This window comes from Muscardinus avellanarius, assembly GCF_963383645.1.
Source record: "Muscardinus avellanarius genome assembly, chromosome: 18".
In the NCBI taxonomy this organism is placed as follows: Eukaryota; Metazoa; Chordata; class Mammalia; order Rodentia; family Gliridae; genus Muscardinus; species Muscardinus avellanarius.
Window position 1 is genome coordinate 3,730,301 of NC_137804.1, and position 137,470 is coordinate 3,867,770.

General features: G+C 53.7%; 1 protein-coding gene across 5 annotated transcripts; it reads right to left on the reverse strand.

The window, feature by feature from the left end:
• Positions 1 to 26,159: 26,159 nt before the first annotated feature.
• On the reverse strand, positions 26,160 to 101,411 carry SCN5A (sodium voltage-gated channel alpha subunit 5; the record flags this gene model as incomplete). Of its 5 annotated transcripts, none has more annotated exons than XM_080714854.1 (27): positions 26,160 to 27,400; positions 30,871 to 31,141; positions 32,496 to 32,596; positions 33,432 to 33,573; positions 34,341 to 34,394; positions 37,616 to 37,897; positions 40,096 to 40,218; positions 43,887 to 44,060; positions 48,711 to 48,865; positions 49,409 to 49,529; positions 52,423 to 52,599; positions 54,275 to 54,715; positions 58,951 to 59,307; positions 60,923 to 61,096; positions 69,459 to 69,697; positions 70,514 to 70,646; positions 76,352 to 76,723; positions 77,286 to 77,465; positions 78,416 to 78,613; positions 79,064 to 79,205; positions 80,398 to 80,461; positions 82,282 to 82,512; positions 85,587 to 85,678; positions 92,622 to 92,750; positions 93,889 to 93,978; positions 98,706 to 98,824; positions 101,139 to 101,411. In XM_080714854.1, the coding sequence occupies 27 exons, from the start codon at positions 101,409 to 101,411 to the stop codon at positions 26,160 to 26,162; spliced, it is 6,075 nt and encodes a 2,024-aa protein (XP_080570980.1). The 5 variants fall into 5 exon arrangements, with proteins under 5 accessions (XP_080570980.1, XP_080570983.1, XP_080570981.1 ...); XM_080714857.1 differs by lacking the exon at positions 85,587 to 85,678 and adding an exon at positions 85,820 to 85,911 and having other exon boundaries at positions 30,961 to 31,141; XM_080714855.1 differs by lacking the exon at positions 85,587 to 85,678 and adding an exon at positions 85,820 to 85,911.
• Between the last annotated feature and the right edge of the window lie 36,059 nt (positions 101,412 to 137,470).

The following is a 137,470-nucleotide window of genomic DNA, read 5'->3' on the forward strand; positions in this document are numbered from 1 at the left end:
TATGCAGCAGCAATGCCTGAATTGTCTGAACACATTCATTAAGGGTCCCCTCAAATAAACATCCCGTGTAAAACACTGGGTGGAGTGGAGTGTTTTCTTCGGAATCAGGCTGCTTCAGGTACCCTCGGTAAGAACTTTTTATTAACTTTAAAAAAAAATTTAATTAATTTATTTTTTGTGGTTCTGGGGAAGGAACCCAGGGGCTTTCTACCTCTGGGCTATACCCCTAGACCTGTTTCTTAATATTTTATTTGGAAACAGGGTCTCACTAAGTTGCAGAGGGCCTCAGTAAGTAGCCAAGGCTGGCGTTGAACCTGCGCGATCCTCCTGTCTCAGCCTCCCAAGCACTGGGATCACAAGCGTGCGCCACCACGCCCGGCTAGGAACAGTATTTTGAGGTGGGTCCCATGTAAGTCCAGCAATGGGGATGGTGCTGGACTGGCTTCTCTTCCAAGGTTTTGAAGGCCTCGGGATTGACCTAGGGATTGACTGGCCTGCCCCTAAAGCACAATGCACCTCTAGGGGTCACTGTGGCCTAATGTCACACTGCAAGTCAGTCTCCGCTTTGACAGGGCCCCAGTAATAGAACTGCAAGCCCCCTGATGAGCCAGCAAATGAACAGGCACCAGGCTGCAGGTCCACAGGCCAGAAGCAAGGACAGGTGCCCCTCCAGGGGCCACCTGCTCTGCCCATGCCAGAATAGCCCAGTGGCTTCATTGCCTCCCACTTTCATTGTAAAAAACTGAAGTTATGGGAGAGTCGAAAAAAGAGTGTAGTGATTGCCTCTTCCCCCAGTATTTATCTCATTTGTTTTCTCCTTTTCTCCCAAAGCATTTAAAAGTGGTGGTCGTGGTGGCACACGCTTGTAATACCCGCGCTTGGGAGGTGGAGACAGGAGGATCGCCCTGGTTCGGAGCCAGCCACGCTGGCTTAAGAGACCCTGTTTCCAAATAAACACATGTAAAAATAGGTCTGGGAGTGTAGCCCGGAGGTAGAAGGGCTTCCAGGAACCCCAGTACCACCAAAAATTAATAATAATAATAATAATAATAATAATAATAATAATAATAAATAAATAAAAGAATGAGTTGTGGATAGAACATTCCTTATCTTCCTTTTTTATTTTTGTACTGGGGAATGAACCTTATTTTTGTACTGGGGATAAATCCAGGGACATTCTACCTGTGAGTTGCACACTCAACCCCACTTTAACTTTTTATTTTGAAACAGGGTCTCATTAAGTTGCTGAGGGCCTTAATAAGTTGCTGAGGTTGACCTGGAACTTGAGATCCTCCTGTCTCAGCCCCCCAAGTACTGGGAGGTGCACAGTTACACCTGCCTGCTAATACTCCATTTTTTAATATTCAGTATATAATAACCTAAGAATAAGGGCATTCTATATTTATAAAATATATTAGCAAAATCTAAGAAAATTACCAAGAATTGAACATCATCTAATAAATAGTTCCTTTCAAAATTTGCCAAGGTTTCAAGGTTTGATAGTGTTTCAGACTATCTTTTATACTTTGGGCATGTGTGTGGCAGGGAATACTGGGGATTGAACCCAGGATCACTGTACCTCTGAGCTATACCCTCAGCCTTACTTATTTATTTATTGTTTTGTTTTGTTTGGAAACAGGGTCTTGCTAGGTTGCACCGTCTTGCTACTTGCTGAGGCTGCCCTCAAACCTGTGATCCTCCAGTCTCAGCCTCCCAAGTACTGTGATTATAGGCCTGTGCCACCACACCTGGCTATCTCTTATACCTTTTTAAAATCCAGGTTCCAATCAAAGTTCATATTGTTATATCAACCTAGAACAATCTACTGGTTGACTTAAAAAATTCAAATTCTTCAATTACATGCTTGAGATTTTGACTTGGAAGTTCTGATATGAGGCTGGAAAAAAATATATATATTTGTGTGTGGTACTGGGATGGAACCCAGGCTATATCCCCAGACCTATTTTATCTATTATTTGGAAACAGGGTCTTACTAAGTTGCTGAGCACCTCACTAAGTTGCTGAGGCTGGCTTTGAACCTGCGCGATCCTCCTGTCTCAGCCTCCCAAGTACTGGGATTACCAGCCTGTGCCACCACGCCCGGTCTGGAATCTATATTTCTTAAATAAGCAACACCAGTCAATTTATCAATCAGGGCTTGGAGCCAGACTGTTTCCTACTCTGCCCCCCACCTGAGAGGGTGACTAGTCTGGTACCCTCTGTCAGACAGGTGGTCTCTGAGCTCTGGGCATCTCCATGGGCATTTTCTCCCATCACTTTGGGCCCTGGGTACCCAGTTCTCTTTGTAGCCGTGCCTCACAAAATTAAGCTGAAACCTTCCTGGTCACTCCCGCCCATCCACGGCAGGCCCACGCTCCTATTTGGGCTAGACAGGGTGGCCGGCACCTGCCTCACCTGATGGTTTTTTGGCGATGGGAAGCCCATCAAGCCCTTGGGCACCATCTCCTGTTCTAGTAACTGCAGATATCATGCCCTTTGCCGGTGACTTTACGCACCCTTGTGATACAGAGGTCACGTCTGGGCAGGGCATGCAGGGTGCACCATGGCGGTCCTGAACCAATTTGGGGGCTGCCCTCTCTTAGAGGCACCCTTCCCACAACACCACTGGTTCATAGGGAACTTCTCCAGCGGGGCCCGCCAGTCTTCTCCACATGAGCTGCTGTCAGGTCGATTTCCTACGATGCACTTGCATAGCCAATTTGGGGACCACAAATGTGGGATCCTACCTACGCCCAGCCGCTAAGACTTCCTCTTATTCTCCTTTCTCCCCATCTTCAAGCGAGTTCCCGTTCTTGATTATCCCGATTTGGCCATCTGACATCTTAGCTCTGCCTCTCAGCTTTGAGGTTGCAGATCAGATAAACAGGCTCTTAGTGTGTTTGTTGAAAACATTGGAGGAGACAGAGCCCAGGAAGATCCCTTTGGTCAGAAGCTCATTTGATGTGGCAACCAGTGTCACATACTCCCCTGGCAAATTTCATGAGATAATGTGCTCTGATAACTTCTATTAGATTATTAGTAGAAATTTAATAGTTATTCATTTTGTTTCTATTCAATTAGCTTCATTTAATTGTTTCTTAAAAAAAAAAAAACACTAGCTGGGTGTGGTGGCGCACGTTTGTAATCCTAGCACTTGGGAGGCTGAGACAGGAGGATCGTGGTTTGTGGACAGCCTCAGCTACTTAGGCCCTTTGCAACTCAGTGAGACCCTGTTTCTTTTTTTTAAATTTTTTTATTTTTAAAGATTTATCTTTTATTTTTTATTATTTTATTTTATTTATTTTATTTTTTATTTTTTTTTATTGGTGCACTGTATTCATACATCATAGTGGGATACAAACTTTTGTAGACATACATGCACACATCGCCCAGTCAGCCCCCACCCGATCCCCACCCCATTCCCTCCCCATCCCTCCTTCCCATGCTTGGCTTAGTGGTTGACATCTAGTATTATAGCAATTTATCCAAAATTAAAAATGTTAATCTCACATAACAGTTTCATTTGTCTGATACCAAGCTTTTGATAACTTAAAGATAACATTTCAATATTTCTTTTTGCTTTCTTTCTTACCAGAGAATATTTTTTTCTGTTTTTTTAGGTGAAACTATCATATATTCATATATTTATTTTTCAGAAAAAAATTTATCCTAATATGGAATATGAATTCTAAATACCCAAAACGATCTTGAAAAAGAACAAAGCTAGCAGATATATATTTTCTGATTTCAAACCATATAAAGCTACAATAATTGAAACAGTGTAATACTGTTCTAAAGGCAGATATATAAACCATTGGAGTTAAATAAAAGCCTAGAGATAAATTCTTCCCTATATTGTCAAGTTATTTTTGACAAGGTTTCCACGAACATTTGGTGGTAGAAATAATAATCTTTTAACTAAATATTGTTGAAAAATAATAATTATATGGAAAAGAATAAAATTGGACCCTTACCTAATCCCACATACAAGTATTAACTCAAAATAGATAAAAGACCTAAATATAAATCTTAAGACTATAAACTTTTAGAAGAAAATCTGGGTCATAAAACCTCACAACATTGAAATTGGCAGTGATTTCTTGGTTATGATTTCAATGGCACAGGCAACAGAATATACAAACTCCCTAGAAAATAAAAAAAAAATATTGTATATCCAAAGACAATGTAAACAGAGTTAAAAGTGACTAATAGAATTGGATAAAATATTTCCAAATGCTATATCTGAAGGTATATTAATATTCCAACTAGAAATCCTAAAAATTAACAACAATAAAGGCAAACAATACAATTTAGAGATAGGTAAAGACTAACAAAAATAATGAATCTCCACAGATAACCAATCTTAGTTGTCTGTTGGATGGAAAATCTTGTTTCTCTGGTTCTGGTGAGTGTTACCTATTTCTTCTTTGTAGTTAATCTCTTTGAGTATTTTCTCTAGCGCTGGTTTTGAAGACATAAATTCCTTCAGTTTCTGTTTGTCATGGAAGCTTCTTATTTCTCCATCTAATTTGATAGAAAGTTTTGCTGGATAGGAAATTTTTGGCTGGAAGTTGTTTTCTTTCAGAGTTTGGAATATGTTACTCCAAGCCCTTCTGGCTCTCATGACTTGGTTTGGGAAGTCTGGAGTGATTCTAATTGGCTTGCCTCTGAATGTCACTTGGCCCTTTGTTTTTGTTGCCTTTAAGATTCTCTGCTTGGCTTCCACATTGGTCATTTTGACAATTATGTGGCGTGGGGATCCTCTTCTCCGATCCTGTCTAAAGGGAGTTCTATAAGTTTCCTGGATCTGTGTATCAACCTCTTGCTCTATATTTGGAAAATTTTCTGCTATTACTTCCTTGAAGAGATTGTTGATCCCTTTGGTTTCACTTTCTTTTCCCTCCTCTATTCCAATTATTCTAAGGTTAGCTCTCTTAAGATGGGCCCATATTTCTTCCATGTCAGATTCCTGCTGTTGGATATTTTTTTCTAGATTAGAAACTATGCGTTCATTTTTGGATTGCTCATCTTCTAAGAGCGAGATTCTGTTCTCCATGTGGTCTAATCGGTTGTTTGTGCTTTGAATTGAGGCCTTTACTTCATTAATTGCATCCTTTATCTCTTTTTGGCTCTCTCTGAGTTCTTTTCGAAGCACCTCCATTATTTCTACAGTTATTTTCCTGATTTGATCTTCTAGAAATCTCTGATTTTCTGTTTTATCGGGTTCTGATGTTGTGGGGTTGTGCGCATTCATTACTCCAGTGTTATTCCTCTTTCCCATGATTTCGGAGGTTTGTGCCTTCTCTGGGTTCTTCCCTTAGGTCACTATGACTTCACTTAAGGTGCTCTGGATCTCGAGTCTGTATTATCTCAGACCCCACTACTCCTTTACTGGGTTGTATCACAGAGTGTCCGACCCAGGGAGTCTATAGAGGCTGCTTTAAACTATGGGGGGTGCCAGGTTGCACGTTCTCCTATGGTGTGATATCTCTGCCACCACCACTCCCTCACTGGGTCAAGTCCCAGGAGGCACAATACTGGGATTTCTCCTCTGTGGCCCGCAATTTGACTCACTGTTCTTGAGTACGCAGATGTAGCTGTACTGGACTCGGTGAATTCACTGCTGCTGCTGCCGCCGGTGGCAATATGGCGCCTCTGCCACGCCCTCGGCCGTGAGGCTGGCGTATTTTTTCTTCTCTCGTTTTGATTTCCACTCTGAATCCCTGCAGCGTGTGCTGAGCTCGGCCACTGGGAGCTTTAGACGCTCTCTGCGTGGAGAAATCCCGCCTGGCTGTTTCGCAGTGGCTCACCTCGGCTTGCTGTAGCCGTCCGTTGAGTTCGCCGCTGCCGCCGGCAGTATGGCGCTGCTGCCGCGTCCTCGGGCGCGTGCGTCTCCTCTGTGGCCCTGAGCTCTGTTCTCAGTCCGCTTTCTCTCTGGAGCCTGGTGGTTTTTTTTTGTTTTTCTGGTGATGGTGTTTTCTGGCTATGAAAGGCGCTGGTTTTGTGGTAATGGAGATTGGTTGTTAGCGGGACTCTTAAGCCCCGCTTTTCTCGGTCGCCATCTTCCCGGAAGTCTCCAGGATTCAAATCTTAAGACTATAAACTTTTAGGAGAAAATCTGGGTCATAAAACCTCACAACATTGAAATTGGCAGTGATTTCTTGGATATGATTTCAATGGCACAGGCAACAGAAGAGTATACAAACTCCCTAAAAAATAAAAAAAAATTGTATATCCAAAGACAATGTAAACAGAGTTAAAAGTTACTAATAGAATGGGATAAAATATTTCCAAATGCTATATCTGAAGGTATATTAATATTCCAACTAGACATCCTAAAAATTAACAACAATAAAGGCAAACAATACAATTTAGAGATAGGTAAAAGACTAACATAAATAATGAATCTCCACAGATAACCAATCTTAGTTGTCTGTTGGATGGAAAATCTTGTTTCTCTGGTTCTGGTGTGTGTTACCTATTTCTTCTTTGTAGTTAATCTCTTTGAGTATTTTCTCTAGCGCTGGTTTTGAAGACATAAATTCCTTCAGTTTCTGTTTGTCATGGAAGCTTCTTATTTCTCCATCTAATTTGATAGAAAGTTTTGCTGGGTAGGAAATTTTTGGCTGGAAGTTGTTTTCTTTCAGAGTCTGGAATATGTTACTCCAAGCCCTTCTGGCTCTCATGACTTGGTTTGGGAAGAGACCCTGTTTCAAAATAAAGAATAAGAAATGTAGTTCGGAGGTAGAATGCCCCTGGGTTCCATCCCCAGTACCACAAAAATAAATAAATAAGCAAACAAACAAATAAATAAATGCACTAAACTGATGTCCCGTGCCCAAATGGGTCTCCATGACAGTTCTCCTGGGAGTCACTCTGGGGCCAGGGGAGCACCTGCTGCACCCCTGGGTCCACGCGGCATGGCAGGCCAGCGCGTGGGACACCGGCAGTGGGTGGGGACGCTCCTTGGTGCCCATCTCCCCACGCCTCATTGAAGCATCCTTGGCCAGTGGACTTCCTCCTTCTGAATTGGCTTCCTCATCTAGGAACCAGTTTAGAATGGCCGGCAGGATCCGTTGAGCTTTGAGCAGATGACCTATGCAGGTTGGTGAGTCTTAATGAATGAGAGCCAGTTCTTGAGAAGGACCGTCAGGGTGACCGATGAAGGTCGTACTGTTGTAGGAAGGAGAGAGACAGAGCCTGGCCTCCATACGCTGAGCTGTGGACCAGGAGGGGGCGGGTCTGTCTCTCCCAGAACCCTAAGACTTTGCACAATGCGCCACTACCAACCATATGACCATTTTGGCGCTTTACAGTGTGCGGAGCGCTTTCCCAGGAGCACTCATCCGGTAGGTGCTATTCACTCCACTTAACAAGAGAGGGAACGTGAACCCCAGGAGTTTATCAGGGCTTTCCAGCTCCCAACCTCATGATTACCATCTCCCTCTGGAGGATATTTGGTTATTTTAATTTGCTTTATACCAGAGCCATCATGCATGTGTGTGTGTGTGTGTGTGTGTAACTGGGGATCGAACCTAGGAGCATTCTACCTTCAAGCTATACCCCCAGACATATTTTTTATTCCTTGTTTTGAAACAGGGTCTCACTAAGTTGCGGAGGGCCTCCCAAGTCGCCGAAGCTGGCCATCCACGCATTTACTCAGCCTGCAGCGCCCTGCTAACTTCCCAGAGATGAGCACCCCATGGAGTCCGCCCCTTTCTGGGACCCCCATGGGTTCTGCAAATAGCGATCAAATGTTCTGGAGCTACCCAACAAGTCGGAAAAGGCAGGGGTCTCCCGTTTGAGTCTTAACTGTTCATTTTCCCTTCTCCTCGTCCCCACCCGGGGACAGTAAGGACCGGGGTCTGGCCCCTGGCTCCCTCTCAAGTCTGAGGGAGTACAGTCCGGCAGTAGTCATGTGTCTGGGGCTGATGACCCCGCTCCAGGCTCTGCTGACGGTTCACCTGGGTTCCTGGAGCGTTTCCTCCCGGTGCCACCCACGCTGGTCTGTGGTCTGGGGCAGCCTGCCCTGGTGGGAAGAGAGGAGAGAGGGGTCCCATTCAGAGTGTGCTGAGCAGGGGCTTTTGTGTGTTTGGGCCTGGGGAAAGCAGAGCTAACAGAGCTTTCAGCTGTGTGCAGGTGTGAAGCCCACCCCTCGCCAGCCCCCAGCAGGGCTGCCAGAGTGAATCTGTTCCCGCCCTCCTCCTTCCTGAGTTGCCCCGCAGACAGGAGGCAAGATGTCTGTCTCTGTGATGTCGAGGGTCCCTCCTACCCAAATGTCCTCTAAGGCTGTGGCGGTAGGGACAGTCGCAGGCAGCAGCCTTGGGTTTGCCAAGCCAAGGCTCCGCTGTACCTCCCAGGCCTGGCTTCATAGTAGACCACCAGGAAGACAGCTTTAGTTCCCTAAAGGGAAGGGTCCCTGGCTCCTCCCATGGACCCCCTCCCAACTAACTGCTCTGTGCCCCCTCCCCGCCTCCACCCCCCCCCCCTGCAGAGAGAGCGGGACCACTCGCCAGCCAGCCATCGTATTCAGACCAAGGTGGAGGAGCCCGGCCCTGGGATCTTACCACAGCGGGGCAAGGGAAGCCCCGGATCACGTGACAAGATGGCGCCCTTGCCGTGCGTAGGCTTGGGTAGACTGACGCTCCCCCAAGTCAGATGTGTGGCGTCCTCCCGCGACAGTGGCCTTTACGATGCTTCCGGGTCCTGGTCAGGGGCTTTCTTTGGGCTTTGGCTGTTATGTGAACCTGTGACGTGATTTTCGCTAAGAGCATCTCCAAGCTCTTCCCCATTTGGCATCTTCTTTTTTCTTCTTGGTGGCAGTGGTGGTAGTGGGAATTGAACAAGGGATGCTCTACCACCAGTCCCCACTCAGCCCTTTAAAACCGTGTGTGTGTGTGCGTGTGTGTGTGTGTGTGTGTGTGTGTGTGTGTTACTGGGGATTGAACCCAGGGGCATTCTACCTCTGAGCAACACCCCTTGCCCTTTTTTATTTTTATTTTGAAACAGGGTCTTGCTAGGTTAATGAGAGTCTCCCCACTTGCCGAGGCTGTCCTCAGATCTGCGATCCTCTGTCTCAGCCTCCCAAGCACCGGGATCATGGGTTTGTACCAACCTACCAGACTTCACTTTTTAAATTTTGAGACTGGGTCTCACTAAGTTGCCCAGGCTGTCTCGGAACTTGTGATCCTCCTGCCTCAGCCTCCCAAGTAGCTGGGATTACAGGCGCGGGCCATCCTGCCTGGCTTTTCCGTTTGGTGCCTTTGAACTGCACGGGGCAGAGCCTGCCGTGGAGAAGGGCAGAATGCAGGGGTGTTTTGGCGAGGAGGCAGGGCTGGAGGCCACAGGGGCAGAGCAGCTGAGGGCCTCTGAGGAGGTGTGAATGAGGGAGGGCTAGCAGGGCGGTGTGGACAGCCCTGTCCAGGCCCTATCTCCTGTCTGAGACACCCTCTCCACACCCGGCCCTGATAAGCAGGTGTGAGCCACCGCTGCCTTGTGACAGGCCCGGGCAGGGAGGGTGACGCGGGGGTGGGGGGCGGGGGTCCACTCCACTTCTGAATTCAGATGTCAGCGTCTTTCTCCCCTCACCCCACATTGCTCAACCAGGCCTCCTCTCTGGCTCCGAGACCTAGTTCCCGTGCCAGGGGATCTGGCAGGGAGACAGATGCCCCCAGTCCTGTCTGGCCAAACTCCGTGGAGAATGCGGCCCCCGGCCTGTCCCTGCGGGGACTGCGGAGTTGGTTATCACTGGCGCACCTACATGGCCGGGCCTCTTGTCTCTTCACCCTCTCTCTCCGAGTCCCGGTGGACATCCGTTTCCAGCCATCTTCCCTTAGCTCCATCTTTTAGACGGCTACTCTGGCTGGTCCTACACTTTCCTCAGACTCCAGCCAGAAGACCCAGCGTCTTGGTCAATACTCTCACGGCCTTAATCCCAAACAACTCACCGCACAGCTGAGCAGAAGTTTTATGTACTCACAGTCCTTTTGGAGATTCCAGATTTCAGTCCATGTTGGGCCAGGTCTGCGGAGCTCAGGACATGGGGCAGCGGAGAGGGAGAGAGAGAGGAAGGGCTGTGCTCTCACATCACGTCACGGAGGCCAGAAGCAAGAGGTGAGCAAGCAAGGAGATGCAAAGACACAAGCACGAGCAAGGCGTGGGGGCGCACGCGTGTCATCCCAGCATTCGGGAGGCTGAGACAAGAGGATCGTGGTTCCCAGACAGCCTCAGCTACTTAGCGAGGTCCTCTGCAACTCAGTGAGAAGCTGTTTCAAAATATAGAATGAAGCCGGGCGCGGTGGCGCACGCTTGTAATCCCCGCGCTTGGGAGGCAGAGACAGGAGGATCGCGCAGGTTCGAAGCCAGCCGCGTGCGCTGGCTTAGGAGACCCTGTTTCCAAATAAAAATATAAAAATAGTTCTGGGAGTGTAGCCCGGAGGTAGAAGGGCTTCCAGGAACCCCAGTACCACCAAAAAAAAAAAAAAAAAAAAAAAATATATATATATATATATAGAATGAAAAATAGGGCTGGGAGTGTAGCCTGGAGGTAGAATGTCCCTGGGTTCCATCCCCAGTACCGGAAAAAATAAATAAATAAAAGACACAAGCACAGTCCGTACAGCCACACCCCGCGGGTCAGCCTGCTCCAACCACACCCCACCTGCCTAGGTCACCACCTAGTAAATCTACTACAGAGGACTATCTACTGATGAGACGACAACCTTCACGACTCAGTTACATCAACTCTGAACATTAATCTACGTGAGCTCTTCAGGGGACGTTTTAAACCTAACTATCACCCCAAGGCTCCTTATTTCTGGGTTTGTAGGCATGAGGGAAGCACAGAGACATCTTGGAGAGAGAAGCAGATGCTTGAAACTCTCGGGAAGGGAAAAGGTAGACAAATAGGCCTGAGCCCTGCAGGCTGGAGCGTTTGCCCAGGCCCCTATCCCCTCGAGCCCCCAGGCCTTCGGGCACCAGGCGGAAGTGTCTTCTGTGTTCAGATGTGAAGATTGTTTCCATTTGCAGGCTGCAACCGTCCTGTACCAGTTAGCCCCATGCATGCATGCGTGCGTGCGTAAGCTCCTGTCTGTGGGGTCTAGTCTTAGCTTCTGCACAGCCCATTGTGCAGCAGAGCATACTGGCTAAGAGCATAGACTTTGGAGCCAGACAGACTGTCCTGGGGACAAATCCTAGCTCTGCCGCCATTTTACCAGGTGGGGGAGCTTGGACAAGGAGCTTCGCTGCCCACCTGCCTTGGTTTTCCCAAGGAAACAGTGAGGAGGTGAGAGATCTGAGATTACAGCTGTGCACCACCATGCCCGGCTCTAATGCATTCTTTATTACACATATATTAAACATAGGCTATCTCTACAAATATACATACACATACTTTTTTTCTAAATTACTGAAGAATAAAGGCTTCTCTGCTCCCAAATGCATCTTTATCTGTTGGTAAAGACAAAGGTATTCTCACACGAAACCACAGTCCCTTATCAAAAATCAGAAAATGTAAGATGAATGCCCCGACTCTTATCTAATCCGGTCTATTTCACATTTCACCAGCTGTCCCAGTCTTATCTTCTTTATGTCTGTTTTTTTTTTTTCCCCCTCCTGTTCCAGGTTCCTCGTTGCTTTTTTCTGTCTTGTCCCTTTAGCTTCTGTCGGGCTGGATGGAAGAGTTCTTCATCCTCTCTTTGTGTTTCTTGAACTTGGTGTTGTTGACAAATACAGGCCGGCTTTGTGATAAAATGGGGCGGTTCACATGCCATTATGTCTGCTCGCTCTGTCTCACGTCGTGCGTGTTCTGGCAAGATGACTCCAAGACACACGACAGCACATCAGGAGGTGCGCCACGGCAGTGTTTGACCACTTGTTTTTGGGGGTGTCTGCCAAGGCCCACACTGGGGATTTGCTATTTTTCCTTGGCAGTTAACACCGAATTGTGGGGAGATACTTTGGGACTGTTCCGCACCACACTTTACCTGCTGGTTTTTACCCACTGATGCTTTTCTCTTCCATCATTTCTTCTAGACTTACAAGTTGGCCCAAACTGATTTCTGTGTCCTTCAACATGGCCCAGGCCAGTGTTTTAGCATCTTCCATCTCTTCTCTCCCCTCTCCTCCCCTTCTCTCTTCTCCTTCTTCTCTCTCTCTCTTTTTCTTTCTTTCTTTTTTTTTTTGGTACTATGCTTTGAACCCAGTGGCATTCAGCTCTTCTTATGTCTCATTTTGAGACAGGGTCTCCCTAAGTTGCTGAGGGGTTCACTAAGTTGCTAAGGCTGGCCTCAAACCCACAATCCTCCTGTCTCAGCTTCCAAGTTCTAGGATTACAAGCAGTGCCAGCATGTGTGGGTTTGAGCACTTTCTTGCTTTCTGGCCCTCGATGTCCCAGGTTCATTTCCTCGGCTCTGGTCCTGAGTCAGCCTTTTCACCAAGCTGCCTTTTAATGGAGAGTGGGATTTAGAAACGGGCTTTGGGGCAAGATGTGCAGGAATCCTGATATGTCCTTGCTTTTAGTTGACCCTTTTAAAAAAATCTGTTAATTTAGATGTGATGGGGCAGGGGTGGGGCACAAATGAAGAAAATCTGGGTTAGGAATGACGGAGGAGCCCAAGAGCGAGCTGGCCGCCCTTCCTCTCCAGCCCTCTGGGTCTCCCCACATTCTCCTTCCTGCCTCTCCTCTGGATCATGACCTCATCTCCCCTTTCCGGACCAGAATTCCTCTGGCCATTCCAGCTGTGGGAATCTCTGAAGCTGTTTCCCCAGCTACGCGCGTGCTATCAGAGGCGGACAAGCATGTGACCTTTGTGTGTGAACAGCTAAAGGCAAAGATAATTGAAGAGAAAGTTTTTGCTTAGAACAATCTAGTGGCAAGGTGCTTGGGGAAGACACATTTGGAAGACTTCCACCTGGAAACATTCCTTTCTCCTGCGGGGAAGCACTCGGCCAGTGTCTGTGTGGGGGCTGGGGCCAGGCTGCCTTTGGAAGTCTGCTCTCCAAACGAGCCTCAAGTCCTGGGACCAGCCAGGAAGGCATTGAGCTCAGGGATTTCTATCCCCTCTGAGCTACACCCCCAGGCCTTTTTTAACTTTTTATTTTGAAACAGGGTCTCACTACATTGCTGAGGCTGTCCTGGAACCTACGACCCTCCGGTCTCGGCCTCCCAAGTACTGAGATTACAGGCGTGCGCCATTGCCCCCAGCAGCAAGAAGGATTCGAAGGCTGGTACAATGCACTCTCCCCCTCACAGTGTGAGAACGTAATTAGATGTTTTCTATCAAAGGCCTAGCTTGACTTGGGCTCCATTTGGTAAAACCGCCACTGCCACTTAACCTGTGCTGGTATCTTCCTAAAGAGAGCATTTCCTGGGACTTGTGAGTGCCAGCCCCTCCCCCGGCATTCCCTTCAGCCAATGGCGTAAAGACTGTGAGGCCACGCTTCCACCAATAGGAGCACAGTACAGAAGCCCCTCCCCCAGAAACAACCCGCCTAGCTAGTTTCCTCCAAGTTGTTCTTGTGAGAACTAAAATTCGCCTTGCTCGGCCGCTTTCAAATACATGTCTTTTTGTAGCAGGGAGAATTTAAACCTGAAGCCGCAGTTGAAGGAAATCCACTTCAGTGGCTTCTTTACTTAGCCTTGTACCCAACTTAATTTTTTTTTCTAGTACTGACTGGAGTTTGAACCCAGAGGAATTCTACCTCCAAGCTACAACCCCAGCCCTATTTTTTTAAATTATTTTTATTTGGAAACGGTCTTGCTGAGTTGCTACAGCTGGCCTGGAACCTGTGATCCTCCCAACTCGGCCTCCCAAGTACTGGGATTACAGGTGTGCACCACGCGCCTGGCTAGAAGATGGGATCTTCTTCTTCTTCTTCTTCTTCTTCTTCTTCTTCTTCTTCTTCTTCTTCTTCTTCTTCTTCTTCTTCTTCTTCCTCTTCCTCCTCCTCCTCCTCCTCCTCCTCCTCCTCCTCCTCCTCCTCCTCTTCTTCTTCTTCTTCTTCTTCTTCTTCTTCTTCTTCTCTCTTTCTCTTTCTCTTTCTTTCTTTCTTTTGGCGATACTGGGGAATTGAACCCAGGAGCATTCTACCCCCAGCCCTATTTTTTTATTCTTTTATTTTGAAACAGTCTCACTGAGTTCAAAGGACCTCACTAAGTAGCTGAGGCTATCCTCGAACCACGATCCTCCTGTGTCAGCCTCCTGAATGCTGAGATTACAAGCGTGCGCCACCACCTCCGGCTACCTCTGAGCTATTTTTTATTCTTTATTTTGAAACAAGTTCTCACTAAATTGCAGAGGACCTCACTAAGTAGCTGAGGCTGTCCTCGAACCGCGATCGTCCTGTCTCAGCCTCCCGAGTAGGAGTACTGAGATTTACAAGCGTGCGCCACGATGCCTGGCTGTCTCCCCGTCTTGAGCTACACAAGGACAGGGTCCTTGTCTGGTTCTGCTTATTGTAAATGCAGAATCTGTGAAATGCTCAGTACGTGTTTGTTAAGTGAAGAAGAGACAGATGCCTCGTTTTCCCAAGCTGGTCCCATGTGTAGGGTCGCCTTACTTGGTGACAGGGAAGGAAAGAGGGGCATCAGCCAGGCCCGATGGGCGGTGGCTCTGCTGCTTGGGGCACCTTTATCCTTCAAGTGTCAATGTTAGCCGGGTGTGGTGGCACACGCTTTTAATTCCAGTACTTGGGAGACTGAGACAGAAAGATCGCAGGTTCGAGGACAGCCTCAGTCACTTGGTAAGGTCCTTTGCAACTCAGTGAGACCTTGTTTCAAAATAAAAGAATAAAAAATAGGGCTGGGGGTGGAGCTCGGAGGTAGAATGCCCCCTGGTTCAATCCCTAGTAGCGCAAAAATTAATTAATTAATTAAATTAGTAGAATGCCCCTGGCTTCATCCCCAGTACCACAAAAAAGAAAAGAAAGAAAGAAAGAAAGAAAGGAAGAAAGAGAGAAAGAAAAAAGAAAGAAAGAAAAGTCACAGTGTCCACAGGAGAGAGTGAGCGAGGGTACACGGTCCTGCGGCAGGTAGGGGTGTCGGGGCAGATGCATGGCCTCAGAGTGGGTCTGTCTGGGGGCTGGTTGGTCTTCACCCGGGCCGCAGGGATAAAGTATTGGCTTTGGGGGTTCTGACGCAGCAGGCAGTGGCTGGCCCTGGGAGAGGAGGGCAGGGGGCCAGGGTGCCAAGAGAGTCGTGGGGAGGGGCGGCGGCTGGGCAGGGCTGCCCAGGGTCGAGGAGGTGACGAAGAGCGTGAAGAGCCCGTCTAGTGGCACTGAAGGGTGGAGGGGGACGCGGCGCTTCCTCTCCCGGCCCAGCCCTTGCTCCGGGCCTCCGGGTGCCTGGGCTTCTTCCAAAGGGTCCTCCAGTCCTCAGCCCCTGGGCTCCCCAGCGCCAGCTCTCAGCACCTCTATCCCTGCCTGCCGCTGACCTGGGTCCCACTGGGCCTCCTCCTCGCTCCCCAGGACCTTGGCGCCAGCCCAGACCTTGTGCTCCTGCCCATAGGGAGGGGCTCAGGGACTTGTCACGCCCCCCTTTGGGGTCCAGCTTTCTTGCAGGGGTCAAGTGGGGTGGGGGCCACAGAGCAGCTGCCTGGGGAGAGGCCATGGAATGGAGGAGGGTACAGCGTGCCCAGCTGCGGGGCAGGAGCCTTCCCCAGCCTCCCAGGGTCTCCCATCTCTCTGCCTCTTCGGCCTCCCTGGCTCCCAGGTCCTCAGAGTCACTCCTGAGAAGATGGGTCCTAGGACATTCTTTGGGTGAAGAGTGAGGGGTGAGCTTCCGCTGTCCTCGTGTATCGCTGGCCAGATGTCTTTGGGGTGCCCCTGGGTTGGGGATGGCCTGAAAGAGTAAACTCAGAGCTTGGAGGCTGCTACTGTGGATGGGATGTGGCGATTGCCCAGCACCCATGCCCTTACAGACGTCTACAGATGGCACAGGGTCTGGGGAGGGAAACTGGATTGAGAGGAAGCGGTCACGGAGGGTTAGTGATCACCACCGCCACCATCGTCATCACCACCAGTATCACCGGCATTCCTTAAGGGTTTATTAGGTTACAGGGATTTGTAAATTCATCTGTGTGTGTGCGTGCGAGAGAGAAAGAGAGAGAGGGGGGGGGGAGAGGAGGGAGATTGGAGACAGAACCCAGGAGCATTCTACCTCCAAGCTACATCCCCAGCCCTAATTAATTAATTTTGCGGTACTGGGGATGGAACCCAGGGGCATTCTACCTCCGAGCTATACCCCAAGTCCTATTTTTTTTTTGTTGTTGTTGCAGGTTTGGGGATGAAACCCAGGGGCATTTGACCTCTGAGCTACACCCCCTGCCCTATTTTTTTAATCTTTATTTTTGAAACAGGGTCTCACTGAGTTGCAGAGGGCCTCACTAAGTAGCTGAAGCTGTCCGTGAACCGGGATCCTCCAGTCTCAGCCTCCTGAATGCTGGGATGACAAACGTGCACCACCATGCCCGGCCCCCCAGTCCTGTTTTTTATTCTTTACTTTGAAACAGGGTCTCACTGAGTTGCAAAGGGCCTCACTAAGTAGTAGCTGAGGCTGTCCATGAACCGTGATCCTACTGTCTCAGCCTCCCGAATGCTGGGATTATACAAGCATGCACCACCATGCCCGGCTTTCTAATTTATTTATTTTTATTTGGAAACAGGGTCTCACTAAGTTGATAAGGGTCTCTCTAAGTTGCTGAAGCTGGCCTCGAACCTGTGATCCTCCTGTTTCAGCCTCCCAAGGACTAGGGTTACAGGTGTGCATCACCGTGCCAAGCTGCTATAAAATCTTTGTATGTCTTAACGCACACCACCCTCTCGCTCCCCTCGGCGGTGTTACTCCCTGCATTTCCTGCATGTCACAGAGGAGGCAGAGGTGAGGACAGGGCTGTGGGTTTCTTGCTCACACAGCAAGCCTGGGTGCAGCGATGGGATGCCGGCACGCTCACAGGTGACATGAATATGTAAGCATTTGTGCAGTGGGCTTTAGAACCAGCGGCAGACATTGCACCAGAGATATAAGAATGGCCAAGAAGCACGGAACATAAGCTCAGCATCATAGGCCATTGGAGAAATGCACGTTAAAATTAAGAGACGTTGCCGGGCGTGGTGGGCACGCTTGTCATCCCCGCGCTTGGGAGGCGGAGGCAGGAGGGTCGCGCAGGTTCGAAGCCAGCCGCGCTGGCCTAAGAGACCCTGTTTCCAAATAAAAATATAAAAATAGGTCTGGGAGTGTAGCCCGGAGGTAGAAGGTTTTCCAGGAACCCCAGTACCACCAAAAATAAAATAAAATAAAATAAAATAAAATAAAATAAAATAAAATAAAGACATATCCACTGGAATGGCCAAGGTTCAAGGCAGACAGACCCTGACAGACCACACCAGTGGTTTGCATGGGTAGGAAACGACTAGAACTCTCTTTGCTGAATGAAAAACGCACACTTTTTCCCCCCCTTATAAAGTTAAGTATACAGCTGGATATGGTGGTGCAAGATCGTACTCTCAGTACTTGGGAAGCTGAAACGGGAGGATCGTAGGTTTGAAGCTAGCCTTAGCAAGTTAATGAGGCCCTCCACAACTTAGCAAGACCCTGTTTCCAAATACAAGATAAAATAGGGCTTGGAGGGTAGCTCGGAGGTAGAATGCCCCCGGATTAAATCCCCAGCGTCACACATGCAAATAAAAGTTAAGTATCTGCTGGGCGTGGTGGCGCACGCTTGTCATCCCAGCATTTGGGAGGCTGAGGCAGGAGGATTGCGGTTTGCGGACAGCCTCAGCTACTTAGTGAGGCCCTCTGCAACTCAGTGAGATCCTGTTTCAAAATAAAGAATAAAAATGGGGCTGGGGGTATAACTCAGAGGTAGAATGCCCCTGGGTTCCATCCCCAGTATTGCAAAAAAAAAAAAAAAAAGGGGGGGGGTGAATCTTATTGTATGTGAATAATCTCTCACTAAACATAATTTAAAAATAGAAACAGCGGTGGTGGTACAAATCTGTATTCCCAGTACTTGGAAGGCTGAGAGAGGAGGGTCTCAGGTTCGAGCCCAGCCTCGGCAACTTGGCAAAGACCTTCAGCAATCTAGTGAGACACTGTTTCAAATAAAATAAAATAAAATAAGGGCTGGGGGTATAGCTCAGAGAGAGAATGTCCCTGGGTTTAATTTCTAGCACCAAAATAAAGAAATACATAAATAAAAGTAAAGACAGCAAGTTGGGAAATGGTAGAAAGTAGGGTGGTCATGGTCGGTCTCACTGCAAAGTTGACCCTGTGTAAGGATTTGGGGGAGGAAGGGGCAAGTCAGGTAGCTTCCTGGGGACAGAGCACACCAGAAGAGGGCTCAGCCACACTAAAGCCCGAGCCCAGGTGCACCGGCCCATCCAGGGACCAGCGAGGAGCCCCAGGGCTGAGTGGGGCAGGGACGGGGCTGTGGGGACCCGGGCAGGCAGCGGGCAGCCGGGCCTTTGCTGTAAGGGCTCTGGCTTCTCCTCTGAGTGCGATGGGGCCTCTGGAGGGTTCTGAGCATGGTGGTGGCGTGAGATGACCTAGTAATGGGCCCCCACCGGCTGGCATGCTGGGAATGGGCACCAGGACCCCCAGGAGGCCATCACTGGGAGCCAGCCGGTGTGCTCGGGCCAGTGGGGGGATAAAAGATTGCCTTCGGGATGTATTTTGAAGGTAGGGCCAACAGGATTTCCTGACGGACTGGATGTGGAATGTGAGGGATGGAGAGGCGGCGAGGATGACGCCAATGCTTTTGGCAGGAGCAGCTGGACCTCCAGCTGGCACCCCAAGGGTGCCAGCAAGTGCTCTCGCCAGCCTCCCGAGGCCCGTGGGCGATGCTGAGGCCGAGGTCGAGGCGGAGGGAGGGGCCGCTGGTCCTGCTCCCGGCTCCCGGGCTCAGGGGACGGCTGTGCATGCTGGTTATTCAATTACCCTTTATTTATTCCTTATTGGCTGCTGTCATTTCCTTGTTGTCTCCTGTCTGGGTGGAAGGCTATAAACGTGATGGATTGATACAGGATGCAGGAGGCCCTATTATCTCCGCGAAACTGGCCTTTCCTTGGGGGCTAGCCCTCCCGCCCTCCACCGCCTCGCAGCAGCTCCAGAGGCTGCCTGACCCCGGACTTCCAGGAAGAGGGCTGCCCCGGAGAGGGTGGGTGGCAGGCGGGTGGTCCCCAGGGAGAGACGGCACACTCGGTCCCCTACTAATCTCCCTCCTGCACACCCCAGCTCCTGGCGGGCTCAGGGCAGGGCAGGCAGGAGGACCGGACATACCGCTGGCGGGTCGACCCACATCCGGGGAAGGCGGCTCTGCTGGGACCTCACGGGCCTCTCTGCAATCCAAGCCGTCCTGGTCCTCAGCAAAGGCCAGGATGATGGGGCTTCTCTCCCCGACAGCAGGTGCCTGGCAGCTGCCCGGGATGCCAGCCCCATGAGCTGGCAGGGAGAACGTGTTGTTCATTACACGTGCTGGGCTCAGGCTGGCTCGGGCAGACCCCTGGTAGCCAGGCTGGCTTGGGATACCCATAGGAGGGTGGTGCCTCCCGCTGGGCCACAGGGTCCTCTGGAATCCACGCCCCACCACACCAAAAAAAAAAAAAAAAAAAAAAAAAAGAGCTTGGCTATTGCCAACCTTTGAGCAGAGGTATTACCAGAATTCCTCTTCAGCCCCTCTGATATCTGTCTGCCTCTGTCCCTGGGAATAGTCTGAGACCCCTGGCCCAAGAGGGTCTCTCCCAAGACTCCTTCCTGGTACTCATACCCTGCCTGACACAGACATCTATACCCCCGTGCCCCACGCACGCGAACTCACATGCGTCTCTCCATCTGGATCTCTAATGGCCCTGCATCCGCCTCCTTCCAGAAAAGCGGAGTGAAAGATGGGCCTACATGCCAGAGAGGCTCAGGGGAAGCCAACGGAGAGGGGGCCAGCGGATTGACTGGCGCGTTCTTTTCCTTTTCTCCTGTGGCACTGGAGATTGAGCCCAGGGGCATTCTACCTCGGAGCTACATCTCAGCCCTGTTTTATTTATTTATTTTTAATTTTTTTTTTTTTTTTTTTTGGTGGTACTGGGGATGGAACCCTTCTACCTCCGGGCTATACTCTCAGACCTATTTTATATTTTTTATTTGGAAACAGGGTCTCTTAAGCCAGCGCGGCTGGCTTCAAACCTGCTCAATCCTCCTGTCTCTGCCTCCCAAGCGCGGGGATTATAAGCGTGTGCCACCATGCCCGGTTATTCTTTTCTTTTGAAACAGAGTCTCAGTCGGTTGCGGAGGGCCTCGCTGAGGTGCGGAGGCTGGCTGCGAACCCTGCGCCACCTCGCTCAGCTCTGTGGTGTGCTTCAGTCCTGGCACCTCATCTGTGCCAGGTGCTGGGGTCAGGACTGGAGACAGAGCTGTGAACACGCAGCCCTGGCCTGGCCTTCCAGAGCCCTCGGCCCAGTGAGTGGCACAGGATGGGTGTGCTGGGCGGGGGCTGAGTACAGGGCACGGTGCCAGCGCAGTCAGACTCCGAGCAGCGGGGGCGAGGCACCAGTCCTCGGGCTTCCTGGAGCCCATGCAGAGCTCCCCGCTCGGTGCCTAGCCCCTCTGTCAGCTCCGCCGTAGGAGTACCTGGGCCTCTGTCTCTCTGCCTTCCCAACCTCCCGGGCCCTGGGTCTCGTGGCTTCCCTGGCTGCTGCTGGAGGAGCTGCTGGCACGGGGCAGGGAGCTGCCAGTGCTGGGGCTCCAGGGTGAGAGCTGACGTCTGTCCAGGGGCTTCTCTCTTCCTGCCAAGGCCTGAGCTCCCTGGCTGGATGCCTTTGCGCTGACACAGGAGCGGCATCTGTCACTCACGGAGCCAGAGGCTGCCTGGACCCAGCCTCAGCCCAGCGTGGCTGGTGACAGCTGCGTTGCTGTGAGTGAGGCCTCCCGGTCCTACTCGCCCTCCTCCCTGGTGGGTCTCCCCGGGGCAGGCGAGGGTCTACCTCCAGGAAGACCTCCTTCGCACGAGGTGCCCCAAGCCCCAGACTCCAAGCCTTGGCTGAGATGGGGATGTTGTCAGTAGTGTCCCAGCAGCTTGAGAGAGGAGGCCCGTCCTTTCACAGCTCATGGTGGGGCTGCGGCCTCGGACCTTCCTCCCTGTGCCCTTCATGGGGTCTCGGGATACAGTGGTGAGAAAAGCAGTCATGGACCCCGGTCCTCCTCCTGTCTCTTTTCAATTCTGCTCCCTTGCGTTTCTAGCAGGAAAGGTATTTGCCGTCACTCACAGAAGCCCTCACACAGGCACCCCTAAGTTTATATATGTCTGAAACAGAAGTTTCACAAAGCAACACTCATCCTTACCACATAGGACACACTGCTACTTTATTTTATTTTTTGCCATACTGGGGATGCATTCTACTTCTAAGCTACACCCCCAGCCCTTATTTTTTATTCTTTATTTTGAAACAGGGTCTCACTGAGTTGCAAAGGGCCTTACTAAGTAGCTGAGGCTGTCCTTGAACCACGATCCTCCAGTCTCAGTCTCCCAAATGCTGAGATTACAAGCGTGCGCCCCTACGCCTGCCTTTAGTGAGATTCTTAACAACCTAGCAAGACCCTATATCACACACACACACACACACACACACACACACACACACACCACATCACTAGCTAGTTAACTAACTAAATAAATAAGAAGGGCTGGGGGCTTAGCTTGGAGGTAAACTACCCCTAGGTTCAATCCCCAGTATCTCATATACACAAAATACATAAATAAATAAAGCCAGGCCTGCCACAGGGCTCCAAGGCACTCTTTGGAGAGCTTGGAGATACAAGAGACAGAAGGCTGGGCCTCGCTGGCTTTAGAATGCTCAAGTGGGCAGTGACTGGTCTGAATCTCAGGCCTGGGAACCTTGAGGGAGAGTGGGGGCCGGCTGCTGGGGGTGGGGAGGGGGCTGCAGGGATGGGGGTCAGTGTTCTGAGTGGACCAGAGGTGAGCAGGCAGAGGAGCCAGTGTGCACCACCCCAGCTGCACTGCCTGTGGGGACCAGGGCCCTAGTAAGAAGAGGCTGGGGGTGATTCACGGCTGTCTGTGGGCAAGAGACGAGATGACCGGGGGGGTCCCCAGAAGAGAGTGCATCTTCTGGGCTGTGGACACTGCAGGGAGAACTCTCAGGAGGGGTACCCAAGAAGCCCATCCAAATGCCAGTTTAAGAGTCCTCCTGACACTCTGTCTGGCCAGGGAGGAGAAGCCACTGAGCTATTCTGTTTTTTTTGTTTTTTTTTGTACTGGGGATGGAACCCAGGGCATTCCACATCTGAGCTACACCCCCGGCCCTATTTTTCATTCTTTATTTCGAAACAGGATCTCACTGAATTGCACAGGTCCTCACTAAGTAGCTGAGGCTGTCCGTGAACCGCGATCCTCCTGTCTCAGCCTCCCAGATGCTGGGATGACAAGCGTGCCCACCACGTCCGGCTGTCGTTCTGTTCTTATGGCCCGCCTGGGACTGTTCAGAAGCAAAGTGACCAGAGGCTGCTGTTCTTTACCCAAAGGGAACAGAAAAGCTCCGAGCCTGGGATGAGCGGCCGAGGGGCGTGGTTACGGAGGCTGGGAAGCCTGGGAGGGTCTGCCTCTATCCAGGGGCCACAGGTAGCCACGAGGTCACTTCATCCAGGGGGTCATTAGCGTGGAGCTTCGCTCCCTTGGCAGCTGAGTCTGGGATGGTGAAGTGTGAGGAAGGAACTGCCGGGTGGGCTCCACGAGGCAAGAGACAGAGGGGCCACGAGATGTAACCGAGAGTGGGATTCGAACACCGAGCAGGTGGAGCCAAGGGGGCTGGACTGGCGAGGGGCCCAGGTGACCAGGACATCAGGGATGTGACTTTACGACCAGGCCTGGGGGCCAGAGCCCCGAGCTTAGTGCTAGACAACCTGGGCTTGAGAGGAGGCAGCTGGGTGTGCTGGCCGACAAAGATTCATGGGCTGGGGATGTCGCTTGTGGTAGAGCGCTGGCTTGGCGTGCACGCACAACATCCTAGGTTCAATCCTCAGTACTCCCAACAAAAATTAAGTAAATCAATAAATATTGATCCAATGCCGGGCATGGCAATGCATGTCTGTAATCCCAGTAATTGGGAAACAGGAGGATTGCAGGTTGAGGTCACCCTTAGCAACTTAGCAAATTGTTTCAAAATTAAAAAAAAAAAAAAGGAATGGAGGTGTAGCTCAGAGGTAGAATGATCTGGGTTCAATCCTCAGTACCCCTGCCCCTCCAAATCCAAGACTTTTTTGTTGTTGTTTTTGCTGTACTGGGGTTGAACTCAGGGGCATCCTATCTCTGAGCTACACCCCTCCAGCCCCATTTTTTAAAATTCTTTTTTATTTGAAACAGGGTCTTACTAAGTTGCAGAGGGCCTCACAAGTAAGTAGCCGAGGCTGGCCACGAACCTGCGATCCTCCCGTCTCAGCCTCCCAAGTACTGAGATTACAAGTATGCGTCACCATGCCCTGCTTCAAGACTTTCTACAAAGCTGTGTTTTGAATGTTGTCTACTCTTCCTGGGAGGGAGGATTTTCCGAACGGGCTGTGGTCTGCAGAGTCAGATGGGGCAGAGACAGGCAGGTGAGGCCAGGAAGGCCCCACAGCAGCCTGAGCAGGTCCTGCAGGCTGGCAGAGCGCTCTTAGGGTGTGGTGGGCTAGCAGCTGGGAGCTACACAGGACTGAGGAGGGAGGGTAGAAGAGATCAGGGAGCCAGTGCCGGCCATCACAGGCGTAAAGCAGCCCGGCCCCTGCCCTGGGAATGGCCCCTGGCCTGACACAGGCCTGCAGCCACCAAGCCCCTCGGTGCCCAGAGGGGAAGCATGGAGGGCAGGTCTGAGGTCCTCTCCTGGGCTGCACGCTGCTCTGCCTGCACCCTGCTTGTCCTGGTTCAACCCAGGCTTCCAGCCATTTCCCAAGAAAAACCATCCAGAGTCTTTCCTGGTCCTCGGAACTCTCCCTCCACTACCCCCAGCACCCCGTTTCCGGGCTCAGCCTCCCTGAACCCCTACCTCCACGGCCGTCAAGAACAGAGCGCAGACCAGGTCACAGAAGCCATTTATTGGTTCGTTTTAAAAATATGGATCTTCTTTATACACGGAGTTTAGTCAGAGGTGCTGGACAGCTCAGACAAGACCTGGTGCACCACCCTCTCTCCTTTCTCCTGCAGGTCGGTGGGCAGTTCTAGGGGGTAGCGCCCTGCTGAGCTAAGCCACGCTGAGCTAAGAAGTCAGGTCTGGCCTCAGCTGCACCGCCTGCAGCCAGCCCCGGCACCTGTCTTAAGGCTCCGGGACTGTCCATTTGTGCAAAACCACAGTCTCTTTCCGGCCAGCTGGGCCGGCAGCCCGGCCTGCCGTCCAGCCACATTCCAGCCTGGGCAATGGCAGAGAGCGCTGGGAAGGGCAGACACCTCTCCGAGCCTCCAGAGCAAAGCGCAGAGATCTACAAAAATAATATTTCCACTCGGAGAAGTGTCCGTGGGACCCTGAAACCCAAGTCCCACACTGGGGTTAGGAGAGGTCTTGGGAGATGTGGTGGGGGCTGGGGTTGCCACCAGGGGGGCTGGGGTGACAGGAAGAAACGTTAATACTTGACTCGCCGGTAGTGCCCCCCTCGGCACTGCCAGGAGCGTCGCCAACGTCTGGCCCTCCGACGGCTCGGCGAGGTAGGTTAGGAGCAGCCAGCCCAGCGCACCAGTGTGGCTGGGGTGGTCTGTGAGGTGATGTCCGGCCACAGGGTGAGCCGGGCCCCACCAGCTGACCCCGGCCCTGGCCCCTCAGGTTCTCTGCATTAAAAGATTTGCATATGCTAAATAGGATTGTCAGCAGCTGAAAGAAGTCCTGGGGTGGGGGTGGGGAATTGGACTAGTAAAGGTATTTTTCCCTGAAAAACGCCTTAAGACCCACAGGATGGCCAGGACCCTGTCCCAAGGAGGTCTTGTGTGTGGGCGCCACCAGAGAAGCTGGTTGGGGCCACGCTGCTCTCTTTTAGGGGGGTGGGGGTGCTCATGTGTTTTTTCCCATCCTGATCAGCCCAGGCTCCTTCTCTGCACAGGTCAGAGATACCTCCCTACTTCCACCCCACCGTTGTCTGCAGACAAGCTGGGGCCCAGGCAGGAACCCCCTCTCCACCCGCTCGGAGGCAGAAGGGCTGCGGGGGAGAGCCTGGGAGTTGGCCAGAGGTGCCTTCCTCCAGATGGGCCGCCACGGCTGGCTGCAGACCCACAGTGCCCAACCTCCTCTTCCCTGGGCCAGGCTCTGAGGGAGAAGCCGAGTGTGCAGGCAACCGAAAGCAAGGCGGCTCCCTCCTGTCCTTGTTCGAATGTTAATACTCTAGGAGAGAAAGGAAGGACCCTGGGGTCCCGGCCTCTCTTCTGGAAGCGTTTTGTGTTTGTAGGATTGACCCCAGTGTGGCCCTGGGGACTCTGAGGAAGATGGAAGGCCAGAATGAGCCTTACTGATAAGAACCTTATCTATGGGGGCCTGGAAGAAAGGCCTGGCTCCCTTAGGCCAGGTAGGGATGGCTGCCTGGGCGTGTGTGTGTGTGTGTGTGTGTGTGTGTGTGTGTGTGTGTGAGGGGCTTTGGCTCTCCTGACATATCTCAGTGCAAGGGCAGGGGACCCCCCGCTCTCCTGGGCAGCGAAGGCCTGTGGGAGCCTCGTGGGATCCTACTTCTGCTCGGACAGCAGAGTTCCAGCAGCTCCATAGACGCCTGTTCAGGGTTACGAAGGGGCAGCACAAATCGCCCCTGACGTCCAATGTCTATGGAAAAAAAATGTTGGTTCTTTGCTCCAGTAAAAAAATATCAAATATAATAAATTTACGAAAGCCCATTCACAGCATGTACAGTCTGTCTTCTATTTCGCCTCAGCGGCTGGCATGACGTTGCTTTTTTGAAGCCCCAGGGGGCTGCTGGACCATTCAGGCCACTGAGCGTGGGGGGCCTCCGGGGACGAGTCTCCGCAAACGGCGGGCTCCTCTGTTTCCAGCATCCACGCAGGGCCATCCAAGACTGCCTTGGGGACCCACGGGGCGGAGGCCCATGGCTCGCCTCGATGCCCAAATCCAGGAAGGCCCCAGCGGATGCTGGTTGTGTTGTATTCGGGTCTGACCACGTGGCAACAGGTTGTGTCCTGCGGGCCGGGCCAGGCTCACACTACAGACTCACGGTCCCTGTCAGGGGATGGCGGGAAGTCGGCGAGATCTTCGCTGCGGCTGTAATCAGACACCCGCACCTGGAGGTTCTCGCTGGTGGCCCTGGTGACGCTGTCGTAGGACGGTGGGAAGGACGTGGAGGAGAGGGAGGAGCTGGAGAGCGGGCCGGTGCGCTGGGAGAAGTTCTCACTCATCATGTAGGCGATGAGCCCCTCCCGCTCGGGGGCGTCCTCATCCGAGAGGCCGCTGCTGCCCGTCTGGCGGCGGAAGAGGAAGGAGGCGTGTTTCACGGAGCGGTGCAGCAGGTGCCTGCGGAAGGCCCGCTGGATCACCGTGGCCGACACCTCCTCGTGCTTGCGCCGGAGCGTGGTGGTGATGGGCTCGTAGGAGATCTTCGAGGGGTTGGCGGCCATGAACTTCTCCTCCATCTGGATCTTCAGGGCGTCCATCTCCCCGGACTCCCCCAGGACCCTCTTGGTGAAGGCAAAGAGGATGTCCATGCAGTGGATGCGGTCCCCGCTCACCATAGGCAGGTCCATGTTGATGAGGCTGATCTGGTTGGGCTTGGCAATGCGGAGTGGCTCAGACAGGGCGTCGGCAAAGTCCGACAGGGCTGAGTACTCGATGAACTGGGTGGCCTCGGGGTCGAACTTCTCCCAGATCTCGTAGAACATGTCGAAGTCGTCCTCGCTCAGGGGCTCGGTGCTCTCCTCTGTGGCCACACTGAAGTTCTCCAGGATAATGGCGATGTACATGTTGACCACGATGAGGAAGGAGATGATGATGTAGGTGGTGAAGAAGAGGATGCCCACGGCCGGGCTGCCACAGTTCCCCCGGGAGCCGTTGCCGTTGGGCAGGTGGGGGTCGCAGTACGGGGGCCCCGTGTTGAGGATGGGGCTGAGGAGGCCGTCCCAGCCGGCCGACGTGGTGATCTGGAAGAGACACAGCATGCTGTTGGCGAAGGTCTGGAAGTTGAACATGTCGTCGATGCCCGCCTCCCACTTGACGTAGGCGAAGTTGGCCATGCCGAAGATGGAGTAGATGAACATGACCAGGAAGAGCAGCAGCCCGATGTTGAAGAGCGCGGGGAGGGACATCATGAGCGCGAAGAGCAGCGTGCGGATGCCCTTGGCCCCGCGGATGAGCCTGAGGATGCGGCCGATGCGGGCCAGGCGGATGACTCGGAAGAGCGTCGGGGAGAAGAAATACTTCTGGATGATGTCCGAGAGCACGGTACCTGTGGGAGACACCGGGGACTGTAGCTGCCTCTGGGTCAGCGCTCGTCTGTGCAGCGAGGAGCCAGGGCCAGGAGGCCTTTGGAGGAGGAATGGGCCCTGGGCCTGCTGGGGATCTGCCTCCTCTCCTCTGGGAGCCGGAGCACCAGGGCCCACGTCCTCTTCAAGGTGCCTCCTCGAGCCTCTGTTCCCTATTCCTTTTTTCCCCTTGGTACTGGGGATTAAATTTATGGATATTCTACCTCTGAGCTAGACCTCCAGCCTGCTTTATTTATTTTTTATTTAGCTTTATAAAAACTTTGTTTTTTTTTTAGGCCGGGCGTGGTGGCGCACGCTTGTAATCCCCGCGCTGGGGAGGCGGAGACAGGAGGATCGCGCAGGTTCGAAGCCAGCCGCGCTGGCATAAGAGACCCTGTTTCAAAAATATAAAATAGGTCTGGGAGTGTAGCCCGGAGGTAGAAGGGCTTCCAGGAACCCCAGTACCATCAAAAAAAAAAAAAAAAAAAAAAAAAAACTTTGTTTTTACCCTTACTGGTGTATTACAGTCTCACATCATTAGGTAGTTCATAGTGATGGTGACATACATGTATCTATCCTGTTTTTTATTTATTTTTTATTATTATTATTTTTTGTTTTGGTGGTACTGGGGTTCCTGGAAGCCCTTCTATATCTGGGCTACACTCCCAGACCTATTTTTTTTATTTTTGGAAACAGGGTCTCTTAAGCCAGCGCGGCTGGCTTCGAACCTGCGCGATCCTCCTGTCTCCGCCTCCCAAGCACGGGGATGACAAGCGTGCGCTACCATGCCTGGCCTATCCTGTTTTTTAAAAATTTTAAAACAGAGTCTCAGAGCCAGGTGTGGTGGCACACACTTGTAATCCCAGCATTTGGGAGGCTGAGACGGGAGGATAGCGGTTCGAGGGCAGCCTCAGTTACTACTTAGTGAGGCCCTTTGGAACTCAGTGAGACCCTGTTTCAAAATAAAGAATAAAAGCCGGGCATGGTGGTGCATGCTTGTAATCCCAGCATTTGGGAGGCTGAGACTGGAGGATCGTGGTTTGTGGACAGCCTCAGCTACTTAGTGAGGCCCTTCACAACTCAGTGAGACCCTATTTCAAAATAAAGAATAAAAAATTGGGCAGGGGGTATAGCTCAGAGGTCAAATGCCTCTATGTTCCATCCCCAGACCCGCAAAAAAAAAAAAAAAAAAAAAAAAAGAATAAAAAAAATAGGGCTTGGGGTGTAGCTTTGAGGTAGAATGGCCCTGGGTTCCCTCCCCAGTACCGCAAAACAAAAACAAAAACAAAACAAACAAAAAACCAACAAAACACACACACACACACACACACAAACCAGTCTCAGCCGGCACGTGGTGGTGTATGCTTATAATACTAGTACTTGGGATGCCGAGACAGGAGGATTAGAGGTTCGAGGACAACCTCAGCAACCTAGCGAGACCATGTTTCAAAACCAAAAAATAAAATAGGGCTGGGGGTGTAGCTCAGAGTTGTAAAGCCCCTGAATTCAATCCCTAGTACCACAAAATAAATAAATAAATAAATAAATAAATACCAAAAATAAAAAAAACCAAACAATAAACAAGGACCCCTCCAGGCTCCCCATATAATAATGCTGTGGCTGGCTGACGAGTGTCAGTGGGGCAGCGGCAGCAGGCTGAGCACTTTAGAGCCACCATTTCATTTACTCCTTCCCGGCACCCGGGAGAGCGAGCCGATACCATCTTCCTCACTTTCCAGAAGAGGAAACTTGAGAGGTGAGGAAGCTTACTCAAGCTGCTACCTAAGTGAGAAGCTGGGATTTGACCCAGACACTCTGGCTCCGAGTGGACCTCTTAAGCACGCCTCTCTGCTATGGCCCAGGCTCCAGGGCCAGCAGGGGAAGTCCGTGCTGCACCTGCCAAAGCCTCGGAGACCATTCCTCAAGAGTTTCATCCGGCCTCTAACATCTTACATTCTCTGCATTTTCTCTCCAGCCCCACGAGGCCTGCTTCGCCCTCCCCCGCCCGGGACCTCAGGACATTTTACACCCTACATTTTATGCTTCTAATCACCTGTCCATCACGCGGCCACAGTGGTGCCTGCCTTAGCCTCTGCGTTCACTGCATTTAGGGTCACCACAGGCAGAGGATGCGTAAGGCAGAAAGTCAGAGGTCACGGTCACCACAAAGGCAGGAGTATCAATAACGCCAGGTGAAGAGTTTTGGCTCTGAGCACAAGTATCAAAAGAAATATATAAATAAACTAGATTTCACTAAAATTAAAAATTCTGGTGCTTCAAAAGATGACCAAGAAAAAAAAATGGAAAGCAGAGAGAAGATACTTGAAAGTCATTAACTGATAAGGGATTAGTATTCAGAATATATAAAGAACTCTTATATCTTAACAATAAAAAGATAAATAACTAATTTTTTTTTTTTTTTTTTGGTGGTACTGGGGTTCTTGGAAGCCCTTCTACCTCCGGGCTACACTCCCAGACCTGTTTTTTTTAATATATTTTTTGAAACAGGGTCTCTTACGCCAGCGTGGCTGGCTTCGAACCTGTGCGATCCTCTTGTCTCTGCCTCCCAAGCGCGGGGATTACAAGCGTGTGCCACCACACCCGGCCAATAACTAATTTTTTAAATGTGCAAAGGGTTTGAATAAAGGTTGCATATGTACCAAGGAAGGTATGAATGTGACGAATAAACACATGACAAGATGTTTGGCATTAGTAGTCACCAGAAAAATACAAAACAAAACCTCCATGGGACATCACTTCGTACCTACCGGGATGGCTGTAATAAAAAATTACAGACAATAATATGTGTTGGCGAGGAGGTGGGATAATGGAAATCTTCCTACACAGATGGTGAGAATGCAAAATGGCATTTTGGTAGTTGCTCAGAATGTTTAGATTAGCCGGGCGTGGTGGCGCACGCTTGTCATCCCAGCATTCGGGAGGCTGAGACAGGAGGATCGCGGTTCGTGGACAGCCTCAGCTACTTAGTGAGGTCCTCTGCAACTCAGTGAGACCCGGTTTCAAAGTAAAGAATACAAAATAGGGCAGGAGGTATAGCTCGGAGGTCTAATGCCCCTGGGTTCCATCCCCAGGCCCGCAAAAAAAAAAAAAAAAAAAAAAAAAATAGGGCTGGGGGTGGAGCTTGGAGGTAGAATGCCCCTGGGTTCAATCCCTAGTATCACACACACACACAAATGTTTGAATTAGTGGTTGGCAGGGACTGAAGAAGAGGGGAATGGGAAATGGAGAGTTGTCTTTTGGGGATGTGAAAATATTCTAAAATTAGGGAGAGAGACAGAGGGAGAAGGAGGAGGAGGAGGAGGAGAAGAAGAAGGAGAAGGAGAAGAAGAAAGGAAGAGGAGGGGGAAGGGAGCGAAATGCAGAAAGAAAGGAAGAAGGCACCAGTGTTGTGCTTGCATTAAGGAGAGGCCTGAGCTGGGGGGCCTCTACCTACCCACAATGGAGAGGATGACGACCACAAAGTCGAAGATGTTCCAGCTGTTGGTGAAGTAGTAATGGCGCAGGGCAGCCATCTTGATGATACACTCGCCCGTGAAGATGGCCACGAAGAGTAGGTTGATCTTGGCCAAGATGTTGACCTTCTCGGGGCTCTGGTCATCGGTCTCCACCATCATGGTCACCATGTTCAGGCAGATGAGGAACATGATGGTGACGTCGAAGGCCTGCTTGGTCACGATGTCGAATATGAAGCCTTGGTACTTGTTCTGAAAGGTGGTGCAGATGGGATGAGCGTCCCAGACAGGCTGGCTGGGCCCCGGGGCGGCCTCGCAGCCCAGACCACCGCCCTTCTCCTCCTGCCCCCAGTTGAGGCCAGCGCCCCACCGCACTGCCATGGTGGGCTCCGAGGAGGAGCTGCAGGAGGACCTCAGCGCTCCTCAAGGACAACTTTAAACTTCAATCCTGACTGTATCAGACCTTGGATTAATATGTTTTCTCTTTTTTAGTGTATGTGGGTATGTGGTACTGGGGAACCTAGGGACCTTCTACTACCTCTGAGCTACACCCCCAACCCAATTTGATCTTTTATTATGAAACAGGGTCTCACTAAGTTGCTGAGGCTGGCTGTGAACCTGCAAGCCTCCTGTCTCAGCCTCCTTAGTACTGGGATTACAGGTGTGTGGCACCACGCTTGACTTCTATTTTATTTTTTTTGGTGGTACTGGGGATGAAAACTAGGGGCATTCTACCTCTGAGCTACACCCCCAATCCTATTTTTTTTCTTAATTTTTTGAAACAGGGTCTCACTGAGTTACAAAGGGCCTCACTAAGTAGCTAAGGCTGTCTGCAAACCGTAATCCTCCTGTCTCAGCCTCCCAAGTATTGGGACTATAAGCGCGCGCTACCATGGCTCTATTCTTTTTTACGAAACCAATTTTAATTATTCTACTAAAGAAAATTATCCTATATTTATATGTGTCTGTAATTGCCAATCAGTCTACATTATTTTAGGGGGAAGAGATAAGATTATGAACACACACACACACACACACACACACACACACACACACACCCCTAACCTAGACCAGTGTAGGGTGAACAAGAAGAAATCAGATGAAAGTGACAACCCGGGTTTTAGAAACCTAGGCCTGCCACTTACTGCTCTGATTGAAGCCCACCACTCAAGCATGTCTTCCCTGGCCCCTGCACTTTTGGAGAATGACCTGATGGGACCATGGGAGTCAGCCTAGCAGAGAACACAGCCCCTCCTCCTGGCTCCACTTACCAAGGGACCCAGGGACTCCAGGGGCCTCCCTGGCTGCTCGAAGGGCTCAAGGGTGAGGCGGGGCTACGAAAGCCCCCTGTTCTCCCTGGGGAAACCTGTACCCCTGAATGTTGGGGGCTCATTGGAAGCAGATATGCTCCTATCCCTGTTCTTCCACGGTCTGCCATGCCCTCTTCATGGCCTCCCACTCTGTGCAGGGCGGAGACCTACACAGACATCTGTGGGTCAGACATCTAGAAGCATCTCTCAGCTGGGCTGAAAATGGTGGAGAGACCCTGATGGATGGCTGTGTGGCCAGGGGGAACCTCCCCACTCTGCTAGGGAGCCCAGCTCACCAGGGGCCGCGGGATGGGCTTCTGGGGCTTCTTGGAGCCCAGCTTCTTCATGGCATTGTAGTACTTCTTCTGCTCCTCTGTCATGAAGATGTCTTGGCCCCCTAAGTGCAGAGAGACAGGCACCAGCCTCATTTTGGGGTCCACAGAGCCACGACACGGCAAGCACAGAGGTCTCGCCTCCCTGACTAGGGTGAGATCCCAGAGTCAACCACCTTCTTACTTCCTCTCCTGGTAGAGAAAGTATGTCTACCCTGCACTGGAGAGTCTTCCCAAACCTGCTTTCCCGGGGCCCCTGTCCCTGCTTATCTTGAGAGCATGCTGGACCATGCCTTCCTACTCTTCCCGACCAGCTCAACCAGCCCTGACGCTTTCTCTGCCCACCTGGTTTGTCAGTAACCCAACTCTGATGGAGCTCCAGGGTGACCTTGAGCCTCTGAGCAACCCCTCCTTGGACCACTGACCACAGTCCCAACCTCACCCGCCTCTCCCGGGAGCCCCAGCTCTCGGGTGGACCAGGGCAGGCACAGGGCCTTTCCCCTGGGCCCCTTCTTACATTTTTTTTTCCCCTGTGGTGCTGGAGATTGAACCCAGGGCACTCTACCTCTGAGCTACACCCCAGCCCAATTTTTTTTATTCTTTATTTTGAAACAGGGTGTAAGTTGTGGAGGACCTCACTGACTAGCTGAGGCCGGCGATCCTCCTGTCTCAGCCTCCCAAGTACTGGGGTTACAGGCGCGTACCACGCTTGGCTCCTTCTTAGATTCTTAGGGGCCAGGGCATGTTACATCCTTGGACATAGCCCCTCCCTACATGATTCGAGCAGGGGCAAGAAGAGGACCGTCTCCCACCGGGAGCGTGAGATGGGCCCGGGAGCCAGAAGGGCTCCCGGTGCCCTGGCTGCCGCCCCGCCCAGCCCAAGGGGAGCCCGAGCTCTACGTATCTTTTTCTTCTGTTGGTTGAAGTTGTCGATGATGACACCAATGAACAGGTTCAGGGTGAAGAAGGAGCCGAAGATGATGAAGACGACGAAGTAGACGTACATGTACAGGTTGTATTCCCACTGCGGCTGCTCCTCATACTGCAGGAGAGGCAAGGGGAACTCAGCCGGGCTGCCCCCAGCAGGAACAGGCAGAGGGCGCGGCGGAGCACATGCGCCTGGTGCATGCTGTGGGCCGGGGTGTGGCCAGGGGAGGCTCCCACACGGGTGTGCGTGGCTGTGAGTACAGAGCGGGATATCCCGGAGGTAGGCGGGATGGAGGGGAGAGGGGCGGACGGCGGCAGGCCTGCTGGGCTCGGGGCTGGCGCCATGTCAGGGTGTGGCTTCAGCCCGAGTCCCTGGGGTAAGGGGTGTGTGTGTGTGTGTGTGTGTGTGTGTGTACGCACACACACGTGCATGTGGTACTGGGGATTTAACCCAGGGGCATTCTACCTCCGAGCTACACCCCCAGCCTTATTTTACTTTTATTTTGAAACAGGGTCTAGCCAGGTTTCTGAAGGTCTCACTACTTGCTAAGGCTGTCCTCCAACCTGCAATCCTTCTGTCTCGGCCTCCCAAGTCCTGGGATTACAGGCGTGCACCACCACACCTGGCTTTCTGGGGTAGAATTCGAGAGCGCGCCAGAGTGTTCAATTCGAAACATATTTGAGAATTGGGGATCTCTGGAGAGATCAGGCAACCTTGCCCCAGGACTAGGCCTGGGCATTCCAGGGGCGCTGGACCCCGCTTTGACACACTGCATCTTGCCCTTGCAGGCTGGGCTTCTAGATGTGGGCAGATTCCCTGGTAGCCAAGCAGCAGGGAACCTCAGCGTTCATCTGGTGGGAGAGGTCAGTGCAGCAACCTACCCCTCGGGAGTCCACAGCCGCATACATGATGTCCATCCAGCCTTTAAATGTTGCCTGGAAGGAGAAGAGAAGGTTAAGAAAATCATTTAACTCTACCTCTTGCTTGAGTTATGTACAGTCCCTGTGTAGACAGAGGAGCCAGGAAAGAGCCTCTGATAAAGGCCATCAGGATCTACCCACCATGCAGCAATGGGTGGGCCGCCCAGGGCTGGGTGTGGCGGGGGAACAGATGAAGAGATACCCCAAGAGGGCCATGCAGTAAGAAATAACTTCTTTTTTCGTGTGTGTGTGTGTGTGTGTGTGTGTGTGTGTGTGTGTGTTACTGGGGGATTGAACCCAGGAGCATTCTACCTCTGAGCTGCACTCCCAGTCCTATTTTATTTATTATTCTCAACTAAGTTACTGTGAGCCTCACTAAGTCATTGCTGAGGACCTCACAAGTTGTTGAAGCTGGCTTTGAACTTATAATCCACCAGGACAATAGTCTGGTGAGGCCTGATAGAAGTCTGTCCCCAGAGCCACAAACAGATTCTAACACAACACCGAGTCCTGTCGGGGGTAAAAAGGGTGGAGAAGGGGGGCTTGGATCCTCTCTAGTAGCTTCAGGTTGACCCCAGGGTTGACCTGGTGCCCCTGTCATGCACCGTAGAGAAACACGTGGCTTTTGCTCCACGGATTTCAAAGAAAGCCCCTGAAGAATGTCATGCCAACCCTGCCTTCTACTCAAGGGGGTCCTTTTGCCAGTGGTGTGTTGGAGTGGCTAATAACTGGGTTTCAAGGAGGAAGAAGAAAACTCTTTCATTGTTGTGTTTGCCAATTTCTCTGATGTAAATATTCTCGCTGCTGGGCGTGGTGGCACACAGGTCATCCCAGTAAGTGGGAGACTAGGACAGGAGGATTGCAGGTTTGAGGACAGCCTCAGCAACTTAGCAAGACTCTCTCAGCAGCCTAGAAAGACCCTGTCTCCAAAAAAAAAAAAAAGAAAAAAAAAAAAAAGGGCTGGGGTTGGAGCTTGGAGTTTAATCCTGGGTTTAATCCTGAGTGCCACAAAAATAAGTAAGTAAATAAATAAATATTATCATGGCTAGCTTCAAGTTACCAATGTGGTCTTACTGAACAGAGTTGGGAAGAGATGTCCAGCTCAGTGTTACAGTATTTCTCCAGTGCGATGCAGTAGATGGGAATACTCGTATAAGCACAGATGATAATCAAAAGTAATGCTGAGATCTGAGTATTTATTACCTTTGTCTTAACATCATTTAGTTAATTATATGCTTATAAAATTTAAATTTTTATAATGGCTGTGCTTAACCAACCAGCTTGCAAAAGTTTTGCAAATCTAGCAATCAGTTCTTATGAGCCAGCAGAGGCCAGCCTCAGCATCCCACACCAAGAAAGTAAAGAGCGGGAGCAACAGGGCGGGACCCTGGCATGGCTCCCCCAGGCCAGGCTACCATGAACATTCAGAAAGAGCCCAAAGGTCAGGTGTGGTGGTGCACTCCTCTAACCCCAGTGCCTGGAAGGCTGGTGAGGTAGGAGTATCACAGGTTTGAGGTCACCCTCAGCAACTCAGTGAGACCCTGTTTCAAAATAAAAAAATAAAAAGGGCTGGGAGCATAGCTTGGAGGTAGAAAGTTCCCTGGGCTGCCGGGCATGGTGTAATCCCTATGCCTGACACAGGAGGATCGCGCAGGTTTGAAGCCAGCCTTGCTGGCTTAAGAGACCCTGTTTCCAAACAAAAAGTATAAAATAGGTCTGGGAGTGTAGCCTGGAGGTAGAAGGGCTTCCAGGAACCCCAGTACCAACAACAACACACACACCCCCCAAAAAAAAAAGAAAGAGAAAGAGAGAGAAAGAGAGAGGAGAGAGAAGAGAGAGAGGAGAGAGAAGAGAGAATTGAAAGAGAGAAAAAGAGAGAGAGAGAGAGAGACAGAGACACACTTGGTAGTTAGACCTATTGCCCAGTAGACCCTGCTGTGTCCTTGAAAAACCTACTCTTGTTGTTTGAGTTGCCTTTCAAAGGCACAAGCTCCACTATGCAAACTTATTGTGTCTAAGAGTTCCCATGAAGCAGGCAGGTGCTATAGTGTGGGTCTCTAACGCTGCCAAAGGCCCAGGTGTTAAAGGCTTGGTCTCCAGTACGATGCACTGTTGGGAGGTGGTGGAGCCTTTAAGAGGCGGAGCCTGGCGGGAGGACTTTAGGTCATTGGGGGCGTGTCAAAGGGGGGTTTCCTTCTGAAGTTCTGGCACTCACAGGGAGTCACACTGACACACAGCCGTCTGGATTTAGCTCTGATCTTGTTCTCCATGAGACACTGCAGGGGGGTCTTCCTGGGTGCTACTGGGATGTAAGGGATGGATGGAGGGGTGCATGAAGGCATAAAGTTTTCAGGGGAGGCTCTGCTGTGTTTTCCTCTGCTTTAGAGATTACAGACGAGTCTGGGCTGATGACTGTAGTACAAGAAGCCCCAGCTTCCTGCGTCATGGCTCTGTCTACATGTCTGTTGTCAAAGCTGTGTGTGTGTGTGTGGGGTCAACTTTATGGGATGTGCTCTAATCACGGAGGCAACTCTATTCAAAAACTAAATGGAAACTATAAGGCCTCTGTACTTCAGCAGCACACAACTTGCATGTCAAGGCAGAAGGAGACGTTTACTTTTTTTTTTCTTTTGGTGGTACTGGGGATGGAACCCTTCTACCTCCGGGGTACACTCCCAGACCTATTATATATTTTATTTGGAAACAGAGTCTCTTAAGCCAGTGAGGCTGGCTTTGAACCTGCGCGATCCTCCTGTCTCCGCCTCCCAACCGCGGGGATTACAAGTGTGTGCCACCACGCCCGGCTGGAAACGCTTACTTTTAAATAGCATTAAGAGTCGCCACTGCACTTTATAGCAGAGGTGGCCAGGGTCGTAGATCTACTAATAGTGCAGTCCCTGGGAAGCCTGTGGTCTCTCAGTTTTAACGTGTGCCTTCACGCTGCCCGACAGATGGCCTGGAGAGGTCAACCTGATGACCTGGCTCTGCCACGGTACCAACCTGATCCCCACACACTGCATCTGGAACTGAACTGCCTCTGCTCCAGAACTGGAAATCTGGGGACCAGCCAAGGAGCCAAGCCAGGTCCCTGGACCATCCTTAGCCTCTCTGGACCCCCAAGACTCTATGGCAAGGCTGCAGTGTGGGCCCCAGTGCCCCCTCCGCCCATACCAGGCCTGAAGGTGTGTGTTGTTGGACAGCCAGAGGGGAGGACGTTCCTTCGCTCCGGGACTTACCACCTGCAGGAGGGCCAGGTACCCGGCCCCCACGTTGTCAAAGTTGACCTTCACCTTGGTCCAGTACAATTCACCAGTCACGTTGAAGGTCTCACATTCACTCTTGTTGTTCACGATGGTGTAGTTCAAAGGCAGGTCGCCCTCCGTTTGGTTGATGCACCTCCCAAACTTGCCCGCGAAGAGGTTCACGCCCATGATGCTGAAGATGAGCCAGAAGATGAGGCAGACGAGGAGGACGTTCATGATGGACGGGATGGCACCCACCAGGGCATTGACCACCACCTCAAGTGGACAGAGGAGGCTCAGTTCATGGGGGTGCCCAGAGCATAGGCCTTTTCAAGGCCCCCCACAGACTGAGCTGCCTGGCTACAGGTGGCTGTGGGTGGGGTGTGGATCCTACGGTCATGGGGGAAGCCAGCTCCAGGGCTGGAAGCCCATGGGAAGCGTGGGAGCGAGAGAGAGCCGTGCCTTCTCCATTTCACCCTAAAGCCAGGTGCAACTTGGGGACACACGTCTTTCTCTTCTTGGTCCTGCCTGGCTTGGTCTGTGACCTTCGTAAGTTGACTTTCTAAAAGTAGGGTCTCTACTTTTAGTAGATAGGAAAGAACCTCAAAAAACACATGTCCCCAGCCGGGCATGGTGGCACACGCTTGTAATCCCAGCATTTGGGAGGCTGAGACCGGAGGATCGTGGTTCGCGGACAGCCTCAGCTACTTAGTGAGGCTCTCTACAATTCAATGAGCCCCTGTTTCAAAATAAAGAATTAAAGATAGGGCAGGGGTGTAGCTCGGAAATGCCCCTGGGTTCCATCCCCAGACCCGCAAAACTAACTAACTAACTAACTAACTAACATGTCCCCAAGACTCTGGGCCTTTTATCAATTCCACTGGTCCTTACATCTTCTGAGCTAAATTTTTGGACCGTCTCAGAGTTGTTACCACGGGAATGGGTGGGAATCCAGAGGACCCCATGTGGTAGGTCTGGAGGGTGCTATGGCAGTTTTCCATCTCTCTTATAGGACCAGAGCTGGAAGGCAGGTAACGTCCCTGCATCTCTCCCTCCCCAGTGAGGACAGTCTGATCCGGGGGACCTGCGGCCTTGGGGCACTCCCTGGTTCAGGCCTTTGGGGTCCTGCACCCTACTCAAGACCACACAGACCAAGGTGTAGCTGGCGTGGACTCTGTGTTGGGGCCAGAGTCCAGGATGGGCAGTGCTGTTCCCCAGCAGGCATGGTGAGTCCTGAACAGGGTGAGGACCCGCTCTCCAGGGCACTGTGCTTCCTGGGGAGGAGGGAGAAGCCGCAGGAATCAGCTGGATCAGTGCCGGTGGCCACATCAGAGGCATTCCTGGCTCCTGCCATCTCCCCATGTCCCTACGGCATCAAATGTCCCTGCTCCCAAAGAGACATTGAATTCTGGTCCAATTATTCACTTGTGGATAGATTCCCACCAGGAATCAGCAATGTATTTTCCTACACATCGGGGGTGTGGGCAAGGTTCAATCCATCAACCAAATGATCAGGAATGCCCAGTCTGTGAAAAGATAGATGATTTCTCTCTAATTGGTATTTATTTATTTATTTATTTATTTATTTATTTATTTATTTATTTATTTATTTTGGTGGCACTGGGGATCGAACCTAGGGGCATTCTACCTCCGGGCTACACCCCCAGCCCTATTTTGTTTTGTTTTTATTTTGAGACAGGGCCTCGCTCAGTTGACGAGTCTCATTATTCGCTGATTTGCCGAGGCTGTCCTCAAACCTGTGATCCTCCTGCCTCACCCTCTGAGTACTGGGATTGCAGGTGTGTGCCACCACGCCTGGCTCAGATGTAACTTCTGAAGCCATGCAGAACTGTGTATGTTTTGTTAAAAATGGCATCCACACAAACCCATACGAGTTTGTTTTCTTGCTATACATCATGGCTCATGTTCTTCTGGGCGGCTTTTAAATTGAAATTTAAACATTTAAATACGCCCACATTCTTTGGTGACATATAGTGAAGTAGCTTACTCAGCCCGTGGTCCCTTCGCTCTGCAGACTGGGGCCTGGCGATGAGGATATGGCTGGCCCATGCCGCCTTCCCTGGCCGTCTACCATAACCCCTGCCCCTCGCAGACAGAGGATCACCCAGCACAGAGATGGGCCACAGCGGAACAGAGGACGTGGAGTCCTGGGTGTTGGTGGCTTGGGTGTCATTGAGACTCCCTATCCAGTGCTCTCCTGGCCCTCACTGGAGTCCTTAAGGCTGGAGGCACGAGTCCTGGGGATGGGCTTTCACAGCTCTCTACCCTCTAGGTACCCCCAAACTCAGCTACACCCCTCCTGGAGATTCTGGACCATGTCCCTACCAAGTCACAGAGGCCATACGGCCAGCTCGAGTCTGGCCCCCCGCCCTACTCCCTGTCAGCAAGCTGAGCCCAGGATCCCTCCACGTGGCCACGTCCCACTGCTGGGCGAAGGCAGCAGATCCTCTTACCCTCATACCCTCGAATCGTGACAAGGCCCTCAGGGGCCGCAGCGCTCGCAGCGTCCGCAGTGACTTGATGGGGCCCATCTCCGCGAAGCCCAGGGTGTTGGCCACCAGGCTGATTAGTGAGACCTGAGGAGGAGAGCGGAGGCTGGTGGGTGGCGTGGTGGTGGGGGTCCTGGCCCAGAACAGACAGATGCCTGGGGCCAGCACCCACTGGCCTTCCCGCTTCCAGTCTTCATGATTCCTGGGCTGCTTGGTCTTCACAGGCCTGCTGTGCTCCAAGCCAGGCTTCCTGGGAGAGCTTAAGAGCTGCCTGGCTTTCTACCCTTCCAAGGCCAGCCTTATACTTTTTTTTTTTTTTTTTTTTTTTTTTTTTTGGTGCTGGGGATGGAACCCAGGGGCATTCCACCTCCGAGCTACACCCCCAGCCCTATTTTTTATTCTTGATTTTGAAACCGGGTCTCACTGAGTTGCAGAGGACCTCACTAAGTAGCCGAGGCTGTCCGCGAACTGTGATCCTCCAGTCTCAGCCTCTCCAATGCTGGGATTACAAGCGTGCACCACCACGCCCGGCAGCCTTGTACTTTGCATGCACGCTTCGTGGCTGCCCCGCTACGATATAGGGACACATTGTCCTGATTCCCACCGGGGAGAAAACCGGTTTCTAAGGCCACCTTGGTGGAATGGCAGAGCAAAGGGCACCAAGCCCAGGCTGCAAGTCTCCATGTGCCTGACATTTGGGCCTGTCTCTTCCTCCCTACCAGAAAGGCTCTTTGGGGGGAAGAAAGGGCAGACCTGGGTGGAGCATGAGCAAATATGCAGCCTGGACATCTCCTCCAAGCCAGACCTGGCAAACCTCCTCCATCTTTGGGGGAGGCCAGCACAGGTGGAGACCGTAGCAATGGAAGCTACCCAGTTCCCTCTGCCCACGGGCCGTTCCCACCACATGGGTTTTGCCCCCTGAAAGCCCGTGGCCAGTGATCGCAGGCTGGACGGGGCTCTTGATGACCTCTCCTGCAGTCACTGGTAACTCCACCCCAGCCCTCAGGGTGGCTTGGTGGGGAGAGGCTCTGGACAGGGCCCAAGTGCCAAAGCCTCCTCTTAGGCTTGGAGAGGACCCCAGGATGAACGGCCTGCAGGTCCCTGCTCCTGGAGGGGCAGACAGGATCCTTTAGGAAGCCCCCTTCCCGGGGCGGAGCCTGCAGAACACCAAGTCCACCCAGCACCAGGTCCTACAGCTGTCCACTGCAGGATCAGCTGCCCAATGACCCTTGGCATCACGGTGCTTTCTAAAGCTCGCCCTGCCCCCCACGTCTCCCCATCCCCTTCGATGCAACCCCATCCTTCCAGCTGCTCGGGCTGCAAGCCGTGGCGACATCTCTGCCTCTTCTCTGTGTCTGACACCCTGTGTCTGACCCATCAGGATTTCCTGTTGGCTCTGCCTTCAGAATGCTTCAGGCGTCTAAACATGTCTTGCCCTATTGAGTACCGCCCTCCTGACCTGGCCACATCCTCTCTCCCTGGGCTCCTGCCAGGGCCTCCTGATGGACTCTCCTCCCAGCCCCCACCTGTGCCCTGCCCTAGGGCAGCCTGATCCCATAAGGACCAAAGCCAGTGCAGGCCACTCTCTGTCCCAAGCCCTTCGATGCCTCCCGATTCCCTTACAAATAAAAGCCCAGGGTTTTTTTTTTCCCCCCCTTTGGAATTAATGGGGATGAACCCAGGGGCATTCTACCTCCAAGCTACACCCCCGGCCCTATTTTTTATTCTTTATTTTGAAACAGGGTCTCACTGAGTTGCAAAGGGCCTCACTAAGTAGCTGAGGCTGGCCGCGAACCACGATCCTCCTGTCTCAGCCTCCCTGAATGCTGGGATGACAAGCGTGCCCACCGTGCCCGGCTTCCCAGGTGTTTTAAGGCTGTACTCTCCCGTCCCCGTTCCCCTATGTCCGGTCTTCTCTCTGCTCCAGCCCCTCCAGCTGCCTCCAAGTTCAAGTTTGCCAGGAAGGGTCCAGCCACAGGGCCTTTGTGGGGCTACTCCAACCTCCCCTCGGAACCTCCCTCTGGACATCTGCCCGGCTAACCTCAACTTCTTTCCGATCTGCCCGTGTCTCCTCGGTGGCCCCACTCAGCCCAGTGCATTCAAAGCTGCGCCCTGCACCTTCCCTCCGCCCCGCACCCAGGGTCCTGGCTCTCCCAAGCCCCCTCCCTTCCTTCGCGTCTTCCCTCCATGGATGCTGCAGACCACCCTCGGACACACAGAACCGACTTATATTTTTTTTATTGCTAGCTGCCACCTTCCTCTGTATGGGCAGGACCCTGTTCTGCTTCCTCGCACCCACTATGTGTAGTACTTGTACACAGTATGTGCTTCACAGGAGTTATTGGGGGAAAAAAGCATGACTTTATCCTGGGAGCATCCTTCTCCACACGCTGAGGCCTGAGACCACCTTTCCCGTGTTGAGAGAGGTGGATTCTAGCACCCACTTCCGTGGCCAGGCTGTGGGCGGAGCCCCTCCTGGGGGCTCGGTCCAGAAGTACCCTGGGCTCCCTCCCCTTTCCTAAGCTCCCCGCCAGGTGGCAGGTGGCTGGGGGTGAGCTTCCCCAGAAGTCTCTGCAGACCCCTTCAGCGGGCCTGGGAGGCTCCTTAGCAGGCCCACTGTCCCAAGAAGCTGGCCAGGGAGTCTCTGGGCTGAGCTGCCAGGGCCTCTGATGATGGCCCCAGAGTCCACTCCGGTATCTGGTGGGCTCTGAGGACCGTCCAAGCAGCCCAAGGACAGGCTGTTCAGGATGTCTCGACCGTAGTTCCTGTTCCTGACCCCTCAGCACACTTCAACCTAGCATTGGAATCCTCTTGGCCCAAATTGGGGGCCAAGGTCCTGGATCTCATCTGTGTATATTCTCCAGCCCACGGAGCCCCCCGCCCAATGCCCAGGCCTCCCACAGTTTGACCTCCTTGGGGCTGAGCCCCTCCCTCTGGCCTCTGAGTAGGGCTTGGGGACTGAACCAAGGCCTGAGACTCTTCTGTAACCACAAAAGATGGCCTGAAATCAGTGTCAAGCCCAGGGGCCTCTGGCGAACCAGAACTTTCTGGAAAGTTCTTTGTGGTCTACAGACCCTGACCCCCACACTGGGCCCTCTGCTCTCAGTGAGAGGGGTACAGGGCTGCTCCCCTCCCCCTGCTCAGGGCCCCTGTTGGATGCTGTGCTCATTCTGTTTGGAACCCAGCAGTGTCCCGGTTCCCGGGGAGCTCTGGGCCAGGGGCTTCCAACTCCATCTGCCAACTGGGTGTCCAGAGACATGCCCAGGCCCTCGCTGGATGCCTACTGGGCAGGTAAGCTATCACAGCTGCCCGAGGGTACACACAACCACTGAAGCCTGTTCATGCCTTCTTCCCCCTTGCAAGTGATCGCAACGCCATCTCAGCCTCCCTGAGGGGCCTTCTACCTGAGCCTGCCCTGAACCCTCCCAGCCTCCACCCCTGCACTGGCCCGAGACACCCCATCCATGTGGGGAGGGCTACAGTAGGGTGTGTCTCCCTCCTTTGGTAACCCTGAGATGGAGAAAGCTTCCCCGCAACTGCTCTTGGACCGTGTTCCCCAGAAAGCAGGCCGTAGGTCTCACTCTGCTCCTGTTTCAGGGACGAGGTTCTGAGGGCAGGACCCTGGTCTCCGGTGTCTCTCCCCTGCCAGGGCCCGGCTCCCTGAGACTCATGGGCCCCTTCCCCTGCACTGCAGATCGCAGCCCGGCCCTCAGCCCCCTCCCCCAGGCGTCCCCCTCCCCCGGGGGCACACTCACATCCACGATGAGGAAGTCGAGCCAGCACCAGGCGTTGGTGAAGTACTTCTTGAAGCCGTAGGCCACCCACTTGAGCAGCATCTCTAGCACAAACACGTAGGTGAACATCTTGTCGGCGTACTCGAGCAGAACCTTGATGGTCTTCCGCTCCTCTAGGTAGATGTCCTCAAAGGCCTGCAGGCAAGGAGGGCATGGGCAGGGCGCGCTGACCGCGGGGCTCCGCCCTGCAGGAAGCCTGATGCTAACAGTAGCTGCTCCCCCCAGGAGAGCGGGGGGCCCAGGTGAGAGGCCTGGCGGACAGACGGCTCCCTGCTAGTGTGGGGCTGGGTCCCCTCGAAGGAGCGGTGTGCGGGGCAGGAGACGTCCTGCGTGGTGGGTGGGAAGTCAAGGCAGTGTGCATGGTGGGGACACCTCCTCCTTCACACCAAAGAGCTGGTGCGAGTCCGGGCTAGCCCATCCTTAGGGTTAACCTGAGACGCGCTCAGCTCCTGTTCGACTACAGAGAGAGGCTGTGCAGGTTCACGGGGCTTTCTGCAGAACACAGTGTAAAACTGGTCCTGCTTTCACCACATTTTTATTTATTTTTGGTGATCCTGGGGATGAAGCCAGGGGCATTCTACTTTTGAGCTACACCCCCCCGTCCTATCTTTGTTCTTTATTTTGAAACAGGGTCTCACTCAGTTGCACATGGCATCGCTAAGTAGCTGAGGCTGTCTGCGAACCCTGATCCTCCTGTCTCAGCCTCCCTAGTACTGGGATTACAAGTGTGTGCCACCACGCCCGGCTTGTTTTCACTACATTTTGTTTTTGTCCTGTTTACTTTATACAACTACCAAATTTTCACAGGAAATAATGTTGGCCACTGACTATAAAGTTTCCCTTTAAAATATTTGGAAACAGGGTTTCACTAAGTTGCTGAGAGCTTCACTGATAAATAAACTTAAATCCTGCCAGAATTGATCTGAACCAGAATTTTGAACAAAAGATCATAAACGTGGTCTTGGAAGTTTAGGAAATGCAGAACTAGATGGAATTAACACCTCTGACATGCCTCAGAATCCAGGAGAAAGCCGGAGGTGGTAAGCCTTTCCCACGTCCCGGTTCCACTTCCTGAGCCAGCAGGGAAGCGTGCGGCTCCGCTGGCCCTTTTTACCTTCAGCCTTCCTGCCTGCTTCCGCTCTTCCCCAGACACTTCTCCATCCAGAGTGTGCTCTGGGGTTCCCTGTCCAGGCAACTGAACACGTCACTGAAGGCCCCTGGGAGCAGCCTCCTCCTGTTATCCCTGAGTCTCCCTGTCCGACTTGGGGCCTCTGTGAGCCACGGTGATCCGGGGATCAGTGCTGTGAGCAGTGCCTGGGATACAGGGCTGAGCATATAGATGGCTAAACGGGTCAGGGTAGATGGGGCTAAAGCATACAAATTCAGGCTCCCAGATGGAAGCTGGGAGTTGTCCAAGTTAAACGGTGGGTATACGTCTATTCTGAAATGAAATGTTTGCTTCCTGGAAAAGACTAAATAAAGCTGGGCGTGGTGGGCACGCTTGTCATACCAGCATTCTGGAGGCTGAGACAGGAGGATCACGCTTCACGAACAGCCTCAGCTACTTAGGCCCTTTGGAACTCAGTGAGACCCTGTTTCAAAATAAAGAATAATAAAAAATAGGGCTGAGGGTATATCTCCAAGTTAGAATGCCCCTGGGTTCCATCCCTAATACTGCAAAAAAAAAAAAAAAAAAGACTAAGTAATAAAGAAATGATAAAAATTGGCGCTTCCAATTTTATGACCTTAAAGCTAACATTTCAGGTGCGCATTCTTCTTGACACTCTTTATGTGTATGCACGAGCACACACATGTAACACAATGTAGTTTCATGAGATAAGCTAGATATTTGCTTTGAAATGACTTTTTTCCATCCAAGAGCTTTTGTGGACATTCACTCAGCAAGGTGGGTCTCTATCACTCTTCCACAGGGCTGCGTATTCCAATATTTGCAATGCTCCTATTTATGCAGCTAAAAATTAATTAATGCACAGTTCAGTTGTTTCCAATCTATTTCTGGCGGAAACAACAACGAGGGGGACAGTGTGTCGCCTTAGTTGTTGAGGATAAATTCCTAGAATTGGGGGCCCAGGTCAAAGGTGTGCTTTTGGTATAAGCTGGGAAGAGAATTATAACTTATACTCTATCCACAGAGTAGGAAGTTGGCTCTTTCTCCATTTCTCTACCAACACTATGTTATTTCATCTCTTTTACTTTTCCCGGTTAATGAAACAAAAATTCTATTTCATTCTATTTTAATTTATTTTATTACAAGTTCTATTATTTAACTTATTCCTATTTTATTATTTCCTTGGATATCTGCAGAGTATATGTGTGTGTGTGTGAATTACCTGTTCACATCCTTTGTCTATTTTTTCGAAGTTTTATTTTTGCAACATTTTTATTGAGGCATTAGAATTACAAATAACCATGGGATTCATCGTGATATAGTCATACACATACAGAGCACACTACGTACTATTTTATTCCACCCACCGTCTTTTTCTTTTTCCTCCTCTCCTCCCTCCTTTATCTTTCTTTTTTGCTGTTGGTATTAGGGGTTGGTATTAAGGCTGTTCCACCCCTGAGCTCATATTTCAGAGTCACTGGTTTTAGGTTTGTCATTTGAGAGCACATAGCTGGTAGGCTTTAAAAAATACATCCAGAGTCCTTTCCTTTTAAAAAGATAAATTTTATCCCGTTACATTTATTATTAAAGCATGTTTGAGCTTGCTTCTTCTACATTATTTTGTTTTCTGAGTCTGTGCTTCTCCCCCTCCCCCTTTGGTTGTAAGATCTCTGTTTCCTTTAAAGATTATATATATATCCCTCCGCAATTTGGAAGGGCTGTAGTTTGCTTTCTGTTAAACAAGTTTATAACTTTAAATAACACACTCAGACTTCTTTTTCCCAATATATCACTGACATGGATTTCTGACAACAGAGCTTGGCTGTCTACCCTGACGAGACGCACCAGAGGCTTGCCAAAACTCCTCCTCACTTATGCCGGGCTGAGCTTTCCCTCCACAGCCCAGACTACACGGCTCTTGTTTGTGGCTGTTTAAAAACAAAACTTGTTAACATATTGTCAAATCATCCTTCTCTGAAACCTACAGAGATTTGGCTGTGGCTGCCAATGGTAAGCCAGCGGGCTGCGAGTCATGGCTCCTGGCTCACTCTGAGATGGGTGGAGGCAGTATCAGGTGGAGTGGGAGGCCTGGAGTTCAGAAGCGATAGCTGCGGAGCCGCCCCATTGAGCGGAGCGTATAGCTTTGGCTCACGGTGCTGGTTCTCCCATTCTGTGGCCCAAGGTACACCTAGTGTTTTTTTTTTTTTTATGGGGTTCTCACCTTCCAACAGCACAGGTGCTTGTCTCCCCCCCCCCCCCAATCAGGAACTTTTCTATTTCTTCTGCCTTCTTGATCACCCTTCTCCCTGCTAGCACCACGTCCCCACCAGAGACCTCTCCAGGGCCATCCCATCTCTTTCTAGAAGGGATCTGAGAGATTGGAGCGAGATGCTTGATAGCCAGATGGGGCATCTCCCGATGGCCTCACGGACCTCTTGCCTTCCGAGTCCCGCTCCTCTAGGAGTCTGCTTCCTCTGGGAGTCCTCCCTAATTGCTCCAGCCCCTGCCCCACTCCCTGAGCTCCCAGGCTGAGTCCTCCGCTCTGTTCTTACACAAGTCTTTCTTGTGCTGATCTGTGACATCTCAAACCTGCTGAATCTGGTTTCCCCAACTAGACCAGGATCCCCTGAGGCCAGAGCTAGGCTTTCCTCCTCTTACTTTATTTTAATTTTTGGTACTGGGGATTGAACCTAGGGTCATTTCATCTCTGAGCAACACCCCCAGCCCTTTTTATTTTTTGTTTTTGAAATAAAGTCTCTCACTGGGTTTCTGAGATTCTTGTTAAGCTGCTGAGCATGGTCTCAAACCTGCGATCCTCCTGTCTCAGCTTCCCAAGTACTGGGATTACAGGTGTGCACCACCACACCTGCTGCTGTGCCCCAGTGGCTTATAGGACTGGATACAAGGAAACTTAGAAAAGGCTTCTAGAGCCGGGTGTGGTGGCGCACGCTTGTAATCCCTGTGCTTGGAGGCGGAGACAGGAGGATCGTGCAGGTTTGAAGCCAGCCGCGCTGGCTTAAGAGACCCTGTTTCCAAATAAAAATATAAAAAATAGGTCTGGGAGTGCAGCCTGGAGGTAGAAGGGCTTTCAGGAACCCCAGTACCACCAAAAAAAAAAAAAAGAAAAGAAAAAAAAAAGGCTTCTAGAACTAATGGAAGTTCAAGACAACGGACTCTGCAACTTTGGGCAAATCACTATTATCACAAAGGGTGGTTGTGGGTGTTAAATATGACAGCGTGTGACTTACAGGCCCAGCCTCGAGCCCACGGGCACAAGTACTAAAAGGAGTGTCGTCTGTACCATCAGTTATGATAACATTATAACAGCCTGACCGAACAGCCGATGCTGTGTGAGGTGGGCACATCCCCAGAGCTCCAGCTCAGGAGGCCGGTGATACAGAGCAAATCATCTCCCTTTCTGGAACAAGGAAGAGGGCCAGACGCACAGCCTCCGCAGGGCCTTCCTGCTCTGGCCTCCATCCTCCTGTGGGTGCTGAGAGTCTGGGAGCTGCGCTCTGCTCCAGGGGCCCGGGGAGCACATTTTCAGCAGAGGCTCTGCCCCCGTTTCTTTTGACCTGGCTTTCGGGCTGGAGACCTCCTCTCCCTGCCCTCCTGCTCCCCTCCGCCCTCCCTGCCCAGCCGCAGCCCCAGGGTACCAGCGCTCCGCTGCTGAGCAGGATCATGAAGATGATGAACGTCTCGAACCAGCTGTGCTCCACGATGCGGTAGCAGGTCTTACGGAGTCGCCACCAGACCTTCCCCGGGGCCTGCGTGGTGTCCACTGCGCAGCAGGGACAGCGCCGGACACAGCCTGTGGGGGAGGGTGGCAGTCAGGCCCTGCTCAGAGCCCGCACCTGCCCACGTCTGATGGCAGGAAGTGGGGTCGTGGGGGCGGTGGCGGAGAAAGAGCTTGCAGCCATGGGGTAGTGAACAAGGTCTGCGTGGGGAGGGCCATGCTGTCCCCAGGCCTTCGCCATCTCTGCAGGTTCTGAGCCTTGGGCATGGTAGACCCCTGGGTGACAATCCTCGGAGACATGCCGCGTGAAGAGAAAACCCTCATGTCTTCCCCAGCTGCCCTCCAGACATACCCCAAATCATAAGTGTGACAGTTGTCGCTAACATGTCACAGGCTGCACCCACGTTGGGTGTCTATGGGGGGCCTGGTGTATGGTAGACTTGCCACGACTCCTACCCCAGGTGGGTGGTGGCACTCCCAGGGTCACAGGGGAATGAGGAGGGCAGGCAGGTTCCAGTTCAGGGTGGGGGTGTGACTGGCCAGGCCCCAAGGAGCCGCCGCGGGTCCCCGGGCCCTCGGGCTGCGGGGTTGTGGGGCTGTGGGGCTGCAGGGCCGTACCTTCAGTGAAGCAGTCGTCCGGGTCCTTGACGTCCTCTCCAAGGTCAGGGATCTGCTCCAGGAGGTCGGCGGTGTTGGTCATATCTGCTGTGCTACCCTCGGAGTAGCTGTCCTCGTGGGTCTGTGGGCAGGTGGGGAAGGGAGTCGTGACTGGGCTGAGGAGCAGCCTCCAGCCTTGATCCAGAGTCCAGGGGAGCCTGGGCTTCCTCAGGGGAGGAGCCTGGATTGCCCCCCACCTGGTGGACCCCAGGAACATGAGGCTGAGGTAGGAGGGTGGCACCCGCCACACAGCCATTCAGAGCCAGGCCACGGCGGGCCCCCGGGGCTCCTGTGGTTCTGGCCACTGGACGGTGGCTCAGGGCTGGGAGGGGGCAGTGTGAGAGCTCAGGGGACACCGGGTCAGGAATGCATCTAGCCAGAAACAAAACAGACGTGGGCTGGTGACAGGGACAAGCACTGGGCCGTGGACACACACACATCCAGACGGTCAGATCCGGGGTCACCCGTGCACACAGCCGCAAGCCAGACACGTGGAGGACAGGCCAGCCACCCAGCCAGTGCTTCCCGCTCAGTTCCCATGGGTGCTGGTATGATGTGCGGGGCTGGGGTGAGGCTCAGAGGCTTCTGGAAGCTTCCCTTCCTGGCCATGCTGGGGTCTGCTGCTCAGACCTTGCTAGCCTGATTCTAGGGCGGCTCAGGGTGGCGCATGTGTGCATGAGTGTGTGTGTGTGTTCTCTCATTCCGGCGTGTGACACTGGCGGATGAAGGTGTCATGGTGGCCAATGTGTGTCTTCTAGGCAGAGATCCCATTCTTAGCTGCTGTGAGTACCGGTGGCTGAGCTGGCCCCTCCTCTAGAAAACTTTTTTGTGTGTGTGTGGGTCTGGAACCCAGGGGCATTCGACCTCCAAGCTACACCCCCAGCCCTATTTTTCATTCTTTATTTTGAAACCGGGTCTTACTAAGTTGCGGAGGGCCTCACTAAGTAGCTGAGGCTGTCCGCGAACCGTGATCCTCCGGTCTCAGCCTCCCGAATGCCAGGATGACAAGCGTGTGTCGAGACGCCCAGCTCAGAAAACTTCTTATCCACGGAGTTGACATCCTCAAAAGTCTCAGTGGCCACCGCCTGACTGTGGGTGGCCCGCATCCAGAGACTGCCTGGAGCCCCTGCCTCCAGGTGGGACAGCATGGTGGGGTGCTGGTTACCAGGGCTCCCGCAGGGCCAGGACGAAGCCGGCTTGGTGAATGTGGTCTCTGCAGCGTCTTCCTTTGACTCCTGGTGTCTCTTACTTCTCCCGAGAGCCCTCCCTCAGCAAGTCCTTTGCACGGCCATCAGTCTCGAGTTTTGCTTTGAGGAAACCCAACCTAATGACAGGTATGGCGGAAACCCGTCTGCTTCAGGCCCGGTGTACTGCCATCTGTGGGCCCCTTGCCGGTCGGTCAGCGCAGGCTTGGGCATGGGCTTGGCTGAGTCCTTGGGCACGGCTCCGATTCGCCCGCTGCCTTCTTTTCTCTTGCTCTGAGGAATCACTCTGCTGGTGATCCTTTTGGCTTCTGAGGTTTGGGAAAGGAAAGAGCTTGGCTTCCAGGGCCGGCCGAGCTTGCTGCTGCTGTGGCCAGGAGGGCGAGGCTCTGCGTTTGTGGTCCCAGGGGCTTTGAGGGCTCCCTCCAGCTCAGCTGGGCTATGAAGGGGCGGGCCAAGGAATCTTCACTTCTTTCTAGACCCTGGAGCTGTCTAAACTACTCAGGGCCACCATGAGAGAGGACAGGGTCGCAGATCCTCCCGCAGGGGAGACACACACGGGGAAGCCCCAGCATGCCTCCGTCCTCTCTTTCAAAGGCCCCATCATAAACCGATCTGAAGGAAGGAAGACGTTACAAAACTCATCCCAAGGCCCGCGTTCTCTCCTGTGACTTCCTGCCTTTCACACCTTCGGGTTCCTTCTTCCTGTCAGTCAGACCCTCCGAGCGAGGAGGGCTGTGACCTTCCCAGTCAGAACAACGACTCCATAGGTCCTCGAGCTCTCGGAGTAACCACCACTGCAAAGCCCCCTCAGACAGGGCTACCTCACGGAAGGGACAGTCCACGTGCGGGGCTGAGGGGCGAGCAGGGTCGGGCTGCGGGACGCAGCTCTGCGCCCTCTGAACAGCTGACCTGCACCTCCACGGGCTTGAGCTGAGTGAGGCTGGGCGGCTCAGCTGGCCGCCGCGTCACAAGCCCCTCGCTCAGGGCCCACTCGCAGATGCTTGGAGGGGCCGAGCAGGTAACCACTAGGCAGTTGCTCAGCCGGTGGGGAGGCAGGGAGGCAGGGAGGCAGCTAATTGTCTCTAGGGGGTGGTGCCTCTTCTAATTTTTTAAGAGATGCCAGAAATGAAGATGCGTGTATGTGTTTATTGTTTATGTTTTTTTTTTGTGTGTGTGTGTGGTACTGGGGTCCCTGGAAACCTTTCTACCTCTGGGCTACACTCCCAGACCTATTTTATATTTTTATTTGGAAACAGGGTCTCTTAAGCCAGCGCGGCTGGCTTCGAACCTGCGCGATCCTCCTGTCTCTGCCTCCCTAGCGCGGGGATGACGAGTGTGCGCCACCACGCCCGGCTTGTTTTTCTTTTTTACATTAAAGCTCCCAAGTTTGAAGGAGTTGTAGCTAATTCACAGTAAAACCCCTCTGTGGCCAGAACAAGTCCCTGGTGCAGGTGGGAAGCAGCGGGTGGCCGAGGTGCCGGGGACGTCCCAGAGCTCCTGGAGTCCTCTTTGGATGGGGGAGTCACAGGACAAACGTTTGCCAAACAGACAAGAGCACAGGAAGAGCGTGCGAGGAGGGGCGCGCACGGAGGCGGCAGGTCCCTTGCGAAGCGGAGTCCTGAGGCTCCCTCGCTCCTGTCTCCTGTCAGGTGGGCCCCCTCTGTGCAGGTGGCTTATTCATGCTGTGTGCTCCCACCTGCAGATGCAGGCTCAGCCCGGCTCCAGCCCAAGCAGCGGCCCAGCAGGCTTCAGGGACTAGGCGTGCGTTACCTCGCTGCACCCCGGGGCCCGGGCCTCTGCTTCTGGTTCCTGCTGCTGTCTCCAGTCTGCCTGAGACACGCTGGCCTCGGCCTCGGCCTCAGCCTCGGAAGACACGGTCTCGGAAACCTGGCTCCAGGCCCTGGGCTCCAGGGGGGCCTCTGGGCCACCAGACCCAGGCTGGGATTCCTGCCGAAGAGACCCCAGCCCATGAGCTGAGCCTCCATGGCCAGGCAGAGGGACTCTCGGACCCTGGCTCTGTGGGCTTCCGGCCACACTTGTGTAGCAGGGACACTGCCCCCCCCCCCTTTTTTTGCGGTACTAGGGATGGAACCCAGGAGCATTCTATCTCTAAGTTACACCCCCGGCCCTATTTTTATTCTTTATTTTGAAACAGTGTCTCACTGAGTTGCAGAGGACCTCACTAAGTAGCTGAGGCTGTCCGCAAACCGTGATCCTCCTGTTTCAGCCTCCCGAATGCTGAGATTACAAGTGTGTGCCACCACGCACGGCTTTCTTTCTAGGGATCTCCAACTCACTGCGGACCCTCCCTCCAGGGTCCTGACTATGTGGGCAGGAGGTTCCTGGTAGGTCCAGGTGTGCTGGCCAGGGCGGCATCAATCGTCCCCTCTGGCTCCCTGTGCCCGGGTCCTGGTGGCCATCAACAAGCACTACCAACTTAGGAGGGCTGCGCCGACTCCTCCAGAGTCCCCGAGCCACCCAGCCTGCCTGCTTGCTCTCTTCTCTCTCTCATGCACACGCACACACACTTACATACAGATGCACACTCCCCTGCTGGACCATAGAGCCAGAGTTGCCTGGCTTCAGAGAAGGAAAGGAGAGAAGCCAGGAGGAGCGGGCGGGACGCACTCCTTTGGGGAGATAACTGGAAGCCGGGTCCTGGCAAAGCCAGGTTGTCCCTCCCGCTGTGGACACTGCCACCACCTCCAACCTGACTGCAAGTGTCGAGGCTGGCCTCTGGGACTTCAGGGAGGCAGGAAGAGTCAAGCAAGCCCAGAGCTCCCTCGTGGAGAGCCAGGCCCACCCAGCGTGGAGGAAAACCATTCAGTGTTGCGTGGCCTAAAGTCCTGAGAAGCCTGGAGAGCCCGAGGGGGCGGGCACTGTCCGCCCTGTCCAGACCCTGGTCCCGAGTGTTAAAAATAACAGGTTGGGAGATAAGATACTGCTGTCTCCGACACCTCCATCTTAGGGATGCTTATTTTTAAATCTCAGAATCGGCGAGGGCATGGGAAGAGGAGAGGGGCAGCCAGGAGATCAGGAAGCAGTACCCTGTCTTGCCACCTTGTGGTCCCTGGAGGAGGATGGGTCAGGGTGGGGCTGGGGCCACTGGAGGCCCTGGCTCTGTCCTAGATGCAGGAGAACCCCTAGCAGGTCTCTTTCTTGCCTCAGTCTCCCTGTCTATAGGACTAGCTGTCCATGACCAGCCAGGGGATGAACGAACAAGCACTAGTCTCAGGACCTCACCGAGCGATCAGTGCTGGATGGAGGGCTTGCGTTCTTTTTTCTTTTCCTTCCTTTTCTTGTTCCCTTCCTTTCTTCCCTCCCTCCCTCCCTCCCTTCTTCCCTTTCTCTTTTTCTTTTTTCTGGTACTGGGGATTGAGCACAGTTCTGAGCTATACTCCCAGCACTTTTTATGTATTTTTTTTTTTTTTACTTTGAAACAAGGTCTTGCCATGTTGCCAAGGCTGGCTTCAAACCTGCAATCCTCCTGTCTCAGCCTCCCAAGTACTGGGATGACAGGTATGCGCCACCAAGCCCAGCTTGAAGGACCTGTTTCTAGGGGCTGAGGCCGGCCGGCCGGGGCTCTGGGCCCTACGGGGAACCTGCGGGGCGGGGGGCTCACCTGCTTGCTGGATTCTTCCTCGGTACCCAGGCTATTCTCCTCATCCTCCTCCTGGTCATCTGTGTCCGACTCAGCCACTGCGATGGGCACACACACATGCTCTGGATCCCCAGGGGCGCCCTGGCCCGGTTGCTTGTCTTCCTCAAACCGTGTTTCCTTGCGGGCTGGAGGTGCCTTCTCCAGCTCGGGGGGCGGCGGGGAGCCGGGGTTGGCGATGCAGCTGGGCAGCTGGCCGCACGGGGCCAGAGCTGTGGGCTTCTTGGGCCGCCGGTGCCTGAGCCCGCAGCAGAAGTCCCAGGTGGTCCGCTTGACGAAGCGCAGGCCGCGCTGGATGCGCGCCAGGGCCAGTTGCAGGTTGTTCATTTCCCCGTCCTCGTCGGGGGCCGTGAGGTTGTCTGCGCTGAAGGAGCTGAGCAGCAAGGCCAGGAAGAGGTTCAGGACCTGTGGAGGGGACGGGTCAGGGTGGCAGGCCCTGCGCCAGGTCCGGGGAGCTTAGCCTCAGGCCCATGGTGAAACCCAGGGCCCCGGCCCCGGGTCCTGCCTCCACCCCACCCCTGTTGTCTTGAGCATGGAAGGTTTGTCTGTAAAAGAAAAACAAATATGGTGGCGCATGCTTGTAATCCCAGCGTTCAGGAGGCTGAGACAGGAGGATCGCGGTTTGCAGACAGCCTCAGCTACTTGGTGAGGAGGCCCTTTGCAACACAATGAGACCGTGCTTCAAAATCAAGAATAAAAAATAGGACTGGGGGTGTAGTTTGGAGGTAGAATGCACCTGGGTTCCATGTTCCATCCTTACCCAGTACCACAAAAAATATCTATCTATCTATCTATCTATCTATCTATCTATCATCTGTCTATCTATATATATATTCCTGCTCCCAAGGGCTCAGACACAGCATCAATTAAAGACCTTCAGACCCAGGTCCCTAGTGTCTTTGCTCGGGTTCAGTGGGAGAAGCATGGTTCACCCGAGGTCAAAGGTATGGATGGGGGAGGGGCCAGCTCAAGGTCACACAGCAAGCCCCACAGCTGCAGGCACAGCTGCTTCTGCACAGCGCCTTTCTCTCTTTTACCTTCCTGCCTGTGGTCATGGAGCAGTGGTCAGGGTGGGCGCAGGCTCCTTCCTGGGAAATAGGCATCCAGGACAAGATCCCATCCAGAATCAGCCCACGGTGCTAGGGCTTTCTTGGGAAGGGACTCTATGTCTGTTGGTGACGGAGGGTCAGCCATCTACCTCTGAGCAGGGTGCTGCTATGGTCACACAAGCTGCCTGTGTCCTGGGTGTGACTGGTTTTCAGATAAGAGACAGAGGGGACTGAACAGAAAAGGTGCCAGGGCAAGAGGCCAGGAAGGCAGGAGCCCTGGGGCACCTCAGAGTCACCATGGACTCAGGCCGCAGAGATGTGGCTGTGTCTAGGCTGTCAGAGTGTGGGGCCAGAGAACTTGGGTGGGGTGGGGGCCAGGTGCCAGCCCTGTTTCTAAGACCCATCCTGCTGGTGGGGTCAGAGGAGGGGCCTGGAGTCGAGGGGTCCGAAGGCGCAGGGCTTTACTGAATTATTAGCTGTGAAGGTTTTGAGACTCTGCCAGGGGGGTCTGCCTAGCTCTTCAGCCTTCGGACGGTTCTGGATGGCTGCTTGCTGTTCAAACATCCTGCAAATGCCAAGTGTTGGCTTTTGTAAAGAAAGAGCAAATGTGATGTTGAGAAGGGCCAGGGCTGGGGTCCACTCCCCAGCCTTGTGAGGGGCAAAGGAAGGTGTGGTGAGCTTGTTCTCACACAGGGGCTGGACTGGCCGGTGACCACTGCTGGCAGGCAGTCCAGGAACGCTTCGACCCTGCGGAGCTCTGGGCATCTGCTCCTCCCAACACCCGGAACCCTGGCTGCAGGCGGCCGATGTGGGCAATGCCCAGTGCTCATTAGAATCCTCTCTGAGGGAGGGCCTGCATGAGATTTGCATGAGTCCCCAACCCCAAAGATGCTCCTACCAGGGACCCCATGCCTGCCAGGTAGCTGAGGCTAAAAATTCTGATAGAAATTCTGATAGCAGGAAAGTCAGGCGTCGGGATTAAAAAGTAACACGCACTGTCTTGGCCAATTTGGAAAAGCCGAGGCCTCGGCTCTCCTGAGCCATCTCTGCCAGGAGATGGCTGCTTGTGACATCTGGCAGCCTTGTTGATGTCATCGCTGGGGGAAGGCAGGTGATGTGAATTAGAACTGCTATCTCCACTGACCTCTGGCCTCCATCCCCCAGGGCCCAGGCCCAGCCTGCCCCAGCCCTCACCCACGCCCGGCCCCGCGTCCCCAGGCCCCAGGAGTCCTGGGGGGCAGGACGGGGGGGGCACCCAGGGGCCTCGTCCACCCACACAGGACCCGAGGCCTCCCTTGTCACCGGCTTCCAAAGCTCAGTTTCAATCGGTGCTTCCCCGCCAGTCACAACGCTGGTCCCCAGCCCCTGCCTGATCCTCTTCCCATTTCAATGGCAATCTTGCTTCCGCCCACACCCGCACTCGCCTGCCTGCCTGCCCGCCTGCCCAGCAGCGGCCCAATTCCTGAGGCGGCCGGGGAGGGGGCTGCGTGGGCTGGCGGAAGCGTCCCTCCTCCAGCAGCTTCTAATCTTCTCATCCCTGGGCAGAGCCGCTAGGAAATGGCAGGGCTCTGGGAGTGTGGTGGGGGGCTTAGCCTGGCTTATGCTTCTTCTAATAGACAGGCCAGGAGCCAAGAGAGGCTCCAGCTCATGGTGGCAGACTTGAGGGGACGTGGGGCCAGCCATGGAGCCGGGTTCTGGGGCCCTTGGGCTCTGAGCTCTACATTTGGGGACGGATGGGGGTTGACCCCAACTTGGCTTGTCCTGTTAAGGCTCTGGGGAGAAGGCGGCAGGCAGATTTGAGGAATGGCTTTGGAAAGGATAGCCCACAGTCCTTGCAGCCACATTGGGCTACAAGAGCGGGTCTGGAACTCAATTTGCTGGCATGACACTGTGCTGTAGCCAAGTGGGTGGGCAGGTGCGATGTCCGAGCAGATGTGGACCTCCTGTGTACCCAGGGGCGTGGCTCCGTGGGCACAGTGGGCACCGACTGCCTGAACCTCCAATTGAGCTCACCTCACCTCCTCAGAAGGTCCCTTCTCTGGCTTTTAGAGTTTGAACTCTCTCAACTCTGGGATTCTGCACACTGTAGACACGAGGAGAGATATGCCTGTCTTAGGAGACTCAGGTGGCCACAGGAGCTAAGGCCTGGCTCCTCGGGATGAGGCAGCGGGGACTCCCACTGCAGACACTCTGGATGACCTAAGAAGCTCTTACTGGGCTCCACCTCCCTGGACCACCTCCACCTGCACCTGGCTGTACTCAACCCCTTCAGCATCTCTAACCCTTCTCCAGGAAGCCCTCTTGGTTGCCCCAGCCTGGGAGGGGCAGCGCCCGCAGGCTCCCCCTCAATGGTCTGCCCACTCTGAGGGTGATTCAGGCCTGTTTGAACTCCCCATCTCCCTGAGCAGGGTCAGGGCTGGGATGAGGGCACATTAACCTCTAGATGCCTGTCAGCACCGGGCACGTTTTGCATGCAATGAGGGGCTCAGCAGAGATTTGTTAAGCTGAACGGAACGCTACCTGATAATTCTGGGAGAGTGAGTGACAATAAAATAATGGATGGTTGGGCCAATAAATACAAGAGTTAATAAAAACGGGTAAATGATGAATAAACAGGTAAATAAGTGGGGGAATGAATGGATGGGCCAGGGTAAAATGGGTGAACTGATGAGTGGGGAGAAAGCTGGATGGATAAATAAGTAGACCGATGGGACTGGAGAATGGATGGGTGCATGAGTAGGCTGATAGACAGACATGATGGGCAAATGAGTGGGGGGGAGGGGGAGAGGTGATGGATGGATTGGATGGATGGATGGGCGGATATATGATTGGATGGATGGATGGATGGGCGGATATATGAATGGAATGGAAGTGTGTGTGTGTGTGTGTGTGTGTGAGAGAGAGAGAGAGAGAGAGAGAGAGAGAGAGAGAGAGAGAGAGAATGGGAGTCACTGGATGGGTGGTTGATGGACAGATAATGGAGGGGTGAAGGAGCAGGTAGAGTATTCAATGAATGGCTGAGTGAAGAAATGGACAGGAGGACTGGAGTAGACAGGCTGCTGGAGAGCTGGGTGGCAGAGCGGTAGTTAATAGTGGTTCTGTGGCTGGATAGGTGGATGTACAGAGAAGTAGAGACATGGAATTTCAGCATGAGTGGGTCAGAGCGCAGCTGGGCTGGTGGTGAAGAGCCCAAATGGATGGGTGAGGCGGTGCATCGCTGGGTGGAGGAGTGGAGAGGGGAGTATGGACAATAGACGGTAGACGGATGGATGAAGGATTGATGGGTGGGTGGATGGTTTAGTAGAAGGTTGAGTGAGTCAGTAGATAGAAAAAAATGTAAGCAAATGGGCAGATGGATGACTGGGTTTTGAGTAGCTGGGTGGATGAATGGATAGACGGGCAGACAGAGGGAAGGATGTCTAATGAGATGGATGGATAAGAGACTGATTAGTGGGCAGACAGCTTGGCCGACCGCTGGCTGGGTGGGTGGGTGGCTAGAAGGGACCGTAGGAGATAACAGATGACTGGGCTTTGGGGTAGCTGGTGGATGAACAGGGGTGTGCGTACGCGTGAGGCCCTCGGCTGACTCACCACAAGGTTGCCAATGACCATAACCAGGAGGAAGACCAGCAGGCACAGGGACTGGCCGGACACCTCCATGCAGTCCCACATGGTCTCGATCCACTCGCCGCAGAGGATGCGGAAGATGATGAGGAAGGCGTGAAAGAAGTCCATCATGTGCCAGCGGGGCAACAGGCCGGAGTCGCTGATGCGGTGCCTCAGCTCCGAGTAGTTCTTGCCAAAGAGCTGCATGCCCACCACAGCGAAGATGAAGACAATGATGGCCAGGACCAGCGTCAGGTTCCCCAGCGCCCCCACCGAGTTGCCAATGATCTTGATGAGGGTGTTCAGGGTGGGCCACGATTTGGCCAGTTTGAAGACCCGCAGCTGGGGGAAGGGGAAGAGGAGAGGTCCTTGTGAGGGGCTCTGGCCTCTGTCCCTCCACCCACGGACACCCTTTCCCTCCTCTCCCGTTTCCCCAAGAGCGGGCACTGTTGCTCCTCCGCACGGCTTGAGGGCAGCCTTGCTTTGCTTGGCTACGGGCGTAAGCTCAACAACGCCAGCCCTCCTCTGCCCCCACACCAGCCTTCTACATCTGCCTCGCTCTCACTCGTAGGAACTGCCCAGCAGATTTTCCCTACCCTGGAATATCCTTCCTGTCCTCAAAGGCATCTCTCCAGCCAGCTCGAAGCAGCTCTGACTCACCCAGTGCCCTCCATCTTTTCTTCTTCTCAGTCATCAAAGAGAAAGGGGGCATGTGCTAATATTTATCGACTACCTAGGATGTATCAGGCCTGTGCTTAAAACGGACTGACTCGTTGAGAACTGCTGGTAACCATCTGACGTTGGCACTAATGATCACATCATTTGGTGGATGAAGAAACCAACCCTAAAACTGGAGTAACTTTTGTAAGTTCCTTGGCTCACGGCAACTGAGTCAGGATTAGAACCCGAGTCAGGATCGGCGCGGCATTCCTTACTGTCCCGGCCAGCCTGCCTTCCTACACCCCCTAGTGGAGCCACTCGCAGTACTGGGGACCTCGACCAAGGAGCCTTCAATGACCCCACCTGTGTGGTTCACAGACCGGCAGTTTTGGTGTTACCAGAGACCGAGTGAATCAGTCTTTGCATTTTAATAAGATCCCCAGGTGACTTGTGTGTGCATTGAAGATTTTTTTGTGTGTGGGTCTGGGGATGGAACCCAGGGGCATTCTACCTCCGAGCTACACCCTCAGCCCTATTTTTTATTTTTGATTTTGAAACAGGGTCTCCCTGAGTTGCCAAGGGTCTCACTAAGTAGCTGAGGCTGGCCTCGAACAGCGATCCTCCTGTCTCAGCCTCCCAAATGCTGGGATTACAAGCATGTGCCACCACGCCCGGTTTGCACTGACGTTTTAAAAATGCTGCCCGACGCCGAGCGTGGTGGCGCACGCTTGTAATCCCCGCGCTTGGGAGGCAGAGACAGGAGGATCGCGCTGGTTCGGAGCCAGCCTCACTGGCTTAAGAGACCCTGTTTCCAAATAAAAAAGTTAAAAAATAGGTCTGGGAGTGTAGCCCGTGGGAGTGTATCCCGGAGGTAGAAGGGCTTCCAGGAACCCCAGTACCACCAAAAAGAAAACAAAAAATGCTGCCTGGATGAGTAGTCAGCTGCCCTCGCCCTGCCCGTCACTTTCCCAGTGGCTTCGAGAATTTCACATCTGTGAGTATCAAGTCTCCTCATCTACAAAAGGGAGTCGTAGCAATGCCAGCCCACTCCTAGACTCTCTGCGAACTGCAGGGGACACCGGGGATCGTAAAGGGCTTCGCAAACCATGAAGGTGCCACCCAACTGCTCCTCTGGAGGGAGAGCTCCTTCTGTCTTGCCCTCCAATCCTGATACTGCCAGCACTGGGCTAGGCACCCAAGGGCACCTGGCTAATGGCTTTGTGGTAAAGACATTTAGTGGTGACCTCAGAGGAGGGGGTGCGCCCCCCGCCCCCCAACAGCAGGTGCAGCCAGGTACCAGACGGAAGGAGCGCAGCACGGAGAGGTTGCCCATGCGGCTCAGACCCAGCTCCATGAGGCTGAGGATGACGATGATGCTGTCGAAGACGTTCCAGCCCTGCTGGAAGTAGTAGTAGGGGTCGAGGGCGATGATCTTGAAGGTCATCTCTGCCGTGAAGATCCCCGTGAAGACCTGGTGAGGAAGCAGAGGTTCCGAGTTTGGGATGGGATGACCCTCTGGCCAGCAAAGGCACCTGCTCCCGGACACTCGCGCCGGCAGGGTCTTCCTCCCGGGGTGGCGGCTCTGACGACATCCCGTGGAATGGCTCTCTTCTCATCAAGGGTGACATCAGGCTGGCCCTCAGAAGTGGCCTGGGCCTGTCGTGAGGTCCACAGGGACCCAGCTCTAGGAGCCACAGGGTGGAGGAGGCCGAGGCGGACGCTGTCACGACCAACCTCAGACTCCTCCTCAGCATGTGTCTGCATGAGAAGTGCCCGTGTTCCACGTGTGCAAACCCATTCATTACATCCCCCAGATACCCCTGGTACTCAGGGCCCGGGCCTGATCCATGCTGCCCTGCTGCCTGGATAACCTCGCCCCTTGCCTGTACGCTGAGCAATTCCCTTGTAATAACCACCAGCCACTGTTTCTCCGGGGCCGACGACATGCCAAGTGCTGGACCGGAAGGCTTTGCATGGATCTTGTCTTTGAATCCACCCGACAACCCGATGAGGATGGTATCACGACCCTCACTTTACAGGTAAGGAAGTTGAGGCACTGAGAGATGAGGAGGCCCTCTGGAGCCACCGACTTAGTACATTCAAGAACCCAGTGTCGTCCTCCAAGATTCAGAGCACCGCCTTCCTCCTGGAGACATCCCTGCGTGGGCAGAGCCGGGAGCCACCTGGCGCCTGACTCATGAGCCCTGAGTCTCTTGCTCTTGGCCGGCGGAGCCTGTGGTCTAGGGACCCACAGTGTGGCAGGCTGGTCAGCCATGGCCACAGCCAGCTGCCCCAAAGAGTGCCAAGTGCTACGATGGGGGTGTGGCTCTTGGGGAGGGTGTAAAAGGCAGGAGGGTGGGGGGCCTGTTTGGGAGCCTATGTGGCCGTGTTGGGGAGCTGGGGCTCTCCTGAGCATAGGGAGGAGGCACTCAGAAGCTTCTGGAGGGGGGATTGTGGACCAGGGCACTTCTGGGGACAGTGCCAGGCCTGCTGTAGCTGTGGAGACTTGGGAGTCAATCAAAACAAGGGCCAGCGGGGCGTGGCGGCGCACGCTTGTCATCCCAGCATTCGGGAGGCTGAGACAGGAGGATTGCAGTTTGCGGCCAGTCTCAGCTACTCAGTGAGGCCCTCTGCAACTCAGTGAGACCCTGTTTTGAAATAAAGAATAAAAAGTAGGGCTGGGGGTTTAGCTCGGAGGTAGAATGCCCTGGGTTCCATCCCCAGCACTACAACAAACAAACAAACAACAATAACAAAACGAGAAGGACCCTGTCCTTGGCATCCACACAGGGTGTCTGTGCTAAAAGGGGAGAGAGGACTCTCCTGGTCATCCTGTCCCCTTGGCCCAGCAGAGGTCCACTGAAGAACTGCCCAGAAAAAGTGCCCCTCCACCAGCTGGACTCTGGGGCCTCTTTCCCCAGTGTGTGTGTGTGCTCGCTCGCTCCCCCCTCTCTCTTTCTCTCTCTCCCCCCTCCCTCTCTCTCTAACCTCCTTTTTCCACTCGCTGCCTTCAGGCCTCTGTTCACAACCCCTGAATCCATGGAGCCTCCTGAGACCTGAGATGTGCCCTGCAACGCCTTCCTCACCCCCTTCCTGGCTCTAGTTTCCTCTGCCTCCCCTACCACCCCCCAATGGCTGGGCATGTTTAGCAAGGTGCCCCTGTTTAGAATATAAGCTCCTTGCAACGAGTGGCCTTTCTGTCTTACTAAACCTAGGGCAGGACCTAGCCTATAGGCACACCATCAATATTCGTTCAATAGGCAATGGTTGGACCTTTGACTTGCAAGACCCCGGGTCCCATCTGGCACTGCTAAGTTCCCTGTCTCATAGGAGCTGACCCTGCCCACCCTCTGTCCTCACACAGCTGTGCTCAGAGCCCCAGGGTGAGGCCTGGGCTGCCCCCTCCTTGGACCCCACCGGGCCTTCCCCAGCACCTGCCTGGGCACCCCAGGGGGAGTGTGTTCTTAATCGAGCCACGAGTACTAACACCCATTTTTGGGGCTTGGAGCTCAGGAAAGACCCTGCAATCTCACTTTGCCCAGGCTTCCAGCTATTTTGGCAACAAGATAGTTGATGTCCTGGAGAGCAAGGATCAGGGCGGGAAACACCTAAGAGGCTCTTGAGAATGCTTTTGGGCAGTGATACACAAATTATATTTTTGGGGGGCAATAGCGTCACAGGGAAGCTCTTTGGAGATGCAGATCTTGGAAGGCCTGGGACACACACGCTGAGTCAGAACACATGCTGTGACCACTGAGAGTTTGGGAAGTGTTGTTTGCCCGCGGGTTCTCCACTGTGGCGCGCTCCAAAATCAGCTAGGGAGCTTTGAAAACATGGATCCCGTCCAAACGGCTCTGGTTACGTTGGACGGGAGTGCGGCTCCATACGGGGATTTTAAAAAGCATCCCAGGTGGCTCTAATGCACGGCCAAGCTTGGAGAGTACATGAAGTTTGGTACCAGACCTGCTCCTTCCCCAGAATCACCCCTGGTGTTCCGAGGACCTGTAATCAAAGCTCGATGGTCTAAGGCGTGCAGAGATGGCAGCCCGGGCTGGCGGTCCAGAGCAGGGTCTGCCACTGTGTGATCCTGGACCAGTTTCTCCATTTCTCTGAGCCTTGGGTGTCCCTGTATGTAAAGTGGGGATGGTAATAACTCGCAGGAGGTTGCAGAGAGTTGAAGCTAATGGCTGTAAAGTGGATGGCCTACGCGAGAGGGCAGCCGGTGCTCCCATGAGCAACATTTATTATGACTGCTGAGCCTGGCCCCAGAGCACCAGGCCCAGGCAGGGGCTGCTCCAGATTAAAAACAATCCTGAGGGTTTCATAGGCTAGCGGGGATCTGGCAGATGCTCTGAGTGTGGGGACCCACTTGCTCTGACTCCTGGCTGGAGGCCTGCTGTCAGTGCTTCTACCAAGCCGAGGACCTTCTGGGGAATCCCACTCCTACTGTATCGCCAGGAATTCTAACCTTGGCCTTTAAGTATCTTTATAGATACTCTCCAGGGTTTACCCTTTTTTGGTACTAGAGACTGACTGAGGGGTATTCTACCTTTTTTTTTTTTAAGAAGGTCTCACTAGGTTGCTCAGAGTCTTGCTAAGTTGCTGAGGTGGTCCTTGAACCTGCGATCCTCCTGTCTCACCTTCCCAAGTACTGGGATACAGGTGTGCACCACCACCCCTGGCCTGTCTCCAGTCATTTTTCTTTTCTGTTCTCAAATAGTCTCATAATTTTTTCATGGAAATTGTGTACATCTTTTGTTACATTTATTTCTAGATTTCTTGTAGATTTTATTCACACTGTGTATTAGCTTTTTTTTTTTTTTTTTTTTTTTTTTTTTTTTTTGGTGGTACTGGGGTCCCTGGAAGCCCTTCTACCTTCGGGCTACACTCTCTGACCTATTTTATACTTTTTTTTAATGTGGAAACAGGGTCTCTTAAGCCAGCGCGGCTGGCTTCGAACCAGCGCGATCCTCCTGTCTCTGCCTCCCAAGCGCAGGGATGACAAGCGTGCGCCACCACGCCCGGCTTGTGTGTTAGCTTTTAAAAACTTCTTTCTCTAATTAATTGTTAGTGGTCGTTCAGTATATAATTCATTGTATGAGCTTGTGCCCACTTACATTGTTGGCCTCTCACTAAAACTAAAAGCCTCTCTGTAGATTTTCTTGGGCTATCTATGTAGATATAACATCACTAGAGAATAATGTCAGGTCAAGTTTTCCTTTCTTCCTTCTTTCTTTCTCTCTTTCCCTCTTTCTTTCTTTCTTTCTTTCTTTCTTTCTTTCTTTCTTTCTTTCTTTCTTTCTTTCTTTCTTTCTTTCTTTCTGCAGTTTTGGGGATGGAACCCAGGGGCATTCGACCTCCGAGCTACACCCCCTGCCCTATTTTTCATTCTTTATTTTGAAACAGGTTCTCACTAAGTTGTAGAGGGCCTCACTAGGTAGCTGAAGCTATCTGAGAGCCATAATCCTTTGGTCTCAGCTTCCCGAAAACTTGGATTACAAGTGTGTGCCACCACGCCTGGCTCAAAATTTCCTTTATTTATTTTTTTCTTTTCATCTTTCTGCACCACACTCTGCTGCTTCCTCAGCTCTACATTTATATCCATTTAATTATCTCCTCAGCTGTAATAATGTGCTCTTTGTACATTGATATTTTAATCTCAGTGGCTATACTTTTCACTTCTGGAGATACTATTTGATCCCTTTCCCCCCCCCCAAAGTTGTGTTATTCTTATGTTTTAATTTCCTTCTATGTCTTTAGTTTTACAAACACTCTCAATTTATCATCTTATCTAACAGTTCTACTATATGACATCTGAAAGGGGTTAAGCCTGATAGTGTGTGTGTGTGTGTGTGTGTGTGTGCGCGCGCGCGTGCGCGCACGCTGGCGCTTGCTCATGGTGGAGTACTCCCTTGAGTAGTTGGTAATTTGGGAAATCCATCTTGGCCTGGATGAAAATGTATCCTCCTAGAGAAGTCTTGTGTTTGCCTCTTTCGGAGGCTCCATCATATCATCTCAGGGTCGCTTTACATGTTTGCTGGTTTAGGCACAGGCTCCAGGACCCACTCAGGTATAAACCTGAACCATAAACTCACAGTCACAGGTGTCCAGGGGTCACCTTTCCACCTCTCTAGTCCCAGCTAAGAGGACTTGCTCATCATTTCCTAGTATCACTGCAGAGGCTTCCTGATTTGCCATTTTACTGAATGTATAGTCATTGTTCTGGAGCGACTGGCCCTCCCAGAACTCACGTTGAATTTTAAATGCCATTGTGATGGCCTTAAGAGGCGGGTCCCTTGAGAGAGGATGAGGTTGCAGGGGCTTAGGGTCATAGGAGTGGGTGAAGGCCGTCACTGTGAGAGCGGGTTAGGTACAGCAGGGGAGAGTCTGCCCCTTTCCTCTCCCCTCTGGCATGCTCTCTTGCCGTGTGATGCCTTCCGCCATGTTTTGACACAACAGGAGACCCTTACCAGATGTGGCCCTTCAGTTGTGGGCTTTTCAGCCTCAAGAACTATGAGCCAAAAAGAAAACTGTTTTTCATTCACCCAGTCTGTGGCATTCTGTGTTAGCAAAAGAAAACACCCAAGCCAGTCAACTCCCATGACCACTGTCTCAAGACTCAGTGTCTTGTCTCCCCAGGGCTGTTAAAATCCAAGCCTCCAGCTGGGCGTGGTGGCGCACGCCTGTAATCCTAGTTCTTGTGGGGATGAGACAGGAGGACCTCAGGTTCAAAGACAGTCTCAGCACCTTAGGAAGGCCTTCAGCAACTTAGCAGGCCCTGCTTCTTTTCTTTTTCTTTTTTAAAAACTTTTTATTGGTGCACTGTAGTCATACATCTTAATGGAGTACAAGATGGTAGAGGCGTACATGCACACATCACCCAGTGAGCTCTTCCCCAGCTCCCTCCCCCTCCCTCCTTCTCATGTTTGGCTTAGTGACTGACTTTGAAAATAGGCCCTGTTTCAAATTAAAAAATAATAAGGGATGGAGGGGTAGCGCAGAGGTAGGATGACCCAGGTTCAATACTCAGTACCAATACTCCCCAAAACAAACAAACAAACAAACAAACAAACAAACAAACAACAAACCCCCGAACCTCCAGGATACACAAATCAGCACTCCTACCCAGGGAGATCACAGAGTCTCTCCACATGTTTACTGCCGTGGCCCTTAAGCCCCTCTCCGCCTCTGCACAAGGGATTCTGTTGCTTCCCATGTACTTCGCTCTGCATTTTAAGGAGTGCTGCCTTTTTGGTTGTTTCATAAGACTTCTAAGGTTATTTTGTTCATAATGTCGCTGGGAACAGAAGTTTCCACTGCCCTTTATCATAGTTTATGTGATGCCTCCCCCAAGTTAGTCGCATCCATCAATCTTCTCCTGTGTGGAGTTTGTCTTTAGAGACATGTTTAAAAGGGCTTTCCCCATACGGACATCATTTACCCATGCTTATCTTTGTTTCTTTACATTTAATATTTAAGCCAGTTAGAATATATTAAAGGTAAAAAATAAAAACCTCCTGTACTTGTAGTGCAGTTATCCAAACAGAACCAGATAGAACTCTAACCCAAGTCCATCTCCTGCGATCAATCGCTGGGTCTCGGGATTAGTCCAGCGGCCGCTCAGCCTCAACCTCAACCTCAACCTCAACCTCAACCTGATGGTCAGGTGAAGCCACCGGTGTTTGTCGTCACACCCGAAAGCTGCCAGTCCATCCCAGTAAAACCAGAGAACTCCACACAACCCGGACACTCCAGCAATGCCCAAAGGCCCCTGCAGGCTCAGATGTAGCCTTCTGTTTGCCAAGAGAAGCAGGCTAGTAAAATTACAGCCAAATGGGTTCCAAGTTAGTGAAAAAAAAAAAAAAGTACTTTGCAGAGAACGATCCAGATCCCTGGGATTTGAAAGCAATGCAAGAAAATCTCCCCACCCGCAGTGTGGGAGACCCCCTCTTGTGGAGTTCACAGAAATCTAGTGTGTGCCGGGCGTGGTGGCGCACGCTTGTAATCCCCGCGCTTGGGAGGCAGAGACAGGAGGATCACGCAGGTTCGAAGCCAGCCGCGCACGCTGGCTTAGGAGACCCTGTTTCCAAACATAAAGTATAAAATAGGTCTGGGAGTGTAGCCCAGAGGTAGAAGGGCTTCCAGGAACCCCAGTACCACAAAAAAAAAAAAAAAAGAAATCCAGTGTGCTGTAAGAGAGAACTTACAATGGCCAGAGCGTCCTCCCCTATCAGCCCCAGAGATGATTACAGATCGTGCCCGCTCCTGAGGCCAAGCCTTCCCTGGGCTCCCTGGAGAAGCGCGGGCTCTGTGTTCACCCAGCAGGGCCAGGACAGTCGTGTGCCTGTGAGTCAGTGGACAGTGGCCACACGCTTGGCTCTGACTCCACCACGTCAACCCTCCCGTCTCTGGGCCTCAGTCCCCCCATCTACACAGTGGGGAGGCAAGACTTGGGGTGGCCCCAAGAAAACACCATCAGGATTGGAACCCAGACGTCCCGACTTCCAGGGTGCGTCTCCTTGTTCACAACCACAGTGGTAGTAACCACCGGCCCATTCATCCTGTTTACTGTTTATCAGACTCTGAGCTAAGCACATTACACACATTATCTCATTCAGTCCTCGTTAGCTTCCTATGAGGTTGATAGTGTCATACTAATTTTATGTTTATTGAATTTGACAAATACTTACTATGCCAATTACCAAGACTAAGTAATTTGCTTGAGGTCTCATAGTAAGGGCTGAGTCAGAATTCAAATTGGTCTCTGCCTGCTTTACTCACAACATCATCCATCATCCATCCATCCATCCATCCATCCATCCATCATCCATCCATCCATCATCCATCCATCCATCCATCCATCATCCATCCATCTATCCATCCATCCATCTATCCATCCATCATCTATCCATCCATCCATCCATCCCTCTTTTCATCCATCCATCCATCCATCCATCATCCATCCATCTATCCATCCATCCATCTATCCATCCATCATCTATCCATCCATCCATCCATCCATCCATCCCTCTTTCCATCCATCCATCCATCCATCCATCCATCCATCCATCCATCATCCATCCATCCATCCATCATCTATCCATCCATCCATCCATCCATCCATCATCCATCCATCCATCCATCATCCATCCATCCACCCATCCATCCATCTTGCCATCCCTCTTTCTATTCATCCATTTCCTTCCTTCCTTTCTCCTTCCTTTTCCTGGTCCAACAACACAAACGTTCATCTATGCAAGCTCCACAAAGAAACGACCTCTTTTTGCATGTCCTCTCCTCTCCCTTCTACTTGTTACAGAATCTCAAGTCTCTCTGGCCATGGTGGCGCACGCTTGTAATCCCAGCGCTTGGGAGGCTGAGACAGGAGGATCGCACAGGTTCGAAGCCAGCCTCAGCTACATAGCGAGGCTCTCAGCAACTTAGTGACACCCTCTTTCCAATAATATAAAAATAGGCCTGGGAGTACAGCCCGGAGGTAGAAAAGCACCTGGATTCCACCCCAAAAAAGAAAAAGAAAAAAGAAAAAAAGAAAAAGAATCTCAAGCCTCCATGCTCCATGCATTTCAGAGTTATCCCCAGTTCAGCCTCTGGGCATCGTCCAAAACCTTTACCCCCAAACTCCCAAATCCATATCTCTTCTGCTCCTTAAAAGCTCATCCTGAGACCCCCTCCTTCTCTAAAGGGTCTTAGGGGGACTCGCACCCACAGAAGACCTTCCGTGTTCGGGACCCCCGTCTCTTACCCACATGGCCGAGAGGCCCCTCTGAGCAGGACGCCTATTGGAGACAGAGCGAGCAGCAGGCAGCCCTTACCAGGTTTCCAACCTGCAGCATTTCCTCGAACTCGGTTGTCATGTTGTAGTGCTCCAGCGCCATGAAGAGCGTGTTGAGCACGATACACATGGTGATGGTGAGGTCGGCGAACGGGTCCATGACCACGAACTTCACCTTCTGCTTGATGGACAGCCACAGGGGGCAGCACTCCCAGACCAGGTAGCGCTGGGCGAAGCGGTTCCAGCATGGCGGACACTTGCGGTGCGACTCCTCCAACTCTGGGGGCACAGGGGGAGTCAGCTGGCTTCCACTGGCTGGGGAGCTGAGGGGGCCGCTACCTGGCGCTGGGACACTCAGGCCGGGGAGGGCTCGGGGGACAGGTGGCCTGATTCCTGGCTCCTCACTCTGGAACTGGGGGACAAGAGGGTCGCAGGAACAGAAGGCCAGGCGGGTGTTGGGAAAATTGGGATGAGATGTATTTATGAGGCTCACAAACGTAGGCTCACTTAGATATGGGGGTGCTCAGGCTTGAATGATAAGAGGATGAATGGGATTGACAAGTTCACACCGAGGACATGCAGGACAGAGCCGAGGGAACATATGATGTGGCCATCTGGGACATGTTGAGACAGACGGGTGGGATATGTGGAAAAACATGGTAATATACCTGGGACAGGAACAAGATGGGGTGCCCACTTGGGGCTGGAAGGGATGTGGGGTTGCCCTGCATGGGACTGGTGGGATGGATGCAGGATGCCTGGGATAGTGAGGAATGGCCGGGAATGGGTTGAAACAGGGAGGGCGTTATGACACGATGGTTCTAGAGAGACAGGGGTCTGCTTGGGAGAGGTAGGGACGAGACCAGTAAGAGCTGGGACAGGATGGATGTGGGACTGTTTGGGAATAACCAGGAAAGAGCAAACGAAAAACAGGTAAAGACACAAAGGATGGGCAAGGACAATTAAGGCCACAGAGGACAGAGACAGGGGAGGTGGGTGTAGAGATGGCCGAGGCAGCTCACACACAGGGATGCTGCGTAGGCTGGGATGGAGGCGAGGGGACCGGCAGCGGAAGCGGGAGGGTTTGGTACCCACCTTCCAGTGCACTGGTGAGGACGCTGACAGCGCTGAGCGCCCGCTGCCGCGCTCCCGGCTCCTCGAAGCCATCGACAGCCGGCGCCTGGGGGGTCAGCATCTGGGGCCCGCCTGGCTCCTCCGATGGGGTGGTCTGGGTGCAACCAGGAGATGTGTGTCAGCGTGGGGAGGGGTCTAGCCCCAGCCGTGGTCCTGCTGGGCCCGGGGTGGCTGTCCCAGGCTCAAGCTGGGGAGGTCACAGGAGACAGGATGGAGGTCTCCATGGGACATCGGATGCTGGGCTTAGAGAACTTAAGCACATCTCTGTCCCAGTCTACAACCCCCCTCCTGCCAATCATCGTCTCCTCCACGCTCGGCTTCACCTCTCATCTGCCGTGGTCCTTGAGTGCACTCAGGGAAGCACACGGACCACACGGGTCATTTCTGTGCCAAAGGCTGTCATATACATTAGTACAGGAGAAAACAGTACGGAGTCTTAATTGACCACAAGCTCTCTAGAGTCAAGAGCAGGAAGAAGTTGGGAAAAAGAATCCCAGCATGTTCTCAGAGGACATAACTGGAAGAAAACAGCCCGACGCTCAGAGGTGGCCAGTGGAGGGCCGTGTCTTTTGTGGAAGCAGTTCCGTTGTATCTACTAAGAAAAAAATTTAATTTTTAAATTATATTTAGTTATTTATTTATTTTACGGTACTGGGGATGGAACCCAGGGGATTCTACCTCCAAGCTATACACCCAGCCCTATGTTTTTTTTATTCTTTCTTTTTGTTTTTGGTGGTACTGAGTGTGGAACCCAGAGGCTTTCTATCTCCGGGCTACACTCCCAGACCTACTTTATATTTTATTTGGAAACTGGGTCTCACTAAGTTGCTGAGAGCTTCACTAAGTAGCCGAGGCTGGCTTCGAACCCGTGCGATCCTCCTGTCTCAGCCTTCCAAGCGCAGGATTACAAGTGTGTGCCACTACACCCGGCTATTTTTTTATTCTTTATTTTGAAACAGGGTCTCACTAAGTAGCTGAGGCTGGCCATCAACCGCGATCCTCCTGTCTCAGCCTCCCAAATGCTGGGATTACAAGTGTGCGCCACCATGCCCGGCTATTCTACTAAGAAAATTTTTAATCGGCCCTGGGATGCCTCATCTAGTGATCTGACTTCATAAATAATTATACACGTGCACCAAAAATACACACAAAGGATGTTCACTGCGGCACACTGCTTCTAATACCATAAAAACAAAACAGCCAATCAATAGGAAGAAGTTTAAAATCAATTATAGATACAGCCCGACTCCGGACCCCGGTACAGAAGATAACAGGAATGAGGCGGGCCTGCGCGTTCTCCCGCGGGACCGTCTCCAAGACAAACATCTAGATGCAGAAACAAGACCGAGGTACCGGAGAGAAAGGCCGGATGGCGGAGGTCCAGACATCTGGGGAGCTGGACTGGGGGAGGTGAAGAGAGGGGAGACGGTCCCTGTTCACTTTATGGACTTTCTGGACTGCTGGGTTTGTTTCTAACACGCCTGCGTTATTTTTATAAGCCAAAGGAGCGGGCCTGAAAATACGCATGGGGAGTTTCTGATAAAGAGCTGGCCAGCAGGTAGAGCCCTCTCAACACCAAGGAGGGCTTACAAGAGCTCTACATCAGTGGGACTCCCCTTGGCCACGGCCCATGTGCCCGAGCTGGAGCTGCCGATGGAACTGGGTTCATGTGTGACAAAGAGAATCTAACATCTTTTTTTGTGTGTGGTACTGGGGATAAACCCAGGGACTTTTGACCTCCGAGTTACAACCCTGGCCCTATTTTTATTCTTTATTTTGAAACAGGGTCTCACTGAGTTGCAAAGGGCCTCACTAAGTAGTGGAGGCTGTCCTCAAATCGTGATCCTCCTGTTTCGTCCTCCCAAATGCTGGGATTCCAAGGGTGCACCACCACCTTCTGTAGGACAGAGGGAATAGTCCCGGGCCACCTAGCTATGACTCTGCCCTGACATGTGGCAGAGTCAGGGCTTGTGGTGGGTCCCAAAGAGACCTGGGCTCAAGTGAAGGTCATCCTTTGCAGAGGTGAGACTGCTGTGACATGTCACGCAGGGAGGGACTGAACTCCCAGTCAAGGGAGTATCGAGCAGAGGGTCCTGAGGGGGCTGACGGGGCTGGTGCAAAGATAGTGCCACACAGCTCCAACGTGAACCCAGACTCGGCCGTCCTGACGCATACGTATGGCTTCGATTCTCCCGCCTCTCCTCCTTCGTTTCCCTCTGTGGCAGTGTGCACTACCACTGAGCAGGTATTTTCTCTCTCCCCTTCCACTGTGGGTGAGGTGGACTTCGCTGCCCAGTGAGGGCTGAGGGAATGTATGTGGACAAATGTGAGCCGATGCCTAGAACGTGCCAGTGCCATTTGCTTGGTTCTTAAGCTCCCGGGATCCTCCATGGAGATAGCTTCCCAAGGTAGCTGCTGCCCTTTCAGCCTGGGTCTCAGAACAAAGACAAGCGGTGCAGCATAGACCTAACCCACAGTGCAGAGCGTGCCCAGCCAACAGGCGGCCTGAAGCAGACCTTTCTGGCCAAGCCCAACCTAGGTCGGTCGAATAAGTCAACCTGAAGATAAGGAGCTTGTGAATTAAGGCAAATTGTTAGCCAGTGACTTTTGGGATGTTTTGTTACACAGCATTATTGGGGCAATAGCTGACGGATACACCTTGCTGGTGTGAACCATCAACATCATCTCTTTTCTAAAAGTATCACAAGGGCCTCCCAAGAAGTGGCCTCTTTTCCTCTTCTCTATGAAGCGGAAAAGGATTCTCTAACAAAGGACAATACGATTCCTCTGTTCAACAACTCTCCACTGCTCCCCATTTTAATCAGAGTATATCCAAACATTTCTTTCATCTGCAAGGCCTTGCAGAGTCCAAATCCCAACTCTCCAAATGCACTTTTAACCTTTCTACCCCACCTGGCCCTGCTGGGCCCTCTCATCCCTTTAATCAAGCCCATTCTCCCTGGGCCTTTCCTCCTGCTCTCTCTGCAGTCTATACCTGTAGATTTTAATGTCGCCTTTTAGGGCAGGCCTTCCCAAGGCTAAGCACCTCACCTCCAACCCTCCCCAGCAACTTTCTGCCATACAACCCTGTTGTGACTTGGACATATTTTTCAGCTCACCATCTATCTTCCTGACTGTCATGAGGGCAAAGGGCACTTTGCTGTGTCCACGGCTACACCCTGGGGCCTCCACTCCGCCCGGCGCTGCACACGGCAGCCTGGCATGAGATCGATGTCGGGTGGATGGATCAATAGTCGGGAACCAGGAGGCTCCTGTTAGAGATCCAGATCTGCCCCTAACTTGCTAGATGGCCAGGAAAAATGGAAAGAAAAGACCAGAGAAACTGAAGTCCACACAGGGAAAAAAGAACAGCTATTCAGCACGCTACTGCACTTGCCTGGCCCCAGGGCAGGCGCTCTCCCACCGGTGGGGGACAAAGTTAACTCTTCACTCTGCCCCCCCCCATGGGGATAAACTGCACACAGGGTCTCTGCCGGCCCTTTCTCCCCGTCCCACATCAAGCAGGCCCCCAACACATAACACTGCTGTTTCCAGACTCTCACTGGGGACCCTAGAAGCAGAGAGGCAGCAGAGACGGCCTTCCTAGGGGCCTGCAGCCTGCCGGGCTCTGCGACTTTTCAAACGTCTCCATCGTGGAGGATAATTCCTTTAACTTGGCAAATGACCCCGGTCTTGGCCTGCTAATCCCTTTAAGGTTACAAATGGGCCCCACACAAGTGAGACTGGGAGAAGTCCGAGTTCCCGCTAATGAAGTGTCTGAACTTGGATTCCTCCCGACACGTGTGGCTCAATGAGATGATACTCTCCCTAATGAGATTAGGAAATTCTGTTAACACTCCTCACCTGCCTGCCCGCAGCTGGGGCTGCGGGGCTGGACCTGCCTGCTTCAGTGTTCCTGGAAGCCAGACACCCAGCCCTGAGATGCTGCATCCAGAACCTGTGTTCTTCCACTGCACACCCTCTCCAGAGGAGTTTGAGGGCCCTGAGCGCCGAGCACACACCCAGGCATCTTAGTAACACCAGCGACGGCACCAGTGACGGCAATAATACTAACTTGAACATGATGCGAAGACTGGTCTAAGCCCCGGGTTGTTCTAACTCCCTCCGTCCTCACCACACCCGCTGGCATATTAATTTTATTTCTACTTTACAGATGTGGAAATTGAGACCCCAAGAGATCAATGCTTCCTTGGAAAGCTGGCTTGTCTTGGGTCTCAGCCACATGGCCAGCTTCTTCCTGGGTGGGCTCTGGCACCGTGCAGGGGGCGGGGGTCAGCAAGGGCACTCGATGGCTGGCTGGCATCCTGAGTCACACTGGACCTGCTGATCGAGTGACCGAAGCCCTCTGGCTGGCATTTCGTGAGCTGAATGGCCACTGCCCAGCACCAACCCCTTGGCACCCTGTTCTGACCACAATGACCGCCTCCCCCCACCCCACCCCCCTCTCTCTCTCTCTTATTTCTTTGGTTCCAGGGATGGAGTTCATGGGTATTCTTCCTCTGAGCTACAGCCCAGTCCTATTTTATTTATGTATGTATGTATGTATGTATGTATTTATTTATTTATTTATTTATTTATTTGTGGTACAGGGGATGGAACCCAGGGGCATTCTACCTCCAACCTACACCCCCAGCTCTACATTTTTCATTCTTTATTTTGAAACAAGGTCTCACTGAATTGCAAAGGGCCTCACTAAGTAGTAGCTGAGGCTGTCCGCAAACCGCGATCCTCCTGTCTCAGCCTCCCAAATGCAGGGATGGCAAGCGTGCCCCACCGTGCCTGGCTTATTTTTTATTTTGAATCAGAGTCTCCCTAAGTTGCTGAGGCTGGCCTTGAACCTGTGATCCTCCTGTAAGCCTCCCAAGTACTGGGCTTACAGGTGTGCGTCCCCGCTCCTGGCTTCACACCGACCGTATCTAGGGGTGCTTCGCTCGGGACCTTTCGGCTTGCTGCTCTTCATGCCTGAAGCATGTCTCCCTAGCTGATGGTAGCAAAGGCTCGTGTTGTCATGTTAGGGCGACATTAACATATCCACGCATGCGCCAGCACCTCCCCCATATTAGCCCACAAGATCCCCTCGATGGGCCCACGATGAGAATCGCTTTACAGATGAGATATGGTGGTGCGGAGCAGGGATGGGCCCACAGCCATCCAGCTGGTGAGCTGCGAGCTGGGATTTAAACTGGGTGCTGACCACTCCGCTGCAGAGGCCCTCCTAGTTTCAGAGAGTAGTCCGGCTCCTATTCTCCTTCTAGTCTTTGTTTAAATATCTCCTAATGAAAATAATGAACCTCCTAAAAAAGGTTCCCTCTGCTTGGGCTGATACTGCATTGCCAGTTGGTAAAGTGCTGGTGTACTTCCAACATGGTGAATAATCATTACCCAGAACCCTTCAGGGTCCCCTTGCCCTCCTCCTGGGACCCCTAGATTGCAATTAAAGGGCTACCACGTGGCACAGCGTGGGTACTCGGGGACACTGCCTCGCTCTACCACGGCACCTCTGTGCCTCTGCCTTAGCACTGGGAACCTTTAACCATCATCCTGGTTTATCCCCATTACGCACTACACAAATGCACAGACACATTCTTTCTTCTTAGCTTGATTTTTGTCTGTCTGTCTGTCCACATTAGCAGGGGAGCTCTATGAGGGCAGAGATCTTGGCTGTGCAGCATGCAGTAGGTGCTCAATCAGTATCGGGGGCTGATCTGGCCCCGGCACTTGGTGACCGGCGTGGGTGGCCAGGTCTGCCCTGGCGTCTGCGCCGCGGGGCTGGCTCACCGTGTCCGGGGGACGCTCCAGCATCATGGGGTGGAGGAGGTGGCTCCCGGGAGAGGGGGCCTCAGGGTCGCCTGCCCCCAGCAAGGAGACCACCCCGTTGCAGTCCACGGTGCTGTTCCTTTTGCTGTGGAGGACGTGGCCGGGAGCCAAGGGCCCGGGACTGGGCTGTCCCTGGGCGCTGGGCCTGCGCGGGGGCCGGGACACCAGCAGTGACGTGCGGCGGCTCTCGCTCTCGCCCGCGGTGCTGTTCTCGTCGTCGGCAAAGTCCGCCTCGGAGCCCAGGTCTCGCCGGCGGAAGGTGAAGATGCTCCCGCGGCTGGAGCGTGGCTTCGCGGGGGCCCTGCTGAGGCCGTGGGTGAGGCTGAGCCGGTTCTAGGGCACAGGGAGGGCGGCGTGACCAAGAGAGCCCTTCGCGGGCTACAGCCTAGCTCTCCTGGGCCGGGGCCCACTCACCTCGGAGCGTGGAGGGCTCTACCAGGCGCTCAGGAATGGGCACTGAGAAGGGTAGGTGGGGTTGGAGGTACCCTGCATCTCCTGGCATCTACACTCACCCAAGTCTAGGCCCCTGGGGCTTTGACCCTGAAGCTTAACTGGGCCTAAAGGCGAGGCACGGTTGTTGTAGACAGGCCCGGCCTAAGCAGGACTCACTCACGCCCCCCACTCACATGGGGATGTCCTTGGGCTCCTGCCAATCTATGGAGGGTGCCCTCCAAGTCCATGCTGGGGGACTATCATAACACCCCAACCTATCCTGTCCCCCTGCCCAGAGCTTCTCCCCAAGAATGGCCACAGGAAACAGCGAGGGTGTGGGGGGCCCGGGGGCGCTGTCCTTGGATAGCAATCTGGGGGTCCGCGGCTGTACCAGGGGCCAGGCACGACGAGCCGCTGAGGTCAGAGCCACCCTCAGTAGGTTAGAATCAAAGCTGGGGATTACCGTTCCTCTGGGACCATCTTCCGAGTCGGACTTTGGGAACCTGTCGTCCCCACAGTCCTCTGTCCCCGAAGACAATCGCTTTCTCCTCTTGCTCCTTCTCTGGTGGTTGGTTACTGGAGCTAAAGGGGACATCTCCAAGGAGCTGCGGGACACAGTATCCACGCCCCTGATGGTCAGGGCCTGGAAAAGAGTGGCAAAGGGGTGGGCTTGGTCCGCAGGAGGCTTTGTGCAGCCTCTCACTTGGTGGGCCAGGCAACTCTTGGTGATCTGTCTACCCTGGCATAAGTGGACCTGTGTGCTTAGCCCTTGGAAAGACCATTGTGGAGGGAATTCCAGACAGACCCGGATGTCCCCAGAGAGCTCAAGACCCCGCATGGATGGAAGGCAGGAGTGGCCGACGTGGGCAGCCCTTGAAGAGGGGATGGGCAAGAGGGCATGTGAAGGAAGCAGAAGAACTGAAGGGCAGAGGGCGTTCGGAGGGTTCAGCTGGCCAGAAGGGTGCTGGGGGAGGTGGATGCCTATAGCCTGGCTCTCAAAGCTGGTTCTGTCGTAGCCTCCAGCACCCACCAGGTGGGGGCTGTGTGTAGCCAGGGAAGCACCACCCTTGTTTATTTTCTGAGTTAGCTCAGGTCTCCAGATTTGAACCTTCCTCATTCCCGCACCAGAAGTATCCCTCAACTAGATAAACTATGTCCATGGATCTCCTTACCCAGCATGTACCATGTTCACAGGGACTACCTTTACCCAGCATGCATCATTTTTACCCAGCTGCCACTGCCTTCATTTGGAAGACGCGATGACCCGTATTTGCAGGGCCCACCTTACCCTACAGGTACCACTTTTACCCAGCAGGGACTTCGCCAGCAGGTCTTATTTTTAGCCTAGCAGACACTGCATTCACAAGAAATACTTTTACCCAACACATACCACCTTTACTCAGAAGGCACTGCTTTACCCAGCATCCCCTATACCTCTAGGTTCTGGCCCTACCCAGAATGTCTCAGATTGGCTTTACCCAGCATGCACTACGCATTCAGGTGCCGGCTCTACCCAGCATGCACCACGCCTCCAAGCACACCGCAGCCAGGGAGGGCTTGGTCTGGAGGCTCCCTGTCCGCACCCTCACCCACCTCGTGCTCCTTCTTGAGCATTTCCATAGCTTCTTGGAAGCGCTTTTCCTTTTCCTCGGTCTCAGCGATCGTGGCTTGGTTCTGCTCCTCGTAGGCCATGGCGACCACGGCCAGGATGAGGTTCACCAGGTAGAAGGAGCCCAGGAAGATGACGAGCATGAAGAAGATCATGTAGATCTTCCCTGCGGACCTCAGGGTCTGGAGGAGCAAGGTTCCGAGATCATCCCCCCTGGGCCTTCTGGGCTACAGTATTTCCCAGTCAGTAATCTGGCTGAGCCAGGGGAGCAAAGAGCCACCGCCTGGGGAGGGCCGTGGAGCATGCCCCACCTATCGAGAGGGTCACACGCTAACCCACAGCGGAGATTAATCACAACAGGGCAACATCCCGCCCGGAGGGAGGCAGATGTCCCAGTAACCGGGGGATGCTGTGCCCTCATCCTATACGGTGAAGGAGTGTTCTGTGCAGTGTTCAGTATAAAGGGATGGGTACTTGACCACCAGTGAGAGTCTCTATGTTTGCTGGACACCTCTCCCTCAGATGCCACCAGGGTCCTGGGGCCCTGTCCTCCCCACAGCTCACTGCGGGCTACATCCGCTCACCAATGGGGCCGTCCCTGGGGTCCCCCTGCTGGCCCGGTAGCCACGCACCTGCTGGTAGAGGCGCTCCCAGCAGTCCTGTGTCATCAGGCGGAAGAGTGCCAGAAAGGCCCAGGCGAAGGAGTCGAAGCTGGTGTAGCCATGGTCAGGGTTGGGGCCTGCCTTTAGGCACCGGTAGCCCTCAGGGCATGTCCTGCAGCCAGACACGCCACACGCTCTGTACCATGCTGTAAGGGGTCCTCTGCCCTGGAGACGCTCACGGGTCCTGGCTCGGCTCCCTGGGTCCCCGTTCTGTGAGGGCACACCTAGAGCCACGCCAGGGCGGCTCCCCGGGCCTCCCACTTTCGACACCACCATCCTCTTTTCTCTGTTTCCCCAGGTCCCTTCCACCTACATGACACACCCCGCCCAGACGCTGTCTGAGCTGCCTTTCCCACTGAGGAAGGCCAGGGCTGGCGCAAGTTCTTCCCTCTCGTTCTGCCCCACAGGGAGCAGAGCACAGCGCAGGTGCAGTCAGGATTGGCTGAGCCCAGGCCAGGGGCGGAGGAGTGGTCCTGGGGCCCAGCCCTGTCTGTAGAATGGGCCCAGGTGCGCCATCGCCCATGGGGGTTTGTTCAGTGAGGCAGATCCAGAGTTCAAGGAGCTGGAGGTGATAGCCTCTCCCCAAAGAGGGAGGAGCCCTGGATATGTGTGTGTGTGTGTGTGTGTGTGTGTGTGTGTGTGTGTGTGTATGTATGTGTGTGTGTGAGGGGGGGGACTCACCGAGTGGGAAGATGAAGGCAATAGCCTCCCTGCCTTGCTGATGCCCCAAGACCTTCCAGACAGTCTGCTTAGTGATTAGCAGCCAACGTGGAGCCCTGGAACTTCACACCCAGCGATGTAGGCACAGAACTCCACTGAGCACTTCGCCCAACCTGTGCGCCTGCTCCTTACCCCTCACCATCTCCCTGCCCTGAACCCGGTGTGCACAGAGCCCTGGAAATTGCATGCCGAGATCTGGCACATCTGGGGAGCACCCTCAGGCTGCAATTGGCCCTGAGAAGGGTCCTGGCTGGTGGGTCGGGGGCAGGTTCAGTCCTGAGGGGCAGATTGGCAGAGGAGAGTGAATCTGGAGTGGAAGCATGTAAGTAGCTCCTGAGGAGCTACCGGCAAAGAGTGAAGCCAGGGCTGGGCTGCCAGGCATCGTGGGCCACCCCAGCCCTAGCCCGTCCTCAGGGCTCCACTGCCATGCCTGCAGATCTATCTGCCCTTGGTCTCTCTCTACCTCTGTGGTGGGAAGCTGCCAGGCTCCTGGTGGGTAGAAAGACACTGTCCCCTAGGGCTGGGGCATAAACGGAAGGCACAATCAGCTGGGAGGCGTTGCCCAAGATGGCGGTGCCACCTACCCGGCATCAGAGCTGTTTCCGCACAGTAACACATCAGAGGTGCCATTCTTGAGCAGGTAGTTTTCTGGAAGAGAAAGAGCAGGGGGTGAGAGAGATATCACCTGGCCTCCAAGGTTTTGGGAAGGCAGAGACGTCCTTGGCATTTGCCCTCCTCTTCTTTACCCCTGCTCTGCCTGCTGCCCCCTGCCTGGCCCGGCCTCGGGTCACTCCAGAGGCTTCCCTGGTCCTCCTCCTGCTCCTCCAGACATCTGCTGCTGGTATTCCTCACAGTCTTGAAAGACACAGGAAGCCCTGGGCAGCTTTCCCCCACAGGGAGCTGCCCCAAACCACTCTGGGGGCCTGCCAGGCCAAGAGGGGCCCGGAACCAGGCGGCCCAAGACTGGGCCGAGCGCCAGCTTGGCTGCTGAGTCGCTGCATGGCCCTGGCAGGCGACTGCCCAGCTGTGGACCCAGTCACCTCAGAAAATGGTAGCAGAGATGCCCAGTGCAGTTGTCATGGCAACACTGTGGTCTGTTCAAACAGGGCTGGGGCTGGACCTGGACACAGGACACACCCTGTCCTCTTCTCTCCAGAGCTGCTGCCAGCCTGGTCACTCACCATGACCTGGCTGTCTTGGGTGGCAGATGTCCAAGTGTGGACCCTAACAGTAGCATCTGGGGACTGGTTAGAAATAGTTTCCAGAGTGCCAGCCAGACCCGCCAACTTAGAAACTCAGATAGCACCGGGCTGTCTGTATTTTGAGGGCTCTCCTGAGCACATTGGAGGTTTTTTTTTCAGTACTAAGAATTGAACTCAGGGGTATTATACCTCAGAGCTACACCCCCAGCCCTATTTTTTAATTCTTTAAAAGAGGTTTCACTAAGTTGCAGAGTACCTCACTAAGTAGCTGAGGCTGGCCAGGAACCTGTGATCCTCCAGTCTCAGCCTCCCAAGTACTGGGCTTACAAGTGTGCACCACCATACCTGGCTCTTTTCTTTCTTTCTTTCTCTTTCTCCCTCCTCCTCCTCTTCTTCCTCCTTTCTTCTCCTTTGCTTTCTCCTTCTCCTTCTCCCTTTTCTCTCTTGTACTAAGGATTGAACCTTTGGGGCATTCTACCCCCAAGCTCCACCCCTAACCCTTTTAATTTTTTTTTTTTTGAAACAGGGTCTCACTAGGTTGCCGAGAGTCTTGCTATGTTGCTGTGGCTGTCCTTGAACCCGCTGTCCTCCTGTCTCAGCCTCCCAAGCGATGGGATTACAGGCACACACCACTGCACCCGACATGCATTGAAGTTTCCAACCACTGCTCAAAGGCCCCAGCTAGGCATGAAGAGTTACTCACTGATTTTCTGTGTTTCTAGGGTGGCATGCTGGTGCATGCATGTGGCTCCGACTTCAGAATAGCCCTTGTGGCCTTGCCCCCGTGTCCACCTTTGATCTAGATTGATGGTGCTGGCCATCAGTGTGGAGGGTGGACGTGTAAGCCATGGGGCAGTAACATGAGGGGCTCCCCTGACCACGGGGCTCATTTTGACCTTCTTGCGGGTTCTGGGGTGCACGTGTATGGAGAGACCCTGGCAAGAAACACTGATGGAGACTGGGAAATACCCCTGCCAAGGAGCCGGAGCTCCATTCTGCAGCCTCTCCAAGGACCACGGCTCCAGGTGGCCCCTTTTACGTAAGGTGATGTTCCTCCACGGGTAGGCGGGTCCTTTCCATTCCCAGCACTCTGGGATCAGCCCTTCCTCCAAATACAGCCCCTTTGATACCTCCCTAGCTCCAGACATGACCTCTCTACCCAGTCTGAGCACTCTCCGCCTTGGTCTGCGCTATCTCTGGGATCCCCCAGCGTCCAGCTGCAGAACGGGGAGGATCGGTGCGGCGTGCCCTCTGGCCAGTGCGCACCTGGGTCGTTGAGGTAGAGGTCCAGCGAGTCCCACACCAGGCCGTCAGCCTCCACCGAGCCGTTGGTGCCGTTGAGCTCCGTGAAGTTGCGCACGCACTTGTACCGCAGGTTGCCCATGAAGAGCTGCAGGCCGATGAGGGCGAACACGCTCAGGCAGAAGACGGTGAGCACCATCACATCGGCCAGCTTCTTCACCGACTGGATCAGGGCCCCCACGATGGTCTTCAGGCCTGGCGGAGGCGAGAGCAAGCCAGGGTCGCCCGGGGCACCCTGCTCCACGGGCCTGAGGGGGACACTGGGCCTCCCTGGGGTTTCCAGCTGGCCTGGGGCCAGGGAGGGCAACCCAGAGGAGAGGGCTTCTTCAGACCTTTAAGAGCACAGCCCCATCCCCTCAGCTGAGACTCTATGCCGATTGCCCTGGGCACGAGTTCAGCCTGCCCTGGGTCTCTAGAAGTACCTGGTCCTCTATGCCCCACTAGGCAAATATATGAGGTGGTAGGGGAGGCGCTTTGTCTTTTTTTTATTTTAAAGGAAACAGGCACTCAAAGCATGTCCCACTCTGGCTGGTACCAAGTGATGCCAGGCCTGGCCCTTTTACCATAGAAAGGAGATGGAGGCCCAGGTCTATTCCAGGGCATCAGCCTTGATCCTGAGATGGGTAGACAGAGCTGTTCCTGGCACAGGGCATCCTGTCCCATTGCTGGGGCCAGATGTCTTTGGTGACACTGGAGGTTTTGATTATTTGGAGAAAATCTGGGGACCCAGGGTTGGGGCTGGGGCTGGTGTGTGTGTTGGGGAAGTATGGGAGCTCTGGCAGGACCCTGGTGGGTGATGTCTTAAGGGGTCTGATCTGATTCGAGCCCATCTTCAGGGAAGGTTTGGGGACAGAGAAGGGGTTGATCTATGTTGCATCTTCGCTGTCTGTCTGTCCCTCTGGGGCCCCCCACCCATCCTCCGAAGCCGAGAGGTTGTGATCTGTTAATTGCTTGACCCAGCTCCCTGCGGAAGCCAGCCCCACACAGCAGAGTGTCTAAAAAGCATGTGTAGACGCGTTCCGTGAGACCCTCAGCTGCGGTCCCGGGACCAGAGCGAGCAGGGCGTCAGGAGCCAGGGCCCCTCCACCAGCAGCAGGGCCCCGCGCCCGCCCCAAGCGGCCACATCCATCCATCGTCCAGCCGGTTAATGTGTTAAGAGCACCCGTGGCTACTGTGCCCACAGCCTGGGAGCCAGGGAGGTTGAGCGGCAGGAGGGAGAGGCCCGCCTCTCCATGGTGCCACGGGCGCTGCCGCCCGCCCAGGGCTCAGCTCAGCACTCTGTGGAAATCGTCCTGGCAGATGTTGGCAACTGTCGGGGCAGCAGGGGTCCTGGCAGGGCTCTGGGGCCGTTCCCAGCTGGCCTGTCCTGGCCTATCTCCTGGGGAACAGTGAGCGCCGGAGGGCAGCGCCTTGGTGGGTCGGCTGAAGGAGCCGTGGCCCAGCAGGTCCAGCTCTAGCCCAGCCCAGCAGGTCTGCCCGGGGCTTCGGTGAAGGTGGCTCATAGGTTTCTTATTCTGATGACTACTTCGGAGGTCTGCTGTCTGCTGCTCTGCTGGGCTTTTGGTGGCCCGGAAGAAAGCACTGGGGCTGGGCTGACGTCGGTGGGCTTCTCCCTCTCCATAAATATTTTACTTTATAAATCTCTTGTAAAACACAGCAGAATATGCCTTTTCCTAACTGTTGTGAGGCGTGCGTTCATTTGCTCTGGGGGTGGTGTGTGAGTGTGTGTGTGTGTGTGTGCGCGCGTGCGTGCACACGTGCCTATGGGCTGTCCCTGAGACTCTAGAGGAAGCTGTGAGCTTCTGTGTGTTCTAGAGCCTGTTGATGATGCCTGGCTTAACGGCCGTGACTTGGCAAGTCTGGGGAGAAAGGGCCCTGTGCACATTCCTCGGCGGGTTCAGAGGCCAGGAGGAACATTTTGAGGCTTAGTTTGAACATAAAATAGTTGGGGGCTCTTCTTATAAGATAACCAACCCAACCAGGGGGAGTCTGAATTTCTTCAGGGGAGCTCAGAGCAGGGCTCCCGAGGCCCCAGGGGCAGAGAGAGCTGAATGCAGGTCTCAGGCTTGGGAAACACTTGGATGGAAACAACAAACCCTCCAGCTCTTACACCTCTGTGGAACGGTGGCAGGCAACCCGTTTCTTAAAAGAAGTGTCTTAGCCAGGCGTGGTGGCGCACGCTTATAATCCCAGCATTTGGGAGGCTGAGGCAGGAGGATCGCAGTTTGCGGCCAGACTCAGCTATTTAGTGAGGTCCTTTGCAACTTAGTGAGACCCTGTTTCAAAATAAAGAATAAAAAATAAAAAATAGGGCTGGGGGTGTAGCTTGGAGGTAGAATGCCCCTGGGTTCCATCTTCAGTACCGCACGCACACACACACACACACACACACACACACACACACACACACACCCCAAGTGTGTTCCCAGTTCCCAGTTCTGAGCCTGGCTGCTCTCAGGAAGGCTTTGGAAGGAGCCTCTGGGGCCCTGCTCCTCGCAGTCCCTTAAAACGGGGGACCTTTGAGTTTTGACGGATGTTAGTGGGGAGAGTGAGCAACGGCTTAGTGTAAGAGTTTCCTGGGTCGCACTCAATTTCAGCACCTCGCCCAACTGGGCTCTAGAGGCTGTGCCTTCTTTCTAGAGCTTTCCTGGATGGGTGAGTGGAATGGTTTCCAGCAAGGCCTTAGGTGGCTTTGAAGATGTCCCTGGGGTCCATTTGCCAACATCTGTCAAGGAGGATTTCTTCCTGCGGCTACCATGCGTGGCTTGCTAAACCTCTACCGCACCATGCAGTGAGGGCCGTTAGACGCCAAGGCCCCGTCAGGCCTGTCCACAGAGTACACTCCGCTCCATACAATGGGGTTCAGGTTCCAGCCGTCCCGTCACCAAGGGGAACACGAGGCCAAGATCGGACACTCGATCATCTAAGACTGTGCTGGAGTTTTGGGCCTGAAGCAACGTGAGTCCGAGCCGTCAGCCATGAGCGGCTGGGTTTAGCCGGAGACAGAATTCATCATTAGAGCTGAATTTGGGCCCTGCCGGGGTGCTCTATGGCCCCTGGTGCCTGAGAGTGGGCTTGGCTGGCGTGCGCAGCCTGAAGCCCATTCTGAGACTCTGGGGGGACAGGTGCACTGCCGGCCCTGAGCTCTGGGCAAGGTACTCTGGTGACAGACACATTCCAAGGGCCTCCCTGAGGGTCGCTTTGGCTCCCAGGTGGCTGGGAAGGCCCAGGCGGGTCCCTCTCGCCTTGGCGTTTAACCTGATTTTCACCTGAAATGACTGATATAGTTTTCAGGGCCCGGAGGACTCGGAAGGTGCGTAAGGCTGACACATTGCCCAGGTCCACAAATTCAGTTGTATATCTGTAACAAGGGAAATTCACACACGAGACAGTGACGACAAGCCAGGAGGAGACACACGGCCAGAGGAGGAGGAGAGGGACGGGGAGACAGAGAGAGAGTCACTTGTAGCTGAGATCCGAGAGGCAAGCCCGGGTATCTTACCTGGGATAACTGAAATAGTTTTTAGAGCTCTCAGGACTCTGAAAGTTCGAAGAGCCGACAAATTGCCTAGTTTTATATTTTCAGATACATACCTGCAGAATCAAACCACAGTTATTGGGAATTACAAAGCAGAACCTCAGCTGCCCTCCCCGACCAGCCCTTTCCCACAGGGGAGCTGTGGATGGCCCAGGCCCTCCCCTGGGCTTTCTTCCTGATTTTTCTTTTTGGTACCAGGGATTAAATTCAGGGGCATTCTACCTCTGAGCTAGACTCCCAGCCCTTTTTATTCTGAAACAGAAACAGAATCTTGCTAAGTTGCCGAGAGTCTCACTAAGTTGCCAAGGCTGGCCGGGAACCTGCGATCCTCCTGTCTCAGCCTCCTGAGGACGTGGATCGGGTGTGGGTCAACATGCCTGGCTTCATCCTGATCTTAACCTTCCCAAGACGGGGCATCAGCGTGGGTGCCTTAAGGATGTCCATGCAGCAGGCTCCCAGGAGACTCTGCGATGGTCCCACGAACAACTGGATCTAAGTAGGAGCTACTTGGCCACCGGGGACTGAGACACAAAACCACGTGACGGCGTCGGAGGCTGGGCCACATCAGCCAAGAGGGAAACTGTTTCCCAGGTCATATGGGACAGAACCAAGGTTTTACTCTGCATCTTCTGTGGCCTGCCATCAGCTTGTGCTTGGCTGCTCCGATGCAGGAGACCCTTCAGCCCTGGCCGAGGCTGCCACTGTCAGGGGCAGGGTCTCCCAGACCTACCCTCTTGCTTCTCCCAACCACAAATCTCTCTTTGCAAAGAATGTTCAAGAGTCCCAAAGGCACGAGACGGATGTGGCATCTTGTGGATGATGCCATTGGAAAAGACAGAGCCCCCAACACAGAACATTCGAAGACGGAGAGGGAGGCTGTGGAACGTTCTTCAACTCCTCACAGGCACAGGTCAATCCAAGAAGAGATGGGGCAGGCGGAGGGTCCCCAGGGTGATGTCAGCGCCCCCCACCGGCCCACACAGGGGCTCCGTCTTAGGCCCTCAATGTCCTCCATAGTCAGCCCTGAGTCTCTGCAGGAGGGACATCCATCTCTGGTCCAGACAGGCATTGGAGCCCTGGACTCAGGTGGGGGGCAGGGAAGCAGAGGACAGGCCGCATGACCACAAGGTTGTCTGAAAGGGGGATGGACAGTCTGTGACCAAGACCACAGAGACAATGGCAAATGACCTGTGATATTTAACCAAAGGCCTCTATCCAGGGGGTCTGACATTTAACTGCGGTGTCCGGTGTTTAACAAAGGACGCTGAACTCGGAATGGCTGATGTTTGACCAAGTGTGTCTGGCCTAGGTGTCAGGGGGCGTCAGGTGCGGGACACCAGCCCTGCAAGGCCCAGCGAGTGTCCAGAGGGGGCGATGGTGCAGCCACACGCCATCTCCCAAGCACAAGGGCCACACCACCCTGCTCTAGCTGCTGAATTCTTTGTAGGAGGAATTCTGTAGGAGAGGTCCGGGTGGGCTTTACAGACACTCAATGTCCTGAGGTTAGCAGGTCCATCCTGGTCCAGCTCTGACACTGAGCTGACATCAACCTCTTCTTCCACCCGTCTGGCTCATCCACCATCACGGGGTCCCTGAGGACGTGCGAGCTTCCTCCTCACTCCCAGGCCTGTGCAGAGGCAGGACGCAGCAGGTCACTCTGGAGCCTTCCTTCCTCCGGCCACACCAGCCGCTTTCTGTGGTGCGGTTTCCATTGCACTCCTGAACCACATCAGCTCACGCCGCAGTCAGATGTGGTCCGTCGCCCGCTGGAAAGCAGGCAACTCCTCCCTTGCCCAGGCCCACAGGCACCTATTGGTTTGACCCAAGCCCCGTTTCAACTTTTGGGAGCTATCCCATTCTCCTGATGGCTTGGTACCCCAGGTCTGAGTCTAGATACAGTGGCTGCCACAGGACTGTGAGGTTGAGCCTGGAATACTATCATGTTACCGTTTGCTGGAAGGAAGCCAGGGCTCCAGGACCCTGTCTATGGGGTGTGGCTTGGGACAGCAGCTTCTCTTGCTAGTATCTTCTTTTAGGTCTTCTTTTAGTCTTTTTTTTTTTTTTTTTTTTTTAGCTCAAGGCTGTCTCTTCTGGTAATAGGGAGAGCATGGAGCACTGGGCAGGTCAGAAAGGAAAGCGTCTTAGCTTCCCTCCTGTGCCTTACAGCCCTGTCTGGTCCCCTGGAGTTGCTGATGAAGACCCTCCCTGTCCAGGCCTGTCTTCAGGGTCCCCAGCACAGAAAGAGCTTGCTTTCTGCTTGTCAAACGCCTCCTTGACGGAGAAGCCGGGATCCCCAGTGACTAGGACGGGCTGGTAAGAATACCAGGACACATCTGCGCTCCGGGCAGGCTTGCAAAGCCCACCAAGGATAGGGTCTGATGGTTGTGGGTTAGCAGGAGCTCAGTCGTGGGCTGGATGAGAAGCCAGGGCCGGGACTGTGTCTGTGATGTGGGGACCTGCTGACTCTGGCTCTTTTACTCTACCCAGAGTAAAAGCGTCTGGCTGCCTGCCATGCTGGGGCCCCCACGGAGCCCTCTCCCGGGGCCTCTGAGTGTGGCAGGGCAGGAGACATCCTCTGTGGCATGGGGGAGTGGTAGAGCTCTGCCCTCTCAGGTCGACTTCTCTGCTATGGCCCAAAGGCTGGCCAGGGGCAGATAGCTCTGGGCCCCGCTAGAGACAAGAGAGGGTAGTGGGTGAGAACTCTGTGCCATCACACCAGCCTTAGCACAGGGGGAGACTTTCTGGAGGCTGAGGAACCATGAGGAAGGGCAGGCACTGGCCTTCCTGAACCATCCTTATCTTTTTTTTTTTTTTTTTTTTTTAGGGTGGGCTGGTAACTGGGGATTGAGCCCAGGAACATTCTACTTCTAAACCTCTAAGCGACACCCCCAACCTGTTTTTTTTTTAAATTCTGGAACAGTCTCTCACTTAGCTGTCAAGGGGGCCTCAAACCTGCAATCCTCCTGTCTCAGCCTTCCAAGGACTGGGATCATAGGTGTTTGCCACCGTGCCAGGTGCTCCACCCTATCTTGAGATGGTGAAACTCACACTGTGAGCCACTGCAGTGGCTGCTGCCTCTCCCCTCTCTGCCCTCCCTCCTTCCCTCCCAGGTTTGGTTGCCATAACAACACCCAAAGGTGGGAGACTGCACTGAGGCACAGGTAATGCCCTGCTGAGCGGGGAGGGGGCTGCAAGCTGAGCCCGCCAGGCTTCCCAGCACCCCTGCCACACCTTTAAATTGGGAGGAGTAGGCATCAGGTTGATACCTGGCTAGAAACATTAGATCTGGGATGCTTCTCCCATCCATCCCCAAGCCAGGACACTTGGCGTGAGTCCCAGCATTGCGATTCACTCTGTAATTCTGGGCAAATGGCAGGTTCTCTGCAGGCTCAGTTTCTCCATCTGTATAATGGAGTGTGGGTGGGGAGTTTCACTGAACTGGGCTTTTCTACCACCCAAGACTCATCTCTGGGCATCCCGCAGCCCCGCGTTAGTGGGCCATTTCATCTACGGCAGAAAGCCTTTCAGAGGCAGTAATTAATTGGCTCCCCTACAGCAGAAGCACTGTCAATCAGCACAGAGCTGGAATGCCAAGGGGCCATGCAGCCCCATGGAAACCGGACATGCCAATTCAGTGCAATGTTGGGCAATGCGGCAACTGTTGGAGGCTCCGACACGCTGCCCTGCCTTGCCGTGCCTGGTTCTGGCTCAGGCAAGACTTGGCGAGGGAGGCAGGCCTGCTTTGTAATTCTGATGAGGACCTGTTCTCCTTGGAATCCCATGGGGATGGGACCGGGATGCTCCCACAGAACTGGAGGGCTTGCAAAGGACTTGTGGTCGCACAGAGTGTCTTCCAGACGAGCTGAGTTCAGGGCAACGCCTGGTCTGGGGGCATTCCTTTCTCTGGGACCTGGGGGTCTCTGTGGAGTCACTGTGTTGATCTAGGATCTAGGATGGGAACGCAGAAAAGGCTCAGGCAGGTGTTGCCCCCTTCTTCCAGTGCTGCTTGCCCCTCAGGCCCTGTGGACCGCTGCCCCAGTCCACAGGGCACCGCAGAGCCAGACTGGCCATCACAGCTCTAGGTTGTGACTTTGCGCTCCCCACCCGCCCTCCCTCAGACCTCAGATCAGTTCCCGCTGACAATCCTGCTTATTTCACGGAGAAAATAGAAGCAATCAGAAGAGAAGTTCTTTCTTTTCTCATCATCAACTCTATCAAAATATCTCCATCTCCACCCGAAATTTTGCGCTGAAGGTCAGTGTTTCACCTCGGCACTTGTTCCTGTTCCCTTAGGAAGCTCTGAGGCTTTCCTCCTGAAAATCACCCCTTGCCGACACCATCCAATGCCCCTCTCGATGTGGTCGTGTCCAACAGCCTCTGATCTTTAAAAGTCCTTGCTTGGTCCCTATTTCGCTCTGGCCGCCACACCATTTTCTGTCCTGTTTTATAGGAAATCCATAAAACAGATGTCTATACTTCCTTACTCTTTTCTTCCTCTTTCCTGAACCTCTTCAACTAGGAGAACATCCTCTTATGGCATCAGAACCTCTCTGGTCAAGGACACTGATGACCTTGCCTGATTCAACAGCCCATAGTCATGGCCCTCCTCAGCCTCCGCCGGGCACCTTCCAAGCCTCGTCCTATCTCCCAGTGGCCTGGCTGGGTCTCCTGCTTTCTCAGGAGGGCCAGTTCTTTCTGGTCTTCGCTGGATCCTCTTCCCAACCTCACAATGTTGGAGAGTCTCACAGCACAGTCCAGGGTCTCGTTCACTCTCGGATGATCTTGCCTGGTCCCTGGCTTTCAATACCATGAGTCCCAGCGGCTTTCAATTGACAGCTCCATCTTGTATGTCTTTCCTGAACTTTTGACTGGAAGAGACAGCTGCCCATCCAGTATCTCATCCTGGGTGCTTCAAAGTTTAACATATTCCAAAACAGACCTTTGGATTCCCTTCCTCCCTCCCTCAGCTAGCACCTCCCTCCAATTCTCCCATTTTATAAATGCTAACACCATCCACCCAGCTGCTCCATCCCCTGCCCGTCAGCCCTGCCTTCAAAGTATATGCAGAACCTGACCGGGTCCCCTCTTCTCCACTTGGATTCTGAGCCCAGCCTCTATCCCGTCTCTCCCAGCTATAATAACCTCTTCGATGCTGTCTCCCCTTTCCCCTCCAGTCTGGGGCCCACACAGTCGCCGAGGTGGACTGTAAAGAATGTAACCCAGGTCACAGTCGTACTCTTATCCCTGGTGGCCTCACACACCCGGCTCTTGCCATGACCTATGAGGACAGGACACTCTGTCCTCAACAATCCCACACCTTGCAATCTCATCTTCCACCACTGTTTCAGCTTCTCCCGGGCCTATGTCTATAACGAATCTGGGGCAAGTGGATTGTCTTTCTGAGCCTCGGTTTCCCCACCTGTAAAAGGAAGGGCTGGCATCTGCTCACAGAGAGCGTGCCTACAAACAGAGGTTTTCATGTGTTGCACTCCTTTCTTTCCTTCTTTTCTTCCTGGATTAAGCTCAGGGAATTCAACTTCCCAGCTGCATCCCCAGCCCTATTTTATTTTGAAACAGTCCTGCTAAGTTGCCGAGACTAGCCTTGAACCTCTGTCCCAGCCTCCCAAGTCCTGTGATTACAGTCGTGCACCACCATGCCCAGCTCCTGTGCATTTTCTAAACATCAAGTTCTCCCCCCAGCTTAAAAGCGCCCCATGAATACAGCTCAGCTCCCATGAATAGAGCTCAGCTTCCGTCTCTGACCTCTCTCTACCACAGTGTGGCTGAGCTCAGGGCTACTCATGTCTGGAGGTAAATAAAGACTGGCATGAGCAGATGGATTCAGGCTCCTGGAATGTGGGAGCTGAGGCCGAGCCTCTGACCCCGAGAAGCCCACACTGTCTTTCTGCAGGTGGAGGGACCAAGGGCTCGCAAGGGCAGGAGATGACGTCTCTAGCCCTCTCCTCACTGGGGCTGCAGTGCTTAGCCCTGCGCACACCAAGTCCTGGGCTTACAGAACTGATGGCTGTGCCTTGCTCAGAACTTCTGCACCTGATCAGTTGTCCCCAAGCCCAGCACTGATCCAAGAGACATCCTCAAAACTGACCCCTCAGCAAGGGTCTCCCAGAAAGGCACGAAGAGGCTTGAGCATGCCTGAGGCTCCAGCAAATCTGGGGTCACGGTCACTTTTTTTGGAGGGCTCCCTGTGTATCTCTGATATTAGTTTTCTCATCAGTAAAATGGGGCTAAGTAGCCTCCTGCAGCCGACCTCTCCAGCTAGCGCGAGAGCCCAGCTCTCTCCCGAAGGGAGAGAAGGGAGAGAGCAGACGTGCTCTGGTCCGCCTGGCGTGTGCTCCTGGGGATGCGCACGCATTTCTCCAGACTCCTTTAGTGCAGTTTGATTCAGTCACCCTGGAGTCCAGGTCACTGCCCCGTGGGGTAGGCATATGGGGCTGTGATATTGGTTTCTCTTGGTGGACAGAGCAGAGGATGGGTGCTAAGGCAAAATCTTAATGATGTCCCTTGACCACAGGACTGTTGTGGGCCCTGGATGAGCCAGGGAGTTTGACCATCGCGGCCGCCTGGGCTACAGTGGACCCGCCTCTCTGCACTAGCATGACCCAAGGGCTTCGGCCCGTCCTCCTGCGATGGCCTCAAGCTTGCTGCTCCACAGCCTGGGTGCAGGGCAGCAGCAGGGAAGCCCAGGAGGCCTGGACCCTGGGCTGCAACCCCCATGGCGTGGCCTGGCGGAATGCAGGATACTTACGCCATCACGATCACGCTGAAGTCCAGCCAGTTCCACGGGTCCCGAAGGAAGGTGAAGGAGTGCAGGCAGAAGCCCCGAGCCAGAATCTTGACCAGAGACTCGAAGGTGTAGATGGCGGTGAAGGTGTACCTGGGGAGCGGAGGCCGGCGGGGTTGTCAGGGAGGCCAAAGCCCACAGGATGAGATCCCCGCACGGTACAAAGATCCATACAGCTCCCCACGCCAGGGGGCTACCCCATCAGGCGCTCTGCGTGCCCTGTGGAGGAGCTAGCGTTGGGGGCTGTGGCTCTACTCCAGACGCCTGGCTGATTCATCATCTTCCCGTGCATTTCATCAGATGCTCGCTCCCTCCAAAGCGCTCTCTGTGCCCTCTCGGTTGCATGGTGCCAGAAGACGCCTAGGTATCTATCTCCTCACCCAGCTCACGCGCACAGGGATATGGCAACCACCAGGTCTGTGCCACGGGACACCATGGGCAGGCAGAGCCCCGGCCCCCTGGTGTGAATCCCTGACCAGCAACGGGAGCCTGGTCCATCCTCACTGCCCACAGGTAGTGAGTCCAGCTGTCCACCTGGATTCGAAGAGGTGCTGATAATCCTGTGCATGGGGCTGGGTGGGCGCTGCTCTCTCTGCCCGGGGAAGCCTGAGGAGTCCACCATGGGTGGGGGTTGGGAGTGCTGCATGGGGTTGGAACGGGAAAGGACCACATTCCAGGTCTCAGAGCTGCTGGGCGCAGCCCGGCGCGGTCCTGTGGGAACCAGGAGCAGCCCAGCACACCACTTTTCTAACACGGGCTCCCGGGCATCCCATCCATCTGCTGAAAACAGGAGCCAGTGCCACGAGGACCTGCCTAGTCTGCTTAGAACCTCTTCTTCCCTGCACACTATCAGACTCCCGTGGCCCTGTTTCTCAGTCTGCACATTTATCAAGTGGGTCGGTGGCTGCAGCTACCCTGCCAGGTTGCTAAAGGGTTAAAGGAGACAAAGCTTACCGTCCTTAAGACAAAGCCCGGCAGGCACTTAGTGAGTATAAATGATAAAATAATGGGTCTTATTATTTCGGAGCCTTGTCCAGAGCCATCAGTCCACTTTTACGGGGTGACAACTCCCCACTTTGCTAATCAGGAGCGCTCCCTCCCCCGAAGGGATGACTTAGAGGCCAGAGGGTAGAGGTTGGGCCCAGGCCTGGCAGTGTGGGCTGGTTTCTTCTTCTGGGGTGACTCTAGGCAGGGGTGGGCCTGGTGGAGGCGCGGGCCTGCAGGTACTCACTCGACATACTTGGTCCAGGGCGGCGGGTCGTGCTGGGCCATGAACACGCAGTTGGTGAGGATGGTACACATGATCAGCACGCTGAAAAGCCTGGCGCGGGGTCAAGGAAGGCGGTGTGCAGGCCCAGGCACCCTTGGTCCCCACGGCCGGGCCAGTGCCGCCGGACTGCGAGAGGGAGACTCCACAGGGACACAGCAGGGCCGTGCCCATCTTCAAGCCAACCCTTCTGTGTTCCCTGTCCTCTCCCTGTTAATTACTGTCCCCTCCACAGCCCCTAGCAGGCCCCAGACACTGGATGACATGCTTTGGGCAGGTCCTCTGTAGGGTGTGGCATGGAGAGAAGGGCGGACCTCAGAGCTCCGAGGTTTCTGCTGTGTTCTTTGGGTTAAAGGGAGCCAGGTGGCTTCCTGTCATTGGCAGGACCCCTAGTTGCCTACCTCACTTCTAGGGGGGCAGGCCAGGCGGACTCCGCTGCCAACTGTGCAGCTTACGGGAACCCACTGGCCCCGGGGGAGGTGGAGGCCCGTCTCCCTGGCTGCTCCTGCCCCAGCACCTGCCTTCGCTCTGTCCTCCGCTCTGCTGGGGAAACTCCTCCTCACCCTCCACGAGCCCCTCCTCAGGAGGTCCCCAGGGCCCAGTAGCCCGCCCTGAGTCCTTGGCAGTTGCTGCCGGGAACCTCCAAGCATCTGGCATTTCTCTTTCGGCCAGAGCTGCTCACTGAATGGCAAAGCCTGCTGCCCATCTCCTGCCAGAATGGGAGCTCTTCCAATGACAGGGCCCACGACCTGGGCATCATCGCTGGCCTAGGGTTTCATGATCCACAGAAGGCAAAGAGCCTCCAGAAAGGGGGCCAGCCTAGAAAACAGACTCTCCCTCCGAGCCTTCGAGAAGGGAAGGGCCCTGCAGATCCCTTGATTTTAGCAGCGAGAACCTCCCGACTATCAGGCCACAGATGTGCGCTGTTTTATGCCACTAGGTTTGTGGTTGGTTTGTTTCAGCAGCAACAGGAGTACTAAGCTGACGGTGGGCAGAGCCAGCCCCGAGCCTGGCTTCTCCTCCCTGGCCCAGGGCTCATTCCAGTGCCTCTGTGGCACCATCTCTGCAGGACACTGAGGGACACCTGGTCCACTCTCCTGCCTCCAGACTGAAGGGCTGCTCGGGTCACGACGCTTCAGGCTCTCACCTGCCAAGCAGGTATGCTACTCCTCACCTGGCTTCTGTGCCCATGGGCAATACAAAAACCAAATGAGTTGGCGGGCTCCATGAAGGGCAAGGAGACCGTCACACACAAGAGGAGTGCAGATATGGGTCATTTGTTTGGATTTTGATACTGGAGACTAAACCCAGGAATATTCCACCACTGAGCTACGCCCCAGTCTTTTTTTTTGTTTTAAACATGGTCTTGCTAAGTTGCTGAGAGGCTTACTAAGTTGCTGAGGCTGTCCTGGAATCTTCAATCCTCCTGTCTCAGCCTCCCAAGTATGGGGTTTACAGGCATAGGCCACCACACCCAGCTGTGTGTGTGTGTGTGTGTGTGTGTGTGTGTGTGAGAGAGAGAGAGAGAGAGAGAGAGAGAGAGAGAGAGAGAGAGAATCTCTTCCTACTTAGACTGAGCCCCCAATCCATGTGACTTTCCCCCAGCAAGTCTTCCCTAGACCCCAGCATGTGGCCAGTAGCAGACAGATGGGTCGAGCGAACTCCTGGTCCAGGCATACCTGCTAATTTCAGCCGGGGATCACGCCGGCCCTTTGTGTGGGCTGAGGCAAAGGCCAGCTCTGCAGGCCGGAGCTCCGCAGAGCGTCCTCAGCCCTGTGGTGGCGCTGTCCCCAACACCCACTCCTGGCCTCATGATTAGAACTGTCAGCAAGGACTGCCTGCACGGTGTGAGGAATGCCTGGAACGTGGGCTGCTCACGTCTTCAGATCCCAGGGAGTCCAAAACTCCCAGAAAGAAATCGACCCCAGGGAGGGGCGTTTTCATGAATCTGTGCTATCAAATGAACGTGCGTGCGTGCGTGCGACCGCGGTCCCGGGCACACGCGTACGTGACTTGATTGCCCATTTGAATCCAGGAGAAAGATGTGGGAGGGTTTTGTGAGCAGCTCCTGGGCACCCAGGAAGGTAAAATGCTTCTTGGAGTGAACTGTGGGGCCTCTTTGAATGCAACTGCAGCGGAATTTGGAGACCAGTAGGTTTCTTTTATTTAATCCCGGCAGGAACACATTCTGCAGGATTGTAACAAAAATACACGAGAAAAAAATAATTCTCCGTGCCATATCTACTTTTCAGAAACTTTGGAGGGAATCGTTAGAAGCACGGAGCAGGTGTGAAGCTGAAAGTGGACGATCGATCGTGCATCCGCGAACGGATGGACCGCTCTGCGGAGCCCGTCTGTTACAAGGCAGCGGTTTCCACACAGGGCTACATCCCAGTCCTCTTCTGTCTTTGCTCTGCCTGCGCTTTCCAAGAGGCTTATGTGGAACCTTGCACCTACAGGCACTTAGTAGATGCCTGAATAAAGGTAGGAAAGTAAGTAGAGTGCTGGGAATGGTGGGACATCCCTGTCATCACAGTACTTGGGAGGATCGCAGGTTGGAGGCCAGCCTCAGCAACTTAGTGAGGCCCTGTTACAAAATAAAAATAGTAAAATACAGCTGGGGACATGTAGCACTGAGGTAGCACGTCCCTGGGTTCAATCCCCAGTACCAAAATTAATCAATAAATAAAAAGTTAAGCCGAGTGAAAAAAGTGCACAATTCAAAATAGGAAATTTAGCCGTTTGTTAGAATGTTCTGTGACTCCTCACGGGCACAGGGATTTTGGGTTTGGGGGACGGTGAAATTTTTCTGGAAGTCCATAGTGGCTACAGTTGCATGTCTTCGCAAATATATTTAAAAAGCCGCTGAATTATGCACCTGGATGAATTTTAGAAGTATATCTCAGTCGTTAAAAAGGGAACAGACGCATGGAGAGCTGGCTGAATCCTAGGCCTCACTCCGGAAATTCCCCTCTGGAGAGGCCGGGAAATCTGCCTTTTCAACAGACTTCCCAGGTGACTCTGCGGTGGCCCTCCCATGGCATCCCGCAAGTGGCAGGGAGCTGGAGAGCCCCGGGGGACGTTTGGAGCCACTGAGGTGGCCCTCACAGGCTAACAGCTGAAAACAGTCTCCTAGGGCAGTGTGTGCACGAGGACCTTGCTAACATGCTGGTCTGCGCTGGGGCCCAAGAGTGGGCAGTTTCTACAAAGTCCAGGCGAAGCTGACTCTACTGGCTGGCAAACCCCGCTGCTCCGGGCCCCTTGCTCCTCCGGGCCCCTTGCTCCTCCGGTGCCCACCGGGATCGCTAGGTGGCGCTGTCGAGGGCCAAAGGTGTGCTCCCATCCCCAGGCAGCGGAGGCCACGGCAGCCCAAGGAGCCCAGCACAGGGGCTCCCTGACGCTCATCACCTCCCCGGGGCAGCTGCCCTGGGGGACGCCGGCTGGCTCAGAGCCTCAGGGCCGGAGATGCCAGGTGGAATGGCACCCCACGGCCTCAAGCCGTGCTCAGTGGACCCCGGGCTAAGCCAAGGACTCCGGCACTCCCATGGGCTTCCCTGCCCAGCCGCCTCCCTGGCCTCTGGCCTGCCCTGCCGCCCAGCCCAGGCCCTGGCAGTGGCCCTGGGAGCACTGCTGTCTCCCTGGAGACTCCTGTGGCTGCCAAACAGTGCTAGGTTGGTTAGCTACCTGGAGGAGAGGCCCCAGGTGAGAGCTGGAGGATGCTTTCAGGGAGGCCACGCCCTTGGAGTGAGGCCGGAGACTGGCGCAGAGCACAGAAGCAGCCTGCCTCTCCTCCTCCTCCCCTGTGCCTCTCATCAGGCTGTGACCACACTGCGGCAGGAGCGACAACGCTTTGTGTAGCTGCCTTATCACGCTCAGAGGACTTTAGAATCCTCAAGGGGAATGTGCATGCCAAGCAGGGGACTTGGACAGCTCAATGGGGCCAGTCCCCCAGACCCACTGGGCACAGCAGCATGGCTTAGATCGGCAGGGACCTGTGCACTCGCCCTGGTCATGGCGGCCCAGGCAAGGGCCACCCAGGCACTCCAGATAAAGAGCTGATGCCGCCGCAGCCCACACCAACCTCTCTTCGAGGCGCCATCGGTGGGGTCCCTGCTCTGAAGTGTGGAGAAGAGGCAGGGGGAGCGTTTGGCATCCCATCCCCTGCGCTGCCTGGAGGCGGCCCCTCTCGGGCCCTCGGTCGGCCGGATGGGTCCCTCATCCCACAGCTTCTCCTGGCTCCACGAGCTCTTTCTGTGAGCTGCAGCTTTTTTAGGCTGCGGTTTATGTAATTTTAACGCTAACCGGAGTTCTCTGAGATGCTCCGAAGCTGCAAACATTTTGTCAACACCTCGTCCAAAAGCAAGCATTGCCTCCCTCAAAAGATGCCCATGTGGGAGTAAATGGGAGGCCTCCACCCTGGGAAATGGCTTTTCCTTGGCCCAGGGCCCCTTGCCCAGAGGTCCTGCAAGTGGTTGGGTTGGTGGAGAGCCCCAGGGACATTTCAGAGCCCACAGGAGAGCCAGGAGAGTGCTAAAGGGGCCTCATTTATTCTGGGGTTCTGGGGAGCTTGGCTCCTAGGATGCCTTTCTCCTAAAGACTCAGGAGGGTGCCCAAGAATACCCTGGAGATCTTGTGAGAATGTGATGCTGGCTTGGCCGACAGGGACTCAGCACCACCTCTGGGCCTAAACTAGGATGGGAATGGGTGGGTGAAGCACCCCGCGCACATCCTCGGGGTGGGCCCCCTGGGCGCGCCCGGCAGTGATTGACTGCAAAGGATACGAGTGCACCAGAATCTTCACGGCTGCTCTGCGGATGGGGTGGAAGGGGCTGAGGATGTACAAGGCGTCGGTGGCGCTGAACCGGAAGATGGTTTTGCCTTTATTTAGCACGATGAAGGTCTGTGGGCAGAGAGTCTTGTTAGGTCAAGAGTGGCAGGCCCTGTGTCCTGCGGAGAGAGGCTTTGGGGGACAGCGGTCAGAGCCCTAGAGTCACGGCTGGAGGTCCCGGGGAGGAAAACATGGGTTGAGGGAAGATAGGGGGTTAGACAGTGCACGCAGCACGTTGGTGGTCCCCCCAGTCTAGCCCAGGTGAGGTCTAGTGCAGGGGAATGTCAAGCTGGTTGAGGCTGGATTCAGGATTACAGACCCAAGAAGAAGGGGGCTTTCATGGTCCTAACCCAGCTATCTTCATGGCAGAGGCACCGAAAACTCAGAGGTACATCTGCCTCCCCTTCTCCCCTGGCTGAACCCCACCCCTGCTTGGCTTTCCCATCATGCCCTCAGGAATGAGGGTTGGGCTGAGGGGGCTGGGTCAGCTGGGACTTATGGGTAAGAGGAAAGAAGGAGAAAATATAGAATCATTCTGGAGAGCTTTTCCTGGGACCCCGTCCCCTGGAATCCAGGGCAAATGACAGCTTGGCATCTCTCCCTGGGGGGATCATGAGCAGTTCAAGGGGAACCCCATCCCTTGGCTTCTAGAAGATCTGTGTCTACACTGCATAACCGAGCAGGGGAGAAGTGAGCGCAGGAGATGGAGTCATGAACACATTGGGTCAGGGCAGCCCTGGCAGCCCTGGGGGACTGCACTCCCCCCAGCTTCCCAGGTGTGTGCCAGGCTCAGCTTTGGGGCCTCGCTTCTCCAGGAACTGAGCTGGTAGGACAAGGTTCCAGGCTGACCAGAAGGATTAGAACCCAGAGTTCTGTTGTGGCGCCTCCATCAGCCCATGGGGCTGCAGGCAGCGTGGCCTGGGGGTAGCAAGAGGAGGTAGGAGGTCAGAGGCCAGAGCCACACCTGGAGCCACTGTTCCAACATTCCCAGACACAGGGAAAGACAAGCGGGCAATTCTGAGTCCTCCCAGGCTAACCGACACCAGCCTCCGGGAGCCCATCCCTGACCCCAACCTCAATGGGTCCACCTGTCCTGACTCCAGTCTAACTGCTGTCATCTTCCCACAGTGACTGTGACTCACTGCCAGCTGTCACCTTAACCCCAAATCTAGTTTCTTCTTCCAGCTCCGTCCAACCAAAACCGAGGCCCACTCACCCCCATGAATCCCAACTTTCCAGCCTAACAACTCAGCCTCCTACTTACCCCCTCCCAAGTCTCAAGCTGCAGTCACGCACACTCAGGTGCGTGGCGACACAGACACACGCTTGCACCTCCCTCGTGCTCATTCGGGCACTCTAGCACTGACGGCACTGGCCCTGGGTGCCCCTCCTTGGAACCCGACCTCCCCAGATCCAAATCCGACTCCCTTCAGGAGTGAGGCCTAGATGTGTGAGCAGTTGTCAGGAGCCTGCTTCTCTGAGGAGCCCAGTGAACCTGGTATCAGGGTGCAGGGCAGGGAACGTGGTCCTGGCAGAGGAAGCCAGGGCAAAGGCTGTGGAAGGGGAGCCAGCCTGCCCTAGTGGACAAAAGGCGCTTCCTCCCCCTGCACTTAGGAGGGGCAAATGCAGCATATAACCTCCCCTCCATTCTGCACTCCTGGTGGCCGCTGCCCCCTAAGTCTCTCCCAGATTCCCCAGTGGCCTTCACGCTCCCACTGCAGGCCCACAAAGCCCAGGCGGCTGCTGCTCCAGCACGGCCAATATCTGGGGCGTCCTCGTGCTGACAGTGTTGGGGTGGGCCGCGGCTGTCCCTAGTTAGGAGAAGGCACTGTATGCTGTGCCCTGGGGTCCAGACTCCATTCACACTGGACACCAATGCAGGGCTTGATTTCAATCTTCACACACACCTGGGGACAGGGAAAGGTCCTCCAGAGGAGGGCTTCCACTGTGGGCATTTCTCTAAGAAGGCCTCCATGGGAGGCAAGACTTCAGCAGACTCTGCCTTCTCTCTCCTTCCTTCATAGCCTACCAAGCTATGCATAGCACTAGTCTTTTATTCCAGAGTCCAAAATTAAGGTGATTAGAATATACATGGTGGGTGAGTCATGCCCTCAGAGCTCAGGGAAGCTTGCCCCAAACAGAGCCCCAACAGAGGCAGGCCCTCTCTCCTGTCCCTGTGTGAAGGCAATGCCCTGTCTCTTGTCCCATATGGAGGTAAGGCCCTCTATCTCCTGTCCCCATATGAAGCATGGCCTGTCTCTCTTGTCCCAGATGGAGTCAGGGCCCCGTATCTTCTATCCATACAAAGTTAGGGCCCTCCCTTGCCTGCTATACTATAAGGGAGTTGCCCAAGATGGCTGGGGGACGGGGGGAGGATGGCAGTCACCTTTTGGGTGCTATAGAAGGGGTCCAGGTCTTCCAGGGGCTCCCCGATGAGCTCCCGGGGTAGGTTGCCATACAGATCCGGCAACTTTTTGGAGGCCTGCAGGTCCAGCTGGGGCCGGGGAGCCTCCTCCTCGGGCAGCCCCTCTCGGCTCTCCTGCGGGGTGGTGGCGCCTCGGGCTTGCTTCTCTGCCATACGCTTCTCGATGGCTGCCAGGGACTCCCGTGTGAACCTGCGGAAGCTGCTGGTGCCCCGAGGTAACAGGAAGTTTGCCATCTTCTCATCCTGCTTCTGGGGCACAGGCTGTCCTCGAGCTGCCTGGGGGGAAGCTGGGAGACAGAAGAGAGGGTCTGATGGGATATGAGGATCTGGAGGAAGGGAGGCTGCACCTGTGGGGAACGGCTCCACTGGAGGAAGGAAGGAAGGATGGATCTGCAGAGAGGCTTGGGACCCAACTGTTAATCCTGTGCAAGGACAGCTGGTCGACCCAGGGCAGGTAAACCCAGAGCCCTCCAGCTGGTGGGGTATGAGGACCAGTCAGAGTCATCTCCCTTCCTAGCCTAACAAGCATATTTTTTGGGGGTGGTAGTAGGGATTGAACCCAGGGGCATTCTACCTCTGAGCTATACTCCAAGCCCTATTTTTTTATTCTTTATTTTGGAACAGGGTCTCACTAAGTTGTGGAGGGCCTCACTAAGTAGCTGAGGCTGGCCACGAACCTGCAATCCACCTGTCTCAGCCTCCCAACTACTGGGATTACAAATGCCACTACCTAACAAGAGTATCTGAATTCAAGTGGGCAAGAGCGACAACTGGTCCACACAGCACCGTGACCCTGCCCACTCCCTTCCTAACAAAGGGAAAGCTTTGCTGGGCATGGTGGGGCACACTCGTAATCCCAGTACTTTGCAGGCTGAGATGGGAGGATAGCAGGTCCCAGGACAGCTTCGGCAATTTAATGACAGTCTCAGCAACTTAGCAAGACCCTGTCTCAAAATAAAAAAATAAAAAGGCCTGAGGGTGTAGCTCAGAGGTAAAATACCACTGAATTTAATCCTCTGTACCACACATACACGCATGTACACACACAACAAACACACACACACACACACACCACCACCACCACCACCACCACCACCACCAACAACAACAACAACAACAACAAAAACAACAATAACAACAAAACAGAAAAAGCAAAAGATAGGTTTGTACCTTCTGGTCCTTCAACCATCCTCATCTGAGACATTCCCACAGCTGATGCTGACATCCCGGGCTGAGGAAGGTCACTTCATGGGCAGCGATAGATGAGGCCCGGCTTTTGTTTTGTTTTTGGATACTGGGGATTGAACCCAGGGGCTTTCTACCTCTGAGCTACACCCTAGGCCTTGGTAATTTTATTTTGAAATAGGGTCTCTCTAAGTTGCTGAGGCTGGCCTCAAACCCGTGATTCTCCAGTCTCAGCCTCCTAAGTGCTAGGATTCCAGGTGTGCGCCGCCACGCCCAGCTGACTTATCTTTCCCTGGCACCGCTGGTCCTGAATGGTGAAGCATGCCTTGGTGAGGAGTAAGGGTATCAGAAGGTACCAAGTCCTATGCCTCCTCTCCAGGGCAGATTCCCAGTGTGAGTGGCATCTGGCCCCCCGGGCACCAGGCGTCGGTGAGGCGGGGTGAGTGGACTTCACTCAGGAGGTGCTAATCGCCACAGGAGCCCCAGGAAAATCCTGTGGGCTTCTGGAAACAGCTAGGCAACAACTTCAGAGCTGTGGTCCAGATGTTGGCACCAGGACGCACACCGATGTGGCAGACAGGTGTCTCCAGGATGCAGAGCTCTCCCGAGCTAATCTGCCTCTAAACATGGGAAATGCCAACGGAGCACCTCTGGCTCCTCGGGATGCTGCCCGCTCCCCTCCTCCCCTGTGCGGGCAGATGCATGCCATTCTCGAGGGACAGCAGAACCGGAAACCGGCGGCCAGTGTCCTCTAGGACATCCACCAACACATGTGTGTGACGTCAAACCAGGAGAATGTGGCCCCTGTTGGCCTCAAACCATCCACAACCTGGCGCAAACACACTGCCAATGACGGCAAGGCACAGGAATGCGTTCCCCGCCGCCCCACCAAAACAGGATGTGGTCGGAAGACTCCGGAGTGTGACACCGGCCGGGAAGCGGCACCGCTAGTGACCACATCAGACCGGGGCCGGCCGGGCAGCAGCTCAAGGGGCAGGGTGGACACCTGTTGGAGGTCTCTGCCAGGGCAGAAGCCTTTCCTGTCAACCCAGGGCTCTGCCCTGATCTGACTTCTGCAAAGCGCGTCACCAATGACCCCACGAGCTGTTGCTGCCCCCAGCCTTGTACAGAGGTGACCAAGTGCCAGACTCCAGCCTGCCCTGAGCACCATGGGTTGCAGGCACTTGGCCAAGCCGCAGGTAAGCGGAGCAAACAACATAGCCCGGCCTCAAAAGGGCGCCTCTGGCCCCTGGGGGGACATGAGTGCGTGAGGGAGACGAGCGGACAGAGGTCCCAGCACCTGCGATTAAAGAGTCACCTGGACCTCTGTATTCTTACTTCAGTCACACGAAGTCCAAAGGAGCACTTCTGCTTAGAACAGCAGGCGAGGGAGTAGGCTGCAGGTGCCCACTGGACAAGAGTATTTCCCCGTCTAACTTCCACTTGAGTGATCAGAAAGACCCTGTAACACTGGTCACCAGTGACACCTTTTTTCTCCAAAGCTGGGGGGAAATTGGGGTAATTTTAAGCTTTATACCTTCCTTTATTGCTTGAATTTGTTATGAGGAGCTTGCAAAAAATAATAAAGTTGTTATTCTTTTTTTTGTTTTCAACTGGGGGTTGGACCCGGGGGGGGGGTTCTATCTCTGAGCAATACCCCTAGCCCTTTTTACTTTTTTTTTTTTTTTTTTAGTGGTACTGGGGCTGGAACCCAGAGGCTTTCTACCGCCGGGCTATACTCCCAGACCTATTTTCTATTTTATTTGGAAACAGGGTCTCACTAAGTTGCTGAGAGCCTCACTAAGTAGCTAAGGCTGGCCTTAAACCTGTGTGATCCTCCTGTCTCAGCCTCCCAAGCACGGGGATTACAAGTGTGCGCCACCACGCCTGGCTTACTTTATTTTTTAATTCACTGAGTTGCTGAGAGTCGTGCTAAATTGCTGGGTGGAGCTGGCCTCAAACCTGCAATCTTCTTGCCTCAACCTCCCAGGTACTGGGATTACAGGTACGCGCCACCATACCAGGCTTATTCATGTTATTTTAAAAAACAAAAATCCAGCCTGGACGACAGCAGCCCCTTCCTTGCAGGGCAACCCTCTCCACGGTGAGCAATCGCTAGTTTTGTAAATTGGGAAGCCACCCTGCTAGCTTGGAATTATTTGCTAAAAATAGTGTTCTCTGTCTCACTGTATTCATCTGTGTCCATACGCCTGCAAGGGTTCTGGAGATATGTGTGTGCTCATGGGTGAAAGTGTGTGTGTGTGTGTGTGTGTGTGTGTGTGTGTGTGTGCATGTGCGTGCAAGCCGGCACCTGCACTTACGTCTGTCCTAGTAAAGATGTGTTTGTGATTTGTATTGAAATAAATGATGCGTGCAGATTGGTGCACCGAAGTGTGCAGGTGGGTGAACTGCCACAAACCGAGCACACCTGGCCACCAGCACCCACAGGAAGAACAGATCCTGCCCGGTCCCTCGCCCTTGGGATCCCCAATCCAGACACTAACTGCCCTCCTTCACCGGACTCTGGATTTACCTGTCTGTGTAGTCGAGGGTCTCTTCACAGACTCCTTGGATGGATGGGGAAAGGATTCAGGGAAGAAAATGCATTTCTTCCTCCCACCACTACTTCTACTACTACTCCTCGTCCTCGTCCTCCTTCTTCCTTCTTCTCGTGTGTGTGTGTGTGTGTGTGTGTGTGTGTGTGTGTGTGTGTGTATGCGTTACTGGGGATTGAACCAAGGGACATTCTGCCTCTGAGCTACACACCCAGCCCTATTTTATTTTTTACTTTTTTGCTGTACTGGAGATTGAACCCAGGGGCATTCTACCTCTGAGCTATACCTCCAGCCCTACTTTTTAGTCTTTTATTTTTATTTGTATTTACTTTTTTTTTTTTTTTGGCAGTACTGGGGATGGAACCCAGGGGTATTCTACCTCTGAGCTACACTCCCAGCCCTGTTTTTTATTCTTCTATTTTGAAACAGGGTCTCACTAAGTTGTGGAGGGCCTCACTAAGTAGTTGAGGCTAGCAGCGAATCTGCGATCCTCCTGTCTCAGCCTTCCAATTACTGGGATTACAAGCGTGCGCCATCACTCCTGGCTAATTTTTTAATTTTTGAAACAGTGTCTCACTAAGTTTGGGAAAGCCTTGCTAACTTCATAAGGCTGGACTCAAACCTGAAACCCTCCTGTCTCAGCCTCCCAGAGCCTAGGATTACAAGTGTGCACCACTGTGCCCAGCGGGATTTCCTTCTGTTTAGCATCCCTTCTTATATGAAAGTAAGAAACAAACAGATGTGACCAAGAGAGACCCAGCTATTTCCCAGTCCCATCACAGTTGGAAATGGTAGGAACACTCAGTACTATTCCTAGTATTCTCAAATAAGGTTAACGTGCATCTCCACTTTAAAGTTACAACCCTTAGGCCCACTTTCATTAAAAAAGCACACATATGATCAAAAATTGCTTTTCAGCCAGACTTGGTGGCACATACCTGTCATCCCAGTAGTTGGGAGGCTGAGACAGGAGGATCCCAGCTTTGAGGCCAGCATCAGCATCTTAGTGAGACTCTATTTCAAAATAAAATATTAAGCCGGGCGTGGTGGCGCACGCTTGTAATCCCAGCACTTGGGAGGCTGAGACAGGAGGATCGCACAGGTTCGAAGCCAGCCTCAGCTATTTAGTGAGCCTCTCAGCAACTTAGTGAGACCCTGTTTCCAAATAAAGTATAAAGTAGGTCTGGGAGTATAGCCTGGAGGTAGAAATGCCCCTGGGTTCCACCCCTGGTACCACAAAAATAAATAAATAAATAAATAAAATATTAAATAGGTCTGGTGCCGGGGTCTAGCTCAGAGGTGACTTTCATTTTGTCTTGGAAAATGTGATTCTGAAATGGGCTTCACCCAACTGGTAGAGATAGGCCAAACCCCAGTCTGGTCTCTGCTCCATGGCTGCTTCTGGAGTCCTTCCTCTGCACCCCACTTTTCTCAAAGTCCTTCCCGGGGTGCTCTGCTCTCTCGGTCTATTTCCACCTTCCCCCCGGCCACTGCTGGCTGCCACTCGCCTGGACTCTGGGTCACCTCTGGGCAGGGACAAGAACCAGCACTGGAGGCTCCCTAGGAGGAAGCCGGGCCTGGGGCCCAGCCTGCCCTGTTCTTGGGCCTGACAAATTCCATTCTGAACCCTGCACTGGCCCAGTGGGGGAGGCAGTACAACCCAAGGCCGGGCCCCGGGGTCTCGGGGTGCACAGAGACCACAAAGGCAGGTGTCTAGGTCCAAGCACAACCACAACCCTTGATCCCTCCACCCTGATGATGTGGCCCTGGGTCCCAAGAAGGGTCTTATCCCAGCTGGTCTACAGCTTCGGGGACCCGGCCTGGGAGGGGTGTGGGCCGCCCAGGGGAGCAGCTGAAACCAGATTCCAGATGAAGTTCCTGGCTGCTTGGCAACTTCAGGTTCCAAAGTGAATGGGCCAGGAGCGTCCTTTGTTTGTGGCTGCCGGCGGTGGGCAGCAGGATCTATTTCCCCCTTGCTCTCGGGTTGCCAGCACCTGGCTCCAGCCCCACCCTCTCTGCAGCAGCTCAGGCCCACGCCCTGCTGTGGCCAAGCCCGGCTGCTGCGGGGTGCCAGGGGATGCCAGGGCTGGTCAGAGAAAGCGCTGGGCTTGGGCCTGCCATACCCCTTGGGGCTTTGGGAGGCATTCTATGGGGAACACCTGAGAGGCCGCTTTCTGGCAGCCCCAGCAGGTGTGTGTGTCCAGGGGTGGGGCTGCAGCAGGTTTGGTCGCGAGGCCCCAGCTGCTCTGCCCCGAGATGCCAGCGCACGGCACAGGAGCCTGCTGCCCTCGCCTGCATCAGCCCCTCCGCGTCAGCGTCTCCCTCTGCACCACCTACTGATGTGCTGGGGCTGGGCCAGCTGCTTTCAGGTGGCCACGCCGCCAGGGCCAGTTTCCCCAGCCCTTCCAGCCTCATTCTAGGGGACCCCAGCTCCTCCTGCCTCCCATTCACCTGCCTCTGGTTTCTGGGCACTTCTTTCTCTCACTCCTGCTTCTGGCTCCAAAGAATTCCTGGGAGCAGTGACACACACACACACACACACACACACACACACACACACTCTCTCTCTCTCTCTCTCTCTCTCTGCATTATTGAGGATTGAACCCAGGAGCGTTCTACCTCTTAGCCACACCCCCATCCCTACTTTTTATCTTTTTTTAAATTTTATTTTTGCGGTACTAGAGATGGAACCCAAGGGTCTTCTACCTCTGACCCCCAGCCCTATTTCTTATACTTTATTTTGAAACAAGTTCTCACTGAGTTGCAAAGGGCCTCACTAAGTAGCCGAGGCCTCCTGTCTCAGCCTCCCAAATGCTGAGATTACAAGTGTGCGCCACCATGCCTGGCTTATCCTTTTTTATTTTGAAACAGGGTCTCACTAAGTTGCGGAGGGCCTCACTAAGTAGCCGAGGCTGGCGGCGAAACGGCAATCCTCCTGTCTCAGCCTCCCAAGTGCCGGGATGACAAGTGTGCGCCCCCCCGACTCCTTTTCAAACCAGCTCCTCCTAATGCCCTTTCTTGTGACCTTGGCCACAGCCACCCGCCACGGGGGCCTCATTCCACAGTGCCACTGCCAGGGACTGGCCTCCTCTGCCCTCTTGAACCACAGTCGTGCCTCTGCCTCCGCTGCCTGCTTTCCTTCTGTTCTGCTTTGACTTAAACATTTGCACTGTCTGTGCCTGGAGTGCAGCCATGGGCACTGTCTGGGGTAGGGGACTGATACACAATACTTAACTTGTTGTGGTTTTAGCACTGAAATTCCTACATCCCAGGATTCCCTTCAGTTCTAGACAAACAAGGTCGGCTGGTCACCCTAGGGGATCTGGAGGGCACTAGTTCCAGTCTTTTTCTTTTCTTTTCTTTTCTTTTTTTTTTTTTTTTTTTGTGGTACTGGGGAAGGAGCCCAGGGGCATTCTACTTCTGAGCAACACCCCCAGCCCTAGTTTTTATTCTGTATTTTGAAACAGGGCTCACCGAATTGCAAAGTGCCTCACTAAGTAGTGGAGGCTGTCTGCAAACCGCCAGCCTCCTGTCTCAGCCTCCCAAATGCTGGGATTATAAGTGTGCGTGATCACGCCTGGCTAGCTTCAGTGCCCTCCCTGTCCTCTCCGACCTCATCCTACACAGGGCAGTGTCCTTAGTCATGCCTGGCATTTTGGTCGCCTTGGAATCTGAGCCTTGGGAACTCAGCCTGGCAAAGATTATTCTTTGCCATGTAAATTTATGCAAAGTGCTCGCTCTGTGGAAGTGGCTCCCAGGCTTCCTAGGAAAGCTGGGCTTCCTGCGCTCAGCACTCCCGAGCTCCTGCCTGGCAATCTGGTGACCTTGGCCTGGAACGCCTAGGCATGCTGTCCCACCTGCCCGGTCTGTGGCCCTCCCCCTCTGCCTGGGTCCTAAGAAGAAGCCCAGGAGAGGAGAGGTTAGCACCCCATGACTGAGCTCACACTCCCGCCCAGGAGCACCTCCGGTCTTGCACTCTGCCTAGGCTGACTGGACCATGACCAGAGGTGCTGCCAGACCATGCTGGGGACGGGACAGGGTCAGGGAAGACCAGCAGAAGTCAGACAACTAGAACTTCACCCCAGGCATCGACGGAACCCCAGCGCTGGCCAAGAACCAGGGACTTCCCTCACTCTGGCCTGTCTGAATGCCAGGGGACCTGGCTCCCTTACCAGGAAACTTCATTTCTTCCTTTGAGGAAACTTGAGCTAATTAGCACCTCGGCTCACTTTAGTAACCAACGGGTCCAGTGAATGTTAAATCGGCACCCCTGTATATACAAGGGCCTATGAATGACTCTGTGAGGTCCTAGAGACTTTCTTCCTAAGGTGTTTACGTCCTGAACCAACAGTCAGTACTGAAGAGACAAAATCAAAGGTGGGAAGGCTCCGTGCTGAAGTCTAAGGATCCTTCCTTCCTTCCTTCTCTTCCTTTCTTCTTTCTTTCTTTCTTTCTTTCTTTCTTTCTTTCTTTCTTTCTTTCTTTCTTTCTTTCGGTACTGGGGATGGAACCCAGGGGCATTCTACCTCCGAGCTACACCCCCCAGCTCTATTTTTTTATTCTTTATTTTGAAACCGGGTCTCACTGAGTTGCAGAGGGCCTCACTAAGTAGTAGCTGAGGCTGGCCATGAACCTCCATCCTCCTGTCTCAGCCTCTCAAATGCTGGGATTACAAGTGAGTGCCACCACGCCAGGACATTTTGAACCCAGACTTGCTGAGATTGGCGGTGAGGAGGTGCCCTGGGCCAGAAAGCCCGCTCCTGTCTCCATCTCTCTGCCTCCTCTGCTGTCTCCCCCACCCCCGGCCCTGACAATTTCCTGTCCTTTCGTAGAATGCAGAAGTGACCAGGGCCGTGCACCTTGGCAGCCAGCTCGTCTCCATTTACCTGGGCCTCGGCCACTCAATGACCATGTGTCCGGGGGATGTGAACGGGTGTTTCTCCAGCTCAGCTCTCACATCTGTAAAATGGGGTCAATAGCAGTACCCACTTCTCGGCGTGGCTGGGAGGCACAGACGCATGGCTACTTTCCGAGCTCCGCACATGGGGCCAAGTTGCTAGTATCACTGTGGTTATTGCCGTCAGTATAATCCGCGTCGCTTAACAACGAGGAAGCACTCTGAGAACCGCGTCATTAGGCAATTCTGTTGTGATGCGAACGGGTAGCGGGTAGCGGAGGGTGTGCGCTTCACCTGGCGGTGAAGGTCGGTCCCTGGTTTGGTGCTGGGGGTTGAACCTGGGGCCTCGCTTTTACTGAGCTACAGCTGGGCCCCACCCCAGCCCCAAACTCAATGAGGCCTCTAGATGCAATCAAGTCTGATAATAAGCCGGGCGTGGTGGCTCACGCTTGTAATCCCAGCATCTGGGAGGCTGAGACAGGAGGATCGCAGTTCACGGACAGCCTTAGCTACTTAGACCCTTTGCACTTCAGTGAGACCCTGTTTCAAAATAAAGAATAAAAAAAATAGGCTGAGGGTGTAGCTCGGAGGTAGAATGCCTCTGGGTTCCATCCCCAGTACTGAAAAAAAAAAAAAAAAGGCAATAAACCTTAAACAAACCTCATGCTGCTTATGTTACATGGCAGGCCGTTTTACTGTAAACCCTTTATGAGTAACAGAATGCTCTGAAATAATGATAAAGTATGAAAAAATACATAAACCAGTCACATGATTGTTATCAGTATCAGGGATCACACCTTTTCCATAACTGCATGTAGCTACCCTACCATGACCGCAGTGCGGTGGGCGTGTATACACCCCCGCTGCCCGCCAACAGCTGCACCGTGACCCTAGGGTGGCCACTATTAAGCATTATTCAGCTCCATCCGAATGTTACGGAGCCGGGCATGGTGGTGTGCGCCTGTAATCCCAGTACTTGGGAGGCCGAGGCAGGTTCGCAGTCAGCCTCTGCGACTTAGTGAGGGTCTGTTTCAAAATAAAATGGGCTGGGGGCATAGCTTGGAGGTAGATCGCCGCTGGGTTCAATCCCCAGTATAAAAAAAAGTTTTTAAATGCCACCAGGTCACATTCGTGTATATATGCAGTCTGTTACTGACAGAAACATGGCTGGTGCAGCACATAGCTGTACTGTTGCTCTTCTAAGACACTGCGCGCGGAGGGCCTTCCCTCCGCACGGTCCTCCCCGCTGCCTGGCTCTTCCCTTCTCTGTGTTCCTGGCACAGCCACTTCATCACAGGGAGAGCGGCTTCCCTCCACATCCACCGCCTCTCCCTTACATTTGTTCTGAGCTCCCTAAGCAGGGCCTGGCTCAGGAAGGTGCCTGCCAGAGCCCAAAGAAGGAAGGAAGGAATGGATGCATGCATGCATGCCAGACTAACTCTCCTATGGACCTGCCACAACCCCGCACTGTGACCCTGGCCCCCCTGCTGGACTTCAGCCCCGCCCCCGAGCCGGGGTGGGTGCTGGTGTGCGGGGCCACCCCAGTGGGGTCACCGGGATCAGTTCATTTCATCTTTGCGAAAACGCCCGGGGGAGGGACTGCTTAGCAGCTTGCCTTAAGGCCGAGCGGCCTTAAGTGTGCATCCGACTGAAGCCCGACCACCACACCACACTGCCTCCTGCCTGCCTGGGATGCACGCTGGGAGGGAGGCGCGGGGCTTCTTTGTGGCCACCGGTTGGGACGGAGCTGGCCAGAGCCTCCCCACTCCAAGGCTAAGAGTTGGCAGCCAGCCTCAGTAGAGGCTGGTCCTCCCCCTAAGAGGCTGGCCCGGCCTCTGCCCATGCCTGGGTAGATGCTCCCAGGGAGACCTGGCTGATTTCTGCCCATACCCAGAGCCAGCGGTTTCCCCTGACAGAAACAACTTCCCAGCTCCAGCCCTGTCTGAAGTGTCCAGATCAGCCACATGCTGGAGGCTAGAGCGGACAGAGACAAAGAAAGCCAGCTATTTCCTTAACGATTTTCCACGTGGATTGCAAGTTAAACAGGCAATATTTACCTTGAGGATACACTGGACTAAATAAAACACGTTAACATTCATTTCACTAGTCTCTTTTTATTTTTTAAATGGAGCTGCTAGCCGGGTGTGGTGGCGCTCGCTTGTAATCCCAGTACTGCGGAGTCTGAGACAGAAGGATGGCAGTTTCGCGGCCAGCCTCAGCTACTTAAGTGAGGCCCTCCACCACTGGGTGAGACTGTTTCAAAATAAAGAATAAAATACAGCCGGGTGTGGTGGCGCACGCTTGTCATCCCAGCATTTGGGAGGCCGAGACAGCAGGATCACGGTTCGAGGATAGCCTCAGCTACTTAGTGAGGTCCTCTGCAACTCAGTGAGCCCCTGTTTCAAAATAAAGAATAAAAAATAGGGCTGGGGGTGTGGCTCAGAGGTAGAATGTGGTGTTGGGGTTTCATCCCCAACACCCCCCCATACACACACAGAATAAAATAGGGCTGGGAGTGTAGCTCAGAGGTAGAATGCCCCTGGGTTCAATACCTAGTACCACCAAAAAAAAAAAAAAAAAAAAGTAGCTGCTATAGAAAAAAAATAATACCGATGTGATTTGTGGCTCCTGCTACTGTATTCCTGTTGGACAGCACTGCCATAGAACTCGGGCTACGGGATCCTGACCCCGTGTACAAGCCTGACCCCGTGGACAAGGCCTTCGTGCCTCAAGCTGGTCTCTGGGGATAAGTGGGGTGGGAGGAGTGGCCACCCTGGCTTGGCAGCAGCTGTGGGCTGTGGCCGAGACTCCAGCCACAGGTGGTGTGGGGAGGAGTTATAGGGAGGAGTCTCTCCCACCCAGGCAATTATCAGCAGAGCCAGGCTCTCCCCGGGGTGACTGCCTGGACAAAGGGTCCCTGGGGTGCCGGCTGGTGCTGTGACCAGTGCATTCAGGTCCTGGCTCCCAGATCAAAGGCACCTTGACACATCCTTGTACAAGGGCCTCAGCTAACAGGCTCCCCGCTGGCTACACTCCTTTGAGGCTGCACAAGCGTTAACCCTGTCCTGCCCGGAGCCTGTCCCAGGAGCTGGGGCAGCCGGAGGGGGCTCCCCTTCTGTCTCTCCTGCAATCCTGAGAAGTCCCGCAAAATCAACCCCATCCCTCGGGAGAGGCGGACACGCCCACCCAGAAGCTGGGGATGCCCTCATTTGCATACATTTGCATCTCACAGGCTGAGGCTGCTTTAGCTCAGGCAGCAATGACACAGAGGTCCCTGAGACCAGGGCTGGCCGCGGAGGACAGAGAGCTGGTGTCTCCAGTGCCAGCCCTGCATTTAGTCCAATTCCCGAGGACGGGCTGGTTTGGGGATCTTCGAATATGTTCCCTGCTCTGTCCCTCCTCACAGTACGCGCAAACACTCCACCAACCAGCTAAAGGTGTCTGGAGGTGGAGCGGGCCTGGGAACTGCGATCTCCTAGGGTAGGCAAGTCTGCCCCCCACACACTCGGGTGCAGGGTGCAGGGCACCCTCCCTCCTCAGCCCCTCCACTACTCCAGCACAGGGATCTGCAGCGCCAGCCAAAGGCCAACACTGCGGGGCCTGGGGCTCCAGGGCAGAGACCTGGATGACCTAACACTGAGACCACAGCTGCCCAGAGGCTGGGGCCAGCTCAGCCAGGGGCAGCGCTTTCCGACTCCAGAGCTTGTGTCTCCACCCACAGGGACTCACAATTGGGCTGGAAAGGTGCCCACCAGAGAGGCCCCCAACCCCGCGGAGGAGAGCAGCATCCTGGCCTCCCTCTAGCCCAGTTCCTTCCAACTCCCTTCTCTGCATACCTGAGCTGAGAAAAGCCTTCACAGGGGAACTGTTCACGGATGTCATGGCAACCAAGGCATTATGGGGCACCTACTGTTTGCACGAAGGGAACAGACAGCTATGCCCCCAGAGAAGCCAGGGAGGCCTACCTCTGGGGTCTCTCATTGACCCTAGAAGGAGATGGAAGCGACCCAAAACGGGACATCCAGGCCACAGAAGCCTCTGGCACAGGATACCAAATGTGTGTCCCCTTCTCCTAAATGTTCTTTTATTTCATTTCATTTCATTTATTTTTTATTTTATTTTTGCAGTACTAGTGACAGAACCCAGGGGCATTCTACGTCTGAGCTACACCCCCAGCTATTTTTTAGATTTTCTTTCTTTTCTTTGGTAGTACTGGGGGTGGAACCCAGGGGATTTCTACTAGACCTATTTTATACTTTATTTGGAAACAGGGTCTCACTAAGTTGCTGAGAGCCTCACTAAGTAGCTGAGGCTGGCTTCGAACCTGTGCGATCCTCCTGTCTCAGCCTCCCAGGCGCAGGGATTACAAGCATGTGCCACCACGCCTGGCTTTAAAATTCTTTATTTTGAAACAGGGTTTCACTGAGTTGCAAAGGGCCTCACTAAGTAGTAGCTGAGGCTATCCACGAACTGTGATCCTCCTGTCTCAGTCTCCCAAATGCTGGGATTACAAGCATGTGCCACCATGCCTGGCTGTTTTATTTTATTTAATGTTATTTTACTTTCTAACAAAAAAACCCCTCTATCTCTGAGCTATATCCATAGCCCTTTTCATTTTTCATGCTGAAACAGGATCTTGCTAAGTTGCTGAGGCTGGCCTCGAACCCGCGGTTCTCTTGGTCTCAGCCTCCCAAGTACTGGGATTACAAGATGCCACCAGGCCCGGTCTTAACATTCTTTTAAATTGTGGTATAATTTGCCAGGCGTGGGGGCGCACGCTTGTAATCCCCGCGCTTTGGAGGTTGAGACAGGAGGATCGCACAGGTTCGAAGCCAGCCTCAGCTACTTAGTGAGGCTCTTAGCAACTTAGAGAGATCCTGTTTCCAAATAAAATAGAAAATAGGTCTGGGAGTATAGCCTGGAGGTAGGAAGCCTCTGGGTTCCACGCCCAGTGCCACCAACAAACAAACAAACAAACAAACAAATAAATAAACTAATTGTGGTATAATTTAAGTACAAGAAAATGCATGGCGTTTAGGTGTACAGTTGGAGGGATTTTGCTGTTGTCTGGTGCTGGGGTTTGAACTCAGAGGCATTCTACCTCCAAGCTACACCCCTAACCCGATTTTATTTCTTATTTGGAAACAGGGTCTCCCTAGGTTGCCAAGAGTAGCCTTGAACCTATGATCCTTCTGTCTCAGCCTCCCAAGTCCTGGAATTAAAAGCGTGTGCCACCACACCCAGCTCAGTTGGAAGAATTCTGAGAATTTAAATGTGTAACTGCCACCCTAAGAGAGTAAACCTGAGCTGGGCGCATTGGGGAGGCTGAGACAGGAGGATTGTGGTTGGCAGCCAGCCTCAGCTACTTAGTGAGGCCCTCTGCAACTCAGTGAGACCCTGTTTCAAAATAAAGACTAAAAAATAGGGCCTAGGGGGGTATAGCTTGGAGGTAGAATACCTCTGGGTTCCATCCCCAGTACCACAAAAATACATAAACAAACAAACAAATAAATATAATAAAAGGAGAGTAAACCTTTCCCCTAAGCTCAGAAGTCCCCCCTTCTGTCCCCTTCAGTCGACTGCTCTGACTTCTCTCAGTGTAGATTAGCGGGGCCTGTCCTAAAACCTCACACGGGGGGCTCTGTGGGGTCAGGCTGCCTTTGCTACATACCATGTTCTTGAGGATTTTGCTTTCCATGGTTTGCTGGTGAGTGCTATCCAGGCTACCCGGCGAGGAGGCACTGTCAATATTCGTGGCTCGGCTGGGGAAAAGTCCTCGAGGATCCCATCATAAAGGTGACGACTGGAAGGGACCCAAAGTCCGGCTGTCTCTAGGGATGCAGGCCTCAAAGGATTCTTAGGGAATTTTTTTTTCTCTCTGTTTCCCCCAGACAGTTCCTGAGACGGTGCTCAGCAATTAGACCTCTAATAGGCGCTGGGCTCAGCACGAGTGGGCTTTCCCTGGGTTTCCAGTGTTGCTGGCAACTAGCTGTCGCTTTATTTAACTGGCAGTCGCCACAGCTCTCGCTGCACTGGCAGGGCCGCTCTCACAAAATGAGTGCAGGTGCCTCCTCGGTTCACTCGGCCTGTCCCTCAGCCTCCCGCACCCCCACGCCAGCTGGTGTCCCCGGGGAGGGGGGCTGGCCCAGCAGGGATGGACGCAGGGCGGGGCTGGGTTCCTCCTGGGAATCTGCCTGGGCTCAGAGAGGCTTGCTGGGTTCCGGGCTGGGCTTTCTGGGCTTTGATGGCCGGGGAGGCAGGATTGATTGGGCTGGGCCTGGTGCCTCCCAAGGTCTAATGGGGGAGCCCCCTCTGATCTTCCCAGCAGGGCTGGCAGGTGTGGGTGGGGGATGGATGCTGGCTGCAGAGTCTGAGAACCGGCTTAGAGCCTGAAGCTGGATCTCTCCTGGCCCCACGGGCCGCCTCTGAATCCAGCCCCTTCCTTCACACAGGCCTTCGAGGAATCAATACCGCTGGAAAGGTGATTGCCACCACCCCCCATGCCAGGAGGGGCCTTTCTATGGTTCAAAGTCCATTCCCAGAAAGCCCGGCTCTGGCTGGCTCTGGCTCCGGCAGTGGCACGGCCCTGCGCGCTGAGCTCCGCCTGCCCACATCCCCGTGTGACCTTCAGCCTATGGGGTGGCTGGCTCGGCCCTCGGCCTCCCAGGGGGGTCCGCAGCAGAGAAAGCCTCCTCCAGTGACCAGGACTGACCAGGACAGAGGGCGCTCAGAGGGGCTGAGGGACCACAGCGGCCCCCGAGAGCCGCTCCATCGCTACCCCCTGCTAATGCCCCTGTGGGGACTGACTTTCCACTGCCTCCCTGGGAGATTTAATCATAGGAAACTGAACCCGGGAGGAAGGACTCCCAGTCCAGAGCATAAACACTCTCTCCCGACCACAGGCTCAGGGCCACCAGCCCTTTCCCTTCCTCTCTGGGTTCTGTGTATCTTCCTGCCCTTCCAGGAGACCTTCCCTGGGCCACACTGACCGCCCACAGTGCCTCGCCTCCTCCCCGCCCTGGGCGGGCCTCTTTCTAGCCCCTGCGGTGAACTTGAGAGGATCTCCAGGATCTCAGTATCCTTGTCTGCCCCCCACCCAAACAGCCAGGACGACCGGACAAAGGAGGCTGACTGGCTGCCCAACAGACCGCTTCAACAGGCACAACTAAAGGTCCCGCTGGGGGCTGGACACCTCAGTTCCCCTCTGGGAATGAGGTCCTAGGAGGAGGGTCTGGTACCTGCCTCCGGGACCCTGGGCTGTGACTCTGCAGAGAAGGGATGGGGGCAGGCCCGGCGGAGATGGCACAGGTTTCAAAGACTCTATGTCAGTTTGTATCAGCTGTGCTGTCTGTCCCCACAAAGCGGGGACCCTGGACTTCCTCCCCACCTGGGGGTCCCAGGGGGGCCTCAGGACTTGACGCGGGGTCTCTCTATAAATAGCGTCACTGCCTATTGATCATCTTAAAAAGACACGGCATGTTCTAGGCCCATGGAGAGGAGAGTCAGTCAAGTCTAAAAATAGTCTCATTCCCAGGAACGGCTGCCAGCCGCGAGGGGTAGGAGCCGCGCGGCCGAAGGGGCAGTCCACCGAGAGGGTCCGGAGGCGTCCACCTCTCAGACTCACCCTCCTGCTTCATGTCCTCCCCAGCACCCATCCGTCCGTCCAGTCTGACTTTCCCACCGAGGTGCAAACTTCATAGGAACAGCTACTTTATCTGCCTCGGACACCTTCTAGGACCTTCCTTGGCACAAAGCAGGAGCTGGATGTCCTCTCTGGGGCTCTCTCTCACTGCCCCCAGCTGAACTCTGGGTCGGGTCTCCGTGTCAGGCCGGCCTGGGCCTGGGCTGGCGGGAGGCAGGGGCATCCATCCCCCGCTGCCTAGCAGACACTGCCCCTGGCTGCGCGGCCTGGGTCCCAGGCGGCCTATGGGCACGGCTGGCCTTCTCCTCTCCCAGCCTCCTCTGCAGCTCAGCTGTGGGACTTTGGTGCCAGCCCCTTTGCTCCAAGCTCTGTTAACCTGGACACCGGCTCTGGACAGCCTCATCTAGTCTTCCTGTCTCTGAATACAGCTTCCTGGAATATACTGCTCTTCCCAGAGCAAGGACCCCCTTTTCTGCTCCACTCCAGTCTCTTTTTCAGGGACCCACAGGGAGATGCACTTCACCCCCGGCCTCCTGACAGAACTGCGTGCTTCGTGGACCCAGTTTTAAGCCCCAGACCTCTGGGCATCTTCTCCGCTGTGTCTGCTTCTAGGCTCCCCACCCCTGGCCAGCACTCCTCGATCTCTCTCCTCCCTCTCCAGCTATCAGAGGCTTGAAATCGCGGTCCACACACCCTGACCCCTCACTCACTCCTCCACCTATGCCAAAGTGGACTCCATTCCCACCATGCCTGGCATCCATCCATCTATCCATCCATCCACCCATTCCCTTATCCATCAGGAATTCACTTGTGTGCACAGGCACCACGCTCTGCAGGCACTGACCGTGGGGTTTCTCCCGGCCTTGCCCACAATGCCACTCAGTCTAATGGATACTTTTTTTTGGTACTAGGGATGGAACCCAGGGGCATTCTACCCCCAGCTACACCCCCAGCCCTAATTTTTATTCTTTATTTTGAAACAGGGTATCAGTAAGTTGCAAAGGGCTTTACTAAGTAGCTGAGGCTGTCCATGAACCTCGATCCTCCTGTCTCAGCCTACCAAATGCTGAGATTACAAGCATGTACCACCATGCCCGGCTTGGGCACTTTTTTTTTATGGTACTGGGGTTCCTGAAAACCCTTCTACCTCCGGGCTACACTCCCAGACCTATTTTATACTTTTTATTTGGAAACAGAGTCTCTTAAGCCAGCAAGGCTGGCTTCGAACCTGCGTGATCCTCCTGTCTCCGCCTCCCAAGCGCGGGGATCACAAGCGTGCGCCACCATGCCAGGCATGGGCACTTTTTTTTTTTTTTAAAGTATTCCTTTCTTCTCACCTGTCCATGAACTTCCCAGAAGGTAGCTTAAGAAGTCTCTGAGCAGAAAGGACAGGGACTCCCTTCCCCTGGGAACACGTGCGCCCCTGCCTGGCTGGCTGCCCCCCTCCCCCAGCCTCCTTTGCACACTTCGCCCTGGATTGCTGAAAGGCCTCTGGGCTCCCCCACTGGCCCTCTCACTCTCTGCACCAAATCAGAACCAGCCAGGGGCTTTCAAGACTACAGATGCCCCAGTTCACTCCACAGCTGGGGCTTTAGCATGTCTGGGGTGGGGCCCGGGCACCAGGATTTTTAAGCAAAGCTTCCCAAGGGCTGCAAACCCAGGATCGAGGGGCACGGGGCTGCAGGCTCACTGCCTCCACTGACCACCCACGTCCCGACCTCCAGCCCCCATCTCCTTCGGGGGGGCGCGCTTTCTTCCTGGGTCCTTCCCTCCCACCCCCAGCCCGGGGTGAGCATCTCTCCCTGGAAGTACCACGGGTCCAAGTCAGAGCCCCGAGATGCCATTTTCCTCGATTTTCCCTCAGGCTTGCCAGCCTAGGTTTCATTAGCCCGTTCCCAGCTCACAGGGCAATCCAGGGGTGGCGAACCTCACCTAGTAAGCTGTGTTCTCCTTAATGCGATGAACACGGCAGGCCACTGGCGCTGCCACCTGTGGGACCCTGCCTGTCACCTCCCCTCCAATGGAAGGACTTCTGATGGTGCCTGTGAGCTGCACTAGGGATGAGGCTTATGTTTATTTATTTATTATTTATTTTTGCGGTACTGGGGATGGAACCCAGGGGCATTCTACCTCCGAGCTATACCCCAAACCCTAGTTTTTATTCTTTATTCTGAAACAGGGTCTCACCGAGTTGCAAAGGGCCTCACTAAGTAGCTGAGGCTGATCGCACACCAGGATCCTCCTGTCTCAGCCTCCCGGATGCTGGGATTACGTGCGCGCATAGGACGAAGTTTAGTGCAGAATTGGTACACGGGCACCTGGACTCGACTCCAGCTCTGCCAAGTAGCAGACATGCGGCAACAGTGGGCAAGCCACTTTGCCTCACTGGGCCTCCAGCCTCAGCATCTGCAAAATGGCCGTTACTGTGGTCCCTACCTCCAGGACAGGCACAAGGAGACTCGGCCAGTGGAACCCCGTGAGGCGCTCGGCGCGTCCCAGGCCCGCAGAAGCACTCAGTGCCTGTTAGCTATTTTTAGTACCATTACTGAGGATAAATTCCCAATTCCTGAGCAGAGCTCACAAGGTTCCCCGTGACTGTGACATTGGCTTTTACTCCGCCCGTCTCTCCTTCACATGGTAGGACCCAACAGATCTCTCAACTAAGAACCGCGCGAAACTTCCACATCTCTGCGCTTTGGTGCATCCCGGTTCTGAGGTCTAGAATGTACTGTCCTGCCCTGGAAAACTCCTATTCACCCTTCAAAACCCAGGCAGAAGATGATTTTTGTTAAGGGTGGGGGGACCCTTGATCCTCCCGGCCAAACGTGATCACCCTTCTTTGAGTGGGTTCTGGACACAGCCTTCTGTCATTGTGGGTCCTCCAACATAAGCTTCCTGGGGACTGTCAAAAGCAGCCTTTGGTGAACAGGACTGCTACCCATGGCTGTCCCAGGCTGGCCTCGGGGCTGCCTCCTCCTCCACTGCCTGGGTACCAGCCTCCCCGGCTCCTGTGCCCCCAGTTGTCTTGGGCTGCCCACCCACCATTCAAGCTTCTTCACGCTTAGCGACTCAATCCTGGAATTTTTCCAGGGAGCTTTGATCAGCACACAGCACCCAGACAAGTGCCCCAGAGCACAGCAGCAGCTGCCCAAGCCACTACAGGCTGAGTTGCTGGTGCTTGGCACCTGGGGGCCAGTGCTTTCTCCTTTCTGGTCAGTTCTAGGCTGCGCCGGGCCCCAGGAAAGAGATCTCCACCCAGGGTGGACCCACAACCCAGCGTCTCCCAATGCGACCTTGGATAAGTCCTTGACCCCCTCTGGGGCTGGGTTTCCCGGCTTGTACAACATGGCGGTGGTACGGGCTAGGAGAAAAGTTTAGTGAGGTTCTTCCCAGACTTTCGCTACCCTAGCAAAGCATCCACACTGGGCTGTCCCATCCAGTCCACTCTGCCTGCTCCAGGACAGCAGCCTGCTCACCCCCACTCCCCCACCCATGTGCACCGCCCAGTTCTCCCTAGGAGGAGAAGAGGTCACGGAGGTAAGGCCCAGAGCGCCATCAAGGGCCTGGGCTCTCCATGGCCCCGCACCTCGGCTGCTCAGGGTCCCTCTAGGTCACAGAGCTGGTGGGATCCCTGCATCGTGGGGTCACGCGGTGTGGCAGTCTAGGTGAGACTGCTTAGGGTCGCAGCCAGCTGTGAGCAGACGCAGGAGCAGGAATACCAGCCCAGGACCTCAGCAGACACCTGATCCCAAGGCCCCAGGCTGGGCGCACGTCTCTAAGGGGGCAAGAGTGAGTCTGCCCCAGGCCCTGGTCCTGAGCACTGTCCTACAACAGGTGTCTGCATGGCGGGCCTACCCCAGGGCCTGGCCCCAGCCGTCCCCACCTGCCAGGCTGCCCCTGGCACCACTCCCCCACCTGTCTGCCCGGCCCGTCCTAAGCCCTTCGGACAAGGCTGGGCACCTCCACTTCCTCCCAGGGGCCACCAAAGGCGCTCACAGAACCCGGAGGTCGGGAGCAGCCTCCGGGCAGGGCGCGCATCTGTCGGGGTCAGAGCTAGGAGGGCAGAGAACTCTCCCGAATCTCAGCAGCCAGAGATATCTCCGCCTCCCCGGGCACACAGAGATCAAACAGAAAAGATGCGGCCACTCCTGTGGTCCCAACGCCCAGACAGCAGGCGCACAGGTAGACCTCTCCCCGTTAGAGCGCACGGAGACCTCTAGTCAAGATGCGCAGAGACCGCGTCCAGCGGAGGGTCAGCCCCAGCGGACGGCGCCCCGGGGCCGGAGAACAGGGGTGCTTGGCCTTCTCCCCCGTTCCCAGTCCTCCCCGGCCAGCTCCTTCGCCCTGCTCCCTGCAAACACATCCGCTGCGCGCCTCGTCGCCGCTCCGACCTGGGGTCTCTGGCCTGGGGAATCCGGATCCCAATCCCAGGACCCTCCCGGAGGCTGCCCCGGGGATGGCGGGGAAGCGCGGGCCGAGCCCCCTCCCCCGGCCCTCGACAGCGCGCGGGGACGCCCGGGGGGACCGGGAAGGGGCCGGGCGCGCGGCGATCCCAGGCGCCCCCGGCAGCCCGGCGCGGAGGGCGCGGCCGGGGCAGCGCGGGGCCCGGGCTCCGGCCCTCGGGGAGGAAAGTTGGGCGGCGGCGGGCGCGGGTCGGCCGCAGCCCGGCGCGGGGGCGCTCGCTCACCTGCTGGCCCCCCGGCCCGGCCCGCGGCGGGCGGCTGCGGCTCGGCGCGGGCTCCGGGCGCTGCGCTCAGGCTCGGCGGCCCCGGGGGCGCGATCCCCGCATCCCTGGGCGCCGCCGCCGTCTCGGCTCCGCGGCTGGCTCGGGCTGCGGCTCGGGCTGGGGGCGGGGTCGGGGGCGGGCCCCGCCTGGGCTCGGCCTGGGGCTCCGGGCCCCGGGCTGGCTCCGCCCCAGAGCGGCGCGCCCGGGGCTCCGCACGTGGCGCTCCGCCCGCCGGCTCGCGGGGTGCGCTCGGCCGGCCGGGGCGCACGCCCCCACGCCGACCCCCGAGCGCCCTGCCTTGGACAGCCGCCCCCGCGGGCGCGGACGGACACACGGACGCGGCACGCGCGGGCGGACGCGCACCGGGCCCACGCGGACACGGACCGGCTCCAGCGGAGCGCGCAGCACGGCTCGCCCGAGCGGGGAACCCCACGCCGGGCTCCATCCACGTGGGCAGGGTGCACTTGGCACCCTGCGGACGCGGGCACGCGGGCACCCGCGCCCTTGCACCGACCACAGCCGCGACAGACACACGGACACCCGCACGGGCCCAGACGCGGCCGGGCTCCATCCACGTGGGCAGGGTGCACTTGGCATCCGTGCGGACCGGGGCACGCGGGCACCCGCGCCCTTACACGGAGCCACAGCTGCGGCCCCAGACACAGCCTGGACACACGCTGGAATCGGGGACACACTCCGCCGGCACACTGACTCGCACACAGAACCACGCTCCCCTGGGGACACCGCAGGGTCAGTGCAGAAGGCGGTAAGGTGGTAGAGAGCCACCGGGCGCAGAGACGCCACAAACACTCACACGCACCCCCAGGAGCCCTGTACGGCCTCCCCCTCACCCACACACAGACATCAGGTCACACACTGACATGTCCATGGTCTCTCACACGGTTCCGGGCATGCACACGCTCAGAGCAACCAGCCATGCACACTTGGGCACAGAGCCACACCGTTAGCTTGTTTGCTCGCGCACCCAGGTGAATCCACGTGGAAGCCAGGGGTTGTGTGAACACACCTGGGTTGTTGAGACAGGACAGCCCACCAACTTTACCCATAGGCCTCTGGAAGGGACAGCGGACCTCCCTTTGCAGTGATGACTGTCCAGAACTATCACAAGAGTGCGCACTACACACACACACACACACACACACACACACACACACACACACACACCTTTTGCCTCCCCCACCCCCAGAAGCATTTTATTTTCCTGCCATTTTTACATTTTTACACCTTTAAGAAGCAAGAACTACTGTTGGGGAACCCGGTGCTGGGGTCCCCGAGGGCACGGAGCTGCTGGGTTTGCGAGCCTAGAGGCTGACATCCTCCCCTCCAGTGTTGGCATTTTGCAGAGTAGGGGGTTGTCAAGGAGTGCCACGGGCCCTTAGGGACCTCGGGGTGGGGCCCGGAGGTCCCTGGGTGCCTTGCGTGAGTACAGAGGGGCTGCCCGTGCTTGGTGAGGGGATCAGCAGCGAGGTCAGTCTAGAAAGTTCAGGACGTGGGTTCCCCTGTGCGTGGGTGCGCACCGCAGACCTGCCTCCAGCCCCTGCCGCGCCTCAGCTTGGCCAGCAGCGCCCACTAGGGTCCAGACTGAGAAGTGCAGTCGGTGCTAGCCTTTCCTGGGATCTGAGCGTGGGACCCACCTTTCTGGAGCTCACACTTACTGCAAAGCCGAATTAGGTAGCAGGAAGGTCCCACCCCCTCTGAGGGCGCCCACCCCCGGCGTCTGGAACCCAGGATGAAGAATCAGACTTGCAAACGGACATTAGGCCAGGCAAGAGGGAACAGCAGGTGCTGCGGGGGTGGGGGTCAGGAGTGGGGATCCCTCTGATCCTGCTATATCCAGCCCCTGAGGGGGTTTCCACATTCCTCCTTAGCGCTGGTGATGGGGTGCAGCCAGCAGGAGAGGTAGGCTAAACCTGTGAATGACATGCACCCCGAATTTAAGTGGGGGAGAGTCCATGGGAAGGAGTAATCTGACCCATGACCCCATGGAGATTCAGCCATAATGCATCTGGGCATCTGGGAGAGGCTGGAAGACAAAAGCAGCCAGGCATCTGCAGAGGGCAGCCCAGCAAGTGGTCCAGGCCAAGACCTGGGCTACTCGGGTCCCTGCTAGCCGCCAGCCCCTACTTAATTACAGCACTGGCAAGAATATAGACTATGCAGTTGGCCCTGAGACCAGTCCAAGGCCTTTTATGGGCCCAGCACTCTTCTGCTGTGCAACTCTGCTGATAAGCCTAGGTCTTTTAAACCCGATATTCAGCCGGGTGTGGTGGTGCATGACTGTAATCCTGGTACTTGGAAGGCTGAGACAGGAGGATGGCAGGTTGGAGGACAGCCTCAGCAAGAAGTGAGGCTCTCATTAACCTAGTAAGACCCTGTTTCCAAATAAAATATAAAATAGGCCTGGGAGTATAGCCTGGAGGTAGAAAGCCCCTGGGTTCCACTCCTAGTACCACCGAACAAACAAAACAAAACAAAACAAAACAAAAAACTCACAAAAATAAAAAGGGTGTGGGCGTAGCTTGGAGGTAAAATGCCCCTGGGCTTAATTTTCAGCACCCCCCCCCCCCGAAAAAAAGAAAGAAAACTATCATTGTAAAAATATGTAATATTGTTGTTTGTGCATGGTGTTTTCTTTTTAACATTCTAGGCTTTTCTATTCATGTTTTCCTTCTATTGAACCTACGTATAGAAAGGTGCGCTCCTCCTGACTGGTTGGCCCCAGGGCTTTCCCGGTATCGCCAGCCCAGGGAAAGCAAAAGGTATCACACCAGGAAGCCTCTGTCACTCTCTGCCTTACTCTCCCTGTGTTACTCCCGGGGTTAACGACTTCACTACCCTTCAGATTCCCTCTGCTGATTTTGCCGTTTTGATGTTTATTTCCAACGACACCGTGGAGTCCACACTCCTCTGCACCTGGCTTCTTCGGATCAGCTCTAGGTTAGTGTTTGCTGAAGCCCATTCGTTCTTAGTGCTGCCTAGCTTGCGGTCCCACGAAGATATCAAAATGCGTTTACCCACTCGGCCGCGTTGTGGGATTGCTACGAATAGCACGCTGGATCATTCGAGTCCATGGGTTCTGGGGAACCTGTGTGCTCATTTCTGCCAGGTAAATACCCAGAAGTAGAATTGCCGGTGTGTTTACTCTTGGTGGACACGCCGGGTTTTCCAGAATCGTGGTTCCCGCTCTCTCCTCCAGCGGCGAGCATAGGCGCTGGGGTTTACCTCCGACCCCGGCACTTGGAATTTCTGTCTTTTTCACTGTGTGTGGAACCCAGTGGGTGGTGCAGAGGTTTCACTGTGGTTTTAATTGGCGTCTCCCTGATGACCCATGAAAAGGAGCGTTTTTGTCTTGAATCCTTGGCCATTTGGGTGTATGCGCTTTTCATTTATACAAATGGGTTTTATTCTAGATTTCGTTCTTTTCTTTGGCGTCTCTTCTATGTCTCCCTCAGACCTCTGCTCTGGAGCTTCTGTCCGTGGCGTGGTGTGGGCAGCTGACCTTTGCCTGTGCAAGGTACATCCACCACCCTTATCCATGCACCATAGAGGTGAGGCCTCGAGCCCAAGAGCAGTAGTAACTGTCTTGGGTTTCTGTTCGCTCTGCTAACTCCTGGGGTAGAAGCAGCTGAAGAAGGAGGTGTATTCAGGTCTCAGGGCCCAGAGTCATTGGAGGGCATCTTGGATGGTGGAGGTGCAGGGTGAGGCTGGTAGAAAGCCTGTAAAAAGGCCCAGAGACACCACCCCAGCCCCCCAGCCAGAGGCTGCTCCTCCCCATTCGGCCAAAGGCCTCTGGGCTCCGGGCATCTCATATCACATTCCAGGAGCCTTCCTGGAAAGAGGTGGTCTTCTGAGACCCCGGCCCCTTACTTCTGTTGGGTGCTGGAATTCTGGCTTCTATGTGCATGTTCCCACCAGGCAGAGGGGTAGAGAATCCACACTGAAAACCCATCAAGATTGGGAGGCGGAGACAGGAGGATTGTGCAGGTTCGAAGCCAGCCATGCTGGTTTAAGAGACCCTGTTTCCAAATAAAAAAAATATAAAATAGGTCTGGGAGTGTAGCCCAGAGGTAGAAGGGTTTCCAGGAACCCCAGTACCACACACACACACACACACACACACACACACACACACACACAATCAAGAAAAGAGATCTCCTAAGCTGGGTGTGGTGGCACACATTTGTAATCCCAGCATTGGGGAGGCTGAGACGGGAGGATCGTGGTTCGATGACAGCCTCAGCTACTTAGTGAGGCGCTTTGCAACTCAGTGAGACCCTGTTTCAAAATAAAGAATAATAATAATAAAAATAGAGCTGGGAGGTAGTTCAGAGGTAGAATGTCCCTGGGTTCTATCCCCCTCCTATTCTGGAACCCCGCCCCCCCCAACCAGCCACATGGCCATCTGTCAAGAGCCCTGTTCCAAGTGGGTGTGATGTTACATGCCTGGAATCCTAGTATCAAAAGGCTGAGAGGCAGATTTGAGGCCAGCCTCAGCCATTTAGGGAATCTCTGTTTCAAAAAAAAAAAAATTAAGAGGACTGAAGATGTGGCTCAGAGGTAGAATGCCACTGGGTTCATCCCCCATACCATAAAAGAAAGAAAGAAAAAAGACCAGCCATTTAGGGAGACCCTGTTTCAAAATAAAAAGAGGACTGAGGGTGTATCTCAGAGGTAGAATGCTCCTCTGTTCAATCCCCCATACCATAAAAAAAGAGAAAAAGACAGAAGCCGGTCCTACATCCATGCATCCCCATGGGTCCCCACCCCCCTTCTCCTGTCCGCCTCTCCTATGGAGGCGGTCATGCTTAGTATTCGCCTCTCCAGTTTCCCTGAACCTAGTGTAGCCACGGCCAAGAGCCATGAGCAAACAGGGGCCCCTTCTGGAGCCGAAGGATAGCTGGCTCCCCCGCCGCCTCCTTCCTGCCTTCAACAGAGAGATGCTGGGAGCCCAGGAAACCTCTCCCGGCCACGAAGGTGAGACTGGGAGACTTTGAGACTCACTTTCCAGTCACTCTTTGCTTCAGTAAAGAAGTCAGGGTTCTTTCTTTTGCAGCTGCTGTGTTGTGGGGAGCAGCCTGGGAGCCCAGCTTCTCTGAAGGCAAACTCTTTGCTGCCCTGTTTTGGGCTTTACTCCTGTTGAGGCACCCGATGCTGGAGTTCTGGGAACTTTCTGAGTTTCCAGGAGGTGGCTACCCCTTGCTTCCTCTTCCAGGAAATGGGGGGCCCTCTCCCTCTGCTGACACCTTAAATCAGCCTTCTTCACTCCGCTACAATGATGACTGCCCCAACCAACGCCCCCAAAGCTGTCACAAAGGCTCCTCCTTCTCCCATTTTGCCGTATAGGGTGTATGTCTTTTAGAAATATTTCGCCATCGTTTTAGAGAAGTTCCGAAAGGTACAGTTAACCCACTCCATGTTGAAGAGCATTCCTCCCTCCATCTCAGCCTCAACTCCAGGTCCTGTTGGGTAGTTGTCGGGTGCCTGTTGGTTGTCAGGACTCTCGCTTTATGTCTGATGCCTGTGCAGGGGAGACCCTCTGTTTTAAAAGAGGTGGAGAAAGAGAAATGTGTTCACGGTCAAGAGCCAGGACAGGACCTGCTGCCAAAGAGGGAGGGGGACTTGGTCCTGCCTCTGTGTCTAGTGAATGGGCAAGCTGATGGTCTTATCTGAAGGACCACGTCTGGGCAGGGAGTATCTCTGGTCTCTGGCGTCACCCTCAGCCCAAGGGGGACACTTGCTACTCCACTGCAAAGACGCCAGTTGGCCACCCCTTCCTCAAGACACTCGACTGCCATCTGCTGGAAACTGGGGAGAAAATAAACTCAATCTCTATGGGAAGGTCATTGTACTAGACATGGGCAACTAGACATGGCAAGTGCCCTCGCCTTCTCTCAGCCCACGTCCTCTTTATAAAATGCCATCCCCAGCCGGGCGTGGTGGCGCACGCCTGTAATACCAGAACTTGGGAGGCTGAGACAGGAGGATTCCAGGTTCGCGGCCAGCCTCAGCTACTTAGTGAGGTCCTCCGCAACGTAGTGAGACCTTGTTTCAAAAACGAAGAATAAAAAATAGGGCTGGGGGTATAGCTCAGAGGTAGAACACCCCTGGGTTCAATTCTCAGCAACACACACACACACACACACACACACACACACACACTGTTATCCCAAGTCGGCTGTGGTGATGCATACCTGTAACCACAAAATTTGGGAGGCTGAGACAGAAGGATTACAGGTTTGAGAACAGCCTCCACAAGTAGTGAGACTTTCATCAACATGTTTCAAAATAAAAATAAAATAGGGCTGTAGCTTGGAGGTAGAATGCCCATGGGTTCAATCCCCAGTACCAAAATAAAATAAATAAATAAATAAATAAATAAATAAATAAATAAATAAAATGCTATCTCCTGCCCATCAGCTCTGGCCACTGTAGTAACCAGAGAGCAGGGCTTGGAGGATCAGAAACTTCATTCCAATTCATCACTTAGAGTCCTTGTGAGCTGGGGTCAGATGCTTTGATCAGAGCTTCTGAACCTTCATTTACTCCTATATAAAGTAGGCCAGTCACCTTATCTCATTGAGTTATTGAAAGGAGCAAAGGAAATAACATGGGAAAGTGTTTTTTCTTTTTCTTTTTTTTTAAGGAATAAATATTTTACAGCTTGAATTTGACAGTCTCAGTACCTAACACCTGTTCACTCTTTGCCTTCAATTGGGTTCCCTAAAAATAGACTCTGAAAGCCAGGCATGGTGGTGCATGCTTGTAATCGCAGTACTTGGGAGGCTGACACAGGAGGATCGCAGGTTCACGGGCAGTCTGGGCTCCTTAGGCCCTCTGCAACTTTGTGAGACTGTATAAAGAATAAAAAATAGGGCTGAGGGTATAGCTTGGAGGTAGAATGCCTCTGAGTTCCATCCCTAGATCTGCAACAAAGAAAAGAAGAGAAAGAAAGGAGGGAGGGAGGGAAGGAAGAGAGAAAGAAAGAAAACAGACTCTGAGATGGAGATCTGCCTGCAAGAGTTGTCTATGGCGTGCTCTATAAGGGAAGACAGGGAGGGAGGAGTTGAACGTGGTACATTCGTGATGATCCAAGGCCCGTGATGATCTGAATCCCGATGCTCCCTCAGTTATTCCACTTTGAAGCCAGAGTGGGGGAGCAAGCCTTTCTATCTCTGCTCCACCAGTGACCAGCATGGGCTGCCTGGGGAGGGGCCAAGACCTCGGGCCAGGCACCTCCTTGGGGCACAGAGAGGGGCACAGCTGTGAGCCAGCAGCAGCCACAGTCCACTGCGTTGGAGGAAGGACAGGACCTGGATCTAACAAGGGGTCTAGATACGCACCCGCCACTGCATGCCCTTAGTTGTGGGAGAATGTGCTATTCTTGGTGGAGGCTATCTGGAAGGTATTAAAAACAAAACAAAACAAACAAACAGCCAGAGACTGGTCCTGTCGATTATAGAAGCCTCCTGGGCTCTAGCTTTTTGGGTAAGAAGCACCAGGCTGCCAGCGTGGAAACGGGGTCTCCAGAGCATCGCCCCTTACACTTGCGGCTCTGACTGCTGCATCTGCTCACAGCACACTTCTCAGGAGGTCACCTGGGGCAGCCTGTGTCTGTCCTCATGTTCCACCACATCCCACTGGGGACATCGGGATACCCGGAGTTCTGCCACCTTGAGTCCCGTCCTACGTCCCAGCAGGGCAGAGATGAGTTGGGCGAGGGGGAGGCTGCATCTCACAAATGTATCTGTGTGTGCGGTAAGGCGAGGGGGCAGGTACAGGATCAATATCCTGTGTGTAGTCAGATGTGTGTCTTCGGCTGGGACAGGCACGCCTCAGCTGGGATTGTACTTATCAATAAATACTTGCCTGGCCTGCAAGTGGTTGAGGTTTTCTCTCCTGCTTTGGGGTCAGGATGCCCAGGAGGATGCTGGAAACCCCGGGCGGCCACGTGAAGTAGGTTCAGACGAGGTGGGTGCCCACAGAAGGGCTGGGGATTTGGGGGCCTGGTCTCTGTGTGTTGTGATGAGCAGCCAGGGGCTAGAACAGGACTGGGGGGAAAGGTGGCAGAGCTGGAGACTCCCCAAAGATGGGAATTCTTCTTGAACACCAGTTTCCACCAGGACTTAATTTTTATACCTTCAAGAAGCATTTTTTTTTTTTTTGGCAGTACCTGGGATTGAATCCAGAAGCATTCTACCTCTGAGCTACACCCCCAGCCATATTTTTTAAACTTTTTTTTCTTTATTTTTTTCATGGTACTGGGGATTGAACCCAGGGGCATTCTACCGCATTCTACCTTCCAGCTATATTCCCGGCTTCCCAGCCTTATTTTTTTATTCTTTATTTTGAAATAGGGTTTCACTAAGTTGTGGAGGGCCTCATAAGTTGCTGAGGCTGGCCACAAACCTGCAATCCTCTTGTCTCAGCCTCCCAAGTACTGGGATTACAAGTGTGTACCACCACGCCAAAAGGAGGAGAGAGAGAGAGAGAGAGAGAGAGAGAGAGAGAGAGAGAGAGAGAGGAGAAGAGGGAGAGGGACAGAGGAGAGAGGAGGAGGAGGAGGAGGAGGAGGAAGAGGAGAAGGAGGAGGAGGAGGGGGAGGAGGAGGAAGAGAGAAGCACTTTTTATACACAGGACATTGTTGAATCTTAAATGTGTGATTTGAGGTGTAAGAAGCCAGCCTGCCGAGGTTACATGTACTCACACAATTCCACTTATACGGTGTTCTGGAGAAAGGAGCAGTGTGGACTGGTGGTTGCCAGGGCCCGGGTGGAGGAAGGTGTGTGCCAGCGCGAGGGAGGGGAGGTTTGAGGGTCACGGGTCTGTTCCGTTGCTTGACTGTGGCTGTGGTTGCATGAGTTTGCATTTGTCAAACTCACAGAATTGTACACCCAGAAGAATTTGCCCAAATGCAAATTAAATTATAAAAAAATAACATAAAAAACCAACAAGGAGGCATTTTTACCTTTCAGAATGGAAGCATGTAGGTGTGTGGATGTTTGCGGGAGGCGAGGAGTAAGAGGCGTCTGTGGGTCTCAAGGCGGGGCGCTCAGAGCGCTGCTCTCTGGGGCAGCCCTGACACCGGCCCTCAGCCACCCAGTGTCTGCTGCCCCGTACAGGAGCCTGGACCACAGGCTCTTCCCACCCAGAAGCAGGAGTTCTGGGCTTGGAAACAAAAGAATGTTTTTTTGTTTGTTTGATTTTTGTTCTCATCAGACCTTTTCTTCCAAAGCTTCCTAAGAGAGAGGAGGGAGGGAGCAGGGCCCATACGGAGGCGTCTCCTGGTCATTCCTTCTCCTCCCCAGCACCCACAGCTTCTGAGAAAACAAATATCATGTAAACCGTGAGAGGAGCGGAGTAGGGTCCGAAGAGCCGTGGGCTTTGCTCCCTCACTTGCAGAGGGAGATTCTGAAATCCTCTGGGTTCCACCTCTAATACTGAGTGAGGTTGTTACTTTAAAGAAAAAAAGGAGCCTCCAGCTGCCTGTCCTCTGCCCAGGTCCACTCCCTCGTCACTGGTCCTGAGAGTCCTGACTAACCTCACTCTACCAGCGCTCTCCAGAGAAGCCAATGGACAGAGGAGCCAGCCCTAGCAGGAGGCCTCGCAAGACTTTTTTTTTTTCATCTCTCACTGGAAGTTAATGCTTCTTTGGGCCAGAAAAGGCTCAGAACTGGCAGCGACTGACAAGTGAGAGAGTGTGTCAGTTAGAGAGAGATAAGAGTTCCAGGCTGGAGTGCAGCTTCTCAAGGGAGCAGAGACGGAACAGGAGAGCTGCCGCCCACACATAGCACAGAGCACCCGGCCAGGCCGGGGATGCTGCCGCCCCAGGCCCTGCATCCCGGGCCACCTGCCAGGCCCTGGAAGTGGCCCTCGCTGTAGCTGGGCTCCTGGTGTGGTGTGGTGTGTGTGTGTGTGTGTGTGTGTGTGTGTGTGTGTGTGTGTGTGTTGTGTGTGTGTGTGTGAGAGAGAGAGAGACAGACAGACAGACAGACAGACGGAGACAGAAGCTCCTGACTGCTCTGTTGAATGGAGGTAACCTTCTCAATTGTTCTTTTTCTGTGTGTGTACTGGGGATGGAACCCAGGGGGATTCTACCTCCTAGCGACACCTCCAGCCCTATTTTTTTTATTCTTTATTTTGAGACAGGGTCTCACTGAGTTGCAAAGGGCCTCACTAAGTAGCGGAGCCTGACTGTGAATCGTGATCCTCGGCCTCCCAAATGCTGGGATTACAAGCATGCACCACCACGCCCGGTTTAATCTCCCATTTCTTGATTGGGTTATTATGTTTATTCTTTTAGTGTAATGTCTTTTAGGTTTTTTTATTTATTCTAGATATTAGTCCCCTATCAGAGGAGTAGCTGGCAAGATTTTCCACCATTCTTATCATTTATTTTCTTTTTTTGGGGGGTGCTGGGGATTAAATACAGGGGTGGTCTACCTCTGAGCTACACATCCAGCCCTATTTTATTTATTTATTTATTTATTTATTTATTTATTTATTTATTGGTGGTACTGGGGTTCCTGGAAGCCCTTCTACCTCTGGTATACAGTCCCACGGGCTACACTCCCAGACCTATTTTTTAACATTTTTATGTGGAAACAGAGTCTCTTAAGCCAGCGAGGCTGGCTCCGAACCAGCGCGATCCTCCTGTCTCTGCCTCCCAAGTGCGGGGATTACAAGCGTGCGCCACCACGCCCGGCCATTTTATTTTTTATTTGGATACAGGGTCTTGCTAAGTTGCTGAGGTTGTCTTTGAACCTGAGATCCTCCTGTCTCAGCCTCCCAAGTCCTGGAATTACAGGCCTGTTCCACCGTGCCTATAATGCCTGTAATAATTTTTGACAGCAGCAGAAGACAGGGCCCTGTGGCTTCCCTTCTGGGAAAGGAAAAAAATAACATATGAAATAAAAAGCTACCATCTAGGGTATATGCCGAATTCTCCAATCTCAGCAACTAAAGAACCCACATTATCATTATCAAATGGGAACAGGAAGAAAAGACTTGAATAGACATTTCACTGAAGAGGCTTTAGAGACTGCAGGTAGGCACATGATCAAGATCACTGACCACTGGGAAAACATACGGTAAAATTATAGCATATGTGAAGGTGAGACCACCAAATGTCGACAAGGATGTGGAGAAACGGAGTCACCCATACATCGCTGGTGGGGATGCAAAATAGTACAGCCACTCGAAGATGGCTTGGCAATATCTTACAAAATGAACCTGCACCTACTAGGAAACCACCAACAGCACTCTCGGGCCTCGACTCCAGAGAAAGGAAAACTTGTGTCTATGTAAATAATTGCACATGAAGGTTCATGGTGGCTTTATTCTTCACAGAGACTGAAAACCACTCAGATGTCCTCCAGTGGTTAAATGGTCAAACAGCTGTGATACAGCTATCCTGTGAGATACCATTAACCAGTGAGAAGAGAATGAGCTATTGATATATACAAAAACTCAGATCATAAGAGAATTATGTCGGGTGAAAAAAATCCAATCTCCAAGTTTATGTACTGTACAATTTCATTTGAGATGGCAAAATTATAGTGATGGGGAACAGAATGGTAGAGGTGTTGGAACCAGGGGAGAGAGCTGGTAAGGAAGGGGTGACTTTGAACTCTGGGGGGCACTGGTGTTCAGGGCGGCCAGCGATGGGCACTCAGGCGGAGAGCGGGACAAGAGTGAAGGAGGGCATTCCACGAGGGAGGGTGCTGTAGGCAGGGCTCAAGCCCCCACCTCTTCCTCGGGGAGGGAACAGGCCTGGGTTTCAGGGACTCTACTTTCTATTTCATTAGAAGGCCCTGGGAGTTCAGCGCTCACCTGCATGTTCCGCATCTACCGAAGAACCCCACAATGGTCTGTTTCTCTTCTAAGGTGTGTCAAGCCATGCTGTCCCCTTTTGAACCTCTCTGGCAGGCCTAGCAGGGCAGGAATCTTGACTCCCATTCTACAGTCAAGGCGAGTTGCTCAAAGAACTTGTGGTCCCAGAATCCAATGGGGCTGTTCTTTAGTCTGGTCCAGAGCTTGGTCCAGAGCGCCATCTTGCTTAGCAGAAGAGCTGGGTGTTTCTGTGTGGATCTTCCACAGACATCTTCAGCTTCCAGGCAGTTCTGGGGCTCCCTGTTCTAACAACAACAACACATGCACACATGCCTTTATATAGCTTTCTAATGCAATTGAATCTGGAATCAGGAAGCAAGGGCTAATAACCAATTCACTCAGTTCTGGTCAGGGGGAAAAAAAGAGCCTTCTCCATGCATAACTCTTCAAAATTTGTTATTTTGGTACAGTGAAGTACACTGACCACCTTTTATTGCTCTTGTTGGTTTTATTTTATTGTAAAATGTCAAGAGTAGATATAAACTTTTTTGAATACACACACACACACACACACACACACATATATTTGTGGTACTGGGGATTGAATCTAGGGGCACTGTACCTCCGAGTTACACCCCCAGCCCTATTTTTTATTCTTTATTTTGAAACAAGGTCTCACTAAGTTGCAGAGGGCCTCCCTAAGCAGCCGAGGCTGGCTGCGAACCTGCGATCCTTCTGGCTCAGCCTCCCAGGTACTGGGATTACAAGCGTGCGCCACCACTCCGGGCTTGGGTGTTACTATTAACAGACCCTGAAATCTTGCATGGGTCACACCTAAGTGGGGTATAGGACACAGAGACCTTCCTATCCCCACATCCAAATCTGAAGATTTCTATCATGATGTTAACTGTAACCCACTGAATTTGAAAACCCAGATCATTTGCCTTTGGCAGCGAGAGTTTAAGGGTCTTCAGACAATTCCTAGGCTTTGGGAAGCTATGGATTTTTTTTGGGGGGGGCAGGCTTAGTAAAGTTACATAGAGAAAAATAAACTTTACTTAACCTGGTCCAATAGAAGCAAAAGGCAGTCCTTTTCTTTCTATGGCTGGGAATATGAGGTTTACAGTCTTAATACTCGGTGCGAGTAGCTAGTTTAAGAAGGCGAGGCACATATGTTTTTTTTTCTTCTTCTTTCATTTGTGGAAGCGAGTAGAGGAACTGTGAAGCAAAAGACACTCCCAGCCGGCCCAGTCCTTCCTTGGGGACCTCTCGCTAGACCTTGCCTTAATTTAGCCACTAAATGGTCAGCATCTGGCGGCGCAGGGACCCCCAGAAGGGTGTTTTAGCAGCCGGCTCTTGTTAGTTGGGTGGGGCCCTGTGCTTAAAGTTTCAGTATCACTCGTGAGACCACTAAAGTGACTCAGAGTATGCGACACTCGGTCCCCATTGTGAGCGTCTCACCCTCGTCACACCCGATCATATTTGCCTAGACTCCTCACCCATGTGCACAGCTCCCGGTCTCATTCTCTTCTCCTAGAACTTTCCTTTCTAATTACCCACCACAAAACTCCTACTCTTCCCTTACACTCAGAGACACCGTCCAAGTCCAAGATAGAAATGCCAGGCCTGAGAGTGGCAGACGGTAATTACTTCTGTGAGGAGTGAGGAACATCTGAGTTGAGCCATTTGAAGTTTCTCGTTTTTGAAACTGTGAGAGGAAATGTACACACGGGAAACGCACCAGACAGATATGTTTAGCTTAACACGCAAAGACAGCAGTTGTAAAGAGAATCGCCTAGGTGAGTAATTAGAACATTGCCAACACTACATCACCTCCAACCTGGCTTTCAGGGTAACCAGTGCGTGCCTTTCCTTCTGCATTCTTAGACAACCCTATTTAATTTCTCCTGTTTCTGAACCTCAGATAATCATATGGTAGATGTAGCTATGTGTCTGGCTTCTTTCATTCAATATATTATGCTTGGAAGATTCACTTATGGACTCATATGAGGCCTTCGCTCCCTTTGGTTACTACATAAAATCGCATTTAAAAAAGATCTCATGATTTATTAGATCAGTCTAATGATCTGATGGACATTGGTCGTCTCTAATTTGGGTCCATTATAAACTGTGTCCATAAGGAATCTTTCTGTACATATCTGGATCATGTGTGCGTGGATTTCTCTAGGTTTCATACCTGAGAATGGAAAACTCGAGTCACGAGCTTATGAATTTTCAACTCTATTAAGTAAACTGTTTTCCAAAGTAGTTGCATCAATTCACACTCTCTCTAAAAACACATAAGAGTTCTTGTCCCTTGCCATCTTTGCCAATCTGTGATATTTGTTAGGCTCTAAAAATTTTGCAGCTATGATAGGTACGTGGCGGTATTTCGCTGTGGATTAAATTTGCATATTTTCCTGATGACTAATTAGGTTGTGCACCCTTTTATATGTTTATTAGTTATTCAGATTTCTTCTTTTGTGAAGTGCCTCTTCAAGTCTCTTGCCATTTTTTTCTATTGTGTGGTCTATTTCATATCGGTTTGTAAAAGTTAATCAAAAATCTTTGAATAATATGCTTTTGTTAGATATAAGTGGTTTTTTTTTTGTGTGTGTGTGTGTGTGTTTTTTTTTTTTTTTTTTTTTTTTTTTAGTGCTGAGGCTCCAACCCAGGCCTTTGTGTATGCGAGGCAAGCACTCTGCCAAGCTACACCCTCAGACCCTATAAGTGTTTAAAATATTTTCTTCTACTCTAGCTTACTTTTTCACTCTTTAAAATAAAATTTTACTGGTGTGTTATAATTATGCACAATAGTGGGATTCATGGTGATGTATTATTACCTGCTCATAACATACTTTGGTCCATTTCACTCCCAGCACCTCTCCTCCCCCTCCTCCCCCTCCTTGATCCACTCCCTCCACTCTACTCCTCTTTCTCCTATTTTCATGCCAAATTTCCTCTTCACACCTTTTTCTCTAGTTTCCACATATGAGAGAAAACATATAACCGTTGACTTTCTTTTTTTTTCTTTTTTTTATTTTTTGGTGGTGCTGGGGTTCCTGGAAGCCCTTCTACTTCCGGGCTACACTCCCAGACCTATTTTTACATTTTATATTTGGAAACAGGGTCTCCTAAGCCAGCGCACGCGGCTGGCTTCGAACCTGCGTGATCCTCCTGTCTCCGCCTCCCAAGCGCGGGGATTACAAGCGTGCGCCACCACGCCCGGCTATAACCCTTGACTTTCTGAGTGTGGCTTATTTTACTTAACACGCTATTCTATAGTTCCATCTGTTTTTCCTGAAAGTGACATAGGTTTGCTCTTCTTTGGGTATGAATAAAACTCCATTGTATGTCTATCTCCACATTTTCTTTACCCGTTTTTCTGTTGAGGGACATCTAGGTTGGTTCCGTAACTTGGCTATGGTGAATTTAATG